The 144,179-nt window shown below is 42.7% G+C and overlaps 2 protein-coding genes and 2 long non-coding RNA genes across 11 annotated transcripts; 2 read left to right on the top strand and 2 right to left on the bottom strand.

Moving 5' to 3' along the window:
- The first annotated feature begins 5,066 nt into the window (after nt 1-5,066).
- On the top strand, nt 5,067-30,970 carry LOC135982210 (uncharacterized). Its single transcript, XR_010599451.1, has 2 exons — nt 5,067-5,166; nt 28,993-30,970. It is a non-coding gene; the product is annotated as an uncharacterized LOC135982210 (long non-coding RNA).
- LOC135982209 (SRRM2 protein homolog rsr-2-like) lies at nt 16,745-19,186 on the bottom strand. Its single transcript, XM_065587765.1, has 2 exons — nt 18,523-19,186; nt 16,745-17,358 (listed from the first exon to the last, which is right to left on the bottom strand). The coding sequence occupies exons 1-2, from the start codon at nt 19,061-19,063 to the stop codon at nt 16,841-16,843; spliced, it is 1,059 nt and encodes a 352-aa protein (XP_065443837.1). The 5' UTR covers nt 19,064-19,186; the 3' UTR covers nt 16,745-16,840.
- Nucleotides 30,971-76,256: 45,286 nt separating the features above from the next.
- On the bottom strand, nt 76,257-89,356 carry TMEM18 (transmembrane protein 18). Of its 7 annotated transcripts, XR_006174110.2 has the most exons (7): nt 89,218-89,356; nt 88,077-88,197; nt 85,711-85,765; nt 83,978-84,071; nt 83,803-83,888; nt 83,099-83,222; nt 77,537-81,466 (listed from the first exon to the last, which is right to left on the bottom strand). XR_006174110.2 is itself a non-coding variant. In XM_042848768.2 (6 exons), the coding sequence occupies exons 1-6, from the start codon at nt 89,263-89,265 to the stop codon at nt 79,913-79,915; spliced, it is 432 nt and encodes a 143-aa protein (XP_042704702.2). In that variant the 5' UTR covers nt 89,266-89,346; the 3' UTR covers nt 76,257-79,912. The 7 variants fall into 7 exon arrangements, 6 of the variants coding, with proteins under 6 accessions (XP_042704702.2, XP_065443835.1, XP_005289717.1 ...); XM_042848768.2 differs by lacking the exon at nt 83,099-83,222 and having other exon boundaries at nt 76,257-79,943; nt 88,077-88,194; nt 89,218-89,346; XM_065587763.1 differs by having other exon boundaries at nt 76,257-83,222; nt 88,077-88,194; nt 89,218-89,345.
- A 23-nt stretch (nt 89,357-89,379) lies between these two features.
- Nucleotides 89,380-115,469, top strand: LOC135982208 (uncharacterized). 2 transcript variants are annotated; one of them, XR_010599449.1, is made up of 3 exons: nt 89,390-89,518; nt 99,241-99,346; nt 115,285-115,469. It is a non-coding gene; the product is annotated as an uncharacterized LOC135982208 (long non-coding RNA). The 2 variants fall into 2 exon arrangements; XR_010599450.1 differs by lacking the exons at nt 99,241-99,346; nt 115,285-115,469 and adding an exon at nt 91,027-94,388 and having other exon boundaries at nt 89,380-89,518.
- The last annotated feature ends 28,710 nt before the right edge of the window (nt 115,470-144,179 follow it).

Genomic DNA, 144,179 nt, shown 5'->3' with positions numbered 1-144,179 from the left:
CAAGAAATGTGTGATGATAACACCTAATTGCTCATGTATATAAGGCCACATCCTTAACTGTTGCAAATAGACATAGCTCCATTGAAGCATATGGCTCATAGTTTTTAAAACATGACATGAGGAAATACTGGAGCAGGCTATAATATTCAAGGTTAGATATTGATTAATTTCACTATTTGTGGCATTTTCTGCAAAACAGCATTAGAGGTTTTTGGTCTAAGAAGATGACTCCCCCCCCCCCCCCCCCATACACAGTAATTTATTCAGTTGTATGGAATCTGTGCCCAGTATGCCTATACCTCCCAATAGCGTGGAAGGATTTTCAGGAACACTTTGAAATACTGCAATATGTTTAATTTATTTATACACGTTCTCCACTTGGACAGAAAGTCTTCCATGGCAATGTTTTGAAATTACCTCAGGAATCACCATCTTCCTTTTTCACACTCTTTTGCTCCTGTTCATTCTCTCCCTTCTCTCTCAATAATTAAACATGAATGAAGTAAATTTTAGAAAAAGGGAACTAGCAAAATGTATGCCCATCATCACCTCAATCACATTGCTTGTGTGCGCCACAAACCTCTCCTTCCATATTTGTCTTTCTCTTTTTCTCCTTAGGGCAAGTCTACTCTGCAATAAAAGACCTACAGTGCTGAGTCTCAGAGCCCTAGCTCAGTTGCTGCAGGCTCGTAGGGCTCAGGCTGAAGGGCTAAAAATAATAGTGTCAGTGTTCAGGCTGAGGCTGGAGCCTGGGCTCCAAAACCCGGCCTCAGAGTCCAGGCTCCAGCCCAAGAGGAATGTCTACACTGCTATTTTTAGCCCTGAGTCAATAGACCCAGACTCTGAGGCTCGGTGCCACAGGTTTTTCTTTGCAGTGTAGACATAACATTAGAGTGTAAGCACTTTGGGTTATATCCTGTGTCCTACTATACACTGATACAACACCTAGAAAAGTAGGGCCTCAGTTCTGAACATATTTTACAAGTATAGGTGCTTTGGTGTGCTACCACAATATAAATCATAATGGAAACAAGAATAACTGGAACCCTATTTTCCTGCTATAGGAAGAAGTAACTCCTCTTGACTTCAGGGATTTACTTGTGTCCTGTGGTAGGAGAAAAAGGCACAGTAAATTTTTCTTGTTAATTATCAGTATTAGCTTTGCAATGAAATATTATTTAGCCTAGTGCACAAAATATATAAAACATATTAGAAATGGAATTTTAAAAATGTGGAATTGGTTTTATGCTATACATCATTTTTTAATACTTAGTCTTGTCTTGGCTTATGATGTTAGCTTTCAGAAGACACAGAATAAAATAAACCCCACAATTCCCCTTCCCCAATTTATCTTGCTATAAGTGTTTTGAACTATGCAGAGCTCCATTTTAACAAGGTAGTGATATTCGGTATGGACTTGATCCTGCATTCACTAAAGTATCAAGTATCAAGGCAAAACTCCTAATGACCTCAGTAGTGCTAGAAAAGGCCTTACTAAATAATATTATAGAAAGACAAAATTCTCTTCTCAGATCTGCATAGCAGATAACACCTCCAAATAGCTGCTTCACCTATGCATTTAAGGCTTGACCAAGATCCCATTGAAATCAACTGGAGTTGTTCCATTGTGGATAAGATCTTAGGGACAGCCAAATACATTGGTCTACAATTTTTGAGAAGTCGTCTGCTTCAGAGATAAAATGTGCTATTTATTATGTATTTTGATGTGCTGAATTCAAATATGACAATTAAAACAACTGATTGGCTACTGTTTCTAAGATATTTAAGTTTTTACATTTTATGTCTATGTATATTGTGTAGATAGTCGAGTTTTAATCATAAATTGTAAATCTAGGTCTTTTCATGTGTTTATGGTTGCTTTACATAATAATATTTCACCTGTCCTGTTTATGTAACACTTTAAAAATCAGCAAAAGGGATATATAAATAAAATGTATTATGAAACAAAAGGCAAAAAACTATTCTGTACATAGTTTAGTCCTATTCAGTGTCTACTCGGCGCTTCTTGGCTTGTCTCTTGTATTCATTAAATGGAGTATCTTTTGTCACTGTCCAGCAATAGTCTCCATTTGCCCTGATAGCGTTTCTCCATTGTTGCAATGTCCTGGTGAAATCGCTCGCCGTGCTCGTCGCTCACTGCTCCGCAGTTTGGTGGAAAAAAATCTAGATGAGAGTGCCAAAAATGTATCTTTAGTGACATGTTGCAACCAAGGCTTTTGTATGCCTTGAGGAGGTTTTCCACCAACAACCTGTAGTTGTCTGCCTTGTTGTTTCCGAGAAAATTTATTGCCACTAACTGGAAGGCTTTCCATGCCGTCTTTTCCTTGCCACACAGTGCATGGTCAAATGCATCATCTCAAAGAAGTTCACAAATCTGAGGACCAACAAAGACACCTTCCTGTATCTTAGCTTCACTTAACCTTGGAAATTTTCCACGGAGGTACTTGAAAGCTGCTTGTGTTTTGTCAATGGCCTTGACAAAGTTCTTCATCAGACCCAGCTTGATGTGTAAGGGTAGTAACAACATCTTCCTTGATTCAACAAGTGGTGGATGCTGAACACTTTTCCTCCCAGGCTCCAATGACTGTCGGAGTGGCCAATCTTTCTTGATGTAGTGGGAATCTCTTGCACAACTATCCCATTCGCGAGAAAACAGCAGTACTTTGTGTATCCAGTCTGCAGACCAAGCAAGAGAGCAACAACCTTCAAATCGCCACAAAGCTGCCACTGATGTTGGTCATAGTTTATGCACCACAAAAGTTGTTTCATGTTGTCATAGGTTTCCTTCATATGGACTGCATGACCAACTGGAATTGATGGCAAAACATTGCCATTATGCAGTAAAACAGCTTTAAGACTCGTCTTCGATGAATCAATGAACAGTCTCCACTCATCTGGATCGTGAACGATGTTGAGGGCTGCCATCATACCATCGATGTTGTTGCAGGCTACAAGATCACCTTCCATGAAGAAGAATGGGACAAGATCCTTTTGACGGTCACGGAACATGGAAACCCTAACATCACCTGCCAGGAGATTCCACTGCTGTAGTCGGGAGCCCAACAGCTCTGCCTTACTCTTGGGTAGTTCCAAATCCCTGACAAGGTCATTCAGTTCACCTTGTGTTATGAGGTTTGTTCAGAGGAGGAGGATGGGAGAAAATGTGGGTCCTGTGATATTGATGGTTCAGGACCAGAAGTTTCATCCTCTTCCTCTTCCTCGTCTTACTCAAGTGAGAATGATTCTGGTGCATCAGGAACCGGCAGTCCTTCTCCGTGGGGTACTGGGCGTATAGCTGATGGAATGTTTGGATAATGCACACTTTTTCTTCTTTGACACACCTTTCCCAACTGGAGGCACCATGCAGAAGTAACAATTGCTGGTATGATCTGTTGGCTCTCTCCAAATCATTGGCACTGCAAAAGGCATAGATTTCCTTTTCCCGTTCAACCACTGGCGAAGATTTGTTGCACAAGTGTTGCATCATATGTGTGGGGCCCACCTCTTGTCCTGATCTCCAATTTTGCAGCCAAAATAAAGGTGATAGGCTTTCTTAACCATAGTGGTTATACTACGCTTTTGTGATGCAAAAGTCACTTCACCACAAACATAGCAGAAGTTATCTGCACTGTTCACACAAGTACGAGACCTCTCTACTCACTTTGGCTAAACAGAAATGTGTCCCTTTGCAAAATCAAACACTGACAAATAAGAGAGCATGACACTGTATGATTTCTAGAGCTGATATAGGGCAATTTGTTCAGCAGAGTGATGTAAGCTTCGTTATGATTGCATCATCCATGACTTCTAGGAATAACATGATGCAATTCATATCATGGATGACGCAATACCAGCTTCAGATTGCATCATTCATTGTTTTGCCTAAAAAGCAAGTACTGTCCAAACCCAGTCATAGATTTATTCATAGATCCAGTCAAAGATGTATTTTAATCATTTCTGGTTTAAATTGAGATCCCTTCCCTTTATAACTCACTTATCCTCCACCATTCCCAAGTCAAGGGTCGTATATACTGACCCAATAGCATATCTTGAAAACTAGAGCCAATCAACAATTTTAAGCATCATTTTCGTTCTCAGTGACCCAGAATTAGTAAAGTTTGACTACATTTATTTCAGAAGCATTTTGACTGTAGAACAGTGATATCAAAGCCAAGATTCTCTCTGTAGTTCTGAAAGGATATGAATAAATGCTATGAATAAACATAGCTAGATTGTTTTATTTCTAGCTAAACTCTATTGGGGATTTACAAATAATATATTTCCATAAATGGATGGATGGATGCATGGATGGATGAATGTTTGGATAAAAAGAAAGAATGCAACAAAAAGACCTCTGGGAGTATCTTTTAAATTATATACTTTTAGTATAGTATCAGAGGGGTAGCCGTGTTTTATGCTCCAATACATCTGTTAGTCTTAAAGGTGCCACAGGACTCTCTGTTGCTTTATACTTTTAGTATGGGTTTATATTATTTTTATGAGAGAGCAAGCGATAAAGAGGCTTTAATCATTAATTATGAATATTTAGATACATTCTATGGTCAAAACATCACCTTTGTCTACATAACAGCTGTAAACATCATTGAGAAAATTTACATAAGGACAAGTTGTTAGGTGAGATTTTGACAGCTCAGCAAAATGCCTAGGCCACGGCCAGTAACTGTATTATCAATTGTTACACTTATTGCCCAATGCAGCTAAGCTAGTAGGCCTTTGCAGCAACCTTAGCATAACGAGGCAGGCCAGGAGGGGGGGGAGGTAACCACGAGAAGTGAGCATGACCCTGTTCCATCCTGTTTTGCTTCTTTTAAACTGCTGAAGTATGCAGCTTTGAAACACAGAAAGTCTGTTTATTTTTGACTTATGGTGTGTGTTTGTCCATGAGACTGTGGACTCTGCAAAACACATCTGTTCAACTAATGACTGGAAGCTTCTTGTTTAACTCTCGCCTACTTTTTTTTCTTGATTGACAAGCTATGTAACACTAACATGCATAAAAGGGGACAAAAGGTCTGAGTTAGATAGACTCTTTGTGGACTCATTTTAAGATCCCCAGCAGCAGACAGAAGGCTGGCCACCAGAAATCTGTCACTGAACACTCGAAGATCACTCCAGACATTTGGGGTAACTATTGATTTGGGGTGCTCTAAACCTGTTGCTTGTGTGTTTATGTGCTGGAGACTAAATAAAGTAAAAACTTTAAGTGAAAGCACAAGGTGTGCTTCAACATTTAAACTAGTTATTTGTCGTATGGTTTTACAAGTGACAAAACTCTCTGAACATCACTAAAATCCAACCCACCAGTTAATAACAGTTCCTTAACTTGTTGTTTTATTCTGTACTTTTTCTTGTCTCTGTTTTGGATACTACATTCCAAACCAGTTACTTGTTTTTGACTGATTTTGACTGATTTTGTATTTACTCGTGACAAAGCTTACATCAGTTTTGCAAAGTGTTATGGGATACTTAGCATCAGAGGTGCTGGAACAATTTTTATAGTGGGGGTGCTGAAAGCAGAAGCCAAGTATTTGGTTGTTATTACTACTTCAAACCAGGGGGTGCTGCCACACCTCTAGTTCCAGCACCTCTGCTTAATATTAGTAAACAAGAGTAAGCATAAAACCATTTGAATATAAAGCTTTTTTTCTAACACATATAAAATGTGTAATACATTTTAATATGGTGTGCAATATGTGTAACATGCATATATTGACTAACAGCCAACTAGCCACCATCAGCCCATATCACGTTATCTGAAAGATAGGGATATGGAGGAAAAGCAGTTGGTTCAAAAGGCAAAATTTAGATGATGCTGGTAGGAAAAAGAAGACACTTTGAAGTTCTTGCCAGAATATTAAGTTATTCAGATATTCCAAATCAATATGCATGTCAAATATGAATCAATCATTGCTTTTCTATTACATGCATCAAATAAAAAACACTTTCAGACAGGAATGGGGGAAACTTAAGAACATAAAAAGATAGAGCAGTGTTTTCTTAAAGGAAAACTTTCTTTGTGTTGTGCAAGAACTTCCTTTTATGGTTATATTCATATAATTATATTCATGAAATTACTTAGAATTAAATACAACACACAAAATGGAACAACAAGTATTAGTTGTTTTGGGAAGTGATTCAACCTTGTTTCACTTTGATCATTTGGCAAGTAGATGCCCCTATGCAGTTATGTACATTTTATTGTGTATGTCCATCAATGGAACATGGATATGATCATGTTTGGTACAGCAGGTTTATTTCTTTTAGAACTATAACATTACTTCATTTGAACATTTATTAGGGCTACAGAGCTGTAACTGCTATTGCTAAATGGCATAATATAAAATGAATGAAGTGAAAGAACCCTGGAGGCTTCTTGATGTTTATTCTATCAAGCTAGTCACAAAAGATAATAATACAGGGAACTGTGTGAACAATATTGCTTTGCACCTCTTGCAGCCACCCAGAATATAAAGCGTGTATTATACAATCCAAGTAATTACAGAAAACGGAAAAAGCTATGTTAAACTGTTCCCATTACAATGGCTTATAATGTTACAGTATTACAAATTGGAAACCGAGGTATTAAAGCAGTAGCATACTCTTGGATACTTGTACTGTATGCAAAATGTTTGTAATGTAGTAAAACAAAATTATCCAAGTAGGCTGATTATCAGTTAGCTATTTCAATTTTCTTCTGAAAATAAACATTTGCAATGACACGTCTCTTAATAATTTAAAGCTACCATTGACAATTGTGCTTGATGTTTTAACTCATAACTAATTCATAGTATTGTATGGTGCACATTATAAACCAGATACTTATGTGAGTAATAGTTACTCATGTAAGCAATCCCATTGAAGCTAATGAGACTATCTGCAAAAATATGGCAAATTCAGTCTGGAAACAAGGTATAAATTTTTAACAGTGAGGAAAATCATTCACTAGAACAATTTACTCAGGGTTGTGTGGTTCACCATCACTGGTAACTTTAAAATGAAGATTGGTTATTTTTTCTGAAAGATACGCTCTATTTTAAACAGGAATTATTTCAGGGAAGGTCTGTGGCCTGTGTTATGCAGAAGATTAGACTAAATGATCACAGTGGTCCCTTGTAGCTTTATAATCTATGAATCTAAGGGTTATCTAATTAAGGCTTGTTCCTTTGAGCAAGAGTTACTGTTTTGTTGTGGAGCTTTTATCTTTTAAAATAATATCTGTATATTCTTATTTATAAATACAACACAGCAAAAATAAATGGAAATAAAATATAAAATACATTATTAAGTAGCAATTGGCCAAATCTTTCTTGACTTACATAGTCCAGTGGTCATACTGAAGTCAATGAAGCACTAACTACATTTACAAGAAATATTTTTCAAAATATTTTTTACACTGCAATGATCAAGCTTACAAAGCAGTTATAAGAGTCTGCCCATGTTGATCCATTTTCCGAAATGAGGTCCACATAAGAACTCCAAACTTCTTGAAAAATAAGTGGATACCCCAAAAGCCAATTTGTAATGTGCACTAAAGAAAATGAAGTTAATAAATTCATTCCAATTTCCCATTCACCTAGAAATGATTCTGAAACTTTTATTCAGAGCCATGTCTAGTGCAACCCAGGAACCTCAAGGCTATTCTAACTTTCTTCCAGCTGCCCATGGTCTGAAGGGGATGGTCGAGGAGCTGGGAGTCACTAGTGCATAGGGATGATCCTGCTGCTCCCTCTCCCATGTCCCTTATACTGGGAGTCAGGCAGGAGGGTAATATGCAGGGGCTAATACAGCATCTATGCTATTTTGGGATTCCCTCTCACCGGGGGAATCTTCAAGGTGCTAGTTCTCCTGGCATGAGGATGCCTTTCTGCGACGGGAGCAATGTAAAGCAGGATCTCATCCAGAGACTGTAAATCATGACTTAAATGGAATTATTCCAGACTTACATCATTGCAACTGAGATTCAAATCTGATTTAGAGTTTTCAAAGTATTTCCTAGTTTACTGATTTATTCAGGACTGTAATAGTCTCCCTTTTCTCATAAACATAGGAGTAGAAGGGAAGTAATATGCTCTATATTTACATATACATACATATTATCTAGGGATTGTCTAGATCAGTGGTTCTTAACCTGGGGTGCACGCACCCCCTGGGGTGAGAGATGCCCTTTCTGAGGGTGCGAGACATGCCAGATTTTTTTAGACGGTAAATCATCGAAAATACAAATTAAGCACAGTTACGTAAATACAACTACTTTGTTTAATCAAACCTATGTATTTATTAACATTATACATTTGTTAACGATTACTATAATATACAAACAAAAATATATCTAGGCTTAAGGGGTGCAAGAACATATTTTTTAGGTTTAAGGGGTGCAAGAACATATTTTGATTTTTGATAAGGGGTGCGAGAACATATTTTGAGAACCAAAGGGGTGCAGGCTGCAGTAAAGGTTAAGAACTACTGGTCTAGATAATACTTAGTCCCTCCTCAGTGCAGGGGACCTGACTAGTTGAGGTCCTTTCCAGTTCTACATTTCTATGATTCTAACTAATTTTTTTTCCAGTTCCCTGAAGAGTTCACATTATTCATTTGGTGATAATTGCATTCAGATGTTACCCCAAGAACAGACCCAAGGGTTCCAGAGTAGCCCTTCTGTTGCTTACTTCCAGATTCCCCTAATGTTAACCCATTAAGCTGTTCTTGCAAAATGAAAGGAGGGGAACCTCCCTAGAGAAATTGCCAGGGTTTACCAAGGATATCCCTGTGCCCTTCCAGAAACTCCCCAGAACAGTCAAGAACTCTTCACTCCTGGGAGGACATGGATACAACCTTCCACTCAAGAGACTGCTTGCTCTGTCTTTTATACAATTTTTGGCATGTTATGATTGACTTGTTTCCCAATCCTAGCATTAGCATACCCATCCTCCATTCATCTTTAAACCCTCTCTGATTGGTTTATAAGTATGGACCAATCACAACTGCTAAATCTAACTGTCAATCAAAGTTGTAACATAACAAGTTTTCGTATTATGGGATGTTTACTATTATGGGATGGTGATCAGTGTTCCCTCTAATTTTTATGTCCATGTGCAGAATGAATTTTATTATGTGCACCATTATGGAGGTGATGTGTGGACACATCACCTTCATATTGGTGTACATAAGAACATTCATGTGGTGGTGGTGGGGCCAAGGGGTTCGGAGTCTGGGAGATGGCTCAGGGCTGGGGCAGAGGTGTGGGGTGTGGGGGGGGAGTGAGGGTTCTGGCTGGGGATGCGGGCTCTGAGGTGGGGCCGGGATGAGGGGTTCGGAGTCTGGGAGGGGACTCAGGGCTGGGGCAGAGGGTTAGGTGCAAGGGGTGAGGGTTCTGGGGTGGGGCCAGGGATGAGGGGGTTGGGGTGCAGACTGCTCCGGGGCTGCGGTGGGGAGAGAGGACTCCCCCCAGCCCTCTCTCACCTTAGCAGCTCAGGGCTGGGGGAGAGGCGCCTCTCCCCAGCCATAGCAGCTTCAGCAGGGCTGGGCTGGCCCAAGGGGGCGGGCTCCTCTCCCCAGAAGCTCCGGCGGGCCTGGGCAAGGCCGGGATGGGGGAGGGGCTCCTCTCCCCTGGCCACGGCAAGTCCAGGGGTGGTCTGCACTGGGGCCGGCGGGGAGGGGCGCCTCTCCCCACCATGGCACTGAGACCCTGCACGGGGCTTAATAGGCAGCTGTGAGGCCACACAGCTTAGAGGAACTTAGATGGTGACCCTCACCTAATTTTGGACTGAGCATGAATGACTGACCCCTCCCTACAGTGTTGGAATGACTCTTACCTGACCTCAGTCCATATCTGCCTACCACCGCGCTAGCCGTAGGCCAAACTGCTTTAAACTGCCAACTCACTGTCCTTTAAACTGCCAACTCACTGTGTGCCAACATTGTACGCACACTTAAATTACCAAACTTTTAAACCATAAACAATTACCTTATTTCTTTAATATATACTTATTTGTTAATTTATGCATCTTAATGTTAAGGTCTACTGTTGCCACCCCATATCTCTACAATTTAGTTAATTTTATTTCAGCTCTTTCCCTTGTGACACCAGGACAGAAAGGGTTACAAAACTAGCAGACTAATTGACCCAGATTCAACCTTTAGAGACATATTAGTATACAATGATTGTGGGTTTGTTGTGTATTTACATATATATTTTTAGAGGTTAACAATGTAAGTAAACGCTTCCTGTCTGTCGCTGTATTCTGTTAATTCAGAGATCAAAAGATGTTAACATTTAGATGAACTGTGAATGTAGTAATATCATTGTCTTTATTTCTTTTTGAAATATGTAGCAAACTACCTGTAAATGGCAGGAGATATGCTAATCCATGCAGCTAATTACCGGTGGTGCTTAGGAAATAGGTGGTTTTACTTCAAAGCCACAATGCTTTACTCAAGGAATGCCTTTTGTCAGGAGGCTGCCAAAGAACTATAAAAAAAACTCTTGGGCCCTGATCTTGTATCTCAAATCTGCTTAAGCTTTGTCAGGGGAAGTTTGAGTCGCAAGACTGAGGTCTCCAATTCCAGTCTGGATCACCCTGATATTGAACATTGGACTATAATCTATGGAACTAATTCTGAAAGAACTCTTTGCAACTCTAAATCTCACTGTCTCTCAATGAAACTGACCTAAGAACTTTATTTATGTCCGCATGTATAATGATCCTTTAACCAATACTCTCTCTCTTTTAATAAATTTTATACAATGAACAAGATTTTCAGTAATCCTCATCATATTTGACTTAGCTGTCTGTGGGGAGCCCATGGGAGCTGTATTTTTGGCTTCTGGGTAACCAGTAAGGTATTGTGGAAACTTGCTGGCTTGGTGAATCTAAGTATTAGAAATAACCACCCATTCTGGGAATCGTCTGCCCCATTCTTTGCAGTTTGCCCCCTATTTTCAGTTAATGGTGACAAAGCAATGTTTTCAGTGCTGTGCTTGAGAAACAAAATAGAGCAGCTCAAAGCGTCTCACGGCCCGCCAGGGACTTACCCTGATCAAGCTGCAAACCAAGTTTGGGAACCCCTGCTATAGATGAAGAGGCAACAAAGCTCCATTGTGGAACACTCAGCTTGCTAGATTATGTGACGCAATGGTGTGATTATTTATTATTTATGGCCATCTCATCACCATATTACAGGCAACAAGTGGATACGAGTATGAAGAATGTGTTCCACACCCATCCCCACAGAAAACCCAGTTGAATGGATATCCTGTCAAGTCTAGTCAAAGGTTAAAATATTAAACAAATATGCAACAAACATGAACAGTAAATGCTACCCCCAATCTTCTTTCCTTGAACTCATAGAAAGAATATATCGATACAAAACTTCCAAAGAAGTGGGTATTCATCCACGAAAGCTCATGCTCCTATACGTCTGTTAGTCTATAAGGTGCCACAGGACTCTTTGCTGCGTTTACAGATCCAGACTAACACGGCTACCCCTTTGATACTTGACACAATGATTGAGTTTTTTCTCCTTTGAAATGTTAGGCTGGAAAGAAGATAATCCAGGCACTTTACTTTTCCCATTATCTCAAAAGTGAAAATTTAAAAAGCATTTATTAATACTTAGCATATTGAGCCTGTTTTCTCAGAAACAGGAAGTTAAATATGATTCCTTCATCTCTTTCTGATCCTTTCTTTGGCTCTATTTTCTCTGATGAGAGGACTCTTCTTTCCTTCCCCTCTCTTTCTGTACTTCACCATTCCCAATTCTCTGATGTTCCGCCTCACCTCTTGGCTCCATTAAATTGATGTATTTTTAGGACACCTGTGGCGGGGCAGCCCCGCCCCGCACTAGCCCCAGTGGCGTCAGACCAGTAGCTCTGACGGAGGAAGTCCTGCCCCATTTGTACTGGGCATCTCCAAATGTTCAGGGAGTATAAAAGGAGAGAACTCAGCTCAGTCTAGGCTGGCGGCTGCAGGGGAAGGACCTAACTGGGAAGCTCCTGCAAACGACCAGCCAACACTCTTGAAGCTGCTGGGAACAGAGGCTTTTACAGATCGGTGTAAACTCCTACTGCGGGAGGAATCAGGGGAGGTGACGGACCCGGAGGCCTGCGGAGAGCCCTGGGACTTGTGGGAGACCCCAACTCCCAACCCAGTAGGAAGCAACCCGTGGGGGGGTGACGGACTGGTACCTTGCCCCTGGTAAGCCTCAGCATGTTTTGGTAGGACACTGAGCCAGTAGTAAGGGGTCCTACGGCCTGTAACAAGGGCTTATCCTATGGACTCTGGCCACTAGGCTGTGCTGCCCTATAACCAGGGGCAAGTCTATGGACTCTGGCCATTAGGCTGTGCTGCCCTATAACCAGGGGCAATTCTGTGGACTCTGGCCACTAGGCCATGCTGCCCTGTAACAAGGGATGTAAACCCTCACAACACCCCTTACTTAAGTATCTGATCACCTCACAATCTTTAATGTATTTATCCTCGCAACACCCCTGTGAGGTAGGAAAGTATGATTAGCCCCATTTTATAGATGGGGAATTGAGGCACAAAGAAACTATGTGAGTTGTCCAACTCTGTGGGAGAGCAGGGAGTTGGACTGAGGTCTCTCAGTTAACAGACTGGCATCTTAATCACTGAACCATCCTTCTACTCTAAAAAACTACTACTCTAAAGGTATGGCATTACTACCAGCCTTTGCTAGGGCTTCTGTGTACCTCTCCTCCCCCCCTGGCTTCTCTCTTCCCTTCTTACTTTCTTGGTCCAGCCATCTCTTTGCTTTTTCTCCTCCCTCTCCAAGCACTCAGTCATTGTCTCAGGGACATCTATTCATTTTTCTGTCCTCAAAGGATTCCATTTCCTGTGCTGAGCCTTTCTTCTCCCCACACAAGAGACCCCATCTCTTTCCCCCACTTTTCTCCTGTTTGTTTTCCCATCCCCCAGTTTTCTAGCCTCACCTCAACTACTCAGGACTCTGAGCCCTGCTGCTTCTGCTTCACCCTAGTGTTGAAATAACTTCTTCCTCACCTTGTACGGGGAGATGTCAGCAAACCAGTAAAGTGCCTGAAACCACTATGACTTATTGCTAAAAACAGCCAAGTCAGCAGGCCATAAAATGGCCATGCAGCAGCGTCATCCTGACCAAGGCAGGAAGGGAGGGGGTTTTGGGTGAGAAAGGGCAGCTTGACCCTGTGTCCTTCCTGATAACAATTGTGTTGAAGTTGCTGATACATGCATTTTTGAAGAGCAGGATGTGCCCCCAGGAATGTCTATTAGTGCCTCAAGGCTGAAAACTCTGGAAAAACCCACACCTGGTTAATCAATAATCAGGAGGAACCTCTTGCTTGACCATTGAAACTGCTTGCTTAACAAGTTTTCTGTAAGGGACATATCATTCTATTACTAATGTATAAATAAGAGGGGAAAGTTTGAGGTAGTTGGACTCTTCTGGACTCTCCCTCTGGATACATCTTGTGGTCCCCACTGGCAGACGGAAGATTTGGCCACCAAAAGCCTGCCGCTGTGCCACTCGAGAGCCACACTCGGCTTTGGTAATTATCAAGGGTTGGGGGTGTTTACTAACCTGTTGCGGACATGTGTAAGTGCTTGAGACTAAGTAAAGTTAACTTTAAGTGAAAGCACTCTTGTGTTGTCCTGTTTGTGCCAGTCCTCTATCAGTCAGACAGCCGTGTCTCCCCTGATTTATTTCCTGACACCACCTCACACAGAGTAAAAGTTACCAAGAGCTTTGGGTTGAAAGAACCCCGGGTAACAACCTCCTGCTGCTATGTGTCTCTCTATTGTTATCTCATTGTTTCTCAGTGTTCCACGTGTCTGTTTGTTGTGCCCACACGATTTATCTTCTTTTTTCTTTAGATGGTAAGCTCTTTGGAGCAGAGACTGTCTCTTTGTTAGGTGATTGTATAATGTCTAGCACAATGGGGTCTGGTCCATGATTGGGGCCCCTATGCATTTCCATAATATAAATGTATAATAAAATTAATTTGTCAGCTGTTTCTGTGCTGGTCCCGACCACCTTTACTCCATCTTCTGATTATGGAGTGTAGATATCCCCACTAGGTAGCGTAATTTCAAGAGGAGTAGGCCAGCCCTCAAATATGAGATTCCTATTCAAATCAAGAGGCATAGATTCCAAGAATCATGGTGATCATTTAGCCTAACCTCCTGTATAACACAGACCAGAGAACTTCCCAAAATAATTCTTAGATCATATCTTTTAGAAAAACATCCCATCTTGATTTTAAAAATTGCCAGTGATGAAGAACCCACCATAATCTTTGATAAATTGTTCTAAGGGTTAATTACCCCCACTATTAAGGTGTATGTTTTTATTTCCTATCTGAATTTGTCTAGTTTTAGCTTCCAGCCATTGGATCAATTTATACCTTTCTCTGCTAGACAGAAGAGCCCATTTTCAAATATCTGTTCCCCATGTAGGAACTTAGGGTATGTCTACACTACGGGATTAATCCGAATTTATATAATTCGAATTTGGGAAACAGATTGTATAAAGTTGAATGTATGCGGCCACACTAAGCACATTAATTCGGCGGTGTGTGTCCAAGTACCGGGGCTAGCGTCGATTTCTGGAGCGTTGTACTGTGGGTAGCTATCCCATAGCTATCCCATAGTTCCCGCAGTCTCCCGTGCCCATTGGAATTCTGGGTTGAGATCCCAGTGCCTGATGGGACAAAAAACATTGTCGCAGGTGGTTCTGGGTACAGCCTCACCCCTCCCTCCCTCCCTGCATGAAAGCAACAGACGGCAGACAACCATTTCGCGCCTTTTTTCCTGGGTGAACACTGCAGACTCCATACCACGGCAAGCATGGAGCCCGCTCAGCTCAAGACAGCAGTCATGAACATTGTAAACACCTCGCGCGTTCTCGTGGAGTTTATGCTGAGCCAGGATCAGAAAAACGAGGCGAGGAGGCAGTGGCGGCGGCAGCGCAGCGACAAGCGTGATGAGGACATGGACATGGACACGGACACGGACACAGAATTCTGTCAAACTGCGTGCCCTGGTGCTTTGGAGATCATGTTGTTAATGGGGCAGGTTCTATCCATGGAACGCCGATTCTGGGCAAGGGAAACAAGCACAGACTGATGGGACCGCATAGTGTTGCAGGTGTGGGATGATTCCCAGTGGCTGTGGAACTTTTGCATGCGTAAGGGCACTTTCATGGAACTTTGTGACTTGCTGTCCCCTGCCCTGAAACGCCAGAATACCAAGATGAGAGCAGCCCTCACAGTTGAGAAGCGCGTGGCGATAGCCCTGTGGAAGCTTGCAACGCCAGACAGCTACCGGTCAGTCGGGAATCAATTTGGAGTGGGCAAATCTACTGTGGGGGCTGCTGTGATGCAAGTAGCCAAAGCAATCACTCAGGTGCTGCTACGAAAGGTAGTGACTCTGGGAAATGTGCAGGTCATAGTGGATGGCTTTGCTGCAATGGGATTCCGTAACTGTGGTGGGGCGATAGATGGAACCCATATCTCTATCTTGGCACCGGAGCACCAGGGTACCCAGTACATAAACCGCAAGGGGTACTTTTCAATGGTGCTGCAAGCACTTGTGGATCACAAGGAACATTTCACCAACATCAACGTGGGCTGGCCGGGAAGGGTTCATAACGCTCGCGTCTTCAGGAACACTACTCTGTTTAAAGGGCTGCATCAAGGGACTTACTTCCCAGACCAGAAAATAACCGTTGGGGATGTTGAAATGCCAATAGTTATTCTTGGGGACCTAGCCTACCCCTTAATGCCATGGCTCATGAAGCCATACACAGGCAGCCTGGACAGGAGTCAGGAGCTGTTCAACTACAGGCTGAGCAAGTGCAGAATAGTGGTAGAATGTGCATTTGGCCGTTTAAAAGGTCGCTGGCTGTGGGGTCCCATGCGGAGCGGATAAAGCACACGACCAATGTGGTTGCAAGCTGAATCAAATCCTGTTTATTACAAGCTTTCTTTTATAGTTTTTTCTCAACATTACATAACACAATTAGGCTATAATAACACATCTACGGATTGGACAAGAAGGAGAATCATGTGTTTATCACATGTATAGCCCCACACCGATTGGTTCAACCGTTCCTTACATAAGGCCATGATTTGTTTACCTCATCTTATATAATCCTAGACCATCAGGGGGCCTTACATAAGGCCGTGATCATCTTATATAATCCTAGACCACCAGGGGGCCTTACATAAGGCCATGATTTGTTTACCTGGCAAGTGTCCCATCGTGACCCTTACCTCCTCATGGAACTTTTCATTAGGTTGGTGTAGGGATGATACATCCCCACAGCTGGCGATCGTTATTGACTCGCTCAGACCTCAGCCAAACCAATCTTCCCATTGTTATTTCTGCTTGCTGCATGCTACACAATCTCTGTAAAAGTAAGGGGGAGACCTTTATGGTGGGGTGGGAGGCTGAGGCAAATCGCCTGGCTGCTGATTGCATGCAGCCAGACACCAGGGTGATTAGAAGAGCACACCAGGAAGCGCTGTGCATCAGAGAAGCTTTGAAAACCAGTTTCATTACTGGCCAGGCTACAGTGTGAAATATCTGTTTGTTTCTCCTTCATGAAAACCCGCCCCCTTTATTGACTCATTCTCTGTAAGGAACCCACCCTCCTCCTTCCCCCAGCTTGCTTTCAAACCAAATAAAGCCACTATCGTTTAAAAATCATTTATTCTTTATTAATAGATTATAAAAAGAGGGAGGGAACCCAGGTGGGGTTTGGGAGGAGGATCGGTGGGAAGGAAAAGGCCACTAAAAAAAGGTTAAAAAAATGACAGCCTTTTGCTTGGGCTGTCCACTGGGGTGGAATGGGAAGGTGTACGGAGCCTCCCCCCCCGCGTTCTTTCACGTCTTGGTGAGGAGGATATGAAACATGGGGAGGGAGGAGTAGGGTTATACAGGGGCTGTAGCGGCACTGTGTTTTCCTGCAGCCATTCCTGAAGCTCCACCAGACGCCGGAGCATGTCTGTTTGCTCACGCAGCAGCCCCAGCGTTGCATCCTGCCTCCTCTGATCTTCCTGCCGCCACCTCTCATCTCGAGCGTCCCTCCTGTCCTCACGTTGGTCCCTCCTGTCCTCACGTTGGTCCCTCCTGTCCTCACGTTCACTGGCTTCTTTCCTATACTTTGAAACCGTGTCCTTCCACTCATTCAGATGAGCTCTGTCACTGCGGGTGGATTCCATGATTTCTGCAAACATCTCGTCTCGCGTCTTCTTTTTCCTACGCCTTATCTGTGATAGCCTTCGGGACGGAGGAGGGAGGCTTGAAGAATTTGCAGCTGCTGTAGGGAGGGAAAAAAAGAGAGAATTTTTTAAAAAGATAAATTTTGCAGAACAATGCTTATACTCTTTCATGGTGACCAACACTATTCACATTACATAGCACATGTGATTTCTGTGCAAGGTCGCATTTTGCCTCTTAATATTGAGCGCCTGTAGCTTTGCTGCTAGAGATCACAGACACAGGTCCGGGCAACAGAATTTGGCTTGCATGCGGCCATGGTAAGCCATTTTCTTTCGGCTTCTGCGCCCTCCTTTCCCACATACTAAGCAAAGCCCGTTGAGTGCTGTGGTTTTCCTGTTAACATTCAGCAGCAGCAGAAAACAAACTAACCCCCCCCCCCATCCAATTCTCTGGATGATCGCTTTATTCCTCCCCCCACCACGTGGCTGGTATCAGGGAAGATCCCTGCAGGAACCAAACTAACCCCCCGCCCCGCCTCCCGCCATGAATTCTCTGGGATGATCGCTTTATCCCTCCCTACACCGCGTGGCTGGTATCAGGGAAGATCCCTGCAGGAACCAAACTAACCCCCCCGCCCCACCTCCCACCATGAATTCTCTGGGATGATCGCTTTATCCCTCCCCCCACCGCGTGGCTGGTATCAGGGAAGATCCCTGCTAGCCAAACGCAAAAAGCTCAGGGCCAATTCCCCCCCCCCCCACGCTTGGCTAACTGCCGGGAAGGATTTCTTTTCAGCCACAGGCAAACAGCCCAGTAGGAACGGCCACCTCTGTCCCCTTAATTAAGTTCCCGTATTTCAACCAGGTTACCATGAGCGATATCACTCTCCTGAGGATTACACAGCAAGATAAAGAACGGATGTTGCTTGAATGCCAGCAAACACCGGGACCATACGCTGCCAGGCTTTGTCAGGCAATGATACCAGATTACTTGCTGCAAGCATGGCGTGGTCAAGTGTCCTACCATGGAGGACGGAATAAGGCTGCACTGCCCAGAAACCTTGTGGCAAGGCTTTTGGGGTACCTCCAGGAGAGCTTCATGGAGATGTCCCTGGAGGATTTCCGCTCCATCCCCAGACACGTTAACAGACTTTTCCAGTAGCTGTACTGGCCGCGAATGCATCCCAAGTCCTCAGGGCAAAGTAATCATTAAAAAACGCTTGCTTTTAAAACAGTTTTTATATTTTAAAAGGTAAACTCACCTGAAGTCCCTTCCATGGGGTCATGGTCTTGGATACTGGCTTGGGAGGGTTGGGAGGGTACTTCAGTCAGGCTGAGAAAAAGATCCTGGCTGTTGGGGAGAACGGAGTGCTGGGTGCTCTCTGCAAGCTCGTCCTCCTCCTCCTCCTCTTCCCCATCCGCAGAATCCTCAGGTGTAGCTGATGAGGCTATCCCCGACCCGGAATCCACGGTCACAGGTGGGGTAGTGGTGGCGGCCCCCCTTAGAATTGCATGCAGCTCGGCGTAGAAGCAGCATGTCCGCAGCTCTGACCCGGAGCGACCGTTTGCCTCCTTTGTTTTTTGATAGGCTTGTCCGAGCTCCTTGACTTTCACACAGCACTGATCTGAGTCCCTATTGTGATCTCTCTCCATCATGCCCTTGGAGATTTTTTCAAAAGTTTTGGCATTTCGTCTTTTAGAACGAAGTTCTGCTAGCACTGAATCCTCTCCCCATATAGCGATCAGATCCAGTACCTCCCGTACGGTCCATGCTGGTGCTCTTTTTCGATTATCGGCCTGCATGGTTACCTGTGCTGATGAGCTATCTGTGGTCACCTGTGCTCTCCACGCTGGGCAAACAGGAAATGAAATTCAAATGTTCGCGGGGCTTTTCCTGTCTACCTGGCCATTGCATCTGAGTTCAGATTGCTGTCCAGAGCAGTCACAATGGTGCACTGTGGGATAGCTCCCGGAGGCCAATACCATCGAATTGCGGCCACACTAACCCTAATTCGAAATGCTAAAATCGATTTTGGCCCTACTCCGCTCGTCGGGGTGGAGTACAGAAATTGATTTAAAGAGCCCTTTATTTCGAATTAAATGATGTCGTTGTGTGGATGGGTGCAGGGTTAATTTGAATTAACGCTGCTAAATCTGAATTAAAGTCGTAGTGTAGACCAGGCCTTAGACTGTAATCAAGCCCTGCCCCCTTAACCTTCTTTTTCTTAAGCTAAATAGACTCAAGGAGCTCAATTGCTACATCAGCATTTTTTCTAATATTTTTTATGAATCTTCAATGAACACTGTCCAGTTTATCAATAGCCTTCTTGAATTGCAGATTCCAGAACTTGACACAGTAGTCACATCAAATACAGAGGTAAAATAATCTCTCTATTCCTATTGGAGATTCCCCTGTTTATGCATCCAAAGTCACATTAGCCCTTTTGGCCACAGCATTGACTTGGGAGTTCCTATCCAACTGATTATCCACCATGACACCCAAATCTTTTTCAGAGTCCCCGCTTCCCAAGATAGGCCATACTTACAGGATGGGGACTCTATGTTATTTGGTCCTAGATGTATACAAATTGTTTGTGTGTGCCCAACTTATCAAACAATCTGGATTCCTCTAGATCAGTGATCTGTCCTTTTCATTATTTACCACTCCACTAATTTTGTGTCATCTGCAAACTTTATCAGTGATGATTTAATGTTTATTACTGGCTATTGATAAAAATGTTAAAGAATGCAGAATCAAGAACTGATCCCTGCACACTGTGTTTCCATGGGAAACACACTAACTCAATAATTCCCTGTTTACTATTACACTTTGAGAACCTCTAACAAAAAATAATAGTTTTCTTTAGTAACCAAACTATAAGTAAAATGTGGTCTTAAGGAAAGTCTTGTCTTTTTTCATTAATTTAATAGGTCAAATGCCAATGGTCTGTTTTCACAAATGACATTGAGATAGTCATAATGGAAGCCCTTACACAGCTCTTACTCAAAAGACATTTGTTTCAGTGGCCAAGATAGCAAAAGTTTGGATTAAAGGACCATCTGTACTTTTTTCACTACTTTAAATAACAGTGGAACATTCCACCTTTCCATTTGAAAATAGGCTATGTTACCTACACCACCAGCTTAACAAATGGAAAATGGCACTATTCTGTTGTGCAGACTGGATTTGTGATCTATTGCAAAATCATATTTAATAAAAAGAAAATATAAATTTGAAAATATAAATGTATGAAAACAAGTGAAGCATGCTTTTATGTAGTTAAAACCACACCTATTCATAAGCAAGCAAATGCATGAAAATATCTCTAGCACCACCTACAGAAGTTATTCAGTATGGGGTTTATGGCTTTGCTTTTTTTTTTAAGCAAAAAGAAAAGAAATCAATAATACTCAAAGTTATTTGTTTGTAGGAACTTTGTGGGAATTCAATCATTTTCTCCTAAAGTTTTTTCGGCTTACATATTTTGGTGGTGGCTTGCTAGAAATGAAAAGCAACAAGATACAGAACAAGGTATGTGAAAATTGCGTTTAACCCAGGAGAATTGTACTTTCTGGTACTGATACTGTGTGGGGATGCATCACATTTTCACAGCTGGATTTTGAATAGGGCCTCATTAAACTGATATAAATATATACCATGTTGTTGTTTTCCAACATCAGCAACAAGATTGCAGCCTCATTGTACACACTCCAGCTGTGTTCTGCATCCACAGTCCTATCATTTGCCAAATGTAAAACTTAACACTTGTCTCTTGACAGTGATAAAGTTGGTAAAGTTATTTGTATAAAGAAAAGAAAAAACTGGACTAGAATGGGGGAAATAAAGGAAAGTGGTTAAAAAGAATTTAATAGGGAAAATTATGGTTACAAATATTCCTTGTGCCTAATAATACTTACTCACCATTGTAACGCGCTATGAGATATTTAGACTAAACAGGTTATTATTATTCTTTGTTAAAAACATCAGAGACAACAGGATACAACATATAGCCCATCCTACTTCCACTGAAATTAATGGTAAAAATGCCTTTGACTTGAATGGCAGCAGTATCTGACCTTGTAACATGGCTTCACATATATTTATAAGAGTACAGAGATAGCAATATAGGAATGATAGGAATATTGCTATAGTTCAGTAGATAAACTCATACAAAAAAATGTAAGTCATGTTAACAATCACTTGAAATCCTCAGTAAGTCCTTGATTCAGGAAAGCACCTAAGCACATTTTTAAATGTCAGTGGGTGAAATCCAGGCTATACTGAAGTCAAAGACACAAATCCCATTGACTTCAGTAGGTCCAGGATTTCATCCATTGACTCAGAGGGACTTAAGCATGTGTTTAATTGCTTTCCTGAGTCAGAGCCTACCTAAATGAGTGTAATAGGAAGTGGATGTTTACTTTTCACAATACCTGATCCAAAATGCTCTGTTTTTCCATGATTTCCAATAGCTTACCACTTAGAGCTTGGAGTTCTGCCCCACCTGTCTCTGTCTTCTCTCTAGTTAGCTGTAACAAGCAACAAAATTACTGTACATACTTGTATTTGTGCACTTCATATTATTTTATGAGTATATACATGCTTTATTGATGCTCTGTTGAAAGTAGCTCCTTGATTAAACAATTTCTGTTGATTGCATTGATGTAGCTATCAGAGAAATTAGAGAGATTGATTCTACATCATTGCATTTCTTTAAATGTTTTTATTTTATACAAGACAATTATATACCCAATTGTTACATTTTGCATCTGATTAAGTGGATTTTAGCCCACAACAGCTTATGCCCAAATAAATTTGTTAGTCTCTAAGGTGCCACACGGACTCCTCATTGTTTTTGTTGATACAGACTAACACGGCTACCACTCTGAAACCTGAAGCACATGTGTAATTATTAAAATAGAGATTACTGTGCTATCACTGAAATAATCCTATTCCTCTAGTAATGGCAATGACTCACTGTTTACAGATGGGTTTTGCCTCACAATGGGCACTGATGTCAGGTACTAATCCTTCAACCAGATGAAAGCTAGCATTCAATTTTCTTGATTCCTAGTACAGAACTCCAGCAAACAATACACTAACTGGCAGAGGAGTCTGACAAGTACCAGTATGGCTTAATTATGGTGTGCCAGTTTGTTGTGCAGGCCCCCATAGCCACAGAAGGGCATAAGGGTATGTCTACACCTGAGTTGGAAGGTATAATTTCCAGCTTGAGTAGACATACCTGTGCTAGCTCTGATTGAGCAAATGCACTAAAAATAGCCATGTAGCTGCTGCAGCACAAGTGTCAGGAAAGGCTAGCTGCCTCAAGTATGAACTCATCTTAAACTCTAGATATGTACTTAATCAGAGTTCACATGGGTCTGTCTATCTGAATTGGAAATTATACCCCCAGCTCCAGTGTAGACTTTCCCTGGCTATGGGGAGTGCATAAACCACAGTGATGGCTTTGTCCCTGTCCACAACAGGTCAAACCCCTTTAAGGGCCACACATTCTCCTGTACAACCTCCTCTGTAGGCATGGCGTAGGTAGAGCAGTGGCTGTCCACCCAGTACTTACTTCCCTGTCTACATGGGTAGAGAGGGCAACAAGGATCTATGAATGGAAAGAGCTTTGGCTCTAACCCTACAATGTACCAGGCAGCACAGCTAGGGCCAGTAGCAGATCACCTTCTCCCATAGCAAAGGGGGAGCAGGAAAGGAATTGAGTTCCTTCACTGAGCTCCTTCTGGGGAAATACGTATTTATCCAGGGTGAGATGCAAAGGGACAATCTACCCATGTGTATGCATATTTAAAATGCCAGCATGACAGGATGTGAATAGCTTAAAGCTGATCCACCATTTTGTGCACTTGGTAAGCATACCCACATGAGCCAAAGTGACAAGGCAATTGATTAAGTACCAGGTGATTAGCCAATCAACAAGGAGATTCAGCTCATCTGCTGAGGACAATTAAAAGAGAGACAGGAAGAAATAGGAGGATGCGGGGGGAAGGCTGGAAGGAAGGTCCTGAAAATGTGCAAGATCTCAGAGTGATGAGAGATCTCTCTCCCCACCCCACCCCACATTTCTGTCCTTTGCCTTTGTAGTAGGTAAAGGCTTCAGGGAAAGCCTTATGATGTGGGAATAAATATTTATAAAGCACTTAATGCTGAAATTATCACTAGGGTGTGTGAGAGAACTGTTCGCAGTAGGAATCGAGGCTGAGAGAACCCTGCCCTGTGACAACCAACAACTTAAAAATTACACTTCTGTCTGAAGTTACTTTGTCTAATGTTCTTACAAGAAATCTACAAAATTACTATAACCGAAAAAGACTGGAGGAAAAAATGTTCTATTTTTAGTTTGTGCACTGTGTACATTTGATAGCACTTTCTATATTTTCAGTTTCACAATTTTCCCTGTATAATAAATCAGTTAATACGTTTCCCCAGTCTCAGGTGCAGAAACTACTTTTAAATCAATTTTATACAGCATAGATTTCAAGTTGATTCCGTTCTTAAAACAACAACAACTACTACAACAAAAACAGTGCTAACACATTACAAACAAGAGTAGGGAAGAATGACCACATTTTATGACTGTGATATACTGAGGCCTAGATCCTGATCTCATTTCAATGTATTATAATTTAGTATTTCCATGTCAGCTCTCACTGTATTTTACAAGTGTTGAAGTCAGTGGAGTTACTCCAGATTTACATCAGTTTCCTCTAGTGCAGCAGTCGGAATTTTGAAATGTGCTAGGTGAGTTCTGTTCAATTACCTGTGAGATGGACCCATGTTTTTTATTGCTAGTGAGTTCAGGGTTCATGGCAGGGTCCATTACTGAAGGGGTATATTAAAGCTTTCTTTTGGGGGTAAGTAGCCTTTAAACTTGAATACATCTTTGTTCAACAATCCATCACCTAGCATTAACTGCCTTGTGAATTACAACCCTGCCTCAAACCTTCCATTGTTTGGGAAAGTTATTGAGAAGGCCATGGTGAGACATCTCCATCTGAAATGGGTTTCCTCCAATTTCCTGAATATGCTTTTAAATCTTAGTACAGTAATTAAAGTCACTTATCTTGTTGCTGGACTATCTGCTCTGGGCAAAGAGTAGAGGTTAGGTGTTCATGTTGTTTTCATTAGCTTTCTCAGCAAACTTAGATACCGTCAATCACAAGGTGTTGTCTGTTAGCCCTGAACCTGGATGAGGCAGAAGTGGATAGAATACACCGAGATGGCTGCATTTGTTTCTTTCAAAGACACCCCCAACAATCATGTTGGCAACTGCTCTGTTGTTCCAAGACCTCTAATGTGTAGAGTCCACTGCATTTCATGCTGCCACCTTTCCTGTTCAGACATACTGGGGCTTCAACATGTCTTCATGGCATTTTTAGACTTGGAAGCCAAAGCTTCTGGTATGATCTACCAACAAAAATTATAAGTCTGACAAGTTTAACTGACATGTTTGAAAAACAAATAAATCAGAAGATTACAAGTCACCACATTCAGTGGAAATCATGAGTCATGTTCTGACTGAGAAATGGAATTTTAGTCATAATTTCTGAGTGGTTCATTCCACAAACGTCAAGGCACTGACTCATTGCTTGCTTATACATGTCACATAACAGTGACAACTAATAGGACAAGGCAGCCTTCCAGGATAGATGGTAAGGCTGTCATTATCAAAGCTCTTTAATAAATCTCTGTAAGGTATTTTGCTTCTATCTGGCAACTCTCACGATCAATTCTACCTGACTTCCATTGGATGACGCATTGGTTATTACTGCAGCTTCCAAAAAATGTGTAGAAACTGCAGATGCATTAACAACACAAACTTAAACCAAGTCCTGATTGTGTTTAGGTTTGCAGGATTGCAATTTTTAGAAAAGATGAATGTATCAGACATGTCACTGAACCTCAAATTTATTCATGTGAATGTAAATCACCAAATATAAGGAGATGAGACATTTATTCAAGGTATTTCTGACCAATAGCAGAACACAAGTATCAGAAATCTAAATCTCAATAATATATTGGAATTTCAAAGTCAGATGGAGAAGTTTTTATTATCTTGATTTCTGAAATTCTAATAAGTTGTAATTCAGTTTCTCAGGGGAGGCCTGGGCCCCTCCCAACTCCACCAGGCCCTGACCCAGGGCCCTAACGGTGGTGGAGTAGTCCACCACTGGGTCAGTGGGGAATCCAGCCACAACACACTGACCATGCTTCAGGCAATGCTATCGCCAGACTGAAGTTGGCTGTTCCTGGACCACTTCCTCCCCTCCCCTCAGGATGTATCTGGACCAATGGGCCATCCTGTGTCTCGTTGGGCTAGGTGACCCACAGCAGTCCTAGTAGGTCAGCTGCAGACACAGGTTCCTCAGCGAGCAGGTCGTCTCTGGGCTTGGCAGCAGAGTCAGCAGCTTGGAGTGAGCAGGATATGTCTGTCTCCCTCAGTGTCTCAGCACCAACTGAGCTTGAGGCTCCACCCTTTATACTTCCTGTTCTGCTTATCCACTTCCGGTGGGAACGGTGAGGCAGATCTGGCTCCACCCACCTGGGCACAGAGGATGGTTCCTCCCCCTCTGGGTCAGAGGGAGGCCACACCTCCTCACTACAAGCAGATAGTCTCGTGGGACACGAGGAAGTTTAATGAAACAAATAATGTTCAAAAACTCCTCAGGAGTGACATGACATGTCTATCTAATTTAGTTGACCTGATAAGCGCAAAGTACTCAGGACATTTTATCTCAGGAACTAAAATGCTGATGCATCTGAACCAAGGTCTGTAAGTAGCAATTGGAAGACCAAACTACTGCTCCTGGTATCCAAGAGGTCTCACCCAATGGCATCACTTCCAACAAAGGGAGAAGAATATCAAATATTACACAGTAAAATATGAGATAGAAAATATAAGGTAAAAGGGTAAGGGAATGAACCTATTAGATCTAACAAATTGGATCTATTGGATCTATTGGATCTAACAAATCTTCTTGAAATACATATTGAAGTTCATGGACTAGCTGTTTCTCGTTATTTTAGCTGTAATTTTTCCGAAGTGTCTGACATACTAAGTATATTTCTAGCTACTTCAAAATGATTAAGACAAGCTTATCCTGCTGTCCTGGTCCTTGGACAGTTCAGTAAATGAGGATACTTGGGGGTGGAGAAGGAGAACTAGATGTTCTTAATCTTATAAAAATTGGATATAACAATTTTATTTTTTCAAGTGATATGCTATTATCAATAAAAGTTTATCAGAAGAGATCAAAAGGTTTGAATCAACTATTCCTGGAAGTGCATGCAATCATTCGGTGATTATACCTACTGTAAAGAGAGCATAATACAGTAGAGTGCTAATAAGAGAAGTCTTTATTTCCTAGTCCTAATTTTAGGAGGTAGATTAGGATTACAAAATGTTAATACGTTGGTCACATAGCCGGGTTTAATATCTGACTCCAATTCCTATAGCTAAGTGATCTTTTAGTGTTTCTGGTTGTTTTGGAAAATTATATGCAAACATAATGCCAACTAAAAATAATAATCACATACTGATGCAGCCAATAAGAAAGCACACAAAATAGAAACATATTAGTTGAGGGGAGGTCAGACTACCTGACTTGAACTGCCTGAAAGTTGAGAGGATTATTTTGCTTCTTGCTGGAAAACTCTGAAAAACTACTATCTCTGAACTCAGCGTGTGATAGATTTTCGTTACCAATCTGCCTGGAGCGTCAGGTGATCAGGCTGATACTGATCACCTTGGATACCAGGATCGTTTGGGGAGGAGATGATGAAACACATCAAGTGTCTAGATTTTAAAACTTTATTGATAAAATAATACAATAAGAGCTGGGACTGTTCCCATGTCATTCAGGGGACGAAAGAAAGCGTTAATGCCCCCAGGCCCTAACCCACTTTCATACTCACACCCACACTACCCAGACTGGCCAAGTATGGGTGTAACGTTAGAAGAAGAAGAAAAGGGGAAAGGTGGACGGGAGTGCTGTCCTGGGCTCAGAGCGTCCAAGAATCTGTTGTGCTCTCCAAGTTGCCCCAGCTCTCAAGTGGGTTTTAAGTACTGGGCTTCTTTGGGGGTGGTTTCGTTCAGGGCCCTCTATTCCTGGTGTTCTTTGTACTAGTCCAAACAGGCTTGCTATGGTCTCTTTTCCTTTTCCAAAACTTCCCGGCTCCGGAGACTGTTTTCTTTTCTGTCTTGGCCTTCACTGGTCTTGCTGTTATCTTTGCAGCTCTGTGTCTCACTTAGTTCTTCTTTTCTCACAGCTGGTCAGGGGAGGGAGGGGGTTGGACTTCCCCCCTTCTGTCTTGGTGGGTAGCAGCTGGCCTTGGGCTGGAGTTCTCTTATCTTCAGACTGAGCTTGTTAATTGCAGTTTTGAGTTAACCCGTTCTCTGCTCTTTTCTTTTTCTTCTCCCCTCTCTTCCCCCGCCCCCTTTGGCCTCTCGTACTCCTATAAAGGAATCTTCCATTCCCCACTCACACACCTTTGACCCTCCCCAAAATGCTTTGCGATGCTTGCAACAGCGTTAGCCACATACAATGCTGATCTGCCTTCCCCGGGGACTCCCTGAGGGAGGGGGTCATTGGGGTGTGACAAGTGGCTCTTTGACATGAAATGGCCACTTCTTGATTTCTAAACAATACATTGCCACTGAGTTGGAATCATCACCTGCAGTTTTTATTGTCAGCAACTTGGGTGTGTGTGAGAGTTCTGATGAGCAGAATGTTTTTTGTTGTTGTTTTTTTTTAAACATAATTGTAGTGTTCTTGATTTTGTTTAGATGTCTTGAGTTCCTCTTGTAGTACTGACCCTCATTGATTCACAGCCAAAATAAGTGGCCCATTTCAACCAGTCCTCCCATTTGCAAGTTGTTCCTCAGCATGTTGTACAATGGTTCCATTTTTTTAATACAGTGAATAGAAGTTTATTAATGAGAAATAACCCTTCCCATTTAAACCAATGAGAACTACACTAAGCTTGGACCAAAGCCAATCTCATGTGGTTCAGTCGTTCTTTTGGTTCCATTTCCTGTTTTAATTGCAAATTTCACACTTGGATACCTTATCTTCAGTCTTTGTTATTCATGTGCCTGTCAGCACACTTTACACAGGTATATTACATAGCCCCAGGCAATAGAAAATCAGGCCCAGTAAGTTTTCAGCTACATACCTATTAAACTTTAAATCATATGTATTGGAAGAATTTCTCTGTGTTGGCTTTCACATCAAAAATGGCACAAACAATAACTTCTGTCTATTATTTTAATGTGTTGACAGCAAGAAAAGGAAACATTCTTATTTTCCAGTCTTGCCAATATAATACAGAATTGCAAGACTATAGTGTGTTTTCTGGGAATGGATCATTCTAAGAATCTCTTGTAATTAATTTAGATCAACTTTAGGAGAAATGGCTATTCCAGAAAACGAAACTATGGAACATTGGGTCTCTATCATAAACATTTCTGAGCTTCCTCCTATTTCAGCACAGAGGCAATTGCCACTGAGACACAAGGCAAAGATTGAAAAGCCTTATAAACAAGAATCACCCTGAGTATTTTTTTTATCTGGAGTTTCCTTCCAGTAGGTGGGAAGGAAAATCTCTGAATAAATGCTGTGAATACAAGTTCTATTTCAGTATGGCAAGTATAGTTTGCACATAATTTATATTAAGTAGTTAACCACCTTTTATCTTCCTCCAGGTGCTGCAAATGCTAGCTGTATTCTCAAATCCTGCTTGCTACCTGGCCTTGTTAACAGCAATGTATGCTCATCAGCATAGCTCCTCTTCAGACCTCTGAGGACAGCCGCTCTCTTATTCCAAGCCACTGGATCCACTGAGCTTTGCTGTAGTATCTAATATGATTTACAAGCATTCAGGAAGTTGTCCTCATATGATCATATTTATTTAAAGCACCCTGGACATTTTGGGTCTCTAGATAAATATGTAAGCAGAGTCTGAATGAGCTCCCCCCTGACATCTAGTGGTGAGCTGTGAAAAGACTTCAGAAGCTGATCTCGTTGGCATGGACACACCCACGCTGCCTGATAGGATTGCTTGGCCAAATGATCACTTGTGGCTGGTGTTGGATCCCCAGTTTCCTTGTTATTGGGGCAGAAGTAATAAAGGATTGTTATCCTTGTTGTGTGAACCGAGGGCAGCAGAACTGTACCTGGCATACCCCAAAGGAGGAACTCACCCTCAACTAAACGGCACTCGCTAGGCAGGGGATATGGGTTCCAAAGCCCAATGAGTTGAGAGAGGGTGGGGACAGGTACTTGTACCTGGTGGTGTGGGCCCTGTTTAAGAGTCCTAGACACTAGTTGACTCTTCCTCTTCCCATGATATAATAAAAGAGCTAATTTAGATTCAATTGTTAAATGCTGCAGAGCTGAAATCACTGATACCTATGTCCAAGGGCATGTCTACACTATGAAATTAGGTTGATTTAATAGAAGTTGATTTTTTAGAAATGTATTTGATACAGTGAATTGTGTGTCCCCCCACTAAGCGCATCAAGTCAGCGATGTGCGTCCACAGTACTGGGGCTAGCATCGACTTTTGGAGCGTTGCACTGTGGTAGCTATCCCACAGTTCCTGCAGTATGCACCGCCCATTGGAGTTCTGGGTTGAGCTCCCAATGCCTGACGGGGCAAAAATATTGTTGCAGGTGGTTCTGGGTACATGTTGTTAGGCCCCCCTCTCACACTCCCTCCGTGAAAGCAACGGCAAAACATTGTTTCTCGCCTTTTTTCCTGGGTTACCCGTGCAGACAACATGGAGCCCACTCAGCTCACTGTCACTGTATGTCTCCTGGATGCTGCTGGCAGATGTGATACTGCAGTGCTACACAGCAGCATCCCCTTGCCTTGCCTTGCCTTGCGGATGGTAGATGGTACAATACGACTGCTAGCCATCGTCGTTGTCCCACGGGTGCTCCTGGCTGACCTCAGTTAGGTTGGTTGGGGGCGCCTGGGCAGACATGAGTGCTCCTGACCGGCCTCGGTGAGGTTGGTCGGGGGCGCCTGGACAAAAATGGGAATGACTCCAGGTCATTCTCTTCCTTAAGTTTCGTCTAATGGAGATTCAGTCCTGCCTGGAATATCATGCCAGTTGGAGACTTCTGCCTCAGGCTGCTCTCCCAGTCGGCAGCACCATGTGGTCGCACCTACCCCAGCTTACCCCTTGATCCAATGGCTCATGAAGCCTGGACAGTACTAAGGAGCAGTTCAACTATAGGCTGAGCAAGTGCAGAATGGTGGTAGAATGTCCATTTGGAAGTTTAAAAGCACGCTGGCACAGTTTACTGACTCGGTTAGACCTCAGTGAAACCAATATTTCCATAGTTATTACTGCTTGTTGTGTGCTCCACAATATCTGTGAGAGTAAAGGGGATACGTTTATGGCGGGGTGGGAGGTTGAGGCAAATTGCCTGGCTGCTGATTATGCACAGCCAGACACCAGGGCGCTTAGAAGAGCACAGCAGGGCGTGCTGTGCATCAGAGAAGCTTTGAAAACCAGTTTCATGACTGGCCAGGCTACGGTGTGAAAGTTCTGTTTGTTTCTCCTTGATGAAAACTTGCCCCCTTGGTTCACTCTACTTCCCTGTAAGCCAACAGCCCTCCCCTCCCCTCTTTGATCTCCACTTGCAGAGGCAATAAAGTCATTGTTGTTTCAAATTCATGCATTCTTTATTAATTTGTCACACAAATGGGGGGATAACTGCCATGGTAGCCCAGGAGGGGTGGGGGAGTAGGGAAGCACGGGGTGGGGTAATTGTAGGGGCACCTCCTAGAATGGCATGCAGCTTATCATAGAAGCGGGATGTCTGAGGCTCTGACCCGGAATGGCTGTTTGCCTCTCTGGTTCTTTGGTAGGCTTCACGCGGCACTGCTGTGGGTCCCTGTTATAACCTCTGTCCTTCATGCCCTTGGAGATGTTTTCAAATATTCCGGCATTTCGTTGTTTGGAATGGAGTTTGGATTACACAGATTCCTCTCCCCATTCAGCGATCAGATGCAGTACCTCCTGTTCGGTCCATGCTGGAGCTCTTTTGCGATTCTGGGACTCCATGGTCACCTGTGCTGATCAGGTCGCTACGCTGGCCAAATAGAAAATGAAATTCAAAATTTCGCGGGGCTTTTCCTGGGTACCTGGCCAGTGCATCTGTGTTGAGAGTGCTGTCCAGAGTGGTCACTATGGAGCACTCTGGGATAGCTTTAGGAGGCCAATACCATCGAATCGCGTCCACACTACCCCAAATTCAGGAGTATAGAAATCGATTTTAAGAGCCCTTTAAGTCGACAAAAATGGCTTCGTCGTATGGATGGGTGCAGGGTTAAATCAATCTAATGCTGCTAAATTCAATCTAAACTCATAGTGTAGACCAGGGCCAAGTATTAGCCCTACTTTGGGACAATGTCTCTATTGCAAGAGACTGCCCAGTGTGCATCAGCAGTGAGGCTCCTCCACTAACAACTGAAATCACTGAGAGCTGTGTTAAGTGTGGGGGGGCCCTGAAGACATATTGGTGAGTGGCCAGCCGGACAGCTGGTGGAAAGATGTGGCAAGCGGCTATCTGGGCGGCTGCCGGAGAGGTGTGGCAAGCAGCTGGCAGAGAGGTGTGGCCAGCAGGGTGGCTGACGGAGAGCTGTGGCAAGCAATCAGCAGAGAAGCGGGTGGAGAGGGCCAGAACAGAGCCCCATAGAGGTGCAGCAATCGGCCGCTGGGTGATGAGCGAATGCCCGAGCACTGAAGCATGTAAGGTGCCTCCTCCCCCCCCCCACGCCTTCCACACAGGGTGGGAGGAGAACTCTGCGGATGAACCTCTCAACTCTGGGGCTGCACTGGCCAAGGACAGCAACTGTGAGTGGGGTACAGAGAAGGGACAGGCACGTTAAAGGGACTTTTGGATTGCTGAACTTAAGACCCTGAGGGAAAAAGGAAGCTGCCCAACTTACTTGGGAGTGGGTCTTTTGCTCATAGTTTGTGTTTATGAACTCTAGTTGTGGTGTTTTCCCAAATTAATGCTGAGTTAAGTCCCTTCTTTTATTAAAAGATTTTTGCTACACTCAGACTCTGCTTGTGAGCGGGGAAGTATTTCCCCTTAGAGGCACGCAGGGGGTGGTGTGTAATTGTCCCAGGTCACTGGGTGGGGGCTCGAGTCGGTTTTGTGTTGTATTGTTGAAAAGGAACCCCTAGATACTGAACCTTATTGCTGTTGGCTCCACCTGGCAGAAGGGTTACAAATAGAATAGGAGAAATCCTAGCCCTATTTAAATCAATGGGAGTTTTGCCATTCCCTTCAATGAGGCCAAGATCTCACCCAATAATATGACAAATTAATAATTTTGTCCCACAATGCATAGAGAGATTACCAAAAAAAGAGTCACAGAATTCAAAAAACGTCCTCCTTCTTTCATGTGACTTCTGATAATCTTATAAAAGCAGCTGTCCCTTGAAGATCAGCAAACCATTGTGCCATTCAATAAAGAGGAGACCAGCTGTCCGAGGAAGAGAATAGCCTCTTTGTTTACTGTCCATAAGTGAGACCTGGTAGATGTAGGATGGGAACTAAATACTTTTGCCCAGGGCAGCAAATGAGTAGGGGAAATTATGGCAAGATCTTGTGGACCTCTGTGATTGTTTGGGTTATACATACAAACTTCAGGTGTTGATCCAAAACTATACTCCAGAGGTATGAAGGTTGGCTTAATACCAAGTAAATACAAATATGTCATTGTAATGGAGAAATAAATAAGCACGTGGTCATAAGAAAACAAGAAACTGATTTTGGAATAAGCAGAATTTCATTACATTTATTTATAGTGATGATAATGTCGCCTGTTTTGTTCAACGGATGAGCTACAGTCACTTATGAGGGTCCTGAAATAAGACCAAAGACCAGTTTGGACATGCAGCCCTGTCTGGAAGTGCCATAGATTAAGACAGTGTCAGACAAATGTGTGCTGCTTTTAGCTTTATGCCTCACACATCTCTCCTTGATAGCAGCAATCTGCAGGCTCCTGAAGTCTTTCGTTCTGAGGTGGCAGAATGCCATCATATCTTATCCTGGGCTAAACTGTTCCCAGGTGTTGAGGTCAACATTGTAAGATTGGAGGTTGGTCTTGAGCGTGTCTTTGTAACATTTTCTTGGTCTGCCCCTCGAGTGAGTTTCAGTCAGCAATTCTCCATAAAAGACGGCCTTCGGTATTCTACTGTCAGACATACTGTGTCATCTCAGCTGCGTTCTCACTATAAAAGCTTCAATGCCTGTGATGTTGCAGCAGACAGGGACCTGGGTGTTTGGAATCAAATCTTGCCATTTAATTCCTGTTATCTGCTGTAGACAACAGAGGTGGAAATGGTCCAAGAATTTTATTTGGATTTGATAAGTAGTCGGTATATCACAGCCCTAGAGGAGTGTGGTGATGACAACAGCACAGTTAAATTTAAATTTTTGTCTGCAGTTTGACACAGTGTTTGTTCCAGAGATGACGCTGAAGTTGTCCAAAGGTATCATAGGCTGTATTAATGTGCTTTGTAATGTTGTCAATCATTGTATCTTGTGAAATGACACTGTCTCGTTAGAAAAGTTTTTCAATAGCTTTGAGTGGTACATCGTCAATGGACACAAACAAAGTAGGTACTGTACTTATTGGTTGAGGCTGGACCATAACTTCTGTCTTCTTTAGGTTGATCGTTAAGCCAAAATGTTTTGCTACACATGCAAAACAATCAGTGAGCAACTGAATGTCCCTGAGTTTATGGGCCAATAAACCACAATCAGTGAACAGTAATTCACAAATAGTTGTCTTCATAAATTTGTCTTTCCAAGCAGATGAGATAGATGTCTGAATAGCTAAGCTCACCCCTATAGATGCCTCTCTTCTGTGGACTTGCCTATCCAGAAGAACATGTATCCAGCACTGACCTCATCAAGATGGGACTTGCCTGGGAGACATGTTTCATTCAGTGCAGCTATATTGATGTTGTATTTGACAAGTTCGATTCTGATGAGTGCAGTGCACCTTTTGAGCCCACCAGCATCATCAGAAAGTGTCAAGTATCAGAGGGGTAGACGTGTTAGTCTGAATCTGTAAAAAGCAACAGAGGGTCCTGTGGCACCTTTAAGACTAACAGAAGTATTGGGAGCATAAGCTTTCGTGGGTAAGAACCTCACTTCTTCAGATGCAAGCCTTGTGTCTGAAGAAGTGAGGTTCTTACCCATGAAAGCTTATGCTCCCAATATTTCTGTTAGTCTTAAAGGTGCCACAGGACCCTCTATCAGAAAGTGTGACATTCCAGGATGCAGAGTTCAGTGTTCTTTGTGAGTGATGTTGATTTTTAACCACACAATTGGATTACCAGCTGGTTGTGGGACACTAGCAAATCAATAATGGAGTGAACAATGTTTAGGAATCCTTTTCTCGCCCTTTCCTGGATTGGGGAGAGCCCTGCTGTCCCTGAAAAGCATTGCTCTGTTGCACAAGAAGAATATGGATGCTTATATCACTCCAAGTCAATGCTGAATGACCATCACTCCCACACCACTTGTGTGCAAATTTGTGATTAGGAACCCCCAGCATCATCCTCTGCCTGTCCCCATCACCACTTGCCCATCACCATAGGAATTTCCAAAAAAAGAAGTGAAGAAATAGCAAAGAATAAGGACTACACACCAGAATGGTCAAAAGTACAGGTATATAGAAGACAGAGTCGTGAGACTAAATCACAATATTTTTGTTTTCACTTTCCTCTGAGGTTAGTGAGTAATTTTTGTTTTCTTACAAGATCACTGTCAGCTGCAGCTCTATCAGCTTCCCAATTAGAGTACTATATATGAGAAGTAGTAATATGCTGGTTACAATTATGGTACAGTAATAGCTTCTTTAAAAGGTCAGGAAAGGAAGATTACTGGAATAGCAGGCAATGCTTGACAGGGAAATAGACACAGAATCATAACCTTTTAGTAGACACAATCAGGAGTTGACTGATCAAATTACATGGAAAGGAAACATTACAAAAGGAGTGAACATCTTTAACTGAATGCATAGAATGCTTTATAATTAGCAAGTGGCATTACCAGTACAATGTAACAATAAGGTTTCATTAAAAGAAGAAGTAAATAGGTAAAATCTAGTTTTGATTTTACAACATTTATCTTCTAAATGTTTATTCTATTCCTCATCCATATTGACTGTAGCAAAGCTGCTGCCAATTTACTCCTTTGAATGATTCTGTGGAGATATTTAGCACAGATCAGTGACTCAGTGTAGGAAGAAAAGGAGGTGGATTGACCCCATAAGCTATGAGATGTGTGCTTAGTGGGAGAAGGATCTGCCCACTGCATCTGTTCTGGCTCTAGAAAGGAAATATTAGATTATTTGTTAGTAGGGATATTTATTTTCTCTTCCCTTTGTGAGTAGTTTATGCTTTTTGATTCAATTCTTTATTAGAAGGAGTAATTATGATTAAGGCTATGATTTTTGTCAATGATATTTTTAGTAAAAGTAAAAAATAAAAATTCGTGGAAGCTGTGACCTATCCTTGACTTTTACTAAAAACATCCCTGACAAAATGGGGAGGGAGGAGGGTCTATCACCCTGCCCCCTGCCTGCAGCAGCACAGGGACCCCATTGCCCAGTGCCTGGGAGCTGGGGGGGAGGAGGGGCACCGCCTTTGTGGTGCTGGGAGCTGGGGGGGGAGGGGGACTGCTAACATCAGCAGCTGGGCAGCTCTGCAGTCCCTCCCCTGGCCTCCAGGAGCTGCGGGCTGGGCATCAGCTGCTTGCCTTGGCTGAGCAACTGTGGGGGGCAGGAGGTGTTGACTGCCAGCGGTGGTGGCTGAGCATCTCAGGGGTTCCTGTTGGCAGCAGGGGCTGGTCAGTTGCAGGGGGTCCCCACCGCCCGGGGAGGCTGGGCAGCTGCAGGAGGGTCCCCTGCTGCTGGCAGCAGCTGATCAGCTGTGGGGGCCACCAAGGTCACAGAGGTCTCTGGAAGTCATGGATTCCATGACTTCCGCTATCTCTGTGACATAATCGTAGCCTTAATTATGGTCTGTTATGTAATCTCTCCTGCACTTCTATTAGAGATCATAGATTTAAATACTACTCTTACTGCTAATGCAGAGTTTGCTTTAGAATTCCAAGAGTCAGAATATTCAGAGTTAAGGCTGCAAAATCTCCATCAGATAAATACACATTTGATGCTTTTTAGCTAAATAATCCAAACAGCCTCGAAACTTGTGTGCATTTAACAATACTAATAGGCTCTACAGTGGTCATATCAATTTGAAACTTTTGTATTTATGAATTGTTCACAAACATGTAATTTTGTTATTTGACCAGCTCTACTTTTCAATCAATTTTTAATTTACTCAACTTTTCATTTCCCGTTAATTGTATGCCCCACAGGTGTATGCAATTCCAAGTTCCAGAAACTTAGAATAAGTCTCATGTGCCAGAACTTTACCCTTCTAACTGCATAAACACAATGCAGTCAAAAATAATTTCCATTACTAAAAGAAACAAAACCATATATTGATAGAATTATAATAGGGATCTGGTACTGTGTAATCAAAACAAAACATTTAAAAAAAATCAAATGATTCCTAAATCTGGTACAGAGTAGTCTGAATAATCTCCAGTAATAAAAAGGTTAAGCATAGAGCAATTATAATGTAATTAATGCCATATGACACTAATCTCTTGCTACTTTACCTAGCTCTGTTTTTAAAAGGATTTGACATAGTGAAGTTACCAAGACTGGCATGTTTTTCAAAGTTTAACGGTGATATGTAGCATGAATGAAAGCTTTTTAAAGAACACAACAATGGAACAAGACAATAACTTTTATGGAGGCTAGTAGAGGACTTAGATGAAAGATGGAGTGAGCTCATAATTTTCGTACTCTTAACTTTTAGCTAGCTGTTAATTTTTCAGTATACCTAGAAAACCCTGGGACCCTATGTCCCAAAACTTGCATAAAATGGAAACAGTAAGCCGTAAATGATTTAAAGGTGTTAGCTAGGACAACAGTGTTTACACTACAGTGTAACTGTTACATGCAGTCTTTTACAATTAAGATTGATTTTGGCAGAAAAATGATACTGGAAACTTTGAACATAAGATATTTCTCACAGCATTGTAATCAGGGTGTCTCCATGCAATGAAAATAAGTATGGTAAAGTCATTCTTTAATAATTACATGAATGAAATTAAATCAAATGAAAAACTGTTACATTATAACGCTAATCATTTTTTACAGAATAAGTAGCTGGAAATTCTAGACTAAATTGCATCTTTGAATTGCTTTGTATAGTTTTATATTCAAAGTTATAAATTAAATATGAAAGTAAGGAATGTGATGTATATTTTAAACATGCACATTTATGATTACAGTTTTAAGTAAAAGCATAACTAGCTAAGGAGAAAAAAATCCAGACTCGTTTTTCCTGCAGCCATGGTTGAAATCATACATATCTGTGTAATGACCTACATTTTGAGTCCTCTTTTGCTCCAAGAAAGGTTAATGCCAGCTAATACTGTCATTCAGGTTTAACTGCCTCTTTTCTCCCTGGCACTGATTAGCCCCATCATAGGTAGCAACACAGGGATGGGAAGCAGCCTCTGTAGAACCACTCCTCCTCCTCTAATATGGATAGATGGCAAGTGGGGAGGCAGGAAGTGGGCAGAGAATTGGCTCTACCCCATCAACATGGAGGGGCCAGGCATAGTTACATCAGCATGCCAAAGGAAATAATTTAAGCCACTTATCCCAAGGAGGAAACTGGGAAGCAGATAGGGACTCTTTGGGCATTCTGAAAGTGAGGTTCTGTTCCTGACTCTGCCAATGAGTTTCTGCAAAACTGGGCATGTCACTTAACCACTTTGTACTTCAATCTCTCAGTCTGTAAAATGGGGCTAATGCTTACCCATCTTTGTAAAACATTTTAAGATCTCTGGATGAAAAGTGGCATATAAAAGAAAAGTATTATTACAGGTTTATAACATCAAGAAAGTTGATTGATCTAGCTATATTTTCCATGAAATCCGCTCTGAAACATTATCAGTTGACTATCTTTGGCAGCCTGTTTTCCTGATCCTTTAATCAGCTTCTGTACCAGATGACAGGAGGATCGCTAATGTGACGCCAATTTTTAAAAAGGGCTCCAGAGGTGATCCTAGCAATTACAGGCCTGTAAGCCTGACTTCAGTACTGGGAAAACTGGTTGAAACGATAATAAAGAACAATATTGTCAGACATATAGCTGAACATAATTTGTTGAGGAAGAGTCAACATGGTTTTAGTAAAGGGAAATCATGCCTCACCAATCTATTAGAATTTTTTGAGAGGGTCAACAAACCGAGGGGATCCAGTGGATATAATGTATTTAGATTTTCAGAAAGCCTTTGACAAGGTCTCTCACCAAAGGCTCTTACCGGTACGCAAAGTAAGTTGCCACGGGATAAGAGGGAAGGTGCTCTCATGGATTGGTAACTGGTTAAAAGATAGGAAACAAAGGGTAGGTATAAACTGTCAGTTTTCAGAATGGAGAGAGGTAAATAGTGGTGTCTCCCGGGGGTCTGTTCTGGAACCAGTCCAATTCAACATATTCATAAATGATCTGGAAAAAGGGGTAAACAGTGAGATGGCAAAATTTTCAGATCATACAAAATTACTAAAGATAGTTAAGAGCCAGGCAGACTGCGAAGAGCTACAAAAAAAAAAATCTCAAAACTGTGTGACTGGGCAACAAAATGGCAGATGAAATGTAATGTTGATAAATGCAAAGTAATGCACATTGGAAAGCATAATCCCAACTATACATATAAAATGATGGGGTCTAAATTAGCTGTTACCACTCAAGAAAGATCTTGGAGTCATTCTGGACAGTTCTCTGAAAACATCCACTCAATGTTCAGCAGCAGTCAAAAAAGCAAACAGAATGCTGGGAATAATTAAGAAAGGGATAGATACTAGTACAGAAAATATCATGTTGCCGCTATATAAATCCATGGTACGCCCACATCTTGAATACTGTGTGCAGATGTGGTCACCCCATCTCAGAAAAGATATATTGGAATTGGAAAAGGTTCAGAAAAGGGCAACAAAAATTATTAAAGGTATGGAACAGCTTCCATATGAGGAAAGATTAATAAGATTGGGACTTTTCAGCTTGGAAAAGAGACGGCTAAGGAGAGAGATGATTGATCTATAAAATCATGACTGGTGTAAAGAAAGTAGATAAGGAAGTGTTGTTTACTACTTCTCATAACACAAGAACTAGGGGTCACCAAATGAAATTAATAGGCAGCAGGTTTAAAACAAATAAAAGGAAGTATTTCTTCATACAACACACAGTCAACCTGTGGAACTCCTTGCCAGAGGATGTTGTGAAGGCCAAGACCATAACAGGGTTCAAAAAAGAACTAGATAAATTCATGGAGGATAGGTCCATCAATGTCTATTAGCCAGGATGGGCAGGAATGGTGTCCGTAGCCTCTGTTTGCCAGAAGCTGGGAATGAGCGACAGGGGATGGATCACTTGATGATTACTTGTTCTGTTCATTCCCTCTGGGGCACCTGGCACTGTCCACTGTCAGAAGACAGGATACTGGGCTAGATAGACCTTCAGTCTGACCCAGTAGGGCCGTTCTTAGGTTATTATATTGTTTTTTATAGTGTAAACATTTGTAATCAAAAATATAAAGTGAGCACTGTATACTTTATATTCTGTTGTAATTAAAATCAATGTTTGAAAATGTAGAAAACCTCCAAAAATATTTAAGTAAATAGTATTCTATTAATACACATGATTAATTACTATTCATGTATTTAATTGTGCAATTAATCGTAATTAATTATTTTAATCACTGGACAACTCTATAGAAATAAATTATTTATCTATCTATCATAATGTTGCTCTTCTGTGTCTTTGGCAACTATACCAGTGTATTTTGTTTCTTTGAGGCAAAAATGCTAGGTGGAGTTCATGCAGGAAACAATCTTCTTTCCAGAGAAATAATCTGGCTAGCTTCAGAACATGTGATGAAATATTTTGCCATAGGAAATGGTTCAGAAGGTTAGGACTCAAACTGTTAGGTGCTTATCCAAACCAAACTTCAAAAGCTTTTCAAGTTCACCCATTTTTAACCCAGAAATGTTATAATAATCATTAGAGATTATTACCGGTAGTGGTTTGTTAAAGTCTAAATAACGGAACGGACATTGAGATGGAAAGAGAGAAAGAATTACCTGTAAGCAAATAGCACAAAATCTTCATACAACATTGCTGGACATAAAGAATGTCTTATAATTTCAATCATATTCTGTTTTCATAATACAAGTTTGATATCTCCAGATTTTCAAAATTGTCCAGCAATTAAACATGTTTTAACATGCAAAGTAAAGAATGCACCGGAGTATGGTGGCATTAATATTTCATACTCTGTATATTTCAAGCAGGTAGTTTCCCTGGTGTGTGAAACTAATCAATCCCAATTGCAATATAAATGTGAAATATCATACATAAAGGTGATTCTTTTCCTTATTACAAGTTGAGGACAATTGGAGGGAGGGTGCAGAAAAGCCATTATATACCACTGAAATATTCTCTGTGGTTAAACAGGAAAAAGCTGTCAACAACAGTAAGACTAATAGTCATTTAAACTGTAACAAACTGATTAGCAATGGCACAGCTGTGACATGTGTATGTGATTAAAAGTTAATGTCATTCTACATGATCCTGCAAACTCTTATGCATAAATAACTTTATGTATGGGAATAGAAAATTACTCAGATGCATAAGATTTGGATCACTGGAGACCTATTTACTAAGATTTTTATCAATCTAATAACATTCTTTACTATATACATAGAGTTCTGGAACGCCAACCGTCAGTTTATAGTTAATGTGGCTTTAACAATAATTAGTTAGCATAGATGGTATATTGAATAAACTGAAATTACTACCACTGTGTCTCTTTATCTTACTTTTAAAAATATTTGTTATTAACCCACCTATTCTGAATATTTGCAATAAAGGATACTTTTTTAAATTTTGTAATATGATTTCTTTTAGATATTAGAGAACACATAGTATACTGCATTTTCTGGTATAAGACATACAAATTTAAGTTATGATCTATTTACAAGTGTCAAAAAATTTCCAAAATATGCATACTCCTTTTTATTTTTAATTGTATCAGAAATATCAGTTAAGCAAACTATTTCAAACCACATCCTCTCTCAACTTTTTTCTTTCCTCTTCTTTTAGATTTTCATTTTTAATATTTTGTTTTAGTTTCCAAAGAAGTTTCAAATTCCAGTATTTTTGCAAGATTTGCATTAAGCAACAATGAAAAAGACATAGGTGTGATGGAATTCTCCACAGTGCAGTAAGAGGAAACACAGAGCTACTACTGATGGCTGTCATCAACTGCCAGGGTTCTGGAGTAGAGATATAACCCCATGTCAACAGTTTTCAAGCAATTATTAAGGAAGCTGCAAGGCTCTGGACTGTGAAAGCAGATATGCTATTTTTTCTGATTGGATTAGTGAAAGTATACAATAAGAAAATAAGTCAGAATGGCCTCCGCTGACCCTTCTGAACACATGGGTAGGGTCACCCAATCTGGTTACCAGAATATCATATCAGATACCATTGTGCTGAGTATCTGTCATTTGGCCTCCACCATGTGACTAATCACAATTAAAAAAAATTTGAAATGTACTGCAAAAAGCTGCTTCAAAATCAGTGCCCCAACTTTAACTACATTTTTGCTGACAAAAATCTTTGCACTAAATTCTTTATTTTCATGGAACCTTCACAAACTTGGAAATAGTCAAATTTTGAGTGTGTAATCTTTCGCACAGTTCTAGGTATGACACACTCACTGACGTAACACTGTATACTATATTTGATAAGACATTCATTATTCTTATGTCAAATTTTAAAAAGGTAGGAAATGTAATTCATGTTATAAAGGAATTTCAGTAAAACCAGCAGTGTTCTAACACAGTTATATTATCTGCGTCTCATAGGGACTACCCACATTGATGTAAATCTCAAAAGGCACACATTATACTATGAATTACAGCTTTGGAACCAAGTTTTACGGGGGGGAATAGTCATAAAACCATGACAACAGGAAAGGTAATTTTACCTAAAGATTCACAGGGGCAGGGCCCAAGACATTGGAGCTGATCCTAAGAAGTGCAGAGCATTGATTACAATAGTGACTTGGTAAATTGACACAGAGCCACTGATGTAAATGCTGGTATAGACCGGCTCAGACTCTGGCTGTAGGAGTTGCAGGTGTTCAGCATGTAGTTTACAGAAACTGATCAGCACCCCTTTGGATAACTTGTGAGCCCTCTAGTGGTGCTTTGTTTTAGAAATCACAGGCCTTACCTGGGTGGTGGCATTGGAGCTCAGTGCAAAGGGCTTGCATTTCCTTTCTTTGGCTAATAAGATCCACAGATCTATTATAATGAGTACTTTGGCCTGATTGTGTAACCCACACACCTCCTGGGTATGGTGTTCTGTCCCATCTAATGGCACTGAGAGCACTTAGAGAGAAATAAAATGAGTATGCTCTATAGCCTTAGCTAACAGCCAGGTGGCTTTTAGCTCATGCCCACCAGCAACTGGGGTCTATCAGCATTACACTTGTAGCTTGTGGAGAGAACCAGACCTGTCACTCACTGGAAGCAAGGAAATGCCTCACCTCCTGAATTTCCCTCCAGTTGAGATAACTTTCATATCCAGGATAATTCAAATCTATTTTCTTAAATTACAGACTGTTAAATACAGTTTGAAACCTGAAATCCTTGTATGTCAACTTCCATCTCCATTCTGTATGATCTGCTTGTCTCCAGGGTGGGCAGCATCTGTGGAACTTATTACTTGAAGAAGAGAAATGTTCAGGTAAGCACAGTTACATTTTCCTATTCTTCTTTGTGCTAAGATCTGCAGACTTGTTACAATGGGATTTCCATAGCAGTGTGCCTTAAGGGTGGAAAGCAGAACCATCCTTAAAAGTAGATATCCTAAATAAGGTAGACTATATATAAATATCACCTCCATCTCCCTCTGGGCACTAAAGTATGGAAAAGACTTATGCCAAAAAAAGGGGAAATGGTTTTGCTAAGATTGGATAACCGATATGCAGAATTTGGTGAACTAACAGCTTTCTAGCAGATCTCAGTACAGGAGACATGACTACCCACTCTAAGATTGTCAGTGCTCCTAAAGACTGGATTTTGATGCTTAACTGAAAGAGGAATATTTCTTGAATTTGCTTAGGGAATGAATGTTATGAGAATTGTGAGGACTGCCAGTCTCAATTAAAAGTAAAACATTGGCTTTCCTTAGAGATAGCTCCCAACTTAAAATAAAAACTCATCTGACCATCTGACTGAAGATACTAGCCACTGGGAGACTTACTGCCTATCGATTAGTGAATAAAAACATCTTCTGCAAGGGTTCAATCTGAGTAGTATTTTAAGGAGTGAAGTGAGGTTCTAAGGTTGCACTCTAACTTTTGTGGGGATGGAATAAATTCAATGTTTTAAGCAGGGCCAGCTCCAGGGTTTTGGCCGCCCCAAGCAGCCAAACAAACAAACAAACAAACAAAAAAACAAAACAAAAAAGCCGCGATTGCGATCTGAGGCGGCAATTCGGCGGGAGGTCCTTCGCTCCGAGCAGGAGTGAGGGACCATCTGCTGAATTGCCGCTGAACAGCTGGACGTTGTTAGATGAAATGTACTGTTTCACTTAGCTATTAATAAGATGTTTTTAAAATACTGAAGTGAATCACTGACTTTAAAACTGAAATTCAAAATGGAGTACATGAACTCTAACTTTGAACTCCATCTCTGAGAGGGGACTTATTTTGCTACACAGACTCTAGCTTAAACCAGTCAGAACCGGTTTTTCCCGCCAAATCCAACCCTCAGTGTTCCATCACCTCAGAAGCATTCCATCACCTCAGAACTCTTCCCGCCAAAAAGGCTTTATAAGGTCTTGTTCAGCGCCTGCGCGGGGCTGTCCATTCCAGCGACAGTTTGTACACGGTCGGGTCTTCGCAGAGCTCCAGAGCTGAGTTCGAAGAACAACATCTATCCCGTAGTGTGTTTGAGGAAGAGGAGTCCTGTCATCATCATTCCTATATCCTGCATCTCCTGGTGTCCATCATCCCAGAGGGTCTCCTCGCCAGCGACGAGAACCATCAGTCGTCTGGACTCCCCAGTGTTCCTCCTCAAGGACTCTAAATCAGTCCAAGAGTTGTAGGTCCTGGGCATCACGCCTGTACGTGACATCTGCTGCATCAGAGCAATAGGAGAAAGGTTTCCGTGTTGGGGTATTGTTTATTGTTTTTGTAAAATCCCACGGGAGGGTTTATGGGCCTGAGCTCCAAGCTCTCAGAGTCAGTCACTGATCCACTATTTTACTGATTTATGGTTTTGCTGTTTCACTGTGTTATTCTTGTATTTCTTCCCCCCATTTTCCCTAGTTTTTCTGTACCTTTTATCCCTAATACACTTACCTTTATTTGCACCATATTATCTTGTCTTCTCTTTATTTTATTATATTTTATGGGTAGCTAAGACCACCGGTGACAGACACGGAAGGGAGCCGAGTCTGCAGCTTCTGAGAAAAGGGGCTTTCCCTGTTATATCTTCCCTCTACCATTTCTCTAGTATTTCCTTTGAAGCGTTACCTTCTTCCCCTTGAGGTAACATTTCTGGCGACCGCGGCAGGACTCTCTTGGGGATTAGTTACCCCATTAGAGTCTTGTTATGCTTTAGCTTGTTTATTTGTGACAGTGACTGTGACGGTCCAATTGACTCGGGGAGGGAATTCGTGTGGAATTGGAACTGTGCCTACTTCCCCCCCTACGGAAGCATGATCCGAGGGAAGGTATAGTGTCCGGGTGAGAGCCCCCCTTCCATTACTCCCTGGGTGAGGGACGGAATTTATTCCGCCCTGGGAAATCCTGTTATTGGCAATAAGGGTTGCAGGGACGCCTGGACCCCTTGCCCAGAAGCAGGTAGCGTTGGCTAGTAGGCCCCATACTAGCACCGCTAGTGTCCGGTTGCTAATAACCGAACACGGAGTGGTACCGGGCCCCAAAAGGGTTGCCACTCTTTCTTTTGGCAAGACAACAGTTAGTAGGGGAGCGGCTGTGGCCTTCTCCCGAAAATTTAGGTTGCCTTTGCCTAGGCCTTAGAGCCGCAGCTGGAAGCGGTCTCTTTTCTAAGGTCCCTCTATTTTCAAACGGTGTAATCTTTTTCCTTGGATTGGGTAAGCAATCTATAACCCAGCAGCAGAAGATGGATCAAGTTTTCAGCCTCCAAGGATGGACGTCCCAGACAAATAAAAACTCAGTGGACTTTAGTGTGGATTTATTTGGAAAGGGCAAAAATCCTTGGAAGAAGGAGTCATTGGCAGGGGTTGATTCCTTGGACAAGTTTTCCACCTTATGGGCTCGGTATTCCACTTGTAAACCTACCCCTAACAAGAAAGCACGAAAATGTGCTCTCATATACGGCTTGGCTATGGTCAGCCGAGAACTGAATTCACAAGTGTCACTGCTTAAACAACAGACAGAGCAAGCACTTGTTGAGAAGCAGCAGCTAAAACAACAAGGTGAAAGGCAGGCTGCCGAAGAGCAACTGGAAACTGCCAAAATAAATAGCCTGACCTTACAGGTTTCCCAGCTCGAACAACAGCTGAGGAATCTTAATACGAGGGTTACAGATGCAGAAACTGCTGCTGAAATAAAAGGCAGAGAACTTCAGGAATCGCAGGCAGTAGTGCGCCAGCTCCTGAAGGAAGCCCATAATGTTAATTTAGGGTCTGTCAATCATGTGGCCTGCAATCGCCGCATTGACAAGCTGCAGAAGCAGCTACAATTGGCCAAGGGTGTTATGAGTGCCATCGAAATGAATCCTTTGGCAGCTTTTAAGTCCGAATTTCAAGAGTCAAGTTCCGACTCGGAAACTGAGGACTCACCACCAGGTCCCTCAGTGGGTAAAAGATTGGAACCCTCAGCACCTCACAGTAGTGAGGAGGCCATGTTGGTAGACAGGGGATGCCCGTTGGCCCCTATTGTAACCACTGTAACCCAATATGATAACAACAGACCCCCAACTGTGAAACATGAAACTAGGGCTTTGACCCCGGAACAAACTAGAGCTTTGGGAAAGCAAATGGGAATTTGTAATAAGGAAACGGTATTGAACTGGCTGGCAAAATTATCAGCAACACCTAATGTCAGCCAGGAGGATATGGTAGCACTCTTAAGGGAATGCATGTCAGCTGAGGATTTTGCAGTATTACCATATGGCATCATGGTGGATACCAATACTGAACAACATACCATATATAAGTGTGTTTTTAAATTGTATTTTCCTTATGACAACCTACTGGGTAAAGCATATGCTGAAAAGCAAATGCCAGAGGAACGACCAGAAAGGTATATGATGCGAAAAAAATTGTTATTCTGGTTAGCTGGTTTGGGAGTCAACCGTGGAGGGGTTATTGATTATGACGTACCTGAATTAAGAGAATTATATGTACAAGGTTTAACACCTAATATCCGGTTGGGAATGGGTCCTGTGGTTGCTCGTGTTACACCAATGGCTGAATTAGAAGGCAGGGCTAGAGAGGTTTACGAGTTACAACAGCTAGCCTACCCTGGTGGAGGAGCTAAGAAAAGGGTGGCAGCTTTCAATAACAAAACCTCTACCGATAAAAGCCAAGGCAAAACTCCAATGCAGCAACAATATAAACCCCCAGAATTTACTAACAAAATGTTCAGTGGCTCTGCTGAGGAAATGAAAATCATGAAAAAGGTGCTATTAAAAAGACTCAGCAAATATGAATCATGGGACAGTCTAGTGAAGCAGAGGTTATCAGCAGAAGACATGTTCCTGAAATTAGCACAATATGAAACATCACAAGGATCAGCAAGTAAGAACTCTAATGCTCCTATAGCATCCACCTCACTCCAACCTAAGTGAGGTGGCCGGGCTTCCCAAGCCCCTGGGTTTGTGGCCCCCCTAGTTAACGACTACTGGGGTAGACCCACTGTAGAAATTCAATTAAAGGGAAGTTTCGGTAGCATTAAACAAAAGACATTGGTAGACACCGGGGCATCTACCAGCCTACTTTGCACAAAAGCAAATTCAATCATCAGGAATATTCCAGTTAAGGATATTAAATCTCTTCAGTCATACAATGGAAAGGAAAGTACTATACCTTTCACTGATTTTATTACTTGTTCTGTAGGACATCTGTCAACCCAAGCTTCCTTTGGTCTACAACAATTAGACGGAAGTGGCATCTTGGGAATAGATCTATTAAGGAAATTACAGATAGTGGTGGACTTACCAAATAACATATTGTGTCAAGTGAAAGATGAAGAGGCGGGTCTTATAATTCCAGCAGCCCATAGGATATATGCGTTTAAGACGCCAGATAAACTGATTCTTCCTGAATGGGAAGAGGACATCAAACTGATTACCCAGAAACATCTCATGGTTTTCGCTCCAACTAAACTCAGTTGTGGAAAAGTAGAGGCTTCTGTGAAGGTAGAAGGACCAGACCCCAAACCACTAAGACAGTATAAGTATTCCATCGAGGCAAAGGAGGGAATTAAACCAACCATCGATGCACTTTTAGAGCAAGGAGTGCTAATCCAATGCCAAAGCATATGCAATTCGCCTATTTGGCCTGTTAGGAAGGCAGATAATAAATCATGGAGACTTACTGTTGATTATAGAGGGCTAAATCATGTTACCCCAAGACTAGCTCCTGTAGTGGCAAAATTCCCTGAGGTGATGGCTTTAATCACAGAAGGTGCCTGTTGGTTTTCTGTATTGGACATTTCAAATGCATTCTTTTCAATACCTCTCCACCCTTCTTCGTTTTACAAGTTTGCTTTTACTTTTGATGACCGACAGCTAACCTTCACCAGGGTCCCACAAGGCTATCATAACGCCCCAAGTCTGTGCCATCGGTTGGTGGCCGCCCTGTGGAAGAATCTGACTTATTCCAGCAACATCATAAGTTACGTAGATGACATCCTAATTGCCACACAGACCAGAGAAGATAATTGTGCTGCTTTAGATGAGGTTCTGGAAGCATTGAAAAAAGCTGGATTCTTAATCAATCCTAGCAAGGCTCAGTTGGTCCAGCAGCAAGTGACTTACTTGGGAGTTCAGCTTGGACCCACAGGCAGAAAACCGGATATTTCGAGAATAGAACTCATATCTAAGCTGCCTGCCCCGACAGATGTAAGCACTTTACGATCATTCCTTGGATTGGTTGGATTTTCAAGGGATTTTATCGAAAACTATAGCGAAAAGGCCAGACCTCTCTATAAACTTTTAAGGAAAAATCAAAAATGGACTTGGGGAACTGAAGAGCAGCAAGCAGTGATGGACCTGAAACAAGCCTTGATGACTGCACCGGCACTTGCATACCCTCAAATCAACCAGCCCTTCCATCTACAACTGGCAACAACCAAGACGGCGATTAGTGCAATATTATTACAACAGAGTGGATCCTCCTTAAAACCAGTGGCATATGGATCTAAGGTCCTTTCAGAAGTAGAAAAACAGTATACAACGTGCGAAAAGGAAGTACTTGCATTAGTTTGGGCCATCTCCCATTGGGAGTATTTAATAGGAATGGCCCCTATTGTACTAAAAACCACCCATACACCAGTGCAATATGTCATATCAGGTAAAGCTAATGCAGGGCGAGTCAGCCACCCTAGACTTGCCAATTGGACACTTGCCCTTCTGAATAAAGAGGTACAAGTAGAGAAGATCAACACACCTATTTCTGCACCTTTCGCACTTTGCCCGCCAATAACTGAGGAAATATATATAAATAATCATGATTGTCCTCTACCTAACATCAAAATTCCAGAAATTGTATCCCCCTTTAAACTTGAATCATGCTATGAAAATGCAAAAGCCAGTAACAGAGAATTATGGGTAGTCGATGGCAGTAGCCTTTTTAAAGATGGGAAGGCTGCTACCGGATATGCAGCACTTCATGTCGCTTCGGACAAGATCTATCAAGGAACCGTGTCATACCATTCTGCACAAGCGGCTGAAGTTGTGGCCATCATAGTGGCTTTAGAAAATGCTGAATCGACTGCCAATATCACCATCTGTACAGACTCTGATTGGGCTATGAGAGCCTTGTTAGACTGGATGATAGTATGGAAACAGCGGGATATGAAATCCTCAGATAATCATCCAGTGGCATATGCTGGCTATCTCATGCATGCATGGAACTTAGCAGAAGCTAGGAGGGGAGATACTTATCTATTCAAAGTAAGAGCACACAGAAGGAATCAGGCAGAGATATCCATATTAAACAGCAAAGTGGATAAGTTAGCAAAGCAAGCAGCGGTAATGGGACCTGAAACAAGATGGGACAAGGTAGAAGCTAATATAAGTGCAAATAAACCTGTGGACCATACAGATCATCAAGATATAGTACAATTGCAAGAACAAGATCCTGAAATTAAGAAGCTGCTAAAAGATGGAAAACACAAAACATACCTCATCACTCGACATACATCTGGTCTAATCATGGCAACAAAAGATAATTATGAAAATACTGATAACGATACCTTGATTCCACTATTAGTGATTCCAAACATATTGCGAAGGGAGTTAATCCAACTGGCTCATCAACAAGGACACTTTGGACTCCAAAAGACTCTACAAAGGCTAGCTACGGTAGGATGTTGGCCTGAGATAATCCGAGATACTGAGCACTTTATTAACAACTGTTTAAGATGCGCCCACAATAATCCTGATATAAGGATAAAAAAGGGACCTCTACTTCATCAACCGGTAGATGGCCCATGGATTCGAGTGCAGATAGACTTTATTGGACCCTTACCTAGAACTAACCGAGGAAATGTATACTGCCTGGTAATAATAGATCCATTTACCAAGTGGATAGAAGGGTACCCAACTAGGAATTGCACTGCAGGTGCGACAGTAAAATTGCTGTTAGAAAATACGTTCAGTCGATTCGGACTACCTCGAATTATTGATTCCGATCAAGGCACGCACTTTACCGGAGAATTAACTAAACAATTGTGTATAGCCTTAGGAATACGCCAAAGATTTCATGTAGCTGGTCACCCACAAGCTTCTGGGTTAGTAGAAAGATCAAACCGCACTTTAAAAACTGCACTAAGGAAGGTAATTGATTCATCAGGAAAGAATTGGGACAGACATCTACCTCTCATTCTGATGGCAATCAGATCCACAGTGAGCGTCCATGGATTCACTCCATATGAAGCACTTTTCGGAAGACCTATGGTAACGCCTGAGCAATGGTGGATGCCAGGAGGGGTACCACCGGACGAGTATAAACCTAGAACGGTGACGGACAATTACATAAAATCAGTGTTAAATACCATATCAGAAGTGCAAAGGGCAGTGGCGGTTAATTTAAAAGGAAATATTCATAAGATGGATCAAAGACTGAACAACAATTTAAAACATTTAGAGTGGAACATAGGGGATCAAGTTCTCTTTAAGTATTTTTCTGAAAAGAACCATCCATTAAGTCCAAGATGGGTTGGACCAGTAACTATCATCAATAAAGCCAGTCCAACAACTTATCAACTAGAATTGAAGACCGGAAAACGTAAAGTACAAAAGTGGTTCCATAGCTCACAATTAAAATTATGGAAAGGAAACATCTGTACTAATCCATCTAGAACAGAAAGTAATAGAACAAGTGATGAAAAACCACCATAAGGATCAACTAATTGTCTTGTTTTCATCCACAGGATGCCGAACAAAGAAAATATGAAGACTACTGGAAAATTTCTGATGTACATAGTTATAACTTGGTTAAGTTTATGGACCTGTAGAAGTTTAATAATTAAGAAAAATGAATACTGGATATGTAAAACACACAGAAAAATATCTTTCATGTATGACCAAGGGAAGGAATTGGAAACACAAAAGGAAAATGAGGAATATGTAAATGAAAGAACCAACACTCAAATGGGAGGAATGGCACCACCTGAAGCTCCTACAAAGCCATTTCCAGAGGATATTTACAGACGCCGGAGGAGACGGGATTTACCACCAACTTTCAATGTAACTCTGAAAGGAAGTAAATTCTTTCCTGTCAAGATGAACGAATATTTAGAATGTCAGGTTAACCCACAAATAATATATCGATGGAGGGATAAAATCCTACCAAATACAAGAAGACGTCAAACACCAAGAAAACAACAAGAAAGCTCTACAAAAAGTAGTACAACAATGGTACCTCGAGCGACTACTAAAAAACCAGTTAATGTTTTCAGAATTGGCTATCACGGAAGAGGGAAAAGAGAGGCAAACGATCATAAAAATTGGGAATGGGTAACCCTTAGAGCTTATAAGGTCATGGAACGTTGCTACCTAGATGTTTTTGAGTATGCTCGGAATCAGTCGGTTATATTACCTGATACTGTTACCACCCACAACCCAGTACAGCGTTTTGGACCTATACGTCCAGGATATGGTTGTACGTGGAGTATGCCTGAAGTGATGTTTGACAACTGCCATAAAGACCTCTATCAATGTGTTGTATTTGACATCTTATCTCCTTCTTTAGTTAAACCCGGAAAATTGAACATATCCATAAAAATGTACCATCAACAAACCCATATAGATTTTGTAAATATTTCCATAAAACCTCCTAATCAGAATACTACCATATTAAGATTAACCTGTAATTCCTCTTTGTTGGGCTATAACATTTCATTGAAACAACATACTACCTCAAGATATTGTATATCGGACAATGATATAAATAAATTCAGGGAATTGTGTGTAATTAATTATACTATAAATATTATGGTCAATCATTCTGGACTATGGACTGTGAGAGGCCCGCTGGAGTTTGAATATACAAAGGAAATACATGTGGTAACGCCCCCTCCCATTTATCATGTAGGACCACTAACCATTAAAAAGGACGTAACCAGAACTTTAATGATAGATCCTCAATATTCAATCAAAAGGATTATCATGCCTCTACAATTATCTATAGCATCAGTATATAATCAATGTACCCTATATACAGAGCCACTTTTAGTAGGATGGAGAGCCTGGGTTCAAGGAGTGCTCCCTCCTTCTTCCAACTCATCTACTAGGCAGAAACGTGATTTAGTGGCAAAGGTGCTAGGGGGAATTGGAGCTGGATTAAGCGTATTAAATACAGTAGACCAACAAATACTAGCAAATCGAATTGGTCAGGTAGGTCATGATGCCGCCTCCCTTGCCGAACCACTGACTTCTGCATTTCATGCTCTAGGAACTACAACATTTGACATCACTAAAATTCTTCCGTATTGGCTTAAAATTCAAGAGCAAGACCACCTGCGAATACTGGGAGCATTAGATATTCTCCAATCTAATATCTCAGAAGCCCTAGCATGTGTAGAAGCTCAGCAATGGTTGATAACGGTAGCCAAGGCTATCATCAGAGATGGTTTTAACCAGCAGTTACCTTTGGAATTGAAGAAAATCATCTACGAGGACGCCAATGATTTTGAGAAAATACATCACCAATGGTGGCAATTATTGACGTTCACTTACTTCCAGCACAACGATACGATCATGGCCTTGATTCTTACTTTAAAATCAGCTAATCAAGAAACCATATATCCTCTTGTTGCTTTGGGGATATATGCTAACCAGTCCCTACTAGTCCCCATAGAAGAACATAAATGGGTACATGTTAACGCTAATAATTCATACGTCCCTATAAATCTGCAAGCATGTGTCTATCAGCCCAACTTGGGATATACCTGCACTACCCAAGTGTGGGAGGAGGATTCCACGTGCCTAGATCCTGTAGAGGGCACTTGCTCTTATGAAGTGTTTCACCATTCCCTCAGTAAAGCCTCTGCCATAGTACAAGTGAATTCTGGTTGTTTTGTATCCGAAGTTTATGTCCATATTTCTTAGTTAATAATTTGTATAAAGTTAATAATTCAGGAATAGGAAATGTATGTATATGTAAGGTCATACAGTTAATGGGTTGTGATATCAATGTATCCGTACATAATGTATATATCAAAGAGATGTTCAATGAATATAAATTGTACAATACGTTGACACCCATCCATGTTGGAGCAAATCTGGAGGTTATTCAAAAATTGTTACACCATGAAAAATTAGCTCAGTATTTGAATAATTTGAAATTGGAAGGAAGTAAAACTATTCTCACTGTGCAACATTCTATCTCCGAGATTAAACAAATTACAAAAAAGATTAAGGATGAAACCACCTCTGCTCATTGGTGGGAATCTATCCTGTATACCGACATGGGAAGTATAAGATCAATGTGGTATATTCTTCTACATCCAGTTGTGGTTGTTTTAATTATTCATAAGAAAGCAAGGAGAAAGTATAAACAAGTTCCTTTTAATATTTCTGGTTGGAATGCTCTGTAAATATTTATCATATGCATTGTTGTAATTCATGTTATTAATGTTTGATGTTGTATTAAATTGTTTGGAACCTTTTGTCCATAGTTAAGGAAAAAGGTCCCAAGGAGGGGATATGTTAGATGAAATGTACTGTTTCACTTAGCTATTAATAAGATGTTTTTAAAATACTGAAGTGAATCACTGACTTTAAAACTGAAATTCAAAATGGAGTACATGAACTCTAACTTTGAACTCCATCTCTGAGAGGGGACTTATTTTGCTACACAGACTCTAGCTTAAACCAGTCAGAACCGGTTTTTCCCGCCAAATCCAACCCTCAGTGTTCCATCACCTCAGAAGCATTCCATCACCTCAGAACTCTTCCCGCCAAAAAGGCTTTATAAGGTCTTGTTCAGCGCCTGCGCGGGGCTGTCCATTCCAGCGACAGTTTGTACACGGTCGGGTCTTCGCAGAGCTCCAGAGCTGAGTTCGAAGAACAACATCTATCCCGTAGTGTGTTTGAGGAAGAGGAGTCCTGTCATCATCATTCCTATATCCTGCATCTCCTGGTGTCCATCATCCCAGAGGGTCTCCTCGCCAGCGACGAGAACCATCAGTCGTCTGGACTCCCCAGTGTTCCTCCTCAAGGACTCTAAATCAGTCCAAGAGTTGTAGGTCCTGGGCATCACGCCTGTACGTGACATCTGCTGCATCAGAGCAATAGGAGAAAGGTTTCCGTGTTGGGGTATTGTTTATTGTTTTTGTAAAATCCCACGGGAGGGTTTATGGGCCTGAGCTCCAAGCTCTCAGAGTCAGTCACTGATCCACTATTTTACTGATTTATGGTTTTGCTGTTTCACTGTGTTATTCTTGTATTTCTTCCCCCCATTTTCCCTAGTTTTTCTGTACCTTTTATCCCTAATACACTTACCTTTATTTGCACCATATTATCTTGTCTTCTCTTTATTTTATTATATTTTATGGGTAGCTAAGACCACCGGTGACAGACACGGAAGGGAGCCGAGTCTGCAGCTTCTGAGAAAAGGGGCTTTCCCTGTTATATCTTCCCTCTACCATTTCTCTAGTATTTCCTTTGAAGCGTTACCTTCTTCCCCTTGAGGTAACAACGTGCTGCCCCTCTCCGAAGTGGCCGCCCCAAACACCTGCTTGATAAGCTGGTGCCTGGAACCGGCCCTGGTTCTAAGGAAGCATTTAATGTAGGGATTTGTACAAAACTTGCTTTTCTTGAACATGTGAGAACATTATACTACAGAGGCTTGATCATTTTTGCTAGGACACATACACAATAAAGCCCTTCTGGGCTACAGCCACTCAAGGCTATGTTGCATTGGTTTAACATGGTAGTTAAACTATGGATTTTGAACCAACCAGTAGAATAAGATTTTTAAGGTTAGGCTTGACAACGCCCCGGCTGGGATCATTTAGTTGGGGATTGGTCCTGCTTTGAGCAAGGGGTTGGACTAGATGACCTCCTTCCAAGGTCCCTTCCAACCCTGATATTCTATGATTCTAAGTTCTATTTGCTGCCTTCTCTTTTGGGGTCCACAAAAGCAATAATCATTTCATCCAAGTATTCATTTTAAAGGTGTTTGGCCCCAGATGGACAACTGATCTGGCAATAGCGGACCTCCTTTAACATATAGAGACAGCTGAAGATCCAGTGCCAGGTTAATCAGGCCTGAGAGCCATAGCCTCTTCAACTAGAAAGACAAACAGTATCACAGCCCTGACCTCATTCCTATCTTTCATTTTGTCCTTTATGCCATCCTGGGGAACACTGGGACTGAAGTGAATCAGAGAGATCCCTTTTAAATCCACCCCCCACTCAATAAAAACCTTGATTCTGGATATTCGTCAGTTTTGGAAGCAGAGTATTCACCAAATCTTTGCCAATGGATGAGATACAGAGGGGATACCTGGTATTACAATTTCAGAATCATATGAATTCCAGACCTCTGAAGTATGCCTGTGTAGGAGATCAGAATTCAGAGCTGGCTCCATTAATGTTCAGATTTCTGTTTCCGTGACACCTCTTGTTTTCCATTATGGCAATCTTCATCAACTGTTAACATTCTTCTGAGAAGAGACCTTGATAGCATTCATCCTCAACCCAGGCCTATGATTGACTTCCCTGGCACTGAGTAACAGAGGAGTAGCCGTGTTAGTCTGAATCTTAAAGGTGCCACAGGACCCTCTGTTGCTTTCCCTGGCACTGTATGTGTTTGCTCTGAATCCAAGCCTTGCCACCTCCCACCACCTGCAGAAAGAAGTCAGGCAGGATTGGAAAAGAACTGATTCTGGGACCAGCAGCTCCCCTTTCTCCGTGAGAGTAGTGAAGCCAGAAGGGCAGTACGCCAGATGTAAGATTGGGCCTGTGCCATCTGCCAGGCCTCTGTCTGTGGAGCACACCCACCTCTTCCCCCTCCTACAGAGGGCACCACACACAGCACTGATCCTGACAATGCTGTAGAGTGTGGTATGGGCCCTCCTTCAGGCTAAGTTCTCCCCCTTGCTGCCATGTCTATAACAGCCTTTGTAACAGAATCCACTCGCTACTGAGTGCCCCCTCATGGCCAGGCATGACATAGCAGCTCCTCATGGGCTAGCATCCCCTGTTGACAGTTGCTATGGTGGCAGGCTGGGTCACAGTCTTTTAGTCCACCGCTTCCAAGGTCACAGTTGTCCAAACTAAACTACAAACTATCTTTAACAGATACAAAACTTCCACCCTCTCTGGGGCTCTTCTTCAGCCAGTTTCTTACCCAGTTATTCAGGGTCTCTCCAAGGTCTCCCTTCCTAGAGCGCTTTCCTGCCTGATAATTCAGGGCCTGGCACAAGACTTCTTGCTCCCTGCAGTCTCCTCCTCCCTCCAGCCTTTCTCCAAGTTGGCCCCCTTAGCACTTAACACTGGCTCCTCTTGTATAGGAATCAGGTGATTCCTGTCTCAGGTGGAGTCCATTCTGTAATCAGGGCTGACTTAGTCCCAGGCTCTCCAGCCCATGGGGCAAGCCTGTTACAATCCCCCTCCCTGGGATTCCTATTTATATCCCAGGCTGAAATCTATCTAGTCATGTGGATTCTATACAACAGAAAGGGATGGAGCATCTTGAGAGCCCATCCTATTCCCCCCACCCATACTTTTCTTGAAAGAATGAGAAGGGACCTATGTGGAGGAAGGAAAACAGAGAGATCATAATCTACTAGAAATATTTGCAGAGTAATCTCTGAGCTCAATTTTGTTCCTTGCTCTGAAGCAGGATTATGGGGACAAACTGCCAAAGAGGAAATAAATGAATAATAAATCAGAGTGGGTTTCCCCTGCTCACGTTCACAGAGTGCTGCAGAGCAGATCAGTGCCAAAAAGCTAAGGCCATAGACATGGGATGATTCCTGTAGGTGTGCATACACATACCCACACAAAGGGAATTCTTCCTCCTTAGGGAGAAAGGCTAACACTGCAAATCAGAGTTAGAGAATCAAATAGAAAAACATATTACAAACCCACCACAGGATACTCTTTCAGGCAAAAGTGTACTGAGTATTATGAAACTGCACTTAGGCAGTCTGCAAATACCCTAGGCAGCTTATAGCTATATATTCTCTTCATACACCCTGGGAAGGTGCACTAGAGGATAGGGTTTTCCTACCAGACCAACAAATTTGGGAAAGTATCAGACTGTCATCCCCAGCTGCCACTGGAGGTTACCATTATGACACTCCTTAGGGGTGCCCAGTGTTGTGAGTCATCTCACCATTATCTGCCCTTACTGTGAAGTTGTGGAGCAGCTCCCTGAACCATCAGTTTCTGATAGCACAAGCACTGTCTTCCACAGGCCTCATTCTCTCAGTGCAGATAACGATAGTCTTTGGAGCGTGCCCTGCAGTGTCTAGCCTCTTCTCCACTGAACATTCATAGAATTACCACATGTTCTGTTCCCAAAGGAACGGAATGCATCAGCTTCTAAGATTCAATTCAGGACTGTCACCTTGCTTAACATCGCAGCACTTACATTAATTTACAGTGAAAACAAAAATAAGTTTATTATCAAACAAGCAGAGATTCAGGTAATAGTGAGTAAAAATATTGGAAACAAATGGCTGCAGATAAAATGAAATCATAAAACACTTTCTGGACACTAAACTTTAACAATAACTTTTATCTCATCGAAAGTTCTCTCAAGCCTGCCTAAGACCCTGTTAACATACAGCAAAATCACTGTCCTTTTATGACCTCAGTGAAGGGTGCCTGGGTGTCTTCTCTGCCCCGCAAACATAGTGGAACAAACCTTTGAAGTACACATTAAAATAAGGTGCTCTCCCTCACTATTTTTCTCTTCCTGTTGATTTCTTTCTGAAGTCCTCGCAATCCTTCATTTGCATTCAGTTCAGACTATGAATGAGACAATATTCAATTTACATGTAAACGGATGGATAAACATCTCTTGTCCCCCAGGAAATCAGTTTTTTGCCTTTGCTTGTGACCAGTACCTTGATACAGACTTTAAGAACATATGTTCAATATTATATACATAACTCCTTACACAGTATCTGTACGTACATTTTACAATGATATTGGTGACCAGTGTGACACTGGCGTTTATTTGAGTCCTCACGTGACTCTCTTTGGTGAACTAGAATGTTCATGCCAGACCCAAGAGATCCCTTGTAGTGTGTTTGAACCCATTTCCAATTGGTATTAAGAGGTTCTTGGGTCACAATCACACTCTAATATCCAGGTTGTTGTTCCCAGCTTCTATTGCAGGTTGCCATGCCTCACTGCCACCTCCTCTTCCTCTGCTCAGCAGTTGTCTCTGCTGAGCAGAGGGAGTGATGAGCGGGACAAGTGTCCCAGATGTGGAAGAGCTGGCAGGCAGTAAGGAGCTGCTTGGCTCACCATTAATTTATTTCTACCCTGGCCTCAATTTTATAAGGCCAAATGTTTCCTTACTGTGAATCAGTGAAAATTCAACCTGCTGTCCCTATTGAATATGTGTGTGGCTATTTTACGCAACACTGTAGGGGGCCAAACTGTAGGCAGGCTGAAGTACCATTGTATCAGATTCATTGACCTTAGCACAAAGAAGCAAATGGAGTCTCTAGTAGTCTCTGGCAGACAACAAGATAGGAGCTGTGTCGTCTCTGGCTGCTCCAACCTGCACAATGGTAGCCAGCCCACCTTCTGGTCACGGAGTCTTTCTCACACTCAGCTAACATATTCCAGCAATGTGCAGACTCTCCGGTTATTTGATCTGTTTGTCAGCTTGGGCTCTTGGTCCAGTCCCCACAGTCTCTGTATTTCCCTCCAGCTCTGGTTAGGCAGGCAGACTCACTTTTGAGTCTAGTCTCTGTGTTGCTCTCTGTGGGAGCTGCTGAGTGTGAGGGATCATGAGTCTCAAAACCAGATCTGCAGGCCCCAGACTGCAGCCACCTGCCAGTAGCTCTCTGGTACCAGCAGGGAGTGTGGACTGGTGGACCCTAGCTCACCAGATGCACCACCCACTAAAGCTCCTGATGGGAGGGGATGTCTGGCCTCTCTGATTGGCTCAGGATCACTTTTTAAACCAGAAGGAGGCACAGGAATTGTCTGAGCAACTAGGTGGGTCACTGGCTGGCTGCTAGATTGGACACTGCCTTGTTCCAGATCCCTATTTCTACACCTCACGCTGGCTACTGACTCTGGCTCCAACCTTTCACTTGACTCCTGACTTTGACTCTGACCCTTGGCTTGACTCCTGACTCTGTCTCCAGCTCTGATCCCTGGCTCTGGTTCCTGGCGCCTGACTCCTGTTCTGACCCCCACTGTTCTGACCACTAGGTCTCACTGCCTATGTCCCAGTCCAAGACACTGAGCTGCTCCCGGAAGCCCCCAACCTGACAAGGGGACTACGATGGAAATTCTACACAGTCACCTATCCCCAAAACCACTGGAGATTACAGAGCATTTTGTTTTTATAAACAATATCAAAAGACAATGAAACAATTTCTGAACATATGGCTGAATTAAGGAAATTAACAGAGCATTGCCAGTTGGACGAGAGTTTAAATGATGCATTAAGGAACCAGTTAGTGTAGTATGTAAAATGAAGTAGTGCAAAAATGGTTATTGACTGAAGCTGATTTGACTCTCAAATGTGCTCTAGAAATCACTGTATCAATGGAGACAGCTAATTAAAGATGCCAGGGAGCTGCAACAAGTAATAAAGCATGATGTGGACTAAACTCAAAGACCGAAATTTTGGACACCCCAGTATTATTTTGGAATTTTTATTTTCTTTGTTTTAGAATTGTAATAATTTTCAATGACTTGTGACCCCACTGACTGCCTTATTGACATTTCCCCCTCTCCCCCCCCCCCTTCCTCAGGGGTTGCAACCCACCAGTTGGGAAACACTCTTCTAGTGCTATGTATTGCTGTGCGGTAGATCCAAGTTCAAATTTCATTTTTGGCCCTTCACTTTCTGAATGGCAGAGCTGAAACTACTCAGCCCTGAAGGTAAGAGTATGTTTCATAGCTTTGCAGTGGTTCTTCTTAAATGTTCTACAGAGTTCAAGGTCAATCTTACCTCTGTACTTCCCTGTCTACTTCTGGAGTTCTTTCTCTTTCTCAGTCACAAAGCCAGTGAAAGACCTCTTCTGTTCCAATCTCATTTTAAAAACCTTCCTTTTCACTTTATTATCCAGAGTCTCATTAAATCCCACCCTGCTCCATACTATACTTGAATGGGGGACAATGATATTTATGTACAATAGTACCTCTTATAAGTTACAGCTTTTCTTTTCCTTTGGTCTATCTCTCCACCGTTTTGCATAGTTATTTGTATAAAATTTGCTGTACCTGATTTAATAAAGCCTTATACCATAGTATTTCATCTTATACTGTAAAGCGTTGTAAGATATTTTGCATAAAAGACAATACATAAAAATAAAGATAATTGAATGGAAACAGTAATGGCATTGTCATTCTTGCTTATGAAATTCCCATGGCTAAAATAGCAGTGATAACGCAGCTCAGGACTGAGGTACGTCAACAAAGCTGTTAGGCAATGCTTACACAGAACCTGTGCATAAAATCTAACTGAGATGGGTCATCAGTCTCTTACTTGTATGATCAGTTAAATTTATTTGATAAATTAAGCATTTTGAGTCAGGGTCCTCGTGATATATAGAACAATATATTTAAGTGAAGAAAATAATCATAGAAAAATCACCCTGCCAGAAAAGTTATTATATTCCTGAGTAATGTCATAGCAAACAAGAAACTGGTGATTTGTCTTGCTCCTCCATTTTACAATAGTAAGTAGTGTGCTGAAAGTCATGTTGTAGGACAGTTGTCCTTAACATTTCTGAGTAATTTACCAATCAGAACAAAACCTTAGCTGTACCAGCCTCCACCTGAGTTGTGCGTATTCTAGAAATAGAAGCAGCAGGGCCCAGCACATAGGCTTGTCACAGCAATCTGATCCTGCAACTAGTCACATTGTGTAAAAGAGTGTGATGAGATGTAACAGCCCTGTACAGGTAAGGGTTAAGGAGCAACTCTGGACGCAGGAAGCCAGGCCCTCTGACCTCTGGTAGACATGCTCCCAGAGACGTGCAGATTAAAAAGGGAGCAGCTCAGCTCAGTCTGGGCTGATTGAGGAGGAGAGCAATTGGGTGCAGCAGCCTCTTGCCAGGAAGCTGCCAGGGCTCCATGCGGCCAGGACCAAACCTTGTAGCCAAGATATGGGAGGCTCTTTGACCACGGGAGTCGTGGGTGATGACTTGCTGTTGCCAGCAGAAGAGACTCCAGAGATGACCAGAGAGGAATACAGGAAGGACCCCCAGTACAACCCATGACGACACTGGAAAGAGCAGAACAAAGGTAGGAAGCAACCCAGGGAATGTGCTTCAGGTAGCAAACAGTAGGACCCACACACGGTGCTACTGTTTTGAAGGGCCCTGGGTTAGAACCTGGTAAAGTAGAGTGGGCCCAGGTTCCCCAGCTCCTCCCTGCCACTGACACATCCTGAAATGTAACTGCTAGGCCTTGGGACTCTTGCCATCAGGCGGTTCTGCTGACCCAGAGCATACAGCCAACCCCAGAAGTCACTACCTACAAAATCATGAACGGTATGGAAAAATTGACTAGGGAAGTGTTATTTACTCCTTCATATAACACAAGAACTAGGGGTCACCTGATGAAATTAATAGGCAGCAGGTTTAAAACAAACAAAAGGAAGTACTTTGTCACACAATGCACAGTCAACCTGTGGAACTCATTGCCATGGGATGTCATAAAGGCCTAAAGTATAATAGGGTTCAAAAGTAGATAAGTTAATGGAGGATAGGTCCATTAATGAATGGGTATTAGCAAAGTCTCTAAACCTCCAACTGCCAGAAGCTGGTACCGGATGACAGGGGATGGATCACTCAATAATTGCTCTGTTCTGTTCATTCCCCCTGAAGCACCTGGCATTGGCTACTATTGGAAGACAGGATACTAGGCTAAAAGGACCATTGGTCTGACCGAGTATGACCATTCTTATGCAGTTGCATGAGTAAGTGTTCCTCAAGATAAGGTTTAAAGAACTGAGGCCTAAGGTTTGAAGAGGGACCCTTGAGTACCAGACACAAGATTATAATGTTACCAGATGTGTCCATTACTTTGGGGTATGCTCATTTATTCGGGTTACTCCTCTGGGGAAGGGGATTCTGTAATCCTGTCAATGTACTGCTTGTGTCACTTGTGTTTACATATGGAGCTCTACTTCTCCCTTCTGCAAGTCCCCTCCCAATGGAACTATCCTGCAGGACCTAGGGTCCCTAGGGCTGGGTTACTCCCACCCCAAAACCGGATAAACACCCACACACCCACACGTACATTAACAGAGCAAGTCTGAGCAGACAGGGTCAATCAGCACTGTCAAGCTGACCCCTTATATGTCTTTGGACTCACTGGGCTGGAGGAAGCAGCACTTTCAAACTGACTCTCCTTATATGCCCCTGGGCTCCATGGACTGGGTCAGGCAGCACTTTCAAGCTGTTACCCTTATGCGTCCCAGTTTCAGCACGTCACTATCCCCATTCCCCCAACACAATTGTACTGGCAGTAACCTACTTGATGAGCAAACCCCACAGTATTTTGGGCACTGCAGGGATCTTTAGCTTAGGTAAAAGAAGCGTTGCTGTAGAGCGAATGGGGGAAGCTAAAAACACAAAAGAGTAAAGTTCAGTAAGAGAGAGAGAAGCAACCAACTTAACCATAAAATTTATTTATTGAATACTAATGATAACTACACAAGGAGAGGAGTACTTGTGGCACCTTAGAGACTAACTAACGTGCCACAAGTACTCCTGTTCTTTTTGAGGATACAGACTAACACGGCTGCTACTCTGAAACCTACACAAGGAGAGCTAAACCAACATAACATACATTATTAAAGGTTAATACTTTAGGTAGAAAGGAAAACAGAGAGAAAGAGGGGGGGATATCACCCACCCCCTGAGGCTTGAACTGGTCGGGGTTCCCAGGTGATGGTGGTAGCGAAGGGTCCTGAATGCTGGAGGCAGGCAGAGCCCCCAGCACGATCAGTCAGAAGAAGATGGAGTTCCAGTGGAACTGATGCATAGTTTGGATCTAAGCATCAGAACCCTGACTAGAGGGTGAGTAGGGATTTTTGTAGAGAAAATACAATTGTTCACGGGAGAACACTAGATTTGTTTATAGGTAAACTGATGACTCAAGGATTTTCTTTAGGCTAGACAATAGGAGCTGATCACTCTTGGCTATGGGTGGTGTTTTTTTCCAGGGAGCTCACAATGCAGCTAGGCTGCTTCAGTATTTGGATATCAATTAAGGATTCATTACTAGAATTGGTCTGATAACTGCTGAGTTGGGTGTGTGCAGGCGTAGGTTCATTAGCATCTGGAGCAGAGTTTCCCATTATGCAATGCTTCCCTGCTTTTTCTGGTCCCAGAATTCAGTGTGGTTCTCTGTTCTCCATTCTGTATGTAAACTGAGATGTCTTCCTGTCCCATCTTTCATGCAGATGAGGCTAGGGGAATTGTCTCTGTTCTCCATTCTGTATGTTAATGGAGATGTCTTAATCTTGTCACCCTTGTCTAGGTGTGTCTCCCAACGCCCTTCACTGTTCTCTGCAAATTTTTTTCCTCTGATGGGTTTTGATTTAAGCAGAGGCTGGGGGTGGGGGGTGTCTTTCAGGAGTCAGGCTGGATACTGCACCCTGGTTCCCCAAGAACACAGAGGTGTCTGGTATCAAGTCCCCCCGTTGATGGGGTGCTTGCGCTGAGCGAGTATCCCCATCACCACTTTCCTCCGTGGTACCGGGTCTGATCTTCCATCCATTGCAGCCGCTGCATCAGTCGTTGTATCCAACAAACCAGCAAAACCAGACCATTTGCTAGTATAATTTGGAAACCAATGATCACCACAATGGAGTGAAGCATGATATTCAAAAAACCTGTTGCACTGGGGCTCCACCCAAGGAAAATCACCCACCAAGAGTGATGGCCTTTGTTTTTACCTTAATGGCAATGAGACCCATTCCCAGTGAAATGGGAAACCTCCTTGTAGAGCTCAGGATAGACATTTAAATGTTGTACAGTCCATATAGGCACAGTAAACTTAATATCACAACTAACAATGGTGGTTACATTATAGAAACAGTGATTAACATAATGCACCATGGGTTGGACCCAGTGTCCATTAATTAATACAATATCACATCTTGTTTTTACACACACACACATGCTTTACCAACATAGAAAATAACAGACCCCTCTTCCTGGACAACATCGAAGGAACAGTGAGACTTATTCCCAGGTTACCCATTCATTCCAACCCTTATGGCTAGTTCCAATCAAGGGAGCAGGTGCAATGTGAATTTAAACCAAATTGCTGGCATGAGCTTGTCACCATGTGTGCCCTTTAATGGAATTACCCAGTCTGGGGGACCTTGCTGAATCAAGTCATGTCCAGCTAAAGTCCATCTTAGCGGTTCGGGTTTACGAGGAACTGTGTGATATTGTTGCCTGCTGGTGTGATCAGAGACAGCTGCAGTTTATCCGGATAATGGAAGTGTCTGAGTTCCAATGACAATGATGACACATAGGGGCATGGTTGTTCCCCAAACAGCGGAGGAAACCTGGGCTACCCTGCACCTTCCACCACCCAGGAGGCTGTCACTGGGTGTGTTTGAGGGTGTACGTCCTGTTCGAGACCACAATATTTGTGTTTGGGGGCCACTACTCTAGTGTACCACCTGATTTATTTCATTGCAACTCTCAACTTTCAGGAGGATGTTAATGATTACCTCATATCTTTACCCATTAAAAACTAATCTGAGCTCTTTGCTAGTTTTCTGTTCAGAAATCAAAGTTCTCATCAGTTACTCATCAATTCGCTCATCTGTTTGTCCTATGCAAGACAATTTCTTTGAAGAATGAAGGATGATTCCAAGTCTGCTGATACTGTCACTCTGGGGAGTATGATTCATGCAATAATCTTCCTTCCTTTTCTTTTTTCTTTTATTTGCTGGAACAGTGAAATATCCTTTACATATTTTTCATCTTAAAACATTCTTCCTACCACACTGCAATAATTCATTACACTCCTAAATCCTTCTTTTCTTACCTTTAGAAAACACATTTACCAATGAAAAAAAATCCTCTAAGTGAAAATATATAATATTCCATTCTATTATTGTAAACATCTAATCTTGCCAAGGTCCCCATCCTTTTTTCACTGTCTCTACCTTTTGTGAATGAGCTCTTCCTACAACAAAATAAGGCTAATCATTAATAATAGTTCTTAATAATTCCTTTTATCTAAGGCTCTCAAAGCTCCTTAAAAACATTGTATTTTCCTTTTTTCAGTAGGGAAGATTATTTAACATGCTCAAAGACCTACAGTGAATCAATGACATTCAGGACAAGTTATCCTGATTCCCAGTTCCCAGCTAGAACATGATTCCTTTTTAGTAGAACCCATCAGAGATATCTATGGGGACAATACAGGATTGAGTTAGTGGAGTATTTATGGCCTGGTCCACACTAACCCCCCACTTCGAACTAAGGTACGCAAATTCAGCTATGTTAATAACGTAGCTGAATCCGAAGTACCTTAGTTGGAACTTACCGCGGGTCCAGACGCGGCAGGCAGGCTCCCCTGTCGATGCCACGTACTCCTCTCGCCGAGCTGGAGTACCGGCGTCGACGGCGAGCACTTCCGGGATCGATCCCAGAAGATCGATTGCTTACCGCCGGACCCGGAGGTAAGTGTAGACGTACCCTATTACTACTCCAAAAGGGAAGAAGCAGGGGAATGAGCTGCTACTGATGGTGGTTCTACTTCAGAGCAATTCCTAAAATCATGAAAGGATGTTTCTCCTTACTCTCAAAGTTGTGAGCTCGAGTAGCAACCTGTATCCTTTCAGAGACCCTTCTGTGTGCTTGCCTCACTTGCTGCACCTTTTACTGCATATAATTCATAAAAATAAAAATATAATATTGTACTGAACCTGCTGGCTCATTACCAGCCAGGTTCCCCTCCACCCAGGCTGGGCTGAGCTGGAGGGAAAGAATCTAGCCAGTGCAGGACACTGTGTTAACCAATTCAGTGTCTATCCAGTAAAGTGCTCCATAATTCCTAGGGTACAGGAAAAGGAAGTAACATCCTGAGGTCAGAGGGGACCAGGCTCAAGAGAGATCCAGAGGTGTGTGTAAGGCTGAATGGACTTTAATACTTTGACTTGACACATTTAGTAAAAAATTTTCTTGAAGAAAAAATCAATTCACAACGTATTTTGGTGTGCTTTGCAGTGTTGCCACCGCACATGTGCAACATGGTTTTGGCCTCTACTGTAGGAGCTCTTGTGAAAACTTGATAAATTCCTGCCTTAGTGTGATTTGGGGTGGGAGGGGGGAGGCAGAAGAAGGGGGGACTCCCTCCTTCACATAATGTCCAATAGTCTAGGTGAAAATTCACCAAGTTGTAATTTAGGAGATTGAATTCTAGTCCCAGCTCTTCCAATGATCGTTGTTCATAATTCTGTCCTTCATAACCTCATACGTCTACTGTAGGGGAGGTAATGATCATTCTCCCATTCTACAGATAAGACAACTGAAAGCGTGTTTAAGGTTACTTCCAATGGAGCTGGGAATAGAAGCCAAGTCTATAAAATAGCAGACCCAAGTCGGGTATGTCTACACTTCAAAGTGGGATGTGTGTGTGCAGTTTACCTGTGCTAGCTGTGATTGAGCTGCTGTACTAAAAAAAAGAGTATAGACACAGCAGCAGACACAAGGCATGTATCTGAAGTGACAAGCCTTTTCTGCCTATGGTTGCCAACCCTCCAGGATTGTCCTGGAGTCTCCAGGAATGAAAGATAGCAATGTTTGTTAAAGTAGAGGTGTCCTGGCATTTAGCAACCAATGCCATGAGGCAGTGTGCCTCGGTTTTCCCTTCCACACAGCAGTGTAGGCCTGTTATGCTTTTGCTGCTGTGTGAAGCTTCCAGCCTGTTTACAGGTATAAGCTGAAAAGCAACATGCTTGTGGCACTGTCTTGTCACCATCCCTAGCATGTACAAAAGTTTTTTTCACAAATCAGGTATGTCCCACATCTTTAGAGCATTTACCATTAGTATTAACTCTTTTGTCTTGACCCCTAGATGAAGTAGGAAAAGACACAAGATTAATAGCAAATCTACGGCGGACAGACTCTGCTCACACAATTTAGCTTGTTCAGTGTCTATTGCATTTCCCAATTCCTTTGTGTACCATTGTAGGTGCTCTGATATAGATTCTTCTGCCTCTTTGGAGAAGGCTCTCAGTTCAGGCATGTGTTTGAGGCTTTGGCAAGGAAAGGGTGCACTGCAACCATGCCTGCCCTCGGCTCCTCCCTCTGGAATTTCTTTGGGTTGGACCCCACCCCCTTGTGAAGCTTCCCAAATGCAAAGTTCTTCTCCCCCCAGCCTTGAAGAGAACGTGTTATCTCTCACAAGGGTAGCAGGAACAACATTCTTTAATGGAGTGCTTTGAATTGGTAAGATCCCCTCGGTCACCCCACTCTTTGTTCCCCACAGGTCAGCTGGGTGGACTCTCCCCTCCAGGAGATCTGACCCCCAGTCTTCCCTCAAAACCTGATTCATAGGTGAGGAGGTCTGGCATTTTAGATGCAGATTCTTCACCCTCCCCCTGGAGAAAAGCCTCCCTACAAAAGGTGGGCAGTGCCTCCGGTCCCCCTTTCCAGTGGGGTAGCCAGGTGGAGGGAAGAGGGAGAGTGGGGGAAAAAAAGGCGCCACCCGCTGCGGCACTTTTACTGACGGGGCAGCGCTCCGGGTCTTCAGCGGCACCTCGGCGGCGGGACCTTCACTCACTCCGCAGGTCTTTGGCGACATTTCGGCGATGAAGTTTCAGTGCCGCCGAAGACACCCGAAGCGAGTGAAGGTCCCGCCGCTGAAGTGCCACTGAAGACCTGGAGCGCCGCCCCGTCAGTAAAAACACCGCAGCGGGTGACGCCATTTTTTCCCCGCTCCTTGGTGAGTACAATTAAAAAGGCGACACTTGTGCTCCCCCCCCAGCTACGCTACTGCCCGTGTCACCTTCTGTCTGGACTTCCCTCTCTGGGCTCCCCTCAGAGGCAGACACTCCTGTGTCTCCCAAAATGGAAGGTTACCCTGGTCCAGCTGTGGGCTCACAGCTACCAGCTATGACAGAACTTTCATGGGAAAAGCAAAATCCTTCCCCTCCCTCCCGCTTTCACTCAGGTTGGGCTTGCTTCCAGCCGCTTTGCCACACTGCCTCTCAAAAAGAACATCCAAAATTACGTATGTAACACACACTGCAGCTACATGTTACTATCTAGTGACTAAACCACATATAGGAGTTTATGACTCTGCTGTTGTCTCCATACTAGCAGACCTGGTTCTTTAGCACAGGTGACATAGATTCATGCTGTTGCATCTAGAGAGCCTGGATTCAGTCCCCATAGACAACCCCCAAAAAGGTGTCTGTGGGTACTCTCTGTAGCCATTAGAACACACTCTCCCAGAAATCCTGATACCAATTGTCCCACCACTGTTTCACTACTAGTTGTATAACCATTGGCAAAGTGCATTTTGAGTTTCCCCCTAGAGGTTGAAGATATCGATATGTTTTTACCCTACCACATACTGCTGAAGCAGAGGAGGTTTGTACTGTGGATTTGAAGATAGAGAGTCCAAAACCTGCTGATGACTCTAAGTAGAGGAAATAATTTCAAACAATTACTCCACAATCCTTACACTTTTAATATATTATTTGTTTTGTTGTATTACCTAGAAGCCCGTTATGGACCAGGACCATCACGCTAGGTGCTGTATCAACACAGAACACAAAGATAGTCCCTGCTCCAAGGAGCTTAGAGTGCAAGAATACGACAAGAAATGACAGGTGGATACAGACAGGTGGGGAGTAGAAAACAATGAGACAATACTGGTGAGCATGATAGACAGTGGTCTCAGCACACCAGCAGTCTAACCATTATCAAGTTTTTTGTAGACATCACAGCAAAGGAGAGTTTTGAAAGTTTGGAATTACTTTATATTGGAAATCTTTGTATTTAGAAGCAAATTTAGATCTTGTATAAATATTTGTTTTATTGTTGCATTTTAATGTTTGTAATTGGGCTAATAGGAGCTGGCCTTTTAAGAACAGGATGTGGCATTTTATTGTAGTGAGAAATGTATTTGAGACTGGGAGCAACACGTAGGAGATTTTGCCTCTGAGTCCAGAGAATGGAAGACACTTTCTATGAACATTCCAGAAGGGTAAGAACTTGATTTAATAAACTTATCTTTCCAGAAAGCAAGACCCATTCCCATATGTGTAACATTAGCACTTATTGAGGACTACATGCTTCAGGGTATTACTAGTGCCTGGTGGGTCTTGCCCACATGCTCATGGTCTAACTGATCACTGTGTTTGGGGTTGGGAAGGAATTTCTCCCCCGGGGTCAGATTGGTAGAGACCCTGGGTTTTTTTCGCTTTCATCTGCAGCATGGGGCATATATCACTTGCAGGTTTAAACTAATGTAAATAGTGAATTCTCTGTAATTTGAAGTCTTTAAACCATGATTTGAGGACTTCAGTAACTCAGACGGAGGTTATGGGTCTATTACAGGAGAGGGTGGATGAGGTTCTGTGGCCTGCAATGTGCAGAAGGTCAGAGTAGATGCCTGATCACGATGGTCTCTTCTGACCTTAAAGTTTATGAGTCTAATGAGTTCCAGAGTTTTTCACCAGTTTGAATTCAGCCCAGCTCAGTAGATTAAAAGTCGTTCCCATCAGATGGATGTTTAGTGGCCCTACATGAGAGAAGTTTGGTGGGATGCACTTGCAGCTCCCGTGTTAGAAACTCCATGCTTTGCATAAGATTGCAAACTTTTCAGAGCACACAATTACCATATGCTTTTACAAGGCCAAGCACAAGGAGGTGTATCTCAGTTGAGTACCCTAGGGAGAGCTGCAGCTGCAGGGGTCAAAACTATGTTATTTGTGATACATTGCAACACTGTAATTGTCACACATAAATTGGGGTGGGGAAGTTTAAAATTCTGAAGATGGACAAAAACATGATGTCACCTTTTTGTAAATCTTATGATTCTTTTGGGTCTGACTCATGATTTTTGAACTTTTGCGTTAGCAATACTGTCATAGTTATATTAATGCAGCCAAACTATAAATGCAGATAGTTTTTGTGGGTAGTGAGGTTTTTACTCACGAAAGCTTATGCCCAAATAAATCTGTTAGTCTTTAAGGTGCCACCAGACTCCTTGTTGTTTTTGTGGGTATTGTACTTTATTCCACTACCTTAAATCTGTCTTTTCAATACTTTTTCCCCATTTCAATAGGTTTTCAATGTTCTGCACTTTGCTAAAACCATGTAAAATTAGTTAATATCAAATCTAGATTAAATACAGTAGATGCCAGAATATATTAAGTAGTTCCAATACAACATACCAATGGAGCCCTCTACAGGTTATTAGTTCAAACTGATTGTTTCATAGCAAGATATAATATTTCCAAATACATATTTAATTGTCACAATCATGCACGTCTCCTACTTTATCTTGCTTTTAATGAGTTAATACAGATATAGAGTACATTTAATTGGGTTAAACTTAAATGAGATGGCCACTCTATAACAACATCTCTCAAGAGACCAGTTTAGCCTAATCATAGTATATGGTAATGACTATTGCTTAATTGGGATATAATTAACATAAATCTGCTTAAAAGGGATACATTCAGTGAGTATTAAGGGGTTCAGTGTTGCTTACTTCCATGTAAAATTCTGATCTCTAGTTTACCCAGAAGTTGACAAATAAAGATTAAAAGATGAAAAAATAAGGATAGAATATAAAAGAAATGCAAGTAATATAATTTTTGTTCTGGTATTTTGATTCGGCACAGTATTTTATTTTAAGACCTTATTGGGATTTTTTAAATGGTGATGTCTTTTAATTGGGAAGACAAACTATCTTTCAGGGTTCCAATTTAAAGGATCCATCCAGCTAAAATATTTTAAACAAATTTTTATAAACTAGAGAGAAGAAGATGACTCTAGCAATCCTGCTGTGTATTAATCAGTGAACTAGGAGACATGCTATCCAGTCAAGAATTGAGTAAAGGCATTGGCATTGCTCAGAGGGAGATCAAATTGTAAAAATTCAATAAAAACATTTATGATATTTTGCTATTTTAATGTTTCATGCATTATTTTTCTTATTGGTCAGTCACCAGTAGTCAAGTTAAAATTTTTATGTAACAACATTAAATTATCTTTCAATTAATTAATTCTACTATTCACTTTTTAAAGATATTTTTATTTCAGTTATGCAGTTAAGACCCAGTCCAACATTCAGCTGAAAGTCTCCTATTTATTTCAGTGGGATTTGGGTTGAACTCTATAGGCTCAAATGCATAGATCACAACCTTAGGCTGTTCTCTGACATGATTTCTCCGCAGCTCTGTTCATGGAGATTTTGCAAATAGTGAACTCCATGGCTTTTTGGTGAGTCTGGGGAGGAATGCAACACTTGTGTCCTGACACCTATGTCCTCTTTTCTGACATACACATATGCTGACACGATAGCCTGAATGTCACAATTGTCTGTGTCACTTTATATGCTACTTCAGAATTATGCATAAATTTGTGGTTGTTCTTAATACCTTTTTCCAGCAGATTGCATCCTTTCCTCTGAAATGCATTTCATGGCATTTATTTATGCCACTGTTACCTGTAGGCTGATTAATGCCTTCTATTAGAGCAGCCCTTGATATGTCTCTACACTGCAATGTGGGGTGAGTAGCTTTGAGTGCATGACACTGTGTAATTCACCTATCTGTAAGAATCTGTAAAACACCCATTGTGTTAGTGGTGGGCAGTTTGATTCTGGAGGCAATTTGAGTTATTAATATCTTTAAAACCCTACACAGTTTGCAAGCTATTTATATAAAAGAACACTTTCTTCCCTATATATCCCGTTATAACAAATGAAGTCTGCTGGGCCTTTTGGCTGTTAGTTCCCAGGTCAGCAGTAGGGCATTCTCAGTTACAGGACCCCACTTTTGGAATATGTTCCCTGTGACTGAATTTGTTTTGTTTAGTCATGCTTTGGATTGAGCATTCTTTGTTTTAGATGGCTGGATGTTTTAGCTCAGATGAGTTTTTATGAATAGTGGGAGCTTTGAGATGTTGTCAGTACTGCATTTCTGTAATAATTATTGTACAGTGATTAGATTCTTTTCTTTTTTGATGCCAAGCAAGAGAATAAACAAAATAAGAAAAAGAATCTTTGATTTTAAAAGATAAAATGAAGAACTGCAAGATTATTTACTAATGGCCTTACTAACAACTAACCTTCAGCATCTTCCAACCAAGAGAGCCATTAAATCTTTCACTGATCCCATTTTACAATGTTTAAGAAATCAAAAGGGTTATGATCCCCAGTATTCTATAGCAAAATACTTGGCTGTACAGGACTGAAAGCTTTGGCATTAGTTTTATTATATACTTACTTCGTTGTTCAGCTGCCTGTTTTTTATTGTCCTTTTCTCAGGTACACATCACACAAATCACCTTCTCTCAGAGCCAGCTGCAATGTTAGGAACCTGACTACTCTCAGTAATCCCCAAATCACAGTGCAGAATAAGATTTCAGATATATGACCCTATAACAAAGGTTCTAAAATGGATCACTCTGGGGTGTGAAGTTCCTACCACACACAATTTTAGGGAAAACTCTTGACTGGTGACAAATAATTATTGAAGATTGAAAGTAGAGAGAAACAAGTAATGTAAAGACAAGTTTCATATCTTGTTCAAAAATATATACAGATATTTATTATTTGCATTAGTAGTGTATAAAAGCCCCAGTCATGGACCAAGGCCTTTTGTGCTAAATGCTATACAAATACACAACCAAAAGATAGTCCCTGCCCCAAAGAGCTTACAATCTAAGTACGAGACAAGAGACAACAGATGGATACAAAAAGACCAATGGGGAAACAAGGAAACAATGAGACATCATTGATCAGTGTGATAGGCAGCCTAGCTTTTGTCAAGTTCTTTGAAGGTATCATGGCAAAGGAAATTTTTAAGCGAGGCAGGTTTGAAGCAGGAGATGAGTTAGTTTTGTGGATGTTTATGGGGAGCTCCTCCCAAGGGGGGGGGGGCTAGAAAAAAGCACAAAGGGACTTGTTTGGAAATTTAACAAGTAGGTGATGGAGTTTGACATCATGGACTGATTGGAGGGAGTCAACATTGTGATGCTGAATGAGAGATGAAAGATAGGGTGGGGCTAGATTGGGAAGGGCCTTGAAAGTGAAGACAAGCAGTTTATGTTTGGTACCATAGAGAAGGGGAACCCAGTGGAGGATGGAAAGAAAGGGTAACAAGCTTAAAGCAACACCTCAGGAAAATTATCTATGTATGAGTGGCAAAAGATTACATTTGTTAAGGCCAGAGAGAAGGATGTTGGAGTAATTGAGACACAAGATGATGACAGCCTTGATGAAAGTTTTAGCTGTGTGGATGGACAGGAAAAGACATATCTTAGAGCTTGTCTACACTTAAAAGGCTGCAGCTGTAGCACTTCAGCAAAGACTGTACCTATGCCAACAGGAGGGCTTCTCCTGATGGCTTAAGTACTCTACCTCCCTGAGAGGCAGTAGCTATGCTGATGAGAAAAGCCCTCCCATCAACATATCATTGTCTATACCGGGAGTTGGTATAACTGCATCACTCAGGGGTGTAGATTTTCCACATTACTGAGTGATGTAGTTATACCAACATAAGTTGCTGGGGCAGACCAAACGCTAGAGATGATATGGAGAAAGAATGAGTAAGGCTTAAGTTTTGTCTATGCTGCACAGTAGTGTGGACTATGGGAGCATGAACTGCAAAGAGCACCAAAGAATTGCACTCTACCTGCCCCATGTGGACACTGCTGGAGAGAACTTAAAGGTAGTTTGCATAAAAGTAGTCCTCTTTCAAACAGCACACTTTGATGCACTCTGCAATTCATACCCTTGTAGTCTGCACCACCATACAGTATAAACATAGTCTTAGACATACCTTGGATGTGAGTGTGACACTGTATGGCATCTGGGGAACACTTTAGGATATTATGAATACCAATATTGTAAAATGGCAATGAGTTGTGTCAGATATGCTATGTGAGGTATCTGCAAAAATGTTATAATTTGCCAAGTATGATAATCTTGTTTATATGTTTGTATCACCTTTGTATTATGAGCTATAGATATGTAGGGTATATCTGTATTTCAAACTTGTGATGTGCATCTCAGTGACACTCCCAGATTGTCTAGCCTACTTGATGGGCAACAAAAATGATTAGGGGTCTGGAGCACATGATTTATGAGGAGAGGCTGAGGGAACTGGGATTGTTTAGTTTCCAGAAGAGAAGAATGAAGGGGGATTTGATAGCAGCCTTCAACTACCTAAACGGGGGTTCCAAAGAGGATGGAGCTCGGCTGTTCTCAGTGGTGGCAGATGACAGAACAAGGAGCAATGGTCTCAAGTTGCAGTGGGGGAGGTCCAGGTTGGATATTAGGAAACACTATTTCACTAGGAGGGTGGTGAAGCACTGGAATGCGTTACCTAGGGAGGTGGTGGAGTTGCCTTCCTTGGAGGTTTTTAAGGCCCGGCTTGACAAAGCCCTGGCTGGGATGATGTAGTTCGGAATTGGTTCTGCTTTGAGCAGGGGGTTGGACTAGATGACCTCTTGAGGTCCCTTCCAACCCTGATATTCTATGATTCTATGGCCGATCAAGGGACATAAACTGTACAATGAACCCACTGAAAGGGTCAGGGATACACCTTATGACTCAGCTAGGCATGAAGGGGCATGCCTTTGGACAGAACTCCAGGTCATGTGCTGGGCAGCTTGTGTTTGGACCAAAGGAAATTCAAGCTGCATGGCAAAAGACTATAAAAGGCAGTTGCATCTTCTCCATTCTGTCTTCATTCCTGATTCTTACCTCTGGAGTAACTTTTCTATAAATGAAGCTCTGAACAAAGGACTGAATGACCCATCCAAGTTGTGGATGTGTTCCAGAGGGACTTTCAAGCCAGCAAACTCACCAATACTGCTAGGAACCTGATATATGGACTTTGAAGTCTTTGTATGTATCTGACTGTCTATCATTTAACAGCTCTCTTCTTGTTCTTTTTTCTTTATAATAAACCTTTAGTTTTAGACACTAAAGGATTGGCTGGCAGCATGGTATTTTGGGTAAGATCCAAACCTATACTGACCTGGTAATGTGACTGACCCTTTGGGGTCAGAAGAACATTTTGTATATGTGAGCAGAGTTTTTTGAATACCGTATATACTCATTCATTAGCCCGTTCATTCATAAGCCAACCCCCCAAAATGGATAGGTGAAAATAGCAAAAACTGTATGACCCTTTCATAAGCCGACCCTATATTTCAGGGGTTGGAAAACTTTGGCTCCCGGTCCGTCAGGTTAAGCTGCCGGCGGGTTGGGACGTTTTGTTTACCTGGAGCATTCACAGGCATGGAGCCCCTCAGCTCCCAGTGGCCGTGGTTTGCCATTCCCAGCCAATGGGAGCTACGGGAAGTGGCGCCACTTCCCGCAGCTCCCATTGGCTGGGAATGGCAAATCGCGGCCACAGGGAGCTGAGGGCCTCCATAGCTGCAGACACTCCAGGTAAACAAAACGACAATGTATTAGATATTCAATTAAATGATTCCATAGAATTTTGGTATAGACCCGTTTATAAGCCGACCCCCGCTCTTTGATACATCACTTTTTTACCAAAAATATTCGGCTTATGAATGAGTATATATGGTAACGTCTCACTGTGCTGAACGTATGTGCTGACTGGGAGCCAGCGAACAGGAATGCTGGAATGCATAAAGGGGCTGTGTGGTTTCTTTTTTGCTTCTTGCTAACCAGTGTGGGGGATCTGAAGCAGAGTTTGTGACTGACTGGGGAGTTTAACTTCAGTGTTACCCACCAGCCTTGGCATTTCTAGGGAGGGCTGCCCTAGGCATCATGGGTCACAGTGAAGACTATGAAATAGGTCTGAGTCAAGGAGGGCACCCAGAGTACAGGCTTGAGTGACAGTAAGGATAGTGCTGTTATCAACAGTGATCGAGAAAGAGGGTAGTGGGAATGATGTGTGTGGGGTGGGGAAATTAATTACCCACATTGAGCTTGTGCTCATGGCTGGACATCCGCAAATATATTCAGATACCATGGATTCTTAGACCAGTATCATTATTTCTACTGTATGATCAAAGATCTGTATCCCTATCTTAGAATGTTCTTATTCACATTCTCTTCTAAGACTCATAAAGCCCTAGGTCCTAATTTATGAGAGACTGCCTTTCTGCACATTTCCTCCCATGATAGCTGAGGTTTCTCATGTGCTTACAGTCCTAAGATCTGAATGACTAGTTTGGGAGGATGCTTCGCACGAAGGGCTCTCGACTTTGGAATTTGTGTCCTTTATTCATCTAACCCAGTGTTTCTCAAAATGGGGTCTGCAGACCTCTGCGGGTACATGGGCCCAGTTGATCAACTCTTCCCACTCCCTCCCAGTGCCTCCTACATGCCGGGGAACAGCTGTTGAGCAGCGTGCAGGAGGCGGTGTGAGGGAGGGGAAGGAGCAGGAAAAAGGAGGGGCTAGGGCAGGAAGAGGTGGGGCAGGAGTGGGGTCTTGGGGGAAGGGGTGGAGTGGGGGTAGGGCTTGGGTCTGAGTGGAGAGCTTGGGGGGTCCATGAAAAATTTTAAATCAAAATGGGGGTTCTCATGTTGCTACAGTTTGAGAACCGCTGATCTAACTGAACCTATTGACCTTCAGGGCACTGTGCAAAGCCTCTTTTCTCAGGCCTTTGAATGAGGAGTTGGGAAGAAAGGGTAGTTTATTCTGTTTATTTGATTCTGGGCTGAATTTGTGTGTACGTCATAACTGGCACTTGGAGTTCGTCCATTTTAAGAAATTTACTTTGTTTTAACCAGTTCCACTACTATTTAATTAAAAGCTATTTACAGTACTAGGCCCTGACCCTGCAAGCACTTACCAACATGCTTAACTTTACTACCATGAGTAATTCCAGCAGAATCAACATTAAGCATATATATACTTGTCTGCTGGATTTGGACCTTACATTGCAGTGTGATGCATAAATTATCCTTTTAAAGTGATTTTCCTGTAGAGGTTTTTATTTAAATCATGAGTGCATGGGGCACTTTACAATAGTAAAAATATACATAACACAAAGTATCTGCTCTGAAGTGTTTACAGTCTCAGAATTCTTGCTCATTCCTATATGTTGCAATTAGTTGCTTAGCTACTATGGAGATGGGCAGTATGGAAAATATCGCAAGAGAAATAAGAAGTCAGTTTTTGTGTGTAAAACATTCAATCAGGGCCGTCCTTAGGCATATACAGCTGCGTAGAGCATGAGAAAATTTGGGGCACCACCAGGACCAGGGACAGCCCTTTCGGGTGCTCAGGGGAGCCTGCCAAAGAGGGCACTGTGTGCTGGCCTGGCCTGATGCTCCATGCACGCCACAGCCAAGCAGGCAAGGTGCTGGTTCCTCTCTGGCCCAGCCCCTCCCCCCCCAGCTGCTCTTGGCCAGCGGGCCCAGGGCTGCCTTCTCCCTGCCCCCTCACTCCTCTTGGCCAGCTGGCTGCCAGCTGAGGGCTCCTGCCAGTGATGGGGGCAGAGAGGAGTTCTCAGCCTCTGCAGCTCTGTTCTGGCCCCACCTCCTCACCCCAGAGGCTCGTACCACTTGCTGGTACAAGGGGGAGGCTCGATGGCAGGCCCAGGGGTTTCTGGTTGCTGAACCATTGCGGACAGCTGGGCTCTTCCGTCGCACAGCTCCCCCATCTCCTTTTTCCACACTTGGGCCCCTGCCAGGCACGGGACAGCGCTGGTGGGAGGGCGCTGTGCACGCGCCCCAGCTATTATTTGAATGCAGAGGCCAGGGAGGGGTTCCTCAACCATGCTGGGCAGGAGGTAGCACTGGCACCCAGTGGATGGACACCTTGAGCAGTGGGTGCTCCTTGTTCCAGGTAAGCCCTCTCAGCCCAGGCCCCATGGAGCAACTGGAGCCCCAGTTCCCTCTGCCCCATCCCCCCCACCAGCAGGGCAGCTCTGTATCTTTTGCTGCCTCATCCCTCCCCCTCCAGGCTGCAAGCCCAGGCTGCCGCAGCAACTGCTCCATACGAAGCTCGGTGTGCGTCAGCAATGATGGTGGTGGTAGGGGAAACGGACAAATAGTCCATCAGCATTATAGAGTGCTTAACTTGTTTAAGCTGGTTTTAATAAAGTGCATGTGGCAAGTTTTTCAATACTGTAAGCTTACATTTGTGTTGCTAAGGGCAAATCAGGAATAGGGGCACCAGTTTAATAAAACTGCATAGGGCCCCATAAATCCTAATTAACCATCGTATTCCCTACTCATATTACACCTGTACTGGATGTAAACTGACCCTTATTTTTTGAACATATACAAGATTTTTGGGGTGTTTTGCATTTAAAAATATTTAACTTGGATACAAATATATACACAGACATACAGTATCTGCGTTTTCTGTGCCGAGATACAGACTTTGGTTAACAAACTGCTTTTAGTCACACTGTAAAATTACAGTGTTTGCAAGTATTTTTCCCCAATTACGTTAAAAAGCATAAGACTAATATATATGTTAAAAACAGTTCAAAATGATGAGAGAGGAATAAAAAGTCACTAAATTAGAAACTTGGTTCTTTATCATCTGAATCCCTAACATATAACCTCTTTCATTAAAAAAAACAAACAACAAAAACAGTTGCTATAGCTCAAGCAATCGGAAAAGGTTGAGTCCAAAACTTCAGTGTAATTTTGATCACCAAAATTCATGTTATTTTTTACTTCAAACTTTTCCCCAATGTTTTTATACTATTAAAACCTATGTAAAAAAGGCAAACCAAACCCTTCCTCCTCTATATGACAATCCTTTACAACAAAAAAAAGCCAAGTTTTAAAGTTAATATAGTACCCTAGCAGAAGCTATGTTGAACATTTTCTGAAATGCATATGTGATAAATTTATCAAAATGAGTATGCTACTTGAGGCCCTGATCCAGCAAAGCACTTAAATCTATGCATAACTTTATGCATGTGAGTAGTCCCATCAATTACTCATGTTTTAAAATTATGCATGTTCTTAATGGTCAATCCCATTGAAATCAATGGGAGTTAGGTGCCTAACTTGCTTAAACACTTTTGAAAATCCCATTAGGCACCAATCTGCATCTTTAGGCATCTGAATACCTTTCAAAATCTAGCCCTAAGTGATCGCTGTATTGGGGTCTATGTCAGTACTAGTAGATGTCCTTATTCTTAACAGATTTAGTTCAACTTTAAAATAAAAAGGGGGCAAAATAATCTTGACTTTTTGTCTTATTTAACTTAAAGAAACACATTACTTTCAGTAAACCTGTTCCAAGCCAGAGAGTGTGTCCTCTTACATAGAATGACACTGTTAAAAACTGACTTCTCCGTTTTGTGTTTTCTTCTCCTCCTCCTCTTTTCAAGTTTCCAGACAGAGCCGCATCAAGTGTCTGTGGGGAAATTCACCTCACCTCATTAACCAGTTTTGCATTTGGAATGATGTTAACTTCAAATTCTATTACATTTAGGGTTCTTTAGCAAATTTAGGGCACAGTCCTAATTGCCCCCCTTTCAGAAGCACCTAATGCACTAGAAGTGCCATGATTCAAATACACAGAAAGCTGGGCTACAGGAAGGATGACAGATGGACGTCATACTCCTCATGCACCTTTTAGCATTATTCCACAGTGACTCTCCCCATAGCACTGAGAAGAGATCAGGGCATGTTGGAGGTGTAGCTTGTCTCTGCAGGTTACATGAATCCAATGACTAAATTCCCTTTTGTAGCCCAAAGTCTGCAGTAGTTAGTAGAGCAGCTATTCCTTGGCTGTGTCTTTGCTGCTCCAGGTTCACTGAGAAGGCGAAATCTTCCAGGCAAAGCATGTAGACTCAGGCTTTCCACCACAAATAAAGTCAGTCCCAAGTTACTTATACATATAGAAAGCTGAAGCCAGCAAAAACTGTCTGAATTCAGGATGTAATTATTTTAGGTTTGTCAGCACGTAGGCTTTTAGGTTACATTTATTGTTCTATCACTTCATAAATCCATTCCTATTATAACCAACACAATCGTCACTTTCCATTTAATTCTCTAGAGGATGCTCTTATGGTTAAAAACACTTTTTCAAATTATAAAAAAAAATGAAATAACATTTTTTATTGTTTTTGTATGTATTTCCCTCACTCTAAAACTTAACATTTCCTTCATAATGTTACACAAAAAGGTTATCTAAAGGAAAAGTAATCAACATAAGTAAGGCTTGATAATCCCACGGGGAAAAAAATGCAGGAATACTTGTTATTTACATTTTACTTCATTTGGAAATCACATTTGGCTCAGTTTGCAGTCATTAATTTATACAACTAAATTATTTTTCTTAAATGTATCGCTACTTATCTTTAAGAGACCTTTTAACAGAGAAGGCTTAAAACCATGTGCTGCTTCAATTATACTTAGCATTCTAAAGTGTCTTTTTAATGTTTCCTGGAGCTGAACAAAGCGAAGACTCCAATTTAAAAAAAAAAAATAACCTTTATTGATTTGGCACCTATTCTCTCTGAATGTGCACATATCATCCACACTTTGGAAAAAAAAGCCACTGTGCTTTTGTATTAATTGATTTTTAGCAAAGAAAACATCCAGCTTCTATCCACTTAAAAGTATGCAAATTATTGTAGCATTATGGTGATGTCCAACTTCCTTAATGCTAAAACTGTCATTTTTACTTAAAGATTGCGTATTGGCATATATGTTATTCTGTTAAGTATTGCAGTATGTTATTTATTATGCTCCAACATTGTTGTCTTGCTGTACAAGACAAAGCCAGACATGTCCCTGATGCTGAAGGGTCCAGCCCTTATAAGGTGATCTGTGTGGGTGGACTCTTGGGCCTGCACGAGTTTCACTGATTTTGGTTCAGCTCCACAAAGGTGCAGAGAACTGTCCCCATTGATCAGCTTGCAAGATCAGAATCTAAAAAGAGAAATAGAGTACAGGATGCTTGGAAACAGGAAGGGGTCCTTATTTTTTCCCTGTTACATTTATTTATAACTTAGAGAACTGCTCTATGAATTCTCTTGTATGTCTAAGTTCAGACATAGCAGTTTTGTTTATAACAGCCGATCCCATGAGAATTTTATACAGTTCTAGAAAAACTATTTTTCATTTTCCTTATCTCACATTAAAAGGACAGATTGTGAAAACTTATTAATTTGATTAAGGGTGAATTATAGCCATTTACAACACTAACAACACTAAAACAATATTTGTTGCAAATGGCAGATTGCCATACTATGACTTCATAAGTAAAAACAACCAATACCTCTTTTCCCAAAATCCTATTTTTTCCACTGGTGGGGCAAGCGTTTTTACACAGCTATAGTCAGTCTTATTGTAGAGAGGATCAAGGAAATTATTTGCAGCCAAATCACTGTACATGTTTACCACAACCTAAATACACTTGTGATACAAACATGGGCCCACATCCCTCAAAAGCTTATGCACATGCTTAACTTTACTCATATGAGTAGTCTCATTGGCGTTAACTTTAATCACTTGAGTAGTCCCCTTAAGTTTATATATGTGTGTAAACTTGGGATCTTAGTATTATTCTGCTTATGCAGATTAATATTCAGCCTTTAATGTTAATATGTTCTTTGGAAGTCTGTATCAGATCATCTTTTCAGTCATACTGCATTCGTCTTTGGCCCAATGACTAGGTTTTTAGCCACAGTGGAACAGTCATTGGGTGACAGAGAATATGACAGTAGCACTGTGATTAGAGCACCCACCTAGGAAGTGGAAAATCCTGCACCTAGTCACCCTGCTCCAATCAATCATCACGGATCCTCGTGGAACATCTTATGAGATTGAGAGAGACCCACATCACAATATCCCATAGCTAATGGATTATAGCACCTTCTTGAGGTGTGGGAAACCACCTGTTCAAATCTTTTCCCTCATTGGCAGAGACGGGAATTGAACCTGGCTCTCCCCCATCCAAGGTGAGTGCTTTCTCCACTGTGCTAAAAATTGTCAAGTGGGCAGCGCCCCACTTTGTATGGAGCAACAGAGGCCTCTAACTCATTTCTGCAAGAAGTGCCTTAGACTCCTAAGCCACGATTCCAGAGAGGTTTCCAGTCACAGCTTGCTAAGCAAAGATAGGCACTATCTCCGACAGACAGACGGGTCTTAGGACATACCACTCTGGTCAGCATTTGCCATTGCTAGCTTAGGCGACTCCCTGCCTAGTGTGCTGGCTTTGAAGATCGCATTCTTAGGTGCCTAGCTCTTCCCATGCATTATATAGGAAGCTTAAGTGACTATCTTAGCTTTGTGGGTCCCGCTGCTCCTGTTGCCTAGCAGTTAGGCATTGTGATGCTATGTTGCAAATGTCTAAGTCCCTTTTGGGTATCCCACCTAAAGAGCTCAGTCATTATAAAGCATGTTTTCTAATCCTTTAAATCATTCTTGTGGCTTTCCTGTGAACCCTTTCCAATATATCAATAGTCTTCTTGAACTGTGGACACCGGAACTGGATACAGTATGCCAGCAGTGGTTGCACCAGTGCCAGATACAGAGGTAAAGCAGCCTTCCTACTCTTACTTGAGATTCTCCAGGATTGCAATAGTCCTTTTGGTCAGTGTTGCAGTGGGCACTCATGTTCGGCTGATTATCCACCATGAATGCCACATATTTTTCAGAACCCATCTTGACCATCACGTCTCAGCTGAAATTTACAGGACCGGGAGTTAGAAAAAAAACAAACTTTTTATTTGTAAACTGATTCTGTAAGGGTTGCTTATTAACATACACCTGGTGGGATGCACGAGATCCACAATACCTTTTTTACAGTTTTTTTTTCCCCAATGTATCAACACTTGAATTTCATAATAAAACACTGTAAGCAAAGATGGGGTATAATCCACCACCCACTGAAATCCGTACCAAAGCTCCAATTAACTTTACGTGGATTTCAAATCAGACCCTTAATGAGCACCCTATGAAATAAATATGTAATTTATGGACAAGTAATTATTGGGCAGAAGATATGAAAGTCTAAACTAGCTGAGGCTACAACATTGATGCAGCACAAAACAAACTACTGTATGGTAAAGAGCATGAAGGTTTTTTAAAATCAGCTTTTTTCTGTTTGCATGGCCATATTCATATCACATGTAAACAAGGACCATTTGTAGCTGACGAGGGTACCCCCCCCCCCCCAAAAAAAACCAAACCAAACAAAAAAAAACACGATGGAAGGAATGGTTACATAAAGTGTTATTAAAAATAAATCAATTAATATTCACTTTTTCTTTTCTTTTTCTGCTCTTCTTTTTTGCTGTAGCGTCTTCAATTCAGTCATTACATTCAGTGTTTTATAAACCCAGGTAATCTGAAAAGTAAGCATATTTACATATGATGTGGACACATTAAATTTATAATCTGCTTTATTATAAATATAAACTTAAATTAAACACATACCACTATTATTATAGCATTCAACAACAATGGAGCTGAAAATACTAGGGAAATAAACATCCCTCTTGAATCGAAATATTGGTATTTAGAAAATAACCTGAAATAAAAAAAAACAAGTGTTACTCAGCGTACTTCATACATTACATTTCAATAAAAAATAATTCCTGTGCATGTATGTTCTGCTGTGTATGCATACTGTAACCAATTCTACCCTTTCATTTCTGCACAATATTTTTGTGAATGTGGTAGAATTGTACACTGCAATTAAAAACCTGCAGCTGGCCTGTGCTAGCTGACAGGCTCAGGGGCTGTTTAATTGCTGTATAGATGTTTGGGCTCAGCTGCAACCTGGGCTCAAGGACCCTCCCACCTTGGATCCTAACGACTAGGCTGCAGCCTGAGCCCCAACATCTACACCGCAACTGAGGGTATGTCTCTGCAATTAAAAACCTGTGACAGCTGACTCAGGCTACCACATTAACGCCTTAGCCCAAACCTCGCAAGCCCAAATCAGCTTGCATGGGCCAGCTCCGGGTATGCAACTGCAGTGTAGACATACCCAAAGTGACTAACAGATACAAAATCCTCTTTGAAAATTGTGTGTGCACATTCACATTAGGAAGCTACGCTTATGCATCAGAAAGAAAATATACTCTTCTTTTGTAGACACCAATTTCAATTATTCCTGATATCTGAATACATGAAGTATTTATGCATCCGGGCCAGAATTTTCAAGCATTCATGTCTCAAGTTTGGCACACAATAGTTAGATGTCTAAATAAAAACACCTACTTTTCAGGGTGATGCACACCTATAGGTCTCATTTAAGTCATGGGAAGATACGGATGCTCAGTACCTCTGAAAAATCAGGCCAATTTTTTTTTAGGTGTCTAAGTACAGATTAAGAGCCAGATTTTTAAAGGCATTTAGGCACCTAAAGATGCAGATAAGCATCTAATGGGATTTTAAAAAGCAATTAGGTGTCTAACTCCATTGAGGTACTTGTGCACTTTTGAAAATCCCACTAGCTGCCCATGTGCAACTTTGCGCCTAAATGCCCTTAAAAATCTGGCTCTAAGTGCTTAATTTTAGGTACCCAAGTTTGACCTCAGTAAGTCATACCTCCCACTTCATACAATTATTAGCCCAGGCTTGACCCAGACATATAAACAGACAAGAATTATCACACCTTGCTGTTCCAGCATTATGTCTCTTGAGTAGAGACCAATCATGCAAAAATGTCGATGCTCTTGCACAAATAAAAATATGGATGAATTTCATGACCAAAAGCAAAAAATACCTTCCACCGCCTCAAAAAAAAAAAAAAAACACCTAACCCTGTTTTCACTTGTGACTTAAAAGGGTTTTCATAAGTTTTCTGGGGTTAATTTGAACTAAAACAAAAACAAATAACCTGGATCTGTAATGTTTTTTAAAAAGGTCAAACAAGAAAAGCATAAACAGGATCCATATGAAAAACAATGTAAATGATTTCCCCCATTAAGGATAAGAGTTAGGTATACAGTACTAAATAAAATATAATACTTAGCACATATTGTATTATAATTTTAATGTTCAATTTTTTTGTTTGTTAACTAATGAAACCATCCATTATACTACTTTCCACTGCTGAGGGATGTGATACTTCATTTAGAAATTGCTTTTGAGGACTATACAAATAAAACCAGCATTACCAATAAAAGCAAAATTTAAATATGAAAATAGAATATAATTACCTCCAATTCATAGCAGCCAGTTCATTGATATATTCAGCACAATACACCAAGGCCACTAGATCACAGAAGGAAACTAATATTAGGTTGAATATTTCTTGACAAAATGGACAGCTGGTGATCAGTTCTGAGCCTGTACACATTATATATATCAGGGATCGGCAACCTTTCAGAAGTGGGGTGCCGAGTCTTCATTTATTCACTCTAATTTAAGGTTTCGCGTGCCAGTAATACATTTTAACGTTTTTAGAAGGTCTCTTTGTATAAGTCTATAATATATAACTAGACTATAGTTTTCAGAGTAGCAGCCGTGTTAGTCTGTATCCGCAAAAAGAACAGGAGTACTTGTGGCACCTTAGAGACTAACAAATTTATTAGAGCATAAGCTTTCGTGGACTGCAGCCCAATTTTATGAAATGCATCCGAAGAAGTGGGCTGTAGTCCACGAAACCTTATGCTCTAATAAATTTGTTAGTCTCTAAGGTGCCACAAGTACTCCTGTTCTTTAGACTATAGTTATATGTCAAGTAAATAAGGTTTTTAAAATGTTTAAGAAGCTTCATTTAAAATTAAATTAAAATGCAGAGCCCCCTGGACTGGTAGCCACGATCCGGGCAGCGTGAGTGCCACTGAAAATCAGCTCGCGTGCCGCCTTTGGCATGCATGCCATAGGTTGCCTACCCCCGATATATACTATTACTCCCCACCCAAAAAGGTTAGTTATTATACATTTGAGACTTTAATTGCACAAATATAATTCTGAGTGTTTGTGTCCCACATGAGATCTCATTATGTGAGCACACAAAACAAATGTAGTATTACAAAACGATAAATACACAGATATAAGTTCGTAGAAAAAGGTCAATATAATCAAATCTACAGTATAAAATACAACTTTTTAGTCAATCTTACTGATGGTTCAGTTGTAAAACTTAATGTAAAAGCAAAAACCTCACCAAAAAATAAGTAATTATCTTAGAACTAAGGTTGTAAATATCTACCAAATTACTTAGAAGCAAAAAACATGAAGAGAACCTTTTAGTTCTCAGAAAACACAATGGCCTAAAAGCCTGGATAGGTTAAAATAAAAACAATATACCAGACATTAGGAAATATCTAATTAGGAGTCACCAAAATAATCATCTCTCCTGTCCTTTGCCAACCCTCCTCCCTGTGTACGTGCCACATGAGACATCCTGATGTATGTTTGATAGTGTTGTTGTTTTCTTAAATGAGAAATTTAAAGCAACATCTTAAATCCACTTTACTTGCAAAATTTATCTAAGAAATCAAACTTTTATACCTGGCTTTTCTTTGATACGTAAGTATCTTGCACCCCTGGCTGTACCTGATTGAGACACTGCCCCTATGAAGTTCGCAGCCTCCCCATATTATTATAGTTGCACGTCTATACAAAGAAATTTGAAACTTTGTATGCTTTCAGATAATTGTCCTGAACTCACTTCTTGTTAAGAGAGATAATTTCCGTTGACCATTTATGGCTCTGAAAAAAGCAACAGTGACTTGCAGTGAAGTGAAGCCTGGCACACTTTGGACTAATACTAATATATACCCAGACTATTAACAGTTCTTATTCAACAAATGAGCACAAACAGAATTATAATCACTAGTGTGCCATAGAGGAGATGTATAATAATATGTATAACTTTAAATCACTTATTTTCAGAGACACTGGTGCAATGAGGAAGTGTATTGTCTACATACATGCTCACCTCATGCTTCACTGTTTTGTGAAAAATGACGCAGGCACAAAGTTAAAGCAGCCTGGGTGACCTTAAAGGTGACCTACACAAGGTTCCAGATGTACGCTCTTTTCAGTTGTATATGGAATATAAAGAAGGCCTAAAAATTCTTCTCACCTCCTAAACAGATTAAAAAACCACAAAGTCCCTATTCTTCCCAAGGCTACCTCCTTGCTATTCAACTTTGTCATCTTCAATGAGGCCAATATAGACACAAAGTACATGGAAACCACTTAACTGCTAAATAATTCTCAACCACAAAACCACCCTAAATTAAGCAAAGCACAAGTCTTCAACAAGACCAAAAGATTTAAACTATTTTTGAGTTGCTGGTTCAAGCTGTTTGGGAGACAGAGCACAAAAAAATAAATAAATCAGGCTTATTATAGTAAAAAGGGGGATGTTATTGTATATATATTCTGTTGAACAGTATATTACATTACTAAGTGGTGTGTGATTGTATATAATAACAAATGAGCACAAACAGAATTATAATCACTAGTGTGCCATAGAGGAGATGTATAATAATATGTATAACTTTAAAGATATGGATGCCTATTTCAAACTGAAACACAAACTCAGGCAAGCTATTAATTCTCTACTCACCCATGCAGAGAAAATGCCCTATCTGCAGGTGGTAGCGCTGGAATGAAAAGAAAGTGATCAGGAAGCAGAGGATGTGGAAAACGGCAAGACCCAATAGCCATGGTTCAGACCAGTCTGTCTGCTGCAGACAAAACATGAAATCAATTAGGAAACTTTTAGGAAATAGAACATAAACTTTCATGTTACCAGTACCAAAGCTAACCTTGTTACTCTAGGCTTACATATTAACAGTTATCAATTGCAAAACTGGAATTTTACTTTACTCTTCTAAATTACTGACATCAGAAAAGCACAGACTTGGAATGTAGATTAAGAAAATGATTTAACATTAAAGCAGACAGCCCCAATTTAAAGCTTCCTTTAAACAAGGAAACAAACAAAATGAAGTAAAACAGATTGGCCTGGACTTTACAGAAACTTACACACGTGAGTGACTTCACTTAGGCTGGGTCTACACTACCCACCTGAATCGGCAGGTAGAAATCGACCTCTCGGGGATCGATTTATCGCGTCCCAACGAATCAACGCTCTTATTCCACCAGCGGAGGTGGGAGTAAGCACCGTCGACGGGAAGCCGCAGAGGTCGATTTTGCCGCCGTCCCTACAGCGGGGTAAGTCGGCTGCCATACGTCGAATTCAGCTACGCTATTCGCGTAGCTGAATTTGCGTATCTTAAATCGACCCCCCCGTAGTGTAGATGTAGCCTTACACTCAGTGGGACGCTTCACACCACCAGTGTTTGCAAAGAAGCCCCCTGATACATTCGGAGGCCAGTGACACACATAACTGGGCCGGTATAAGGAGGGGTTTGACAGCTTCACTCGCTCATGTCCAGAGAGCCCTTTGCCTCCAGAATAACGGAGAAAGCCCAATAACTCCCGGTACGTCACGTACCAAAGCTACCTCATGACTTCCCCCAAGGCAGCCGAATTCCCACTATTCCACATAGTGAGGTACCAGAGACCAACACCACCACCCCGGCCCCCTTCACCAGCCCCGACCCACCGGCGCCCCAGAGATCTCCCCTCCCCGGGGCCGCACCCATCGCCCCGCCATGGAGCCCCCACGGCCCCTCCCTCCCGTGCTAGATGAAGGTCTCCCCCCCCGCGCGCTGCTCGCCAGGGTGGGCGGGGGAAGTTACCGCCAGTATCGCGGGGAGCCCGGTAGGCACGCGCTGCGGCGGCTCCATCTCCGTGGTAGCCGCCTCCCTTCATTCTCGCGAGAAGCTAGTGGGGAAGTCTCGCGAGATACGACGTGGAAGCTACGTTAGCGCTCGCGGCATTTCACAACATATATGGGGCAGGACAGCGTGCGCGAGTGCGTGACGTGGGGATAGCGGGTGTCGGTGTGTTTTGTGCAGCCTTGTTCCCGGGTCGGCAGGTGTCTGTCGGGATCACCCTTCTTCTGAACTTACATAGCGCAGCCGAGCTGCCCTGGGAGAGGTGGGTGGCTGGCTGGGGCTGGGAGGTGTGCGCCATTACATTTGGCTCCTAGCCTGCTTGGAGCTGGTTAGACAAACACTTGTCAGGAATGGTGTAGATAACACTCAGTCTTGCCACGAGTGCAGGGGACTGGACTAGATGACCTCTCCAGGTCCCTTCCAGTCCTATGATTCTATGATCTTGGAGTGTGGGGGAGGTGTAGATGTGATTTTTTTCATGACTTGCCAATCTTCGAAGCATTTCTTTAGTGGGCAACCCATTAATCTGATCCCTAGACTCATATTGAGACAGTTTTTTCCAAAGCCAATTTCTACCTAAATATTTTTTCTCATAAGCAACAAACTTTTTACTTTTCTTTTACTCTTTTCTTTGTTCTCCTCTGCCTAAGTTATGCTGTCCCATTCTTTTATTTCCTTTTCCCTGTGGGCTATTATTGGAGAAGGTTACTACAGCTGCTCTGTTTTTTTTCTTTGGGGATGGGAAACTTTCCCCTGTATTACATTTTTTGCCTCTTCAATTTCATGTAATGTGCCAAATTCAGGGTGGTCAGAGACCATAGCCATTCTCAAAATCGGATTGAATCCGAGCAACAAGGCTCTTTTGAATTGTATGGCATCATAATGGCGTTAGCCCAGAATGTTTTTATACCAGTTGTTTCCTAATTATATATGGTTCTGGCCTTTCCCCTGTTTGTTGTCTTTCCTTATGGAACCACACAATTGGGTCTTCCTTAGGGAGAAGAATTTCAGTACTTCTTCCTCTATCACATTTCTCTTTGTTCTCCATCCTGGATTTTGCAAGCAAGTCCAGCAAAGTCTTCTGAGCTAATACATTCTTTTATCAAAGCTCAAATGTTTCTTCCTGTTAACCCAGGCATCCCTAATGCTTTGGCTAACCACCCAACTATAGTATTCTTACTTAGAAAACCCATGGATTTCCCTAAGGTCTTAATTTGTTCCAGGGTATAGGGTCTTTCCTCTGTTTGCTCTTCTCATCCTCCCTCATTTCCATGTGCAGTAGTTTTAGTGACAATAGGTGTAACTATTGGGGCCATAAAAGGCGGCTTTCGTAATTCTTCCAGTTCTTTGCTTAGTGGACCATAAGGTCCTGAGGGAAACCTTTTAAATAGTTGTAAGAGGGAGAATCAAAACCCTCTTCATCTGATTCTGTTTCTTTGCCAATCCACTGGTTACTACCAGTCTTTATTGCTGCTATTACCCTTCTATTCACTCTTAATATTTGCTTATGTGCCTCACGAGTCACTTCCCCTTTCTCTCCTGCATCTGAGAGAACAACTGTCACTGCAGCCTGCATATCTATTGCCTTTTGTTTCCATTCCTTCATTTCTTGAATCATTTTTTCCTGTTCCTTCTTTCCTTTGTTTAATTTATTTTGTAAACTAATGATCTGGGCAATTTGTGTCAAGATAGTTGCTCTTAAGATTTCAGCTTCTGTTCTTAGACTAACTAATTCTTTATCTTTTATTTCTCTTTTCCTTGCTGTAACAGGTTGGACCCCTCCATCCGGGATACCACCTGATATACTGGGGTCCCACTGAGCCCGCCCGTTCCACCAGCCTGGGCTTCCTCAACCTGTCCTTCGGTTCCAGGGCAGCTTTCTGCCTGGTTGCTTCTGCCTCCATTTCTCTGGCTTGCAGTTCCAGAGCAGCTTTTTGTCTGGCCTGTTCTGCCTGCATTTCTTTGTCAGCCTCTAGCTGTGTCAGGTCCATGGCTCTCTGGTGGGCTGCTTTTTACTCATCAATTTCCATGTTTTAATTCCATCTGTCTCTTATGCATCTTTTTGTTTTCTTCTACTTGCAACCTGTGGAGCTCCAACTTTTTGGTAGCTTCACTTATTTTCCTACTTTTTCTGTCCCTACTCCCCTTGCCCAAAATAAGCAAAAGACAATAAACCAGTAACCACTTTGTTCTCTAGCCAACACATTTAAAACTCACTTAAAATTACCACCAGTGTCTCAGAGCATCAAGCTGTGCACATTACCCTGCTTGCTGTGCCACTGTGACAGGTTTGGACCCCCCATCCAGGATGCCACTTGTTATAGTGGGGTCCCACTGAGCCCGCCCGTTTCATCAGCATGGGCTTCCTCACTCTGTCCTTGCTGGGCCAGGCCCTCAAGCCTTCTGTAACACACACACTCGGTCACTCTCTCTCTCAGCTCTGTGTGGGATGATTCAGCTCAGGGATTTACCCAGCACTCATGTGAACACCTCCTTTTGGGTGTTAATCCAAAATAATATTGCCTTGCACTGTATAGAGAGATCTGTACAGCACAAGCTCATTAAAATCGCCCCCTCCCTCAATGAGGAGGACATATGCAGAGCTTTTTACCACTCCCCCTGATATGAATTATACAAACTGGTTTAGAAAACAAAGACAAGTTTATTAACTACAAAAGACTGATTTTTAAGGGATCGCAAACAGATTGAAGCAGATTACTGAACAAATAAAACATACAAACTAGGCTTAATACATTAAGGAAATTGGCTACAAATAGTAATTTCTCACCCTAAATGTTGTTTTATGCAGGTTGCAGAGTCTCTTGAAGGTAAACTGCTTGCAGCTTAAATCTCTAGGTATACCCTTCACAGGCTGACCTTTCTCAGCCTGGGTCCCAGTCCTTTTCCCCCAGATCAGTCTTGGGTGTTTCCAGCAGTCATCCTGGGTGGGGATTCAGTGAAGAACCGGTGGCCTGGATTAACTCACTCTCCAGCCTTAGATAGAATTTACATATGGCGGGAATCTTGTTTCCCAGTTGGACCCGCCCTAAATGGAAAAACACTGAAAGCCCAAGATGCGGGTCTAGTACCAGCTGACATGATCACCAGACCCTGTCGTGTCAAAGCAGGAACCCAGGAAGCTTCTCAGGAAGGTGGGAGATTAGGAAGAACAATAATACCATTCAGGCTGATTGTCTACTGTCTGGTGGGTATTTCCCAGATGCAAACACTTTTGCAATTGATACAGAGCTTATATTCCTAAATTTAGATTCTTCTTCAAGTACTGTCCCTGTGGGTGCTCCACTCCAGGTGATGGTGTGTCCCGGCACCGTTTATTGGAGATCTTCGGTAGCAGTGCCTGGTCGGGATGCACGCACTCAGCTGCTGTCCTGCGGCGTCATTAGAGTCTGCCTGAGCGCGTGCGTCCCGCACCCCTCCCCTCTCAGTTCCTTCTCAACCGTCCTCAGCTGAAGACTGAACTTGGGGCAGTGCTAACCTTCTCTCTGGTCACTGAAAGAAATAAGTAGAAAGAAATAGAAATAGTTAGCTAGATATATCCCAGTTCTCTCCCTTTCTTTAGAATAGTTCATTAGTTTAAAAAAAAAGTCTCACGTTCGTCTCCCATTGAGACTTCCCTCCAGACAATCCTACTTCCATTATGCTGGAGTCCCGGGGCTTTGAGAAATGCGGGTGCTGCAAGGAGCCTATGCTGTGGTCCGATGAGCACTTACTCTGCACGAAATGCCTCGGTGAGTCACATGTCCCTGCCAAGTGTCTCCACTGCACCAACTTGAAAACTAGGGCTCGTCATGACAGAGACTTGTGGCTAAAAATGCTTCTAATGGAGAAAGCTCTGCAGCCGCCTATGGCACTGGGCAGTAAATCCTCTCCCTCACCTCCCTTGCTAAGTCGGAACCGACGGGGAGTGTGGCTTCACCCTCTCAGGCAAAGAGGCAGGAAGCCCCAATGTCTCTGCGCAGAGACCTTCAAAAGGGTAAAGGGTCTCCTGCAAGATCTTTACCCTCAGTGCTGACCATGCCAACAGCAGGCGCCTCTGATTGCCCCAGCACCTCAGCTGCAGCTGCTCACACGGGGCGTGAAAGCAGGGACCCGGCTTCCCACAGCAGTAAGCTCTCCTTGGCACCAGTCCTGCTGGCACCGAAGATGGACCTGGTGCCAGCAGCACATTCCACCTCGGTGCCGACATCCCCCTCAGCAGATGCGGAACCTCTGCAGGGCTTCTACAAATGTCCCGCGGCTCCCTCTAACGCTAAACAAAAGTCGCTGCGGGCTGCCGTTCACACTCCATGCTCCGCAACACCACAGCCCAGGGACCAGCAACAATTTCTGCATCAGGATGATATCTATGTGGCCCTTGAGCCTGACTCTCCACTCCTCGACATGGAGCGCTCACTGCCAGATTTGTTACTCTCTCCCAAATCAGACTCCAGGCAGCCCTACAATGGCCTGCCTATATCCGTAACTTAATTCTCAATTTGTCTGGCTTTGGTAGGTGAAAACTGGTGGCCCACCCTAGAGGAATTGCCAGAGTTTTACTGGGGGTTTCCCTTCAGCCTGTGGAGAATTCTCAGAACAGACTAATTCTGTTAACCCCCGGGAGGTCACGGATACAGCCTTCCACTCAAAGGACTGACACTCAGGCAGTAATTCTTCAAAAAGAAAAATTTATTTAACACAACCCTAATACAATAAATCTAAAATGTTAGAGAAACAATACATTAGTTCTTACAGTTTATAAGACATATTGCAAGATAAACTGTATTAGCACAGATGCATATTAAGGTATAATACAGTTAGAAAGGGCTTTTCAGTGGTTACATTCTATATGCAATGGTAGGTCACATATAGGATGCTGGCAACAAACTATTTAAACATTAAAATTATATAATAACAAACATAATAAACATACATACACAGACATCCCGCTTTCTCATTTCAGACACACCCACTCACACAGTTAATTATTGAAATCACCAAACTTACTTTTCCTGTAGTTTTCCTTCCCTCTGAGTAGTCCTTCTGCTCGGTCTATATTTTTCTGCTTTACTGCTCACTGTTCTGCTTTCCTTTTTCCTGTGATGTCACTCTTTTAGATGTTTTCTTCTTTCCTGCTTCTGCTTCCTTTCTCTCAGGTTTTCCACACATGCACTCACTGACTCAGACCTGTCAGTTCTCTGTCTTATATACAGATTTTGGCCCATTCTGATTGGTTATTTTTACAATCCTAAGCATTCCAACCAATCAGGTTTAAGCCCTCAGTCAATCAAAGCTGGACCTGATTGGAGACCTGTGTTATGCTTAATTGACCCCTCCCTTCAGGTTTGAAGTGACCTTTGTTTCACCTCAGCCTGCTTGCTTAATATTGGTCGATTCTCCCCCAGATCTCCATTTTGGATTTCTCTGACTGTCTCTTGCAAACGCCATCTTGTTATTGCTAGCTGTAACCACATAAAATTATCTTTATTAATTATTAAACCTCTATATTTAAAAACAACTATCCATATCTAAGTATACTGTAACACTGATTCATTGTCACCACTCCATTTTTATTATTTTAAACAAGTTTAATTTTAATCTCTCCCAGCTTCAGCTAGTGGTGGCAGCACAGCGCTTTTAGTGCTGTATTCTTTCCACAGAACAGAGCAGTTGGAAAATCTCTTGTATCAGTTTCCAGTTCCTTCATCTACTTCTGCTTGAATCTCTCTCTCTTCCTCTGACTCAGACTCCAACTCCCAAAAGAGTCTGCTGGTAGCTGGCCTTTTATGCTGCATTGTGGCTCTCTTCTAATGTACCTTTGTATTCTTAGAAATAATTACCTCACTCGCACATGGCCAGTATCAACCATTATTTGAGAGTTCTGATTGAGAGATCTGACCTTAAGAACAAGTTGTGACTAGTATGAGTGGGCTATGACTAGCTAGCTGTTCAGCTAACTGACCTGTCGGTCAGCCCTTACAGTGCATGCTCAGTAGCCACCAATCTTGCACATGCTCACTGTTGTTATTTACCTGAGAGCTATGATTCTGCCAATCAATACACACACATTCCTGGCTCTTTGCCAGGGCACCATTTTAGAAATTCTGGGCTTTCAACTCCGCATACTCTGGGTTTGCAGCATTCATCTCAGTGTGGAGTGACTTTTGTTTATCCAGAATAAAGATCAAGCAAACAATGTGTGACTGGAGAATTTCTCTAGAAACAAGTAGAAAAGTATGAACACATTTATAAATTAAAGAGTAAGAAATCGCCAGACCTAGATGGTATTCATGCAAGAGTTCTGAAGGAACTCAAATATGAAATTGCATAGCTACTAACTCTGGTATGTAACCTATCACTTAACTCAGCCTCTGCACCAGACGAATGAAGGATAGCTAATGTAACACTGATTTTTAAAAAAGGCGCTAGAGGTGTAATCCTGAGAGTTACAGGCAAGTAGGCCTAATTTCAGTGCCAAGTGAATTGGTTGAAACTATAATAAAGAACAGAATTTTCAGACACATAGATTAACACAGTTTGTTGGCGAATAGTCAACACGCCTTTTGTAAAGGGAAATCATGTCTTGCTAATCCATTACAATTCTTTGAGGGTGTTGACAAACACATGCACAGGGGTGATCCAGTTGATATAATGTACTTGGACTTTCAGAAAGCCTTTGACAAGGTCCCACAGCAAGAGCTCTTAAGCAAAGTAAGCAATCATGGGATAAGATGGAAGGTCCTCTCATGGATCACTAACTGTTTAAAATATAGGAAACAAAGAGTACGAATAAATGGTCAGTTTTCATATTGGAAAGCGGTGGATAGCAGCTTCCCCAAGGATCTGTACTGGGACCTGTTCTGTTGCATATATTCATAAATGACCTTGATAAGGAGGTGAACACTGAGTTGGCAAAATTTGCAGATGATATACATATGTATGCAGGGTCTCTGCGTGCCTTATTTCAGAGTGGTAGTCGTATTAGTCTGTATCAGCAAAAAGAACGAGGAGTACTTGTGGCACTTTAGAGACTAACAAATTTGAGCATAAGCTTTCGTGGGCTAAAACCCACTTCATCGGATGCATGCAGTGGAAAATACAGTAGGAAGATATATATACACAGCCCTACAATGCTGATATATTATACTGCACTTATTACAATGTAGCAGATGGAGTGTCTCTCTCTCTCTTTCTCTCTCTCTCTCTCTCTCTCTCTGAAAACTGATATTACTTCAGTCTGGGGGCTATGTCTAGGGTATATGATTTGTGGGGTTTATTTTGCTCAGATTTGGTTGATAAAAATATGGTAATGGTTTTTGATGCTGTATTGAGGCTTAATCAGATATTTCACTTGCATGTCCATTAAAGTTGGCTGCAGTAGTCCAAAAGTTGAAGGTTCCTTATTAATACTTGTGCACATAACTTGATGTCGCTTTTTTATCCAATAGTTTCTTTGTAAGATTTTTTCACAGCACAATATCTACAACAAGTACCTTTCCCACAATCTCCAAATCATGTAGAAACACTCTGAAATACTAATATTCTCTAGCGAGATAAGGTGGGTGAGGTAATATCTTTTATTGGAACAACATCTGTTGGTGAAATGAAAGATATTTATTACCTAACTCACCTTGTCTCTAACATCCTGAGACCAGCATGGCTACAACACTACAAACAAATATTCTTTAGTTCAGTCACCAGGACACTTTTACCTATGTTTTCAACTAAATCTAATTAAATCAGTAGGGAAATTGAATGGCTTCCAGAAAACTTATGGCTGTAACTTTCAACATCAGTACAGGAAGCTGTAAAATGACACCCTTAGGCTTTGGCAGCTTGTGTTGATGAATTCTGCACCTCCAGTTAACAGAAACCATTCACAAACTCCACCAGTCTCACTGAAAGAACATTTTAGCCCTTTCTCGCTGACCTGATGTGTTATGGCAAGGCAACTGTTTTATACCTCTCCTGCGCTGCTTGTCAAAGGTGGAAGAGGCCAGACTAGACAGCAGGTGGAAAAGCAGCTTTGGCTCTCTCACAATCCTAGGTACTGCCCCATAATTATTCATTTGAAATAGCTGGCTAACCTATAACCAACCAGTTTTATTTCCTGAGAATTGTTACGATTGTCAGCTCTGCAGTGCCATCAGGTGTCATTTTGCAGAATGGCAGACAAATCTAATACATTTTTTTAACATGTACAGTTGCCTTATTTTCAGTCCACAGTTCACAGCACTTTTTTTAGTTTGAATCACTAGCCATTGTAATAAAAAGGCAAAAGGGTTTTAGTGTTCTGATTAACTTTTGTAGTATCCCTTCTCCACCTGGTTACCTCCTTTAATACCAATCTGCTTACAGGTTTCAATGGAAAGGCCTGCTTGTTCTGGATCCCGCCACCCATTCAGTAGGGTGTAACTGCTTTATTTTCTTCCCATATACATTTATTTGGCAATGCCTCTACCCCACTCACTCCTTCCTGGCAGAGTCACTGGGGCAGCTTGGGAGAAAAATTCTAACCACAGGGTAATCCCCACTTACTTGCCAAATAATGGGAGACTCCCAAGAAATAACACAAAAACATACAATATATTCAACGCAGTAATTATATTAAACAGGAGATAAATATAATAGGGTAAAACATTATTCTCAAGGTCACTGGTGCCCATGTTGATAATACATTATTCTCAAGGTCACTGGTGCCCATGTTAATAATGGACAAATTGGAGAAATGGAGAAATGGTCTGAGTTAAACAGGATGAAGTTTAACAAAGACAAATGCAAAGTGCTCCACTTAGGAAGGAAAAATCAATTTCACACATACAGAATGGGAAGAGACTGTCTAGGAAGGAGTACGGCAGAAAGGGATCTAGGGGTTATAGTGGACCACAAGCTAAATATGAGTCAACAGTGTGATGCTGTTGCAAAAAAAGCAAACATGATTCTGGGATGTATTAACAGGTGTGTTGTGAGCAAGACACGAGAAGTCATTCTTCCGCTCTACTCTGCTCTGGTTAGGCCTCAGCTGGAGTATTGTGTCCAGTTCTGGGCGCCGCATTTTAAAAAAGATGTGGAGAAATTGGAAAGGGTCCAAAGAAGAGCAACAAGAATGATTAAAGGTCTTGAGAACATGACCTATGAAGGAAGGCTGAAAGAATTGGGTTTCTTTAGTTTGGAAAAGAGAAGACTGAGAGGGGACATGATAGCAGTTTTCAGGTATCTAAAAGGGTGTCATAAGGAGGAGGGAAAAAACTTGTTCACCTTAGCCTCTAAGGATAGAACCAGAAACAATGGGTTTAAACTGCAGCAAGGGAGGTCTAGGTTGGACATTAGGAAAAAGTTCCTAACTGCCAGGGTGGTTAAACACTGGAACAAATTGCCTAGGGAGGTTGTGGAATCTCCATCTCTGGAGATATTTAAGAGTAGGTTAGATAAATGTCTATCAGGGATGGTCTAGACAGTATTTGGTCCTGCCATGCGGGCAGGGGACTGGACTCGATGACCTCTCGAGGTCCCTTCCAGTCCTAGAATCTATGAATCTATGAACTTGTGAAGTTCCCTAGTCATGTGACCTGATATAGCAAATATAAAGTTAATGTTCCATTGCTACACATACTTTGTTGTGGCCCTTGATGACCTATGACCACGATATCTTCTGTGCAGCAGTTAGCAATGTGGTTGATTGGATTCAATGCAGTCCAAAGGACTCACAAGTGGGATAAGGTGGTAACTCCTTCCTCAGGTTTAATAGGCAGCAGGTAATAAAATCCCCAAACCCTTATCCCTTGGCTTGAAGACATAGTTCAGGGAGTAAGGGGTATGAAGCAAAGAAATTCTTTTCCCCAAGAATCAGGCAGACACAGACAATACTGAAGGGGTTTATTTATGGTACTGGGAAGACTGACAAGCAGCTTCAAAGGTGTGGGGATACAGTGACCAATTATATACCATTCTCTTATCACTTCATTTGCATTTATCTTGTTCTTACAGAGACAAACATTGTTACAGACACAGAGAACACACTTCACATGAGTGACAGGAATAGAACATGTGCATCAAACTTTTGATTACATCAATTATTCATGACTACCGTAAGGTAAAGGGGTGGGTGTGAGTGTTTACAAATATCCAGAGGGCTGTGAAGGGAGGGTTTGTTCTGTTCTAAGAACCAAACTACTCGGCGGACATTTGACCATATAAGTTTATCAAGTGTTTACAGTTGTCAGTGTCCTGGGGCTTCCGGTGTTTCTGCTTGTTAGTTACATGGGTTTTTGTTTCAGCTGCTAACTGAATTTTTAACTCTTGCCTAACAGGGGTCTACCAAAGAATTTCCTTGACTAGCTAACTAAAAGATGGTGCTCTCACAAACTCTGTGAATGATCCTCACGTTCAGAGATGATTCTGGACTCCTCAGTCACTGTAGAGGGGCTGATGATCACTGCTGGCAGGCGTACTTTATGCAGGAGTTAGGCTGCTTCTAGTCCCAGGATTTCCCCTCACCAACAAGGGGTGCAGGGCTAAAGGTGCACATTACAAAACTATACTACCACTCCAGCTCTCAGACATACTCAGAGTAGGCAGCAATCCAGGACTAGCAGCCAGAGTAGTGGTGCCACGTGGTGACTGATCTCACCTAGAGAGGTGGAGGGCTAACTCCGCCTGCCTGGGAGAAATTTTCCCAGAAAACTCTACAGACTGGGAGTCACGTTGGAAAGGGAAAGTCTCAAGCTGAGGGATCTTGCTTTTAGGTCCGCAGGGGCCAGTTCTCACAGGGAACCCTGCATGCAGGCCTGGGACTCACCAGCTCCCTACACAGCCAGTCCTGCCCTTTCCCTGGCTAGCTTCAGACTGCTCCAAAATGGCTTTTCCCTGGTCCTCAGCTCCCTGGGATGGACATCTCTCACCCTATTGTTTGCCAAGCAGACTCTGTCTCTGCCCTTGGCTCTCCCTCCCTACCAGGGACAGCAGGCCTCTCCCTGCAGGGCCTCTCCTCTACCAGCACACAGAGCCCCGGGAACCTAGGTGAACTCCTTTGGGGTTACACTTTGATTCACAAACCATGAGTTTGCCTGAATAAAGAGTGAATAAAACTAAGGACTTCAGAATTTTGTCCTTAGGTCTTTCAGGCTATGGTCTTTGCTATCTTCCAAAATCTGACTTGATGAATTAAGGTCTAGTTTAGAATAACTGGTATCTGTATAAATATTTGCAAGATTTTTCCTCCTATGAAACAGCCTTAGCTCCTTTTTAGTTGGCTTTGTGTGGAAATAAATAAACATTGACTCCGTAAGCCTCTTGAATGCCTGGCCTTATGCATCAAGAACTTGTACATTTGGGTACCTGTTTATCTCAAAAGCTGCTGAATTCCTCAAAATTTCTATGAGAATAAATCTTTAGTCTTCTTTGAGCATCTAATTTATGCCACTCATTTTGTTGGTTGTCTTTAGTAATGGACAAACCAATGGAAATACTGTGTCCTGAGATCTGTCAAATGGTGATTGATATATGCTTAGGGATAATATTTGTGGTAATTCTGAGAACTTATCTTGTCTTCTGTTTACCTCTCTCTAGTGATGGTGAGAGAAGAAGACTGGGGGGGAGAGAATGTTGCTTTTGCAAATAATGATGTTGCTTTGGGATGATTTGCTTCTCTCCCATCCCTAAAACTCTCCTAACCATGACTCAGGAACATAACAGTGATAGAGTACTGAATGAATTAAGTTGATAAAGTCAAATTTCAATACAGAACATTGCTCTGTGTATGTGTATATAAGTAGCCATTTTTGTTCTGTTTCCAAAAGGTGCAATATATAATGTCCTTCACTGAAAAAGTATTGTTTTTGTTTTAGCTAGAACTGTAAGAAAATTATTACAAGCAAGATTTTGAGAGTTTTTTTAAAGAGTTTTTTCATTGTTTTGTTGCATAAGAGAGATTGTGCCCTACCTGCTAGATCATCCTTATGTCCAAAGTCTACCTGATGTTTGTTTTAATGTTTCATTTTGAGTTGACATTAATCGTGCTCAGGGCCAGCTCCAGCATTTCTGCCGCCCCAAGCAAAAAAACTCCCTAGAGGGAGTGAGGGACCTGCCGCCCCTGAATTGCCGCAGGTGCCGCCCCTCTTCCTTGGCCGCCCCAAGCACCTGCTTGTTAAGCTGGTGCCTGGAGCCAGCCCTGACTGTGCTACAGTACTTTATTAATGGCATACCATGCCATTCTAGTCTTTGTTAATTCTAATGTCAATATGTGTACATAACTAGAAAGAAAATAACTGCAAGGATTAACACTTTTTTTTTTACAACAGAAAGCAAAGTAAAATGAAGTAACATCCTGACATCTTTTTATTACACAAAATAAGAACAGCAGATGGCACTATTACTTTGTATTTGTCGAGTACATTATTTTTTCAGGAACATAATCTTTTAGTGAGCACTGTTGACAACATAATACATTTTCAGGGATATAGTGAGTTCAGAGAAGCTTTGTGATCATAGAATCTAGTATGAATAAAAAAACGATCTTTGCGGTTTATGGAATGGTATCTACACTTCTTCTTTACCTTACTCACTAGTAGCCACTTAGGTCCCAGTGCTGATTGGTTTGGGCATAGCCCCACTAACTTCAGTTTGACTATGCATTATGAAATAAAGATTCAAGGTCTTACCAATAAAACCAATAGCTGGGAGAATTCCATCATGCCTGCTCACTCTAACAATGGATAGAGAGGGGTTTTTTTTAGTTTTAGTTTTTTTTCTTTAGTCTATGTTCTATTTGGTATATTTATCTGAAGTCTGACACCAAGTAACCAACTGTTTATATCTGCAAACAAAACTGTAAACTTACCAACAATTTGTCTGACACAAACATTAAAAAGATAGGAAAGACACAGTTAAGGTAAATATTGCAAAATATAATAGTGATCTCTTTTAAACTACAGTTGCAAAGTTGGTATTCAAATAGATGTGTAATCTAGATTTCTGTTCACTTATGCTTTTTTTTAGGGTATAATTTTTTTTTTACAAAGCTTTTTGTCTTTGGGTTTCTTGGTGTTTTAGACAGTAGTATAAAATAAAAAAGACAATGTATACACAAGGGCACAGTGTGGGAGTGGGAGTCCAAATAAGGTAGGTGAGGTTGTTTGCTTGACATACTGAAAACCCAAATAAGGAATACAGCAAGCACTAGCTTGTGGTGAATGGGAGTGTGAAATGCAGAAGTTGTATGGACTTGGGGTGAATCATTTTATCATCTTCCAGGAATGTGCTGGTTGTATGCATTGCTGTGGCCAAAAGTAGTGATTTCATTGGCCAATATAATCATTCTGATGGGAGGCTGAAGTGGGAAAACCTTCCAGGCAGTGAGCTCTCTTTTTGTGGGTCTAATGTCTCGTGTAAATGCAAGTCTGAAATCTCTATCTAATGAAATAAACTTTTGTTGGTTTTCTCCTATGGTAGGACGGGAGGGTGAAAGGTAGGCACAAAATATTGATAAGATACACTTCAAGCGATGTGGCTCATTAGATATATAGTGACAGCTATACCACAGACTAGCATATGCCTGCACCCCTAAAAAGACAGAACTTGTCACTGACATTTAACACACTGGAGATACTCCCCATTACCTATGCCAGGGTAGGAAATAAAGCCAGGGACAGAGTGCTTAGGCAGCTTACACCTCAAGGGCAGGGGTTACATTTTAAAAATTCCAGTGACATCTACTCTCAGCTTTGAAAATTGTTGTAAGTTCCAGAAAAGAGTGTTCAGATTCCCTGTTGTATATTCACATCATCTCCTTTGAAAATCCCCTGGTTAATGATTCCATATTCAAAAATTTCTCTCACATAAACATTACAGATGTTATATTAGTTTACAGAAAACAAATACTGAGGAAATAGAGAGAAAGGGAAAATACTACTGTGAAGAAATTGTACAGACAGAAAACATAATGGAAGACACCTGAATATTGTGTGGTGACTAAGGAGATAATGGAAAAAACTAATGGGATTACATCTAATAAAATCTAGTTTGTAAACTGCAAAAAACCCACTGAGAGGTATAAATCATTTAGAAAGTAGTATGCAAAAATTAAGCAGTAAGATAGACTGCAGTTTCTCCACATTAATGTCAGCTGTAAGCAATCTTAATGATAATTGTGTATCCTAATTAGTGAAATTAGAGAGTGTAAAAAGAATGTTTAATTTATCATTAATGACAGATGTAATGTTAAAATGTGGTTCATTTTCTTAAGTACTTCACAGCCTATTTCAAATTGTAATAATTTTAAAAATTAACATATTTAACATTAAATAAGATATCGTTTACATGTGTGATGAATACATGAAAGTAAAGTCACTTCCAGTAATATTAATGCTAAAGGGGAAATACTTTTAATACAGAAGGAAAATGTTAGAAATGGGAACTTGAACTGAAATGTTGAAAAATAAGAAATATTGACTTATTGGATTGATTCTTTTAAAAAAAAATCATATGTGCCTGAAAATCTGTGTATTCTCTGTGCTGTAACCACAAAAGATGGAGAGAAATATTAAGTGTTAATTGTAGGAAATTCAAGTTTCTTATAGAGGTTGTTGAAAATACATAATTTCTTTTCTGTTTAGGATTTACCGTATTTCTGTGGTGCAGCCAATCATATAAAGTTTGAATACTTTTGGGTGGAATAAAGCCCATATCCCCTTGTCTTAACAAACAGGCATAAGCCTGACTATCCTCAATTTGCCAACATCTCTCCAGTGCTGTTAGGTTTTTCTTCATATCACCAGTGTTGACATTCTAATTCTCAGAGGATAGGACATGACCATCTAGAAACATTAACCGGTAGCATATTGTCATGGGCAGTGGTGGGCAACCTGTGGCCCACGGGCCGCACGCAGCCCGTCAGGATAATCCGCTGGCGGGCTGCAAGACAGTTTCTTTACATTGACTGACCACAGGCATGGCCACCCGCAGCTTCCAGTGGCCTTGTTTTCCAGGACATTGTTCTGTACATAAACTGCAAATTTGGCAATTCTTGTGTTTTCTGCTAACTTTTTATTAATTTTTAAAAATATATATATACAGGATTTGAGACATTAACATGGAAGCAAAGACTTTTTCTGGGACCAACAATGGCATAGTGGAAGCAAAGACTTTTTTTGGGACCAACAATGGCATAATATCTCTATAGTTACTACATTTGACCTTGTTGTCCTTTTTGAACAGAGGCAGAACAACACTTTCTTCTAGTAATCTGGGATATTAGTGTGATGGATGGTCTGGAAGAGCCTATGCACCTGTCTTCAACTCAGGGGTGATGTTACAAACTCCTGGTGCTTTCCCAGACTTCAATGTATGGACTGTGATCTGTATCTGTATCTGTTTGGGGGTGGGGGGCAGGGATAGCTCAGTGGTTTGAGCATTGGCCTGCTAAACCCAGGGCTGTGAGTTCAATCCTTGAGGAGGCCACTTAGGGATCTGGGGCAAAATCAGTACTTGGTCCTGCTAGTGAAGGCAGGGGGCTGGACTCAACTCAATGACCTTTCAAGGTCCCTTCCAGTTCTAGGAGATGGGATATCTCCATTAAATTGTTGAACAAAAGTGAGTCTATCAAAACTTACCATTCCATTTCAAAAGGAAGAGTGACAATAGATGGTTGACCATGTCTTGAAATGATCTTTCAGATTGCTGCTTCTGATCTTGCAGTCTCTGGTTAATGCAGCCATCCCAATTCTTTACTGGACATGCTGGTGCCACCTTCTTTGCATACCAGGTGGTGAAAACCATGCTTGGTGGCAGTCTGTTCTAAATTGTCTGCCTAAGTTGATGTCCAGGATTCCTTATTTTGCTTACACAATGACTTGACAACATTCTGAAGCCAAACTCATTTAGCCTTTGCTTTTCCTCTCAATGCTTGTCTTTAAAGACTTGAATTATAGCCTCACTTTTTTCTTAGCTCTGACTGCAGTAAGCATCTTCTCACTGATCCATGGATGATGTTTGAAGGGCTGAGGCTCCATCACTGAGCTGACAGTAGTAAGCACTACTTGAAACAATGCCATTCGTCCTCATATGACAGAATGAGTTAGATTTCAGGCCTTAATGCTCCAATGGCATAAGCAGTTAAGATTAGAAAGCCATCTAATAGCTTGGTTGTAATAAGAATGTTTGCTTGAATCGGGCTAATTTTGGCCCATTAACTAGCTGTAATGGAAGTCACAGGTGCATTTTTGGCAGCAGAAGTCTGGTCAGTGTGAAGTTCAGCGCCTCTGAACTTGTACATCCATGACTGTTAACTGCAAATGATTGTTAATGAGGACATAGTGAAACCATCTGGGCTGTACAAGGTCAGCTTGTGAATGTTCAGGTGATGAAAGAACAAAATAAACATGTAATTGGCTGCTGTAAATTCAAGCAGTCCCTTCCCCTTTCTGTTCTGCTTCCAGATACCAAAAGACCCAAGCATACTTCCCCAGGTGTTATTATCCTTTCCTACCTGCACATTAAAGTCACTCAGGATAATGATGACAGGGCCATACCAAATTCACAGTCCATTTTGCTCAATTTCATGGTCCGTGCAGCAGTAAGGGGAGCAGTACCATAACTCCCCCCCCCACTCACAATAACCTCGTGACCTCCCTAAAACTGCAGTGCAGAAGGATGGCAGCAATAAGAGTGACAATACTATACCATGCCATCCTTCCTACAACTCCTTTTTGGGTCAGGAACCCTACAATTACAGTGCCACACCATGAAATTTCAGGTTTAAATAGCTGAAATCATGAAATGACTATTACGGACTATCTGCAATTGCTGGTAAGAAATTACCTTTAGCAGCATTCTTGACCGTGGTGTTGATGGGGTCATACACTATGATGATGGGGTAATACCCACAACTGTTATGGAACTGGATGCTGATAAGTCTCTCATTAATTACTTGCCAACCCTGTAATGGCTGTTGGGCATTGAGTAAAAGTACAGCATCTATCCCTTGCTGGAGCAGCCTGTTGGGGTGGCCTAAGAACAAAAATATATGGTTCTCAATTTTCTTTTCACTGCTTCCTGGCCAGCACACATGAAGCTCAGGGAGTGCTGAAGTTCGTTTCCTACCTCTTAAGTTCCTTGAGCTATGACCACAGCAGGGATCCTGGATAAGTTCTGCCTACATTTTTCTCCCTAGGCCGGTGTGGGGGTTCCTCCCGTCCTGTGCTTTGCTCATTGCTGTTTTTCTGAAACTTCTTTGCTATATCTGTGTACCATCACACTCTGCACCCAGTGGGAAAGATCCCAATCCCCTTACCTTGGCTGTGGCTACTGAAAGCCTGTCTCTCTGTGTGGTGGTGGTGTTTAAAGCTGTGATTCCTTCACTGAGTTCGGGATAGAATTCACTGCCCTCCTACATTGCTATGACTCTCAAGCCTCCAGGAGGGCTCAGCTGGAACCTTCCACCGTTCAGAGGGACTAAACTCGGCCCTGGGTGCTTCTGTAGTTCCCTTTTCTCTGATCTGCCCCTAGAGTTCACCCGTATTGCTGCCACCCAGGTTCTATTTCTCCCACAAAGTAGGGCATGGGCCAGTCCCAGACCTGACTACTGCAGCATGGGTTGTAGCTTCTGCATTCAATTTGTGAATACCTGAAGAATGAAGGGGTAATCACTAGCAGCCACCATGGATTTACCAAGAACAAATAATGTCAAACTATCTTGATTTCCTTCTTTGACAAGGAAACTGATTTGATGGATGGGGGAATGTGGTGGACATAATAAAGGCTTTTGACCTAGTCCCATATAACATTCTGATAAGTGAACTGGAGAAATGTGGTCTTGGCAGAACTACCATTAAGTGGCTACATAATTGGTTAAGCACCCACAAACAAAGAGTAATTATTAATGGAACGATGTTGGATTGGAGGAAAATTTCAAGTGGGGTTCCACAGGAACCTGTGTGACGTTATTGACATAAACTGGGACCATATAGATCATTGTTGCAACCAAAGTCCTGTAGTGGCACCCAAATCTTGTATAAAGGGGGTCAAATGGGGTGTCTAGGACAAGGTTATGGTTTACTGGTTATGATTATGCTGTCTATATGTGTGTATCAGTTTTGTAGTCGAAGTTATGAATATTGGCTCTATACTGTCTGTATGGCAAACTTATGCTATGCTTCTGGGTGACATCCCAGACAAGCTGAGATTAGCTCTGCCTAGCCTGCTTGATGGCCCATTAAGGACCATCAGCTATACAATGGACCCATTGAGAGAAGGCAGATACGCCTTGTACCTCAGCAAAGTATGCAGGGACTGGCCCATGTGACTCCAGACTCCATGTTGCTGTAATTTAAGAACAAAGAGGTGTTCTTACACCTGGAAAAGACTATATAAGGCTGATGCCTGATCTCCATCTTGTCTTCAATCCTGCTTCTTACCTCTGGAGGAACTTTGCTACAAGCTGAAGCTGTGAACAAAGGACTGAGGACCCATCACAGCTGGGGATGTATTCCAGAGACTTGATTTGAACCTGCAGTTTATTCCATCGCTGCTGCAAGCCTGAACCAAGAACTTTGCCATTACTGTATGTAATTGATTCCATTTAACCAATTCTAACTCTCATCTCTATCTTTTTCCTTTTATGAATAAACCTTTAGATTTTAGATTCTAAAGGATTGGCAATAGCGTGATTTGTGGGTAAGGTCTGACTTGTACATTGACCTGGGTCTGGGGCTTGGTCCTTTGGGATCAGGAGAACCTTTTTCTTTTACGGGGGTATTGGTTTTTATAACTATTTGTCCCCATAACGTGTGGCACTGGTGGTAATACTGGGAAACTGGAGTGTCTAAGGAGATTGCTTGTGAGACTTGCGGTTAGCCAGTGGGGGAGACCGAAGTCTTAGTCTGGCTGGTTTGGTTTGCCTTAGAGGTGGAAAAACCCCAGCCTTGGGTTGTAACTGCCCTATTTGAGCAATTTGTCCTGAGTTGGCACTCTCAGTTGGGTTCCGCCAGAACCGCATTGTCACAGTGGCGTAGTCGTGCTTGGATCCACAGAACCAGGTCAATTAAGCTTTGGGTCAGAACCCCACGCTATCCAAATTTGAATTTTGGGATTGAGAGTTTTGTTGGTTAAAGAGCTGCTGCAATGGCTGAGCAAAGAGCATATGAGGGACTTGGGAAAAAAGCCCTGGAAAATTTGTGTTCAGAAAAGAGGATAAGCTTTAGAAAGAAAGCTACAAAGGAAGAATTGAGAAATCTGCTAATAGCCAGTGATCAGGGGGCAAGAGCACAGCCCTTACCTGAGGCTGCAGAAGATGCAGAAAAAATTAGGATGCAAAGGGTGACAAGTAAACTGCAATTTGAGCATGAACAGAAGCTAGCAGATCTTCGATTGCTGGAGAAGCAAAAAATAGCAGAGTTAGAAAGTGAGAGAGAGAAAGAAGCTGATCAAAGAAAGAAGGAGGCTGATGAGAGAGAAGAGAGAGCTCGTAAGGGACGTCTAGAGCTGCTCGCTGCTGAGCAGGAGACTCACAGGATGGAACAGGAGACTCACAGGATGGAACAGGAGACGGCCAGACTTCAGCTCCAAGTAATGGAAGAGCGGAGAAAGTCATCCCCACCTGGTACTCCACTTCCCCCCCACCATGAGAAAAACTGGGAAAGGATGTGTCCCATTTACAATGATACTGAGGATATAGAGGAGTTTTTGTCTACCTTTGAACGCCTCTGCAATCTGTACCAGATCCCTGAGGGTCAGCGAATGCCTGTCCTGCTAACCAGACTGACTGGAAAAGCCAGGGAGGTGTTTAATGACTTGGGGGAACAAGAAGCATTAAATTATGAGCGGTTTAAGGATTCTGTGTTAAGGCGATTCAAGGTTACTCCTGAATCTTACAGAGTTAAGTTTAGAGAGTTTAAAATGCCTAAGGATTGTACTTTTGTAGAATGTGCTCATAAGTTGATGGGTTTTGTTAAAAAGTGGGTTATGGGAGCCAAGGTTCATGGGAGTTTTGAAAAACTGCTGGATTTAATAACTTTGGAACAGTTCTTAGACATTGTGCCTGACAATGTGAGAGCAGCTGTGTGTGACAGGGACCCTGAGTCAGTCCTACAGGCGGCAGAGATTGCGGATGCCCATACCCAAAACAGGGCTCGAGAAGGGTGTAAAACCCCGGGGAAAACTGATCACCATTCTCCCCAGTTCAAGAGGAGGGAAGGATTTAAAAATAAACCTGACTCTTCTAAAGGAGTTCAAGGGGGCCCGGAGGGTAGGAACTCACATCCCCAGCAGGTTACATGCTATCGCTGTGGTATGCTGGGCCACATGAGACCAGACTGCCCGACACTGAAGGGCAGCCCAAAACCAGCAACCCCAAATGCCACGGCCAATGCTAACCCTGTTGTTGTAAACTCACAGGCAAGCCACACAGAGCCCAGCATTGGTGCCCTGTGTGCAAATGCTGTTTCTGTTGTCTCTGAAGGATTTGACCTTAAAACTCACATTAAAGCTAAATATGGGGGAAATAATGCAGAGTTTATTAGCAGTGCAGAAGTGAATGGAGTGAGGTGTATGGCATGGAGGGACACCGCAGCAGATATTACTCTGGTTAAAGCAAGTCTTGTCAGGAAGGAAGATTATTTGCCAGGTGAAGATGTAACTGTTGTAGCCTTATCTAAGTATTTTGTCAGGGTGCCTTTGGCTAAAATCCACCTGAAATGGAAGGGATTGGAGGGCACCATGGTTGTGGGAGTAAAAGACATAATCCCTAAGGATATTATGATTGGAAATGATATTAAAGCTATGGTCAGTCAAGTTAATACAAACCAGGCACAAGAGAGGATTGATCCTAAGGTTGTGCCTATGGAGGGTTTCTCCAAAAGTTTGTCTTTGGAAAGTAGCTGTTCGGCTGTGAATGAAGTTTCTGAATGTCTATCTAATGTCTCAGAAGTAAATCTGGAATTAGATCAAGCGAAGGGAGAGGAGAACCAGGAGATTTTGGATGAGCCTAGGCAGTCTTGTGAGCTGATGGCTTTATCTAGTCAGCAGTTTGGGAAGGCAAGGAGAGTGGAAGATGAGTGTCCCTATACCTTATCTGTTTCCTGTGCGAAGAATAGTGACAGTGAAGGAAATGTGCCTGTGTCTGTCAGGGGTATTGACTTGCCTATGGAGGAAGCTACCCCAGTCTCCAAGCAGTTGTCTGTGAACAGCCCGGGGTGCTGGGACAAGGGAAATGAAATCCCAAACAGTATGTCTAGTAAAGGAAAATGCGTCTCCAACTCTTTTTTGTCTGTGGAGCAGACAGAAGGTGCCTTTCGGCCTGTGATGGTTGAGAGTAATTTAGTTGTCTCAGAGTTGGTTCTGGATTCAACTAAAGCCCAGGAAGGGAATGGTCCTAAGTTTGCATCTGCTGGGGAGAATGGCCCCGTAACTAGGTTGCATCCAGTTAGTGGCTTAGCAAAATCCCAGAGACCAAACAATTCTGGTGCTTGTATTTTGCCTGTTGCTCATGTGTGGTTGGAGAAGGGTGTAACAACTCTGTCTGATCAGGGTGATACCCTAGCCAGGGCACAAGGAGAGCAGAAAGGTAATTTGGTTGTGTTACCTACCGACAGTTTAACAACTTGTAGCAAAAAGGAAAAAATTCCTAAGCTTGTGTGTGGCAAAGAGAAGGGAAATATTTCTAACCTTTTATCTAGGAAGTCTATGGGTTCGCCTGAAAGGGGATTGTGTAGAGATCTGCCTGATGGGCCAAAGGTGATCCTGAATGTAAGTAAGACCCAGACAGAGTCTGTTGTTGCTCAGGAAAGTGTGCCTTTAGAGCAAGCCCTAGGTGAAGAGGGTAAGGGCAGAATTTCTGTGAGGGGTGAATTGCTGCTTAGAAAAGCTCCTGGAGAAAGGAATCCTCATGGTACTCGGTGCAAGCAGTTCCCTGCAATTGAAGGGTGTGAGAGTGATTTAATCAAGGAAGTTTCAGTTCCTAGCAGCCAAAAATTGTCTGTTGTGAAGGGATCCACTAACTTTCCTTGTAAAAGATCCAGTGTGGGTAGCTTTGAGAAGGTCTCAGAGGAAGTAAAAGTTGTTAAGGAATTGAGGCATCCCTATAACCAAGTGGCTGTGTGGGGCCAACTTGTTGGGGAGGCAATGGTGTTGGAACAGGAATGTCTCCTTTCTGATTCTTTAAATGAGCAGTTTGTGCTTCAGGGTTTGAGGACAGATTGGGTTACTGATGTGTCAGAGCAGAGCAGTTTTATGGCTAAATGCTTGAGGATGCGGGGGAGAGGAAGCAAACTCTCACCCGCAGACTCTTTGGATTTGTGTGGTATCTCTTTAAGACAGAGTCCAGCCTTGGAGATGATAGCAGTTACGAATATGAAAACTGGTGGACTGGCTCTGGTCTGGGGTAGTGCAAATTACTTGCCTGGCTGGGAAAGGAAGGACTTGCTAATAGCTGTTAGCAAAGAGGGCCCACCCCATCAGCCAGTGAATTCTGTTAAGCAAGAGAAATCAGGGTTTGATCTTGCAGGACAAGGAGGAAAGAGAAAACTGAATTTTGCAAAGGGAAGCCGCAGGTTAACCCTAAAATGCCCAAACTCCAATGGTATTGAGCCAAAGGGGTGGCATGACAAACATGACTGTAGATGGACACTTGCAATGAACTTGTTGTTATTGCTAGATTTTGTAATTAATGTGTTGCTATTGCCACAAACTGTAAAAATATACAATGTGCCTAATCTTTTGGAGAATTCCTTGAACATGTTAAAAGGAATACATGAAAACACACGTTATGTTAAAAGGCCTTGTTACACTGGGGTTTCACAGGCAATGCATATAAACAATATGGGAACTTTTCACAGGGGAAAGGACAGTCCAGACCTAATGTGCTGTATGAAAAGGAAGACTGAGGCACACTACCATATTGCTTTCATGGCTAAATGCCAAGATTCCTGGACTATGAAGAACATTAATATCTGCATTTATTCGATGTTAATTGGGTTCCAAACATTGGCCCGAGCTTGTATGGATAAAGTAGCAGTTTTCTTTAGCTCTTGGCAAGATCACATGACACATACAGGAACCATGCTGCCAGAGCAGATCCAATTCACTATTGTTCTAACTAAGTGTTACCTTGAGTTTGTAAAGAGGTTCAATCATGTGGTTGAACATGATTTTGATAAACCATTTCTGTTATGCACTGGTATGGCTTCTAACCCAATACTAGCTGTAGTGGGACAGAACCCAGGATGGGGAGCTCTTGGGATGCAGTCAGTGATGTTTGTGTCATCCCTTCCTGCATCAATTTTGCGTTGGGGGTGTGACGTTATTGACATAAACTGGGACCATATAGATCATTGTTGCAACCAAAGTCCTGTAGTGGCACCCAAATCTTGTATAAAGGGGGTCAAATGGGGTGTCTAGGACAAGGTTATGGTTTACTGGTTATGATTATGCTGTCTATATGTGTGTATCAGTTTTGTAGTCGAAGTTATGAATATTGGCTCTATACTGTCTGTATGGCAAACTTATGCTATGCTTCTGGGTGACATCCCAGACAAGCTGAGATTAGCTCTGCCTAGCCTGCTTGATGGCCCATTAAGGACCATCAGCTATACAATGGACCCATTGAGAGAAGGCAGATACGCCTTGTACCTCAGCAAAGTATGCAGGGACTGGCCCATGTGACTCCAGACTCCATGTTGCTGTAATTTAAGAACAAAGAGGTGTTCTTACACCTGGAAAAGACTATATAAGGCTGATGCCTGATCTCCATCTTGTCTTCAATCCTGCTTCTTACCTCTGGAGGAACTTTGCTACAAGCTGAAGCTGTGAACAAAGGACTGAGGACCCATCCCAGCTGGGGATGTATTCCAGAGACTTGATTTGAACCTGCAGTTTATTCCATCGCTGCTGCAAGCCTGAACCAAGAACTTTGCCATTACTGTATGTAATTGATTCCATTTAACCAATTCTAACTCTCATCTCTATCTTTTTCCTTTTATGAATAAACCTTTAGATTTTAGATTCTAAAGGATTGGCAATAGCGTGATTTGTGGGTAAGGTCTGACTTGTACATTGACCTGGGTCTGGGGCTTGGTCCTTTGGGATCAGGAGAACCTTTTTCTTTTACGGGGGTATTGGTTTTTATAACTATTTGTCCCCATAACGTGTGGCACTGGTGGTAATACTGGGAAACTGGAGTGTCTAAGGAGATTGCTTGTGAGACTTGCGGTTAGCCAGTGGGGGAGACCGAAGTCTTAGTCTGGCTGGTTTGGTTTGCCTTAGAGGTGGAAAAACCCCAGCCTTGGGTTGTAACTGCCCTATTTGAGCAATTTGTCCTGAGTTGGCACTCTCAGTTGGGTTCCGCCAGAACCGCATTGTCACAACCTGTTCTGGGTCCGGTGTTGTTTTACATCTTTATTAATGACCTGGATCGGCAGCATACTGATCAAGATTGCAGATGACACAAAGCTTGAGGTGGAGGTTTGCCAATACTTTGGAGGAATGAGCTAAAATTCAGAGGGATCTTGATAAATTGGAGGACTGGGCTATAAACAACAAAATGAAGTTCAACAAAGACAAATGCACAAATACAGAATGGGGGGAACTGGCTTGGCAGCAGCACTGCTGAGAAGGATCTGGAAGTTGTGGATCACAACCTCAACATGTGTCAGCAATGTGATGCTGCTGCAAAAAAAGGAAATGCAATTTTAGGTTGCATTTACTGAGGCATAGCATGAATGTCACGGGAGGTGATTGATAGTACCACTCTACTCGGTGCTGGTTAGACCGCAGCTGGATTACTGTGTCCAGCTTTGGTCACCAGTGCATAGAAGGGATGTGGAGAAACTGGAAAGGATTTAGAAGCAAGCGACAAAGATGATCAAAGGGATGGAACACAAGCCATATAAGCAAAGGCTGAAGGAACTGGGTATGTTTAGTTTGGAAAGGAGGAGATAGAGGGGAGACATAATAGTGCTCTTCAAATACTTAAAAGGCTGTCATAAAAAAATGGATAAAAATTGTTCTCTCTTGCCACAGAGGGCAAGACAAGAGGCAGTGGGTTCAAAGTACAGCATAGTAGATTTAGATTAAATCTCAGCAAAAACTTCCTAACTGTAAGAATAGTAGGACAATGGAACAGACTGCCTTGGGAGATTGTGGAAGCTTCTTCACTTGAGGTTTTCAAAAGAAGGCTGAATAGCGACCTGTCTTGGATGGTTTAGTCACAACAAATCCTACATCTTGACAGAGGGTTAGACTAGATGACCCTTGTGGTTCTGTGACCTCTGCCCCTTGGCACTGCTGGCTGACAGTTCTCCCACAAGTGATTGGGATTGGCTAAGCTCCAGCCCAGCTGTTTCAGTGGGGCTCGGAGCTACCACCTCTCTTCCCACTCCGAGCTTTGTTGGCAACTAAAGGGACAAGAGACTCAATCTGCAGCTAACCAGAGCAAGAGGCCTTGAAAGCCCAGTAAGGGTGTTAATTTGATAGGGGTAGGGACAGAGAATGAAGGCCAGTCAGCCCACCGCCTTCCTCCCAAGCCGGCCAGTGGAAGGGGGAGAACCTGAGGAGGTAGAGGAACCCAGCCAATCTATATGTTCTCTCCCTCCAGGGTGGTCTGCCAACCTGCCAATCCAACCAACATCCCCCTTACTCCTACCTCAATGAGACTGGTGTGAAGGAAAATTTAGGGGGGCCTTAGGACTCTGGTCAAGCTTACGGGCCTAAAGAGTTGACCGAGCCTGTTTTTGTATGGAAAGTCCCCAAAACAGAACAATGGCTTTGTGTGTATAAAGGGCATGAGGGGGCAGAGTAAACAAGTCCCCAAGTAGCATAATTTGTAATAGCCCAAGCTTAGGAAATATATAACCGCAATAGCACTGTTAGAAAAGTCAAACCGCAAATGAACAAGACTGTGAATAATAAGAAGGGTGATTGTTCTTTTTGCTTTTGACCTGTATTAATTTTGCAATGTATTCCAAATAAGGTAATTAATACGGAAGTATGTATAATTTGTCTGTGGTTTTAAGCTTTAAAAAGCTTGTGTGTTCCTTGAATCAGGGGGCAGCTACTGAGAGGTGTTACCACCCTGAGCTTGTAATCAATAAAGGAGCCTCAGGCTGATCTGATCCAAACTCAACGTGTGGTCGATTTTCCACAACAATTTGGGGGCTCGTCCGGGATCCACAGCAACCCCCCCAAGACCGGAGAACCGTGGACCGTTCCCCATCATACCCGGGCCCATCTGAAAGGTAAGAGATCCTTTTAAAATCTCTATATTGGGTTCCGGTGAAGGACTGCCCATAGGCTCTGGGTTTGGGTGAGTTGCACACCGGATCTGAACCTTTTGCTGCCAGATAAGCCTGACGCCCTTCTGTTCTGTTCTGTTCTGTTCCCTGGGAAGAGCCACTGGGTGGGCTAAATAGGCCTCTGTACGGTTTCTGTGTGCCAGTGTGACTGTCCGTGTGAGAAAGGATCTGTGAGAAAGAGTCACAGGAAGATGCCGAGAGCTCTCTGCGAAGCCTGTTGGCTCGTGACCAGAGGTGTCTCTAAAGCAAGCCCCGTGACTCCATCTAGTGGGCATCACAATGAGTGTCCTGACCTAGACAGCTTCCCCTTTGCATGGCATGACCGGCGAGGGGTCTGTCTGGGTCTAGGATTGTGTGACCCTATCCCCTACCATCTGTGAATGGTCTGGTTTCCTCACCCTCTTTCCCTCTGGTTCCCCTCCTCTGCCGGTAAAAGGCGGTCTGACGAGCCACATTAGGGACCAATAAGTTCACGCTGTCCTTATCCAGTTTTCAAATATCCAAATTGCTCTAAAGGAGCTGCCATTCGGCTAGCACAGCAAAAGAGCTGGGTTTCCCCCAGAAAGAAAAAGGGACTTGGCTGGACGCCTATGGGATGGTGCAAATAGCATAGCTGCAATCTGGAATATCCATAAAAGCCAAGAACATGAGGAAAAACTGGAACACCTAGAAAAGGCCACAGGCCTTATTACTGGAACACAGTTGACCCAAGTCCAGGCTGGTGTTGGTGAATTACATATTCTCTCTGCCCTTAGTGCAATAACCCAGAAACTTCTAACAAAAATGGTGTTTAGTATCGCTGAGGCTGGAAAGGCATCGCAGTGGGATCCAGCCTGCTAAAAGGTTCAGGACTTTCTGAATGACCGGCTCGTGGCCATTCGGAGTGACCTTGACCATCAGACCTGGCCCACTGCCCTGACAGCCAACTCAGGAGTACCATCTACTCTGTTGCCGTGGAGACATACTTGGAGATTTTCTGGGTGGGAATGCAAATGTTCGCAGTGTTCCTTCCAAGCATACGGGCCGGTCAGAGGGGTCTGGGCTCCCACATACCAAATCCTGCCAGGTCCGTGGGGAGAATGCATGTGGGATTAGGTAATTCACCAAGACATTTGGGAAAATAAACCACCTGGTATGCCTAACCGATTTATAGTCAGTGCTCCTAAAATAACAACCGATATCTGGATAGGAATAGAAAATCAATGAACACTCTGGCCATTAAAGCCCCCACAGCTTCAGTGTGTACATAAACTTAAGCCAGGAAAAGTTGTCACAGTTTATGACAGCGTTTGTTGGGAGGGTATAGGACAAAAAAACTACCCTAACAGGACCTCTACTTTTCCCAGCAAATGACAGCTGTGTGCTTGTCGAGGAGACCGTTTTGCAGGATATGCATTCTAATCTCACCACTGCTGCAGGCAGTCATATATTGTATTGGCCTACAGAAAGAATTTTGCAATCAGCCCTTCAGCCTCAGATATCCTTTAATTGGACTACCCTAGTGCCTGACCGGTTCCAGAATTTGCTTGCTTACCAGAAGTACAGGAAATTGCTGAACTTCAAGGGCAAATTCACATACTCCAAAATATATATCAAATTGAAAAAATGCTTTTCACACAGCCTATAGGGTGTCTACTTTATGTACTAAATATGATGCTTTGTGTTTTGTGACTAAAACCATTCAGCAATCTCAACCCCTTTGTTTTATTGCCATAGGAATGTTATTGCTTTTATAGGTTTCAGAGTAGCAGCCGTGTTAGTCTGTATCCGCAAAAAGAAGAACAGGAGTACTTGTGGCACCTTAGAGACTAACAAATTTATTAGAGCATAAGCTTTCGTGGACTACAGCCCACTTCTTCGGATGCATATGCATCCGCATATGCATATGCATCCGAAGAAGTGGGCTGTAGTCCACGAAAGCTTATGCTCTAATAAATTTGTTAGTCTCTAAGGTGCCACAAGTACTCCTGTTCTTCTTATTGCTTTTATAGTTATTTGGTATAGGGTTATGTTATTGCTGTTGTAATAAATGTATGTATCATTGCCTGCCCAGTTTTAGATCTGTTAAGCTTAATGTAAAAGAAAAAGTAGCGCTAATGATTGTCAATGAACTTTATAATAACAGAAGGCCAGGGACCGTGATGAATGTTTATGAGGGAATGCAGGTAGAGGGTGAAGAAGAAAGTGAGGAAATTAATAAACTGTTGACTATAGAGGTGTAAGCCAAGGTGATGCCGAAGAGGCATCAAAGGAGGGATTGTGAAGGAAAATTTAGGGGGGCCTTAGGACTCTGGTCAAGCTTACAGGCCTAAAGAGTTGACCGAGCCTGTTTTTGTATGGAAAGTCCCCAAAACAGAACAATGGCTTTGTGTGTATAGAGGGCATGAGGGGGCAGAGTAAAAAAGTCCCCAAGTAGCATAATTTGTAATAGCCCAAGTTTAGGAAATATATAACCGCAATAGCACTGTTAGAAAAGTCAAACCGCAAATGAACTAGACTGTGAATAATAAGAAGGGTGATTGTTCTTTTTGCTTGTGACCTGTATTAATTTTGCAATGTATTCCAAATAAGATAATTAATATGGAAGTATGCGTAATTTGTCTGTGGTTTTAAGCTTTAAAAAGCTTGTGTGTTCCTTGAATCAGGGAGCAGCTACTGAGAGCTGTTACCCAAACTCAACATGTGGTCGATTTTCCACAACATTGGGAACATTATTCCCCTTGTCTTCCAGAACAAGCAATACTTCTGAATCAAAACTGACAGTTCCTTGAGTTAGTTACTGCTCTTCTGTAATATATTTGTAAATATCATGTAAATGTTGATTAGATATATGATAGTCATTCGTCAGTTGTGCAAAAGATGTCACTGTTTCCCCACATTTAAGATACCCACTCAAATTTGTAGGTGAATGCTATGAATTCTTGAATGGTAACGACAACTTTGACTATTGCAATATTTAAATATTTTTTTAAAGAAAGAAAGACAAACCAATGTTATCTTGAGACAAGAAAAATATTAGCACAAAAAATCTGTAACAGACATTCCTTTTCCAGAACATAAAGAACTATCACCACAAATTTGCTTCTTAAAAGTACTTCAGAGTTTGAAGTGGAATGTAAATATAAAGGGGTGTGTGTGTCAGAGAGAAAAATTACTTGATTCAACTCTCTCTCTTAGGCCATAAAGTGAGCCTTTAACCACTTCAGTGTGGCTAAAGGGGATTCATATGAGTGCACAATTCCTTAGGAAAGTCTCTACATGTATGGTTGGTGGAGAGGGATACTTTGACACCATCAGAATTAGGGGGAAATGGGCAGAAGAAAATAAATAAAGCTGACTGTGCCTGTGGCCCTGTGGAAGAGTGCTCCTGTTGCTCCTCTCTGGCCAACCTGGGTGCACCATTCTCTGTGTCGGGGTTGCCTCTGACTAGTGGGCGGATCAGATCCAGGAACTCCCAGCCTCTGGCTGAGCTGGGTACTCCATTCTCAATTTGTGGGACTGCCTCTGATTAGTGGGTAGATTGGATCCAGGAATCCCCAGCCTCACTCTCTGGAGGATGACTATTGAGCCTCTCCCCTACCTTTGAGTGCTGACTCTTAAGCCTCCCCACCATCTGCTGTAGCTTGACTATGATTAGCTAGCTGATCAGCTAACTGACCTTTCTGTCATCCCTTACTGCATACTTAGTAGCCACCAATGCACATGTTCACTGCTGTTGTTAACCTTGGAGCTAAAATTCTGCTGACACACCCACATATTTGGCTTTCTTCCAAGTCACCATTTTAGAAATTCTGGGTTTTCTGCCAATTAACTGAACTTTTCACCCTATCTCAGTACTGAGCATGCTTAAGATTGGCAGCTTAGAGTGGAGTAACTGTTGTCTGTTCAGAACAGAGATCAGGCACTGAAAATGGAGGCTGGAGAACTTGTTTTATAACAGTAGGTAGGGACAGTGAGAATCTCATTCGTCTATTCATATGCATTACCAATTAGATGACGAGGTAGCAAACCACGTCAGGGGGCAGTAACTAACTATGTTAGGGAGGAAATGCATAACTTGCTTGTATTGGTGTATAAATAGGTATTTCTGAGGGAGTGTCTTTGACCAGCCTAAGGGCAAATGGAAAGTCCCACCGGTCACTGATCTGCATCCATTGTCAGGGGCATTGATGTATTAAGTGTACTTGTAGCAAGTATAAGGCAGTAATACCATGCTTCGTCGACAATAAACCTGGCTGGGTGCAGGACCGGCTCCAGCTTTTTTGCCGCCTCAAGCGGCGAAGCGGAAAAAAAAAAGAAAAAAAAGAAAGCCGTGATCAGCAGCACTTCGGTGGCAGCTTTACCACGCCACTTCATCTTTGGCGGCAATTCAGCGGCGGGTCCTTCGCTCCGAGAGGGACTGAGGGACACGTTGCCGAATTGCTGCCAAAGACCCTGAAGTGCCGCCACTTTCCATTGGCCGCCCAAAACACCTGCTTCCTTTGCTGGTGCCTGGAGCTGGCCCTGGCTGGGTGCCTTCGCTACTGAACCAAATCTTGTGGTTATATTGGGCAGTTGAATTGGAGGCTGCTGTACAGGCTATCGGACCAGAGCCAGTGCAGCAGGCAGAGAGAACTCACATGCAGCCAACATATGACAACAGTCCCTACTACAATATGATCTAAAAATCCTAAACAAGGCACAAAAATCCCCGAGAAACAAATCTCTTATTGCAAGTTAAAGATCACTTAAACTAAAATAGCATATAGTTTAAATGAGTCTAAGCAAAGCAATTTCTTGCACATGGCCAGTTTGCAACAAATTGCTGACAGCAGCTCTTAAATTGCTTTACAGGTTACCTAGATACATTGCAATTAATAACAGAATGTATGCATTCTTATCAATACACGCACACACATACTAATCCTATATCCTATTCTATAGTTATACTAAATTATAATTAAAAGAATATTAAGCTTACTCTATAAATCTGTTGATGTTTCATTTTAAAAATCACTTTTGCTGCTGTACAATGCCTGATCAGTCAGCTCTGCTCCACTCAAGTTTTCTTTTCTCGCTCTACAGCAGTTTTTCTTTCTCTTCCCTTGCTTGCTTCCCGGCTTTTTCCAAATCTCTCTCTCTCTCTCTCTCTCTCTCTCTCTCTCTCTCTCTCTCTCTCTCTCAGACTCAGTCTCTGGACTTCAAAATTATTGCTGGCAGCTGGGCTTTTATGCTACATTTTATCTCTCTCTTTTATATCTTTTTATTCTTAGAAGCAGTGATCTCACTCTCAAATGCCCAGTCTTAACCATTACCTCAGAATTCTGATTGACAGCTCTGACCTTTAAAACAAGTTGTGAGCAGTATGAGTGGGCTCTGACCAGCTAGCTGCTCAGCTAACTGACCTCTCTGTCACCCCTTACTGCACATATTCAGTAGCCACCAATATTGCATATGCTCACTGTTGTCATTCACTTCAGAATTGTGATTCTGCCGATCCCTATCCCCCCCCCCCCCCCACACACACTTGGCTCTTTGCTAAGGCACCATTTTAGAAATCTTAAGTTCTTACTGAGCACACTCAGGGTCTGCAGCATTCATATCAGGGTGGTTATTCAGAATAAAAATTTAGGAAAGCAAAGTGGAGATTGGAGAATTTCTCTGATAATAGTAGCTGATCTGCGACTGCTAGGAGCAAATATCTCCAATGGCCAGTGATGGGACACTAGATGGGGAGGGCTCTGAATTACTAAAGAAAATTCTTTTCCATGTGTCTTGCTGCTGGGTCTTGCCCACATGCTCAGTGTCTAACTGATTGCCATATTTGGGGTCAGGAAGAAATTTTCCCTTGGATCAGATTGGCAGACACTGGCGGTTTTCACCTTCCTCTGCAGTAAGGAAGCATGGGGCAGGGGTCACTTGGAGGTTTAAACTAGTATTAATGGTGGATTCTCTTTAACTTGAAGTCTTTAAATTATGATTTGAGGACTTCAGTAACTCAGCCAGAGATTTTACAGGGGTCTATTACAGGTGTAGGTGGGTGAGGTTCTGTGGCCTGCAATGTGCAGGAGGTCAGACTAGATGATCAAGATGGTCCCTTCTGACCTTACAATCTATGGTGTAGTAAGAGGAGGCCCTGAGATATAAACCTTGGTATCAGAGGCCTGGTATGAGGCCTAAGGCCTGAACTAAAGTAATGGTCAAGACTTTGCTAACATAAAGCAAAGTTAAGCTGTGAGCCAGAGGCAGGCCCTGAGTGGATGACTTTGTCTGGCCTAGGGGGCAGTGGAAAGTCCTGCCACTGACTGAGCTGGTCCATTGTCAGGGAGCAATAAGTACTAGCTAGCAGCACCTTAGCAGCACCTTGGATCTCTGATTTGGGGAACTGGAGACTGTGTTTCTCTTCGACAATAAACCTGGCCCGGGTGCCTTCGTACCTTATCAGAGTCTGTGGTCATTGGGGGTTCTCTCGGGGTCTGCTGTGTCAGCTATCTGCGCAGAGCTGGGGCAGCACACAGAGGGAACAGGTGCACGCAGCTGAATGATATCAACATTGAATAGAGCAGAGCACCACACCGGTAGAGACTGATAACATATGGGTCTATGAGAGCTGGAGCCAGGGCCGGCTCCAGGGTTTTGGCCGCCCCAAGCCGCCAAAACCCAAAAAAAAAAAAAAAAAAAAAAAAAAAAAAGCCGCGGCCGCGATCGCAATCGCAATCTGCGGCGGCAATTCGGCGGGAGGTCCTTCACTCTGAGCCAGAATGAGGGACCGTCCGCCAAATTGCCGCCGAATACCTGGACCTGCCGCCCCTCTCCCAACCGGCCGCCCCAAGCACCTGCTTGAGAAACTGGTGCCTGGAGCCGGCCCTGGCTGGAGCAAGTGTAGAGTCCCCTTCAATTCCCTCCTTAGGGGACCCTGACCCTCCAAACTGCGTGGGAGAACTTGTCTGGGATCTTTGGGATCCCCTCTTCCCTGTGTGGGGCATCCTCTTAACTGAACAGTGTACAACCAACTCAGCTAGAGAGGAGGAGGAGGAGGAGGGGATGGTGGATGGATTCCCTAGATACGCCATTGTCCCCTATAAGCACTACAGAGTCAGGATGTATGTGAGAAATGAGAAGGGCTTATTTACAAGGAATATTCAATGGAAGTACGGTAACATTCAAAGCAGGCACCCAACCAAAGGCCTGGTTTTCCTGGGCATTTTGAGCAATGAAAAAGTGTGTTTTGCCTTTGGTCCTGCCTGCTGCAGACTCTGCATCTCTTCTGTGGCCTCGGGTCAGCAGTAATTTTCAGATGAAGTGGCCTTTGCTGAGTTGGTCAGAGAGAACAACACTTCAATCTATGTTGCCTCAAACTCCTAGCAGGCTTGATATGAGTGATATCTGGAAACTCACTCAGAATTTCCTGATGTCTGGTGGAAGATAACACAGGAATTGTGCACAGCAAGCTGCATTATATAGAGGCCCTAGTTTCTTGTACCATGCTACCATTTTCCTGATTGCATGATATAGCTGTAACAGTTGGTCTAATTTATTGATCTCTCCCATTCATTGGTTAAAGTGCAACAGACTTCTTCTGGGGCGCCTTTCTTCCCAGGACTGGGACTTTGATGGTTCTTTCATTGTACATGGTGGTCAAGAAACAGACAGGCTTTTTGGCAGCATGTTTAACAGCCAGAAGGGCATAGCTTCATAGGGCACTCATCTTGCCAGTACTTAAGGGTTGCCTGACCATGCTCTGGGGGCATCCTCTACTGTTTTTCCTGATTGTACCTCAGGCTCCTGTTCCTCCTTGGGAAAGGGCTTTGAATAGAGGTATGCCAGTGAAATACTGGTCAACATAGCTGTGGTAGCCAGACATGTGCAGGGGTCTAATAAGCTCCTAAACAATGTTACCAGATCCCCCTAAGCTGCTGGGGAAGGAACCTCTGAATGTTTCTTGTCCCTTCCCAGTGTATATTGTGAAGTTATAAAGATAACCCATATGACTTTCATAGAGTTTGTATAGTTTCATACTATATCATGCCCATCTATTGGAGATATACTGGAGAAGTCCTTTTCAGTGACCTGTGAACCTCATCATGGACTCATCTATGCTTACGCTCCACCCAGAACTGTACACTTGCATCTCTCCTGGAGATGTATGGCCCAATAAAGTTTGTCTGAGTACCTGCCTGTGTCTTTAGGGTTTCATTGTAGTGGAGAAAGCATGCAGGAGAGAAACCTATCCCAAGATATTACTCTTTGAAAAACTGGAGTTGAGAGGGTGGGTTTGTGGACCAGTAACTGGAAATACTGGACTTATTATCCTCATCAAAATTGGAGACCCCAGAACCTCTGCATTACAAGCACACTTGTTGGGGTCCACTGCCGTACCTGGGAATGGGCTGATAAATTGTGGGCATACTGATTTAGGTGTGAATCAGCATATGAATTGGTCTGTGCAATCAAAAAAAGAAGACCAGAAGTTCTCAGTAACAAACAGACTGAAATAATCCAGTGGGTGAAATTAGTCATATCAACCCTGCACCCAGGCACAACAGTGAAGGGTAGCGAGGGAGGGCTGGAGTTGTGGGATTCAATCTACTGAGGAGCTAGTAAATTACCCACCTGCTCACTTTGGTGGGGGGATTTCATCCATGGGAGAACTTTCTCAAAGGTCCATGTAATGATTTTGTGGGTCATTAAATAACAAATCAGTGAATAAGAAAAGAACAAAACTTTAATAAAACAAACTGGGGAGCATCTCTGATGAACTGCTGCACATACCATTGTGGTGTTCCCAACCCCCGTCTTCAGGGCACATCTCCAAATTCCTGTGTTCTTAATACTGTCCCTTATGAAGGAGTGTCTCTAAATTATAATCTTCTACAAATGTATCTGTACATCTTCCTTCTTAAAGAAAAACAAATTAACTCATATACATATATATACACAGCTAACAACTATATAATACAGAGATCCTCAAAGTGTGGACATGTCCCCCTAGGGGTGCATTGAAGACCGTCCGGGGGTGTTCGGCAGGGCCCAGGCCAGCCCATCCCCAGCTCTGCCCCGGTCCCACCTCCAGCCACATACCTGGCTCCTCCCAGCCCAACACCGGGCCTGTGCCCAGCTAGGGCGTGGCTCCGCACCCAACTGGGAGACCAGCTGTCAGCCCCCACCATGACCCAGCTGCAGCTTCGTTCCCGGTCCGGGGCCAAGGCTGGGAGTGGAACCACACCTGGCTGCTGGCCCCCGCTGCAGCCTGGCTACATCTCTACTCATGGCAGTGGCCCCGCTCCTGGCTCCAGACCTACCCCCAGTTGTTGCCCTCTTACCTCTCTCCATGTTCCCCTCCCTGCCTTGTCCCCACTCCCAGCAATGCCTACTTTCTCATAAGGCCTTTGTGGAACTGGATGAGGTCTCAGTGGCTCTGCCTGTTGGCATGGATTGTGTATTTTAAGCATGAAAAGCAATTTCCTACCACATTAGTAATGTCATGACTGATGTGCGGCTAATACAACACCTTTCATGCTCGTTGTTTGCACTTTTCAATTCCTAAATGCCCCTCGTTGATCTTTTGTAGCATTTCTTTTTGGAGGCTCATTGGAATTACAACCTTACTGCCCTTGAAAATCACCCCATCTATCATAATAAGTTAATGTCTGCTGTTCCAATAGTCTCTTACATTTGGACAGCAATTAGTTATTTCTGCAGGCCACCCTTTAATTATCACTTCTTTAGGGATTCCCAACAATTCATCTGTGATGGGATCCCCGGGGTGCAGCCTAGGACTCTGGACCCTGTGCCCGCGGCCGGGCACTTCCCCTCCTGGGCTCCGGGGGTGCAGGGTCCAGAGGCATGGGGGATGCCCGAAGCCAGTAGCGCTCGGGCAGCTCGGCGCTTACAGAGCCCAGGAGTTCAGGGAGCACAGCAGCCACCGGAGCCTGGGAGAGGAAGTGTCCGGCCGGGGGCGCAGGGTCCGGAGGCATGGGGGCTGCCCGAAGCCCGAGCGCTACTGGCTTCACAGTTTGCCGGGCAGCCCCCAGGCCCTGCGCCCCCGGCTGGCGCTTCCCCTCCCGGGCTCCAGCTGCACTGGGGAAGCGCCAGCCAGGGGTGGAGGGTCTGGGGGCTGCCCGTGAAACTGGTAGCACTCGGGCAGCCCTTTTTGCGTGGCTGGGAGGGAGGAGGGGGAATGCGGGGCGCTCAGGGGAGGGGGCGGAGTTAGGGCAGGGACTTTGGGGAAGGGGCGGAGTTGGGCAGGGCCGGGGTTGGGAAAGGGGCGGGGCCAGGGCCCCGTGGAGTGTCCTCTTTTTTTATTTTTTAAATATGGTAACCCTAGACAAAGGCACCAGCCAAATCCCCCCAGCTCCCTGCCTTGTACCTCAGGAATATACAGTCTTGCACTGCTCAAGATGAGCAGTGCAAGTTTATTAATTGGTTCACCACTTCATCAATGGAAAGTGAATATACACCAGCCTTTGTAAAGCTGAGCAGATTTACCAAACACTTCAGGCAAACTCACTGGTAAAGATAAACAGTAAAATAAGTTTATCGACTACAAAAGATAGGCAAAAAGTCAGAGTCATTACCAAAATAAAATAAAATATAAGCATGCAGTCTAAACTCTCAACCGTCTTAGACTGGGCAACATCTAGATTAAGCAGTTTTTCTCACCCCACTGGATATTGCAGTTCATAGTACACTGGTTTCAAGGATGAAATCCAGTCTCCTGTGTTGGAGTCTTCAGTCTTCTCACTGTCCTTGTTGCTTGCAGCATAGTGGGGGGAGGAGAAAAGGCCAAGCATGGGGCTACTGTGTTCTGTTTTATACCCTTAGTCCATGTGCTTGGAGAACATAAGTCCAGGCAAGTCGGGTGGGCATTGCTGAGTCACCAGACAAGGTTGAACAATTCCCCTGGTGTGTCCTTGTGCAAGTGAGTCATTGCATTGTAGCTCTCTTGCTGGACAATGGCTGTTTGGTACTCATCCGGGCGTTGGTTATCCCCCTAGTTATTGTCTTTGGGGAGCTTGTATCTGGGTGCTTCCCAAACTCACAGAATATTTTAGTGACAGCCATATTACACAATTCTCATAACTTCATCAGCATTAGATAGATAGATAGATAGATGATTAGATTAGATAGTTATGGAACTGGGTTTCAGCAAATCATAATCTTTCCCATGATACCTTACAAGTCATGCTTTGTATACAATATCACAATTATATACAAATGATGAATATGGAGGTCACAGGGTGCTCCCCTGGGGTGTAGCGTGTCGCATCATCTTTCTCCATTTCCTCTTATTTGTTGCAGTTTCTTGTTTGTTATGGGAATTGACTTTACAATCAAATCTATGTAGATAGATTTGTATCTCTGTCTCTAAAGTCTTCTCTGGTTTTGTGGGAGCCACTGCTCTGGAAAGTGGATCTGCAGGGAACATGAATTGAGCGGGTGTCTAGGTCACAAACAAATCATACTTTTTCAGCTTTATCATCATTCTTTCAATCCTTAAGATACAGTCAGTTAGCAGTTTGCTAAATAACGCTATCAGAGGTTCGTGGTCTGTTTCAACTTCCACTGTCTGTCCATAAATATCCTGATTGAATCTCTCACAGGCAAACAATATTCCTAAAAGCTCCTTCTCAATTGGTGCATATCTGGTTTCTGCCTCAGTCAGTGATTTGAATACATATGCCAGTGGTTGCCAACAATCCTCATGCTTCTGTAAAATCATTGCACCTAACGCAGACTGTGAGCATGTAGTGAGATTTTAATAGGCCTTCCTGGTGCTGTGACAGACCCAGACCAGTGGGGTACAGGAGTCTGGTCCTATTGGATCATTATATTTAGGCTGCAGTTTTCCTCCTGGCAGTTCACTGTGCTTATGCAAGCAGGTCTGACTTTAGGTCAATGCCTGCGTCTTTACTCCCTCTTAGGGACAATGACAGAGAGAACCAGCGACCAACCAGTTTTCAAAAAGTACAGTACAGATCGGAATGCCTGGTCGAAAAGGGACCCTGGAGGCTCCAGCTGATGGCATAGAATTGGCCTGGGGATAAGGCAGGCTTCCTGCCTGCTCTGGCTCTGCGTAGCTCCCGGAAGCGGCCACCAGGTCCCCAAAGCCCCTAGGGATGTGGGTGCCAGGGAGGCTCCGCGCACTGCCCCCGCCCTGAGTGCTGACTCCGTAGCTCCCATTGGTCATAGTTCCCAGATAATGGGAGCTGCGGAGAAAGTACTCAGAGTGGGGGCAGTGCACGGAGCCTCCCTGGCCGCCCATGCCCCTAGGGCCTCGGGGACCTGGTGACCACTTACTGGAAGCTGCGGTAAATGCTGAAACTCCCTTCCGCACCCCAACCACCTACCCAAGCCTGGAATCCCCTCCCACACCCAAACTCCCTCCTAGAGCTTGCATCCCCAGCCAGAGCCCCCACCCTCCAACCCCCTGCTCCAGCCCTGAGCCCCAGCCCTGAGCCCCCTCCTGTACCCCAAACTCCTCATCCCCGGCCCCACCCCAGAGCCCACACACACAGCCAGAGCTCTCACCCCCCCTGCCACACCACAACCCCCAACCCCAGCCAGGTGAAAGTGAGTGAAGGTGGGGGAGAGTGAGTGTTACATTGTTGACTCATATTCTTTCCTAATTGTAGTACTTTTTATTGTCTTTACTGAATTTCATCCTATTTATTTCAGACCATTTCTCCAGTTTGTCAAGATCATTTTGAATTCTAATCCTGCCCTCCAAAGCACTTGCAATCCCTCCCAGATTGGTATCATCTGCAAACTTTATAAGTGTACTCTATATGACATTATTTAAATCATTTATGAAGATATTGAATGGAACTGGACCCATGACAGATCACTGTGGGGCCACACTCAATATGCCCTGTCAACTTGACTGTGAACCATTGATAACTAATCTGTCAGTACAGTGTTACAGCCAGTTGTGCACCCACGTTATAGTATGTTACTCTAGTACAAGTTGCTTAAGTTAATTTATAATGAATGTCTGTCTTACTAGGTGTGATGCTGTATGGAATATGGGTGACCATATATAATATTGTTGATATCAATATTACAAAATTGCAACGAATTTTACAGAATATGCCATGTGAGGTATCAGTGGAAAAGTTTTATTTGATAAGTATGATAATCATGTTTATATGTATATCATCTTTGTATTGTGAGTTATAAATATATGTGGTATATTTGATTATCAAATTTGTGCTGTTTCTTGGTGATATCCCCAGAAAGATTTTCTTTTTCTTTTCTTTTTGTTTTCCCAATACAACCATTAGTTTTGGATACTAAAGGATTGGCTGGTAGCATGATAAGTTGGGTAAGATCCAAACTCATACTGATCTTGTACTGTGGCTGGCCCGTTGGGTAGCAGAAGAACATTTTGTATAATGCATAGAATTTTAAATATCTCCTCACATTACTGGACCTATTTGCTGATTGACAGCCAGAGAACTGGAATGCAATAAAGGCAGCTGTGTAATTTCTTTTTTTATCACTTCTTGATAACTTGTGGGGGGACCAGGAGCACAGTTTGTGACTGGTTGGTGAATCTAACTATAGTGTTAATCACCAATTTTGGGAGAATCTACTCTCCTTTTGCAGCCTGCTCTGACCTTGGCATTTTCAGTGTGGGCTACCCTAGGCACCTCAGGTCACACTCGGTGTCACCCATCTTCCACATGGAGATCCTGGCAGGTCTCAAAATCCTTCAGACCTCTTCAACGTTGTCTGTCCCTCTTGGTCACAGTGTCATGTCAATTCTTGGATCCAGTGAGAGTGACCTGTCCTCTGTACCAGACTGATCACTTTATACAATTGTCAATGTTTTGTTTACTGGGGCTTCTGAATCTGGTCAAAACTGGTATATACAATTCTTCCCAGAGGGTGGTAATTCTACAGATTTGTTTACCGATCTAGAGATTTGCAGTAATTACTCTCCAGTGGCGTTAGTTCCTGATAGCTCATTCATGCTAGGTACCTTCCTCTCAGTTACACATTATTTGTTCTGTTTCAAGAAAGAAGTTAACTTTGTTGCTCCTGGCGGATAACAATACAAGGAGGAGGGGAAATTGAGTTACAAATTCCTTCATAAAAATAAATCAGAAATTTCCCAGTTCTCTACAGTTAGCTTTTATAATTATGTCCTTTTTGAAGTGATGTAAGCTTTCAAATTCCAGAGGAGTAAATCAGCTGCAAGGGGCTATCCACAAATCACTGAGCCTGTGTGGCAGTGTCTTTGCAGATTCAGAGTGACTTTGTGGCATAGACCACACACAAGCCACAGTGCCCACTATAATCCATGCTTTTCTCATGTCAGTTTCTGTTGGGGTTACAACTGACAGCAACCTAGTGCTGGAAACAGGGCAAATCCACGTCCACAATGTTATTTCTCTTCCCCACACTTTTCTGTTGCCAACCACTGCTGCCCATTACCCCAGGGAATAGCTGGGCAGTCTCTCTCCACTCCCCTATGTTTTCCAGTCATAGCCCCACTGCAGCTGCCCAGTAAACTCTGACAACAGTGCATTGACTTCCCCTATCAGCATCATATCAGGTGTCCAAAGGAAACGATCATTCATTCAGTGGATTACTAGACCACAAATTGAAAATATCATTCACTGCAAAACCACCAGATAGGGGACTTCCAGACTTTCTTGCACGAATGACAGGTGCTGGTGCTTCTCTTCCTCAAGCAAGTTGTGGGGGAGAGGGCATCAAGCAAGCAGTGTATGGATATTACACAGTCTCATTCCCCACTTTATTATTTCTCTGCAGCCTACACCTGTCTGCTGCTAAATGTGAGTGTCAGAGGCCCAGAGACACAAATGCAGTCTCAGGGCATATCGCACCTACCTCATGGGTAGTCATACCAGTGGCCAGGCAGAGAGAGATGCCTAAAATGGGGAAGCATCAAAAATAAAGGTGTCATAGCACAAGCCAGGATACTTTCTAAAACAGTGTTTCTCAAATGTGGTCACTGTGGCCACATGCAGCAACCAGGGTCTTTTTGTGAGGCCACAGCCACCTCTTGGGGGGTGATAGGAGCTGATGTTTTGCTCCCACCACTGTCCCTTGCTCCTGATGTGCCACCCTTTGCCACCTCTGGAGACAAATGGGGCAAAATGCTGCAGGAGCCAGGTGAGCTCTCAACCCACCTTGCAGGGGGGCAGTGGGGTTTGGGATTCAGCTCTGGGTGATTGGGCAGTGGGTTCCACCATCGCCCTTGACCCTCGCTGCCTTCCCCTCTCATCCCTCCATCCAGGGCTTAATTTGTCCTGAGGCTTGCTTAGAAAAGTGATATTAATAAACATTCAAATATCACTTTTCACAGCAGCCTTACTAGCTAGCTGGGAGGTTGTGAAAAGTGGTACTTGTATATTTGTTAACACCACTGTTCACTGCATTATTTTTATTATTGAGTCCAGAAAGAAAACCCTACATAAATAAATTACAATGATGGATGTGTATATGTGCATATTTGTTTTTTTCCTAAAGCTAATTAAGTATTTTAGGGAAAAGTGTCAGTGCGGCCACCAGCAAGAATTGTTGTGAGAACACCTGCTCCAAAAAAAAAAGAATGGGCATCACATGCTACTTACATAGCACACATTGCTGTTGATTAGACGGAGAAGCTGGAATATCTTTTGTCAGGCATGATCTGTGCGGTTTCCTCATTGTTTTGTGAGTGTGTTGTTTGCTTCCTGACCCACACACCTATCCCACAAGCCAGTTGCAGCCTCAATTTTTTTCATGCCCCTGCTCTCCTTTCCTATGCTATATTGGCCCTATTCCCTGCAGGCCCTCCTGTGGGCAGTATCTGTGACCCATAGGAGAGTCCCTACTCTAGTAATCAGCTCTAGTGCTGTATGGTGACTCTGAGCCACATACACTGAGTGAGGCCTTTGGAAGATATGTGCAGGGGATATGGAGCAGGACTGAGCAGCAGGATTTAGGATTCCCTGTGCCACCGTTCTGGCCTCAGGGATGTGCAATTCCCTTATGCCACTCCACTGGGTCTCAGCTCTTTTATCCTCCATTATGTGTAGTGGCCATGAATCCCCACTTCTATGGGCTTCCTACTCTTTTCTTGGGCAGGTGATAATATACAGCACCTGGGCACAAGTATTAGCCCTGTGCCAACTGTGGAAGAAAACACAGTTTTCACTGTTAGGTTGTTTGCAGCAAGTCAGAGGCAGTGTTTATTCTCAAGCAATTGCAAGGGTGAGAGTGAGCACGGACAGGGATTCCCCCTTCCTAGGCAGGTCTCCGCCAGATAAACAATTAGGGCAAGCATTGATACCTTTCGTTGCATACAATAATGATCAACAGCCGCATCTTGTTTATACATATTCCTTCCTGATATCTTACTTTTCTCAATAGTTCCTGCTACAGTCTGCATTCCATTCTTATCTAACACAAGGTCAAACAGCATCTCTTACAGTTTTCCCACTCACTTCCCACTCGCCCAAGCCCTGCCTTAAAGTCTCGTGTTATTAGAGTTAGAGTTAGCTTGACTCTTGCTCTATTCTGTTGAAAACTAAGATGTCTGCGTGTAAATTCCCTTTATCCCTTTTTCCACTTCCACACTACCCAGCCTGTTGGGGCTTCCTGGAAGTGTCCTTGGGCCTGGTAGCATGAGAAGGGGACCAGGAACTAGTGGTGCTAACATTACACTGGTGGTGCCCAAACTGCGGGGCGTGCCCCCTTAGGGTTATGTGGAGGAACATTTGGGGGGGGGGGAAGAATGCAGCAGGGGCCAGGCCAGCCTCCATGGGGAGCGGAAAAGAAGCACCATGCTTCCAGCCCCACTCCATCCCTAGACCAGCTCTGCCCCCAACCCTGTTCAGCCTCCATTCCTACTCTGCCTCCAGGCCCTACTCTGTCTCTAGGCCAGATCCATCCCCAGCCCCACTCTGCCCTGAGCTCCATGCTCTGCTCCCAGGCCAGCTCTGCCCTCATTCCCTCAGTGCCCCCAGACCAGCTCCGCCTCTAGCCCCAGCTCCTCCTCTATCCGCAGCTCTGCCCCCAGCTTGGCCTTCAGCCCAAGCTCCACAGCTGAAAATGCCTTGGCTGTGCAGTAATGAAGAGGGGCATAGACAGATTCCACTAATGGTAAGGGGGGGCACGACTCTAAAAGTTTGTGCATCACTGCTTTAAACTGACTGACTCTTTTACAATGTCACAGAGAGGTGAAATAGTTGGTAGAACCTCCACATAATCAGTATCAGATTTCACATAAATGGGGAACAATGCTACTATGTTCTTATCATGAACCCTGTGAATACCCATCGGGGAAAATAAAGTCACAAACAGCAGACTGAATCTAGACAATCTGTAGACTGGCTATAGTGGTACTGGAGTTGTACTCGCTGGTTCTTCATGAAACCGATAAAATGAAACTATTAAATAAATGAAAAATGACCTAACTGTTTAACAAACGGTAATACTAATTTGCTTTGGGATTGCAACCTTACATGACAGTTTTAAAGGTGCAGAAATATTCTCATATTAAACTCTTAACCTTTTTAAGAAACAGTAAAATTACATACTGTATTTTCAGAAATAAAATCAGTTTTCAAAAACTAGGGGACAGTTTTCAGACAACATAGTACATCACTACAAGCTGTGGTGAATTAATCTTGCCCATTTGCTGTTCTTAATGAAAACAGAACAATGAGCTTCCCCAACTTCACTAAGTAAAAATATTTCATTCAGTGCAGAATATCAGTCAAGCTGATATTCATCTTAAATAAGAGAAAAGACCTTTTAAATAAATAAAATGTCATTATCTCTTTCAGAATAAATTATGGACTGTATGTTGTTCAATGTAAGTAGGCTCTAAAAACTGACATGAGTGAAAAATGACAATCTCATTGTAATTATTTACATAACCATAATAAAGGCAATTAAATAAATTAATTTTAAAATGAAAAAAATGTTTCCCTCACACAACTCCATGCTTACCAGGCATTGATGACAATCAGGTGCTAGCATGGATGGGACAAAAATATTTCTAAGTGTATCAGCAACTGTTATTAAAACTTGTTGGAAGGTGTTGGCAATCACAGGCAGCACATCTTAACACTTAAAACCTAATAGAATCAAGGCTTGGTGGCTTCTAAAAGATTCTTGAGAAACTTTTTGTCTCATCTACAGGGTTCAATTTACTAGTGTGGACAGGGCTATTGAGAGTATGTTAGAAGACAGCATTCTGAGCAACAACAGAAAAAAAGTTGGAAATCAGCCTTACAGGCATAACAGTTATTCCCTGCTTCTATCCTCAAGAGCAGCAATTTCTGGTGCAGCATGTCAAATGAACTGATAGTAATCAGTAATTTAGCAATAGCAAAGAAACAATAAGAGCCATTTTTTCATTTTTCTCTCTGAAGGGATCCCCAAACCTGTAGGACCTCTTTCTTTTTTTAATTTTATTTTTCAGAAGTTTTAACATATCCATACAAACATATTCAAATACAGTGACACAGAAGACACAGCAGGAGTACAGATTTAACAACAACACAGTATGAAATATTCATAGATAAATCCTCCTGAGTGTTACAAGAAATAATTCCCTAACATTCCTCTCCCACACCTCTTCCCCCCACAGAAAGGAGAAGCATCGGAAGCCCAATCTACCTAGAGTCAGTTTGTAATGCTCTCATGAAAGACTAAATATCTGCATAGCTGGTTCTTGCACCTCTGTAGATTAATGTCAGGTTTTCCGTGAGGACAGTGTTGATTAGCTCAGTTATCCAATCAAATAATGTGGGGGGAACAGCAGATTTCCATTTTCATAAAATGATTCTTTTGGCCTCTATGAGTGTTGCAGGGTTCCATTTCCTGGCATAATTCGAACAGGATAGATCTTCTAGAACAGAGGTTCTCAAACTTTTTTTTATTGACAAATCTTTTTTCAAATGAAATGTTAATAATGTACTCCCAATTGAGAAACTGATTGACAAAAGTATATGTGTACTTCCTGCTAGTAATGCTGTAAGAAAAAGCGTATAAGAATATTTATAGATAGTAGTGAGATGGGTGTGCCTGCTTCTTACTGCAGAATCTATTGTTGGTGTGATGGTTGACAAGCAAACTTGTAGATCATTCTCCATTTCCAGTCGGGACCTGAACTTTGTCTTCATAGAGAATGATGCTTCATATATATATGTTGTTGGGAAAGGTAGCAACACTTTCGTTGCTTCAGTAACTAAAACTGTACTCTGCAGCAACAGTTGGCCAACACTGGCAAGGTGTCTCTTCCTGAAACTTAATTTTTAGTGTGTGGTCACAGGATAGTTCGAGCAACTCCTGTTTTGCTTTTCCACTCAAATGGCAAGATGACATAGCAAAAAATTGAGAATGGATCCTGAACCCAGTCATATTCCTACATATTTATATATTTAAAATAAACACTGAAATACCAAAGTTGAAAGGTGAGCAATGATGATATATCTCACACAGTCAATTGTCATGCTATTAATATCCAGGAATTCTGTCAGTAGCAGAAACATATTTGAGATTCCACTGCTCAGTCTAGTTTTCCAAATCTCTACTTTCTTCTGAAATGCTGCAGTCTTGTCACTCACCTCACAGTATGGTTGTATCACCCTATTGTGTGGACAGGTTCAGCGCATTCATCAAGTTAAAAATGTTTGCAAATTATGCAAGCTTCACAATCCGTATCAGGTCAGAAAAGTTTGCAGTGATCTTGGGATTGTGCACAGAAAGAAAACTCAGCAGCTCTTTGTGAAGCTCAAAAACCTTTCCAACACTCTGTTGCAAGATAACCAATGCACTTCCATATAATTTGTCATGTCCTGCACCCATTTCTAAACACAGCTTTGCAAAAAGGCGGGAATTCAAAGGCCAGAATTTTACAAAATTCACAACAGTCACAATTGCATATAGCGCATCATGTAATTTGGGTTCAATTTTCTTTGATGCAAGGGCCTGGCAATGTAACATACGTGTTACATTTACCTGTAGGCTTATGGCTTGTATTCTTGCTACAACACCTATTGCCCGTCATAGTGGCAACACTGTCCACTGTCTAAGCAATACACTTCTCCCAATTCAACTATTCAGTTTTCATGAAATCGTCCAATAATTTGAATATTTCCTGACCTGTTGTCCATTCTGGTAACTTCTGACAAAAAAGAAAATCTTTCTAAATTTCCCCCAGGCAAACATAACGAACAAGAACTAATAATTGTGCTGCGTTACCAACATCAGTTGTCTGATAAAGCTGAATTGCAAACTGTTCACATGTACATAGCCTTTCAGTTAGTTGGCATTTTACATCATTTGAAAGCTCTTCAATTCTCCTACCAGCTATGTCGTTAGAAAGTGGCATGGCCTTAAATTTCTTTGCTTACCATCACTTCATACATTTTTACAGAAGCTGAGAGAATCATATGGGATTTTTTATTCTTTGCAATCCAAAGCGCAGTTAAGAAAGATGCTTTTAGAGCCTTATCCGGAACCAATGTTATGTTTATCATTTGAGTTTTCTGTCACTTGTATTCTTCTTTCTTTTGTTGAAAAAAGTCTCTGGATTTATCTTTATACTGCAGGTGCCTTGTTGTGAGGTATCATTTCAATTTTGTAGGTTTCATTGCTTCATTTGATAGGATTTGTAAGCATACAATGCATTGCGGTCATCCATCACTAAATTCTATAAAACCAAAATCAGTATAACTTGTATCAAACTTTCTGTTCTTCATCTGTTTCTTACTATTTGACTCTGCATTGTCCCTGGCTTCAGCACAACTAGCAGTACGAGTATGAAGACGTTTTACAAACATCCATTTTCAATGTAATTTGCTCACACACTGTAAAAATATATTCCATTTCCACCCACCAAAGATATCTCAGACATCAAAAAAACAAACAAACAAAAATGGACTCCACTTCTCATTTGCTGTTTCAAAGCAGTGAGATTTTTTATGTTGATGGTTATATAATGAATTACGGTGTTGTTCATGCATGATGCAATATGTTATGTAAACAGAAATTGTAGATTTGTTGGTTTTAATAGTTAGGCAATGCAGACGTGTGGTGAGTTTATTTTTTCATTTTTTCATAATGTTTTGTGGACCCCCTGTGCAGTCTCTAAGGACTCTTTGGGGTCCAGAGACCCCAGTTTGAGAACCACTGTTTTAGAATGCCCAAAACACAGAGACTTGATGTACAGGAAACCATTACTCCAGTTACCTTAGATAGAGCACCACACACTTCCTTCCAAAATGGGGATATACTTTAACATTCAAAGACTATATATGATAGATTTGCATTGGAACTGTCACATCTCCAACATTTAACATGTGGTGCGAGTCCAGATTTAATCACTCAGGAGTCCAATAATATCTATTTAGAATTTTGTTCTGAAAAACAGAAAAAACAAAGAACTGGATTATCTGCGTATATTGTGCCAGATATTATCCCACCTATCAGAAGAATTGGAGATGTTTAGCTCTTTCCTGCATTTTTCTTTTATGGTATAGTCAGTAGGATAAATCAAGGAGTTCAGACATTTGTATGTGTTACTCATAAAATGTTTTTAGCTAGCAAACTTTTTAAGGTGCACTCCAATTTGTGGGCTGCCAAAAATTCCCCAGCTCCTTTATAATTTTGAGTCAAAGATTATTGTAGAAAGGACCTTGTTCTATTGGTAGCTGGTATTTATCACAGAGATCTGTGAAGGGGACTAAAGTTGTCCATTTGGTAATACATTTTATGGTTACTATGCCCTTGTTTAGCCAGGTGGATTTGAGTTTTGAGCTATTAGCAAAGGTCAATCAGAGATTGTTCCAGATTGTCATGGAAGAATAGTTTGTGAAATTAAAAGTAGTAAAGGACTTGATTTTCTGAAAAACACTCCAAGAAGAGATTAATACTGTGCTTTATCCTATAGTTGCAGGCAACAATTTAAAAAATCGTAATTCAGAGAGAGAGCCAAAAGGGTTAACTAATTTGTCTTCAATCTCAAACCACATTAGGATTTGGGAAGAGTTGGTGGGACAGAACCATTTTATTAAAACTCTTACTTGAAAAGCCAGGTGATATAAATACAAGTCAGGTAATCCCAACCCCTCCCACCACCATTGGGCCATGATTTCTTAAGTATCTTGTGGGATATCTATGGTGTCTTCATTTTCCATAAGAATTGTTGTACACCTCTATTATTTTTGTGAAAGTTGAAGCAGGAAATTTAAGTGGAATTAAGCTAAACATAAACATTAATTTTGGATTGACATTCATTTTAATAGCTTTTGCCTTTCCCAACAAAGACACTGGTAGTGAATGCTATTTCTCTATGTCTGTTGTCATTTCTGAGTCTGATATCCATGTTTGCAGATACTATCTTTGATAAATCAGAGCATATCCTGATGCCTAAGTAGGTTATCTCGTTACATGACTGAAAGGAGAATGATTGTATTTGAGATGGATTTGGTCTACCAGAAATACACCACTTAAGACTTGTTAGAGCTTATCTGAAATCTTGATATCTTATGAAATAGTTTACTGCAGATAATAGTGATGAAATTGAAGAAGAGGGATTTTTGAGAGTGAGCAGAATATCATCCACAGATAGCAGTAGTGGGCAACCTGTGGGCCGCGGGCCACACGCAGCCCGTCAGGGTAATCCACCGGCAGGCCATGAGACAGTTTGCTTACATTTGCACAATGGGAGCTGCGGGCGGCTGTGCAAATGTAAACAAACTGTCTGGCGGCCCACCAGTGGATTATCCTGATAGGCCGCATGCGGCCCACAACCACTGGTATATAGACTAATCTTGTACTCTTTATCCCAGGTGGTAATTCCTGTAATGGAGGATCTTTGTTGATATATGCTGCTAGCGGTTCCATGGATATATAACTATAGAGGCAACAGAGGGCATCCCTGACATTTTCCTTAATTTAACTGAAAATTGGAGGAGTGTGATGGGGTGCACTCTCCCTGCATTGGACAGGGAAGGGTTAACTCCTCACTGTGGGCTGAGGAAGCCATGCCCCCACGTCCCTACTGAGCATGCTCAAAGTCAGGGCCAGCTCCAGGGTTTTTGCCGCCCCAAGCAGCAGGGAAAAAAAAGCCATGATTGGCGGCAGCTCCACCGCGCTGCTTTCTTCTTCGGCGGCAATTAGTGGCAGGTCCTTCGCTCCCAGAGGGACCGAAGGACCCGCCGCCAAATTGCTGCCGAAGAGCCCGACATGCTGGCCCTTCCCCTTGGCTGGCCCAAGCACCTGCTTGCTGAGCTGGTGCCTGGAGCCGGCCCTCCTCGAAATGTAGCACCAGTATAAGAGAGAGCAGCCCAGCTCAGTCTGGGCTAGCTGCCAGAGAGGAAGGATGCAGGCTCCACCCCGGGAGCTTCTGGAACTCCAGACTGCAGGAGCCAGAGACATTGACACTCAGGCAGACGCCCAGGTACCTGAGGATGTCACTTGGAGGTCAAGTATCAGAGGGATAGCCGTGTTAGTCTGGATCTATAAAAGCAGCAAAGAGTCCTGGGGCACCTTACAGACATCTGACGGAGTGGGTATTCACCCACGAAAGCTCATGCTCCAATACATCTGTTAGTCTATAAGGTGCCACAGGACTCTTTGCTGCTTTTACTTGGAGGTCAGAGCACCCGGGATCAGCACAACCCGAGGAGCCCAGAGATCCCAAAGATGCCTAGGCCAGGACTGCAGGATCATGGTAGAAAGTAACCCAGGGAGGAACTAGCCATTGTCCCTACCCCAGTCAGCATGTTTTGGGCGGATCCCCACTGAGTAAGTGGTGAGCCTACTTGTCACTACCAGGGCCCTGGGTTGAGACCTGGTGGAGCAGGGAGGACCCAAGTATCCCTTCTCTGGCCGCCACCCCCCTTGGGACAGCCCAACCCTGTTGACTCTGGCTACTATGCCTAACTGCCCTGTGCACCAGGGCGAACCTACTGACTCTGGCCGGTAGGCCTCACGGTCCTGTGAGTCCGGGTGTTACTATTGACTCTGGCTGCTAGGCCTCACTGCCCTGTGAGCCCAGGTGTTACTATTGACTCTAGCTGCTATGCCTCACTGCCCTGAGAGTCAGGGTATTGCTAGTGTCTCTGGCTGCTAGGCCTTACAGCCCGGGGATTCAGGGGACTGCTACAGACCCTGACTCCTAGGCCTCACAGCCCTACAACAAAAAGCCAATTGGTTGACTTAAACTCTTTGGCCTCACTGCCTAGAGGCAGAAGGTGGCTTGATAAATGGGGTGCACCTCACCCTGCACTGGATGGGGACTCCCCCATGCCATCACAGGGAGATAACACCATTTGTCAGAATAGAGGCAAGGGATGATTTGTAAATAATATCAATCCAGGTCAGAAATGTAGGTCTAAACTCAAATTTTCTCAGGATCGCTTGTATGTATGGCCATTCCATTTGATGGAAGGCCTTTTCCACATCTAATGATCGAATAGCAGCTGGCACATCTGTTGTTTGTGCCTGGTGGCTTAAGTGGAATACCTTCTGAGTTTCGTCTGCCACTAATCTGCCATGAATAAAACCTACCTAGTCCTCATGAATGATCGATGGAGCAATGTTTTTTAAATGTGAAGTGAGAATCTTTATCAGAATTTTATAATCTGTGTTCAGCAGAGAGACGGGATAGTAATCACCACAATGAAGACTGTTGACACCAGGGGGTGCTACTACCCCTGAAATGGATCTTTACTGGCTCCCAGCAGAGCAGATTACTATCATATCAGTGAAAAAGGTCCACAGTAATTATCTTCAATGCACAGCAGTTTATTGAGAAGGAATTAAACAAGTGGTAAAGGGTTACATTAAGTACATAAGTCCTATGTTAGACATTAAGAGCTATACATTCCTCTTAATGAGCCTCTCTTTCACAAACATAAACAAACAGGCCATGCGCTAGCCTCACGCAGTTCCTGCTTGGCAAATAGAGAAGGTGGTTACCAATTTTATGGATGGCTTCTTCTGTCCAGGCCTGTTCTTCTCAGCCTCTGGTCTGTCTCAGATTCCATCGACGCAAGGCCTTGGCTCCCTTGAGGCCCCTCTGGTTCACAGTCCTACTCGAGCCCACGGAGCAGAGTTTTGGCTATTCTGTCTAGCAGCTTCATCTAGCGTCAATTGAGGAATCCCAAACACAGTAATTTACTTTCCTTGATTCATATACTCTTTTTCCTCAAAGGAGGCACATGTCTTAAAAGCATGCCCCGTGGGCGTGTGGTTATTAATTGTATTTGATTAGTATTTTAGAAGGGGCTGTGGGGGGTGGTACCGAATGAAGATCACTCCACGTTTACTCACTCATCAATCATTCACTCTGGCTCTCTGCATGGTGTCCTTGCTATAAGGTCACTATAACCAGGTCAACCTGTGCTCCATGCTGGAACTTTTATACATGTGATATTTACTTTTGCATGGGTCCATATTTGCCAACCAATAGGTTCAGTATCGATTGCACATGCAGGCTTTGCCAGTCCTTTATCAAATCTGCTTGTGCTTAAAGGGAACCTGCTCCCAGAATCCTCTGCAGCCCTTTAGCCACGTTTGTCATGTCAAATTATGCTACCATTCATTCAGTATGGCCACACCAATTTGGCACCATCCCAACAAAGACCATCCTGGTCTTTTTTTTTTAGAATTAGAGTAATTATCACCATCATCATGTCCCATGACATTATTTATTTCATAGATATTTCATTACAGACTTCTGATAGTAATGGTACTAACTGATTGAGAAATGTCTTATACAATTATTCTAGAAAGCTATTATGCCCAGGTGCTTTGCCCAAGATGAATGAGCCAACTTCCTGCTTACTTTTAATAGAGCTATCTTCCTCCATATCAATTTATTGTAGTGACATGTATTTAGGGGTAATCCCTCTATGAATTGGTCAAATAGATTGAAATTGAACTCACCATGAGATGTGTAAAGGGACTGATACAAGTTGTCTGTTAATTTTATTAGGTTCTAGTACAGAAAGACCATTTTCCTGTAAAAAAAAGACATAGTGTTATTGGATGAAGCCATTTTAATTTTCTTCACTAGGAGTTTGCCCACTTTTTCTTTCCATTCATAATGCCTCTCTTTGACTCTGGTAAGTATTAATTCAATCTGGGTGGATATAATTTCGTGGTATTTGTATTTTGAGGTAATAAGAAAGTGCAGCAGCTCATTATTGAGGATCTTCTTTATGGTTTCCCCCCCCCAAAACTTAGCAACTTCCTCTGCCAAAGAATTAGGTAATTTATTCCGTCCTTGTTCTTTCCAGATGCAAATTGTATATGTTCTCCCCTTAAAGTAGCCTTCAGTGCTTCCCATAAAGTTGTAGTAAAGAACACAATATTAGTATTTTCACTCAAGAAGTTGGTAATGGATGTTTCAACTTTCTGAAAACATTTAGAGTCTCTAAGTAGATGTGTTTAACTTCCATTTTCATCTGTAGTGCTCTGACCAGTACTTATGTGAGGAGAAATTTGAGCATGATCAGAGATGATGACTTCTGCCTCCAGACAGGCAGGGAGCTAGTGTAACAAGCCCAATGGAGAAGTATTCTGAATCAGAGCAATGAAGAGATGCAGAAGCAATCTAGCAGCCAAATGTTGTTTTATCTCTATCAGATGTGGTAAAGTAGAAATCAGTTTAGTGGGGAATAATCACAAGTAAATCAGAGTTAGTTGCTTTAGCAGGAACTACTACTTAGGCTTACACTCTAAACTACTGTAAACTGTTACCATTACCTACTGTATATTAACCAGTATTATTTTATTAAACTCACTTTTTAGGCAACAATTTAAATTTATGAAATTACAAAATTTTGAATTACAAAATACAATGCATTCACATAAACCTATTGTTACACTTTCCCTTTTCAGTTTCTCAGTTTTCAGACTCTGTAAGCCCAGAGTTTGGAGGAATAGTTTTTAGGATATTTAGCTATATCTTGAGCAATTCTCTTGTGCAATCTTTGTTTCGTCTTCGAGTGGTTGCTCCTGTGTATTCCACAGTAGGTGTGTGTACTCGCCACGTGCACCGGTGCCAGAAGTTTTTCCCTTATCAGTACCCATAGTGGGGGAGCACTGCTGCGACCCCTGGAGTGGCGCCTCTATATTGCGCTATAAGGGGAGCTGCGCACTCCCCCCCACCCTCAGTTCCTTCTTGCCGCCAGTGAAGGTAGTCAGAACTTAGTGCTCCAGCTCTGCTGCAGCACTGCTAACCTTAGTAGTACAACTCTTCTCAGTAGCCTGAATTCTAGTTAGTTGCCTGGCTCGGGGCATGCCCCGTGCCCTAGGCTTCAAGTCGTGCGACTCCTGTCGCAGTTCTATGCCCAGGAGCGATCCTCACACTCAGTGTCTTCACTGTCTGGGCGAGACTCATGTAAGTGAGCAGTGTAAAATCTGCAGGTTGTTCAAACCACGAACGAAATGCGAACGAAATATCCATCTCCGGGCCTTACTAATGGAGTCGGAATTGGCACCGGCACGCCTATCTGATCCGGCGCCGGGCACATCATTGGTGCGCAGCGACACCCCATCAACTAGTCGGCACCACTCCCCCGTTAAGAAGCAAGGGAAGACGCAGCGGCTCCGAGAAAAGGACAGGGATGAGGCCGCACCCGAGTTGGGCAGCCCACAATCCCCCTTGGGACCCAGACCTCCGACTCGTGCTGAGTGGAGTAGTCCGGTCCCGTCCACTCATGCCTCGCCTGTTGTGAGGATACCATTGATGCCGGAGGCAGCGCATGACATCCTCGCCTTTCCGGTGCCGAGTGCGCCTCCTGAGATGGGCCCTCGCTCCAGAGGGAAGCCGCCGCTGGGAGCTCATCCACCCTCCCCAGTTCGGCATAGCCCCCACTCCGAGGATGAGGTGCCTACCCGTTCTGCAGGGCCATCTCGTAGCCCACGTCAGACACCCACTCCATTGACCGACTCGCCTGAGAGGGAGCCCCGAGCGCCCCCACTACCCAGAGGGGTCGCAGGCACCGAGACAAGAGGCGTCGACGCTCCTCTTCCTACCGGAGCTATAGGAGCAGGTCTCGACGCCATCGGGACCGACGCTCACATTCGAGTGTTCGCTCCGACAGACGTCGTTCGCGAAGCACCTCGGCTGTCACCAGCACCGAGGCATCATAGCCATGGTGGCTGTGGGGACTCTGGAAGCAGTACCTCAGATAGGTACAGGTCTTCCTCAACGAGATCTAAATCTTGAAGCAGGCACTGATGTGGCCGTGGACGCTCCTGTCGCTCGTACGGCACAATGCGCTCTTCAGCGACTTCGGCTTTGGCACCCAGCTGCCCATCCCCAAGCCGCGCCGTCCTTCAGGATCAAGCGGCTCCGCTAGGGCCCCAAGTGGGGCACTGGCAAGGGGCACTGTGGCAGGGGCAGTGGTGTTAGTGGGCACCTTGGCCCCAACTTCCGGCACCGGTGAGACCTCGTTCGGTGGCTGGTGCATCGCAGGTGCATTCAACGTCCCCGCCTTGGCACCGGGAGAAGTCAACTGGCACCGAGGCAGCGGCACCGTATCCGGGCTTGGACTTGGGGGTCAAACCACCGGCACCACCTGATGCCTTGGGGGTGGATCCAGTCCTGGCACCAGCACCGGAAGACTCTCTTACGGTGCCACCACCCGCCTCACAGGAGGACTTTAAAGCTCACCAGGAGCT

The sequence above is a fragment of the Chrysemys picta genome, chromosome 3 (genome assembly GCF_011386835.1).
Source record: "Chrysemys picta bellii isolate R12L10 chromosome 3, ASM1138683v2, whole genome shotgun sequence".
NCBI lineage: Eukaryota > Metazoa > Chordata > Testudines > Emydidae > Chrysemys > Chrysemys picta.
This window is presented reverse-complemented; position numbering and strand designations above follow the sequence as displayed.

Excerpts from the sequence above, each read along its gene's own strand:
- LOC135982209 (XM_065587765.1), bottom strand. The coding sequence starts at position 19,063 with ATGCAGGCCGATAATCGAAAAAGAGCACCAGCATGGACCGTACGGGAG. Across the intron at positions 17,359-18,522 it reads CCCCATGGAAGGGACTTCAG|CAGCTGCAAATTCTTCAAGC; the intron begins GTGAGTTTACCT and ends CCCTCCCTACAG.
- TMEM18 (XM_042848767.2), bottom strand. The coding sequence starts at position 89,265 with ATGGAGCCGCCGCAGCGCGTGCCTACCGGGCTCCCCGCGATACTGGCG. Across the intron at positions 83,889-83,977 it reads TGAATGCTATAATAATAGTG|ATTACCTGGGTTTATAAAAC; the intron begins GTATGTGTTTAA and ends CTTACTTTTCAG. Across the intron at positions 79,944-83,802 it reads GCAGAAAAAGAAAAGAAAAA|ACACTTGATGCGGCTCTGTC; the intron begins GTGAATATTAAT and ends ATTTCCCCACAG.